Raw genomic sequence first — 109,771 nt, 5'->3', positions numbered from 1 at the left:
CCCTCGGATGGTAAAGGAAGACCTCTGAGAAGACAGAAAATGTTCAGTAGGCAAGACAACATGCGTGGAGAGAGAAACAGAGTTCATGGCTGAGATTTTTTGCGGGCTCAGTGGGCGCATTCGGTGGCGGGTTGAGTAATAATTTTTTCCCAGATATCGGGTAGGGTCAGGGCTGAACAGACCCATCGTCCAGTGGCGGGGGAGGCAATTTAGGTTATTATGACCCTGTTAAGAGCCTATTAAAAATAATTTTGAGCTGAACTTACCATTTTACCAGGTTGTCCACGGGGTATAGACTGCTCGGCAATCACTTCAGGTAAGGACGTCGGGAGTTGTGTGACCATGAATTCATTTCTTTACTTGGCAACTGTAATTGTGCAACAAAAGCTCCCATCTCACAGCTGTTCACTTTCCAAGATCAAAAGTTGTTGCTTACTGCATTTTGAAGACAGATTGCACTTTATGCAGTTTGCAAGTGTTTGGCGAAACTCTCTATCCAGTGTTACCTCTTCAGAACATCCTCTCACCATTGACTGATCACTTCTGTCATCTCAAGTTCACCTGCCATCTATTACAATAGCATTGGTGCTCTTTAAACTATCTTATCTTGGTCCTCAGAATCCCACCAGAATCAGCCCCAACACCAGTAGCACACGGCACAAGAACAGTAACCAACAACAACACCAACCTTCGCCGCAATCACCTGATGCTGAACAGGACACAGAGAATTAGCACCCAACCACTTTGATGCCTGGGAGGCCAGGAATGGCTTCACCATACCCTGATTTACTTTACTCGATGCTGTACACCATAGCTGCCACATGATGCACCAGGTTGGCACCACCCCACACCATAAAGCATCCCTATATTATCTCATGATGTCTCACCATTCACTGCAACTCACTAAGTCACTTCCAAAGGTGCACTCAAATCTGTCCAAGAACATAAAATGTTGAAAATAAAGATTTCAATATTTGACAGCACATTAACAGAAATATTACATGAACATTTGCTAACAGACACAAGTGTATTGTTAGTTGATATGATTGGACTAGGATGAGGGCGAGTGTGTGGGGCGGCTAGTGAAATGGGGATGTGATAATGTCGATAGAGATGGGTGAAGGTGCATGGTAAGTTGGTATGAGTAAGGATGGCAGGAGTAGGATAGGGAAGGCAGAGTGATGGGGATGTGATGAATGACACAGCAGGATGAGGTTGAGTGTGGCTTTGCAGTAATGTTTCGTGATCTACTGAGATCATTGAAAGGTTTGAGTCACTGCACCAAGGCCCTCCTGACGACATCCCTGCTTATGTCCTCCTATGCAACGTGCAACCAGGCTGTGTTGGTGTCCTGGGTAGGTCTGTTCCACCCATGGGAAGGGAAGAGGAACTCCCATCTTGCTGTGACCCCTTTAATAGGCATGTGGAGGGAGTCATGGGACAGCGTGGCTTCAGCCTTGCACCTCTATCAGTATTTGCAGCACCTCAATGCTGCAGAACACTGACAGCATAAATTCCAAAATCAATTTGGAACTTGCGTCATCAGACCCGCTTCCTTCAATTGGTCGACAATGCGCTGGGTGGGCTTAACAAGCCCATTCAACATATAATAATGTCACAGAATGGGCTGGAGCCAGCAGCGAAATTGGGACCCACCACCAATTCCAACCTCAATGGACCCGACAAGGTAGGTGAAATCGCGACCCATGTCTCAGGCCGAGATGCTGTCTGACCAGTTGCGTATTTCAAAAATGTTCTGCTTTTATTTCAAATTTCCAGCATCTGCTCGCAGAGGGAAGAAGAAGACACAAAAGTGGAAGAAGCCGAAGAGGAGGAAGCAGAAGGAAGCAACTCAGACAGCTCCTTTATGGCCGGGATATCCGGGATGGAATCATCCACCTGTGGTACCAGTGACAACAACCTCAATTCCCTGATCAACATTTGTCCCACACCTTACCTTCCCTCTGTTATTAATCATCACAGTGTCCTCTTGGCCACAATGCTAAAATAAAAACCACCACAGAGCGAACGTTCCAATCCAATTTTATACATCTATCCATCCACTATGACATCAAGAAATCAACTCTCCACCCATGTGCATTAGTGACTTTGTGACTGTCTTGTGTGTACCTTTGCCGATCCTACTGATGTCACACAATGCTACCCCATGACTGGTGGAAGGCTGCTGACTCTCAGTTTTGGACATTGCAAACAACCTTGCTGGTCGACTTTGAGGAGCTGGTGGCTTGGAGTTTCATATCAAGTGACGGTGTTTCTTGTTCTTCACTCTCCTCGCCCTCATCTTGGCCAACCACTGACTGGGCAGGCTGCATTTCTTGGGTGTGTGAAATGAGGAAGGCACAAGGGTAGAGTTGTGGTGATGGAAGGGCAGAAAAGCAAGAGGTGCATGCCAGAAGGAGGATAATGTATGAGGATACCAGCATCTTTTATCCTTTCAGCCCTGCCTCTGGCCAATGGCTCAGCCATGCCCCTGCCAAGAATGGCCTGCACCATTTCATCCAAGGGGGTGAGGTGAGGCTAGGAATGGGAGATGTGCCTTGTGTTTGATGCAGATTGCTGGTAGGTGAGTGATGCGGGGTGGGGGTCATGCATTGAGCAGTGTGCAAGGCTAGTGGTGTAGTTGATAAGAGACGGCTTTTGAAGATGCATTCACTGACCTTGACCAGTGGTCTGAGGTCATGAAACTTCTTTGGGCACTGGAGCCAGGTGGTGAGGGAAGTGACACTGCTGACAGTGATGGCCTCGATGATGCAGTCCACATTGCTCTTTCTAGAGGGACTCCTGTCCCCTGTAGGGAGAGGACCTATCTTTCAGTGTTGACCCGTGCACAAAGCTGGAGTGCTGCGTAAGAAAGCCTGGGTGCCCCTTCCGTGGCTTGCTGAGTGAACTATTTGTGTTAGTGCTGAAGCAGTTGTGCTACATTTTGAAGTTTGGAAGAGAATTCAGCTTTAAGAGCTGAATAAGCACATTTATTTTTAATGTTAATTTTAGGCAGTAAGGGCTGAAATCTACATTTTTCAGTGCATTTTAATTTATTTTATTTCTGAGTGATTGCTCCTTTAATTCATAGCCTTTTTAATTGCCCACAATTCATTGCAAGCTCCACAGCCTCGCTCCCAGAGGCTGTGCGATGTTGGATCGGCACTTCAGGATGAGAACTTTGCCTCGGACGTCTCCACTAATGCCACCCAGGAAGGCATTGCATGGAAGGTTAGTGCTGCGCCACCAATCTCCAGCCCCACAGATGAATTTATGCTCCTTAAGTTGTAGCCATTTTCATGGCGAACACGAATTTCTAGGCCAAGACTCGAGTTTCCAACTTAAGAATGTCACTCTCAAACTCAACATGAAATTCTATTATGATCACTCTTCCCTCGAGGATCCTTTACTATGAGATTACTAATTAACCCTGTCTCATTACATAAAATAAGATCTGAAATAGCCTGTTCCCTGGTTGGTTCCATGATGTATTTTTCTAGGGAACTGTCTCAAATGCATTCTATGAGCTCATCTTCCAGACTAATCTTGCCAATTTGATTTGTCCTGTAGCCTTGTCTCCTTAATCCCTACTATATCAGGTTTTTCGCAACATCTTATTGCCTTCAGTTTCCCTGATTTATTATGGACACTGTGTGCATTACGTACAGTTTAATTCATTTTAATAGCAGTTCCTCTCATTTTTTATCTATCATTTTACACTGCTGTTCTATAACTACTTATTCCCTGACCATTTATCTCCTCCCTTAGTTTAATCTATCCTATGCTCTCCTTTCCTGTTTTGTTTATATTTAAGCTTGTTTCATTTCTTGTAGAACCCTCCCCCTGTCTTACTAGTTTAAAGCCTTTGCCACCTCCCTATTTCTGCTCGGACACTGGCCCCATTCCATTTCAGGTGGAGCCCGTCCCATCGGTACAGCTCTCTCCTGGCCCAGTAACTTCGTGAGAGCTATTGCAACATTTACATTTTTAGTTTATTTAGGCACTGCTCATGGTATTAATCAAAATTAAATTGTAATATTGCCCACCTGAAATACAGTAACCACGTATTTCTGTTTTTGTAGGTGTTTGACTTTCAAACAAACTGACAACCAAAACTACTTTTATTATTGGTTTAATAGGAATGTGAGTATTATAGTTCAATTTACAAATTTATGCTTTCCACTTGTTGCAAATGCTGAATCCAATATGCACATAGCCAGCAAGGACAACTGTTTTTTTTCATTCCATGGGTAGTGTAGATGTTAACTCAATTTCTATTTCCTTCCCCACCCACTGCATGCAAATACCATTACCCTCCCTTTCATCCAAGTTGCCACTGCTTCCTGAGACTGCCATGTGGAAGGTGATGTTAGGCCTCAGGTAGCAGTATTAAAGGCTCCAAGGACAGGAGATGAAGGTAGAGGGACTAGTAGAGGCCTACCCTCACTCTAATTTTGCCCCACACATTTACCCAAAGCTTACAAGGTCCAAGCTTTGTTGATCTTCGAGGATCCTTTAAGTGCCCAGCCGACTCTACTGGTGCTGCAGCGGCAGTCCTGCCGCCAGGCATTGATGGGCTCCCTCATCACGGTGGAAATCCTACTGTGAGCCCACCAGGCATCTTCATTGACCAGGGAAATGGGTCGGGGTTGGGGCAGAGCCTGAGGGAAGGGCAGAAGTTCAAAGAGGAAAATACCACTCTTTAAGTGTTAATGGCAATAGTACTAAATTCCCAAGCACATTTGTGAAGTAGTTTTGATTTTCACAAAGCTTTCACGTTAGATTTTTTGGCATCACTATGTTGCTTCTGGTCTATTTTAAACCATAGCAGATCTTTGAGTTGGTGGTGAGATCCTGATCAGGTCATTTCATCAATTATCTAAATGGGGGTTATTTTGTGTAATTTCAATGCCACTTACTGAAGAGTAAGCATACATTCCAATGCTTTCACAAATATAATTGCAGCGTACTCGGTAAAAATCAATGTAACTAGAAAAATGTTCTATAATTACACTTTGGCATAACATGGACTGGCGGAAGAATGTGACACCTGCAAGATTGGTGATTTGTTCAGGGCAGACTAGAAAGAGAAATTATTTGAAAGTGGTTTTTGTTGGGAGGCAGGAAGACCTCTTGTTTTGTTGACCATAAAAACATCAATTACTTCACAACCAGCCTTCAACACAAGGCATCTGTCCAGAGGGGTGAGCAGTTTTAGGTAAGAATAGTTTGCAATAGTATCTGGAGCCGAAATTGTCCCTTTTTTGCACCCCATTAACACCCCTGGGAGGCGCTGATGGGGCAGATGGCCTTTTAGCCTGGGGGCGGCAGGGGTTAGCGCCGTGGGTGAAATTGCCCTGGAAGTTTTGGGGGCCATGTGCCGGTAGTGCCCCGGGCCGGCATGCGACAGACGATGACATAATCGCTGTGTGCGCTGACCCCTTTCCGCCCCACGGGGGAAATTGCCCCATGGGCCACAAAGCTGGCGGACATCTGCTGCTGGGGCGGCCCTTAAAGGGGAGGCTGTGCGTGATCCGGGACGCCATTTTATTTTAGCGACTGACTCTTCGGTCGGCCTGACAATAGTGGTCTTCGCTTCGACTGGGCTGTCATCATGCAGCCCGGCACTCCCTTTTGTATGCAGGGCTGCTGACCTGGTTGAGCGTGTCCCTGGTGGCCCAGTGGTGGCCACCAAAGGGCCTGCAGGGTGCGCAGCGGCCCCCCCCCACCCTTTAACTAAAGGGGAGGGATGTTGTAGCATGTCAGTGATACGTGGCTGGCTCCTTCAGTGTGCGCTGGGTTCACTGCCTGCTGCCGTCCCGGGAGCGCCTCTCCAACGAAGTGCAACGGCTGAGACGGCGCTCTGCCTCACTTCAGGGGCGCAAAGCCCAAATCCACGTGGGTGGGACTTCCGGGCCGGGCGATAAAAGTCCCGGCCCCCGAAGGTTACCGCCTCCAATGGGACAATTTCGGCTGTTCTGTGTTTATAGATTGTGTTCAAACTTGTAAAAATGTTGTACTTATGGAAGTAATGATCACTGTAAATATAACATTGACAGTTAGTAAACACAGTAGGATGCTTCAATTCATTTAAAATGACTTATTTATATGACTTGATTGGCAATACTAAATTAAACATTGTAATCTACTTCAGATTTTAAGTTGGTTCCAACAATTTTCAATACTGCAGTCCTCCTCACTTACAGAGATGTTTGAGCTTCGTTATTTGGTGTTGGACAAAAGGGGACACTGAGAAGCAAGGAGAATTAGAAAAGAGAGTTGCAAGCACAATCAAAGCTAATGGTCTTTCAGGAGATTTTGGAAAGCAGGCAGAGCTGGCATTTTAGTTTTAGTTATTTCCCTTTTGGGGAGGGGGAGAATGAATGGAACAATACTAAATTATGATGGCATTTTGCAAAAGCAACACCTTCTGATGCGAATCACATTATTGTATATATTTACAACACATTATCACTAAAAGGCTAGTCCATTACTTTTCAGAAGCAATGTTGCCCTTTCAAATCAATTAACAGTATACATCAATTAAAGAATGAAGATAGTTTTACATATTTTTTTACAATATTTTACATAAATAGGTTTATATGTACATAACCCCACACACACATTGGCAAAACTTACTACAGGAAACCAGTTGCGACTACTGGCACTGATCTGGGTGTTAAACTAATAGATTGTAACATGGAAAGGGTAGATATTGATTTTGTGCGATAGTCAATAGAAATAAAAATTGGGAGAAATGTAAAACAGGTTGCCGACTCGGTATCACCCGTTTTGCACAAGTCAAGATCTACCCCGGAATTTTTCACTGAAAATGTTTTAGTGGATAAAGTACAAATAAAAGTTTAAAAAGAAATAAATGGAATATTAAACACTTAAAAACATTTTGAACCTTTGAGTGCTTTCCTTTCAAAAATATATTTAGTGTAAAACATTGAGTTGATCTCGACTTTAATCAGATTCCTCACTGCTGAAGTATGAGCTATCACAACACTCTGCGGTATATAGGAATTTGTGTATTGATGATGTCAGCTTTGGAATCCAATGTCTTGGGACCAAGAAGGTTGCGAGGTTGAACAGGTCAACAAACACTTTGTATCGGTCACTAAAATGGAGAATTTAAAAAATGAATAGTGAAGTTTTATTCATTGGCTAAAACCAGTGTATTAAAACCACAGCAGATTACTGTAATAAATTGCTTCTTAACAGTCGTTAAACAATTACCCTTAAGTCTTCAAGAATGTTCCTATGTATTCCAGCCAGTTTTCTGTTGCTGTGGTTGGTTGGCTGATGTTGAGTGAGGATCCAATAGGTCCCCTATAATTTCTGTCCCAGAGTGACCTAACTTAATTTCCACCACTGACTGGAAAAAGTGGCAGGAGCGGGAGGGTGGTTATTTTTTGCAAAGCCACAACAGACAAGCAGGAGAAACTCTACTGAAAAGTATTCCCAGTGACATTTTGCAGTTAGTAATGTCCTATGTGCATACTGTCACACATTCTGTCATTACTGCCTTAACAGCACTCGATTGGCATTGCAAAGGATGTTTGCAGTAGAGTGGACAAGGGAGAACCAGTTGATGTGGTGTATTTGGACTTTCAGAAGGCTTTCGACAAGGTCCCACACAAGAGATAATTGTGCAAAGTTAAAGCACATGGGATTGGGGGTAGTGTGCTGATGTGGATTGAGAACTGGTTGGCAGACAGGAAGCAAAGAGTAGGAGTAAATGGGGACTTTTCAGAATGGCAGGCAGTGACTAGTGGGGTACCGCAAGGTTCTGTGCTGGGGCCCCAGCTGTTTACATTGTACATTAGTGGTTTAGACGAGGGGATTAAATGTAGTATCTCCAAATTTGCGGATGACGCTAAGTTGGGTGGCAGTGTGAGCTGCGAGGAGGATGCTATGAGGCTGCAGAGTGACTTGGATAGGTTAGGTGAGTAGGAAAATGCATGGCAGATGAAGTATAATGTGGATAAATGTGAGGTTATCCACTTTGGTGGTAAAAACAGAGAGACAGACTATTATCTGAATGGTGACAGATTAGGAAAAGGGGAGGTGCAAAGAGACCTGGGTGTCATGGTACATCAGTCATTGAAGGTTGGCATGCAGGTACAGCAGGCGGTTAAGAAAGCAAATGTCATGTTGGCCTTCATAGCGAGGGGATTTGAGTACAGGGGCAAGGAGGTGTTACTACAGTTGTACAGAGCCTTGGTGAGGCCACACCTGGAGTATTGTGTACAGTTTTGGTCTCCTAACTTGAGGAAGGACATTCTTGCTATTGAGGGAGTGCAGCGAAGGTTCACCAGACTGATTCCCGGGATGGCGGGACTGACATATCAAGAAAGACTGGATCAACTGGGCTTGTATTCACTGGAATTCAGAAGAATGAGAGGGTATCTCATAGAAATGTTTAAAATTCTGACGGGTTTAGACAGGTTAGATGTAGGAAGAATGTTCCCAATGTTGGGGAAGTCCAGAACCGGGGGTCACAGTCGAAGGATAAGGGATAAGCCATTTAGGACCGAGATGAGGAGAAACTTCCTTCAGCCAGAGAGTGGTGAACCTGTGGAATTCTCTACCACAGAAAGTTATTGAGGCCAATTCACTAAATATATTCAAAAAGGAGTTCGATGAAGTCCTTACTACTAGGGGCATCAAGGGGTAGGGCGAGAAAGCAGGAATGGGGTACTGAAGTTGCATGTTCAGCCATGAATTCATTGAATGGCGGTGCAGGCTCGAAGGGCCAAATGGCCTACTCCTGCACCTATTTTCTATGTTTCAAAGGCCTGCAGAGGGAGTTTACAGTTTAAAAGCACTCTTTTGGCACTGGCACATTTGGCCAGCAGGCTCAGCAGTGGCGGCAGTGATTTTCCATTTCATCCAAGGCGAGCTCCCCAGCACAGGCAGAAACATAGTGGCAAGCTCAAAAAATCCTCATCCGCCAAGGTAATGCTAGCAACACCCACAAGAGGAATATCTGCCCTATGGGGTTTGGTTGGCTGAAAAAAATGCCTTCAGTGCCATTTTTTTAACTAATCAAAGGCCAATGTGTCTTTTCAAAGTTGTCCTACTTCCAAATGGATAGTGGGAGCTGGCAGAGAGGGAAAAATAGCCAGTACCAACAATCTAAACTTTGAAACATTTGAAAAGTATTAGAATGGACAGGTAAAAAGTTTTTTGTTTTTTTAAAGGATGAGTTTCGAGGGGAAGAGGGATAGTAATGCACACACAGCAGTTATGTGTTTAAGATTTATTTTATATTGTCTTTAAGTGTTTGATTTAGGTTAGTAAAGATTTTTTTGGGGTGGGGGGAGTCACCATTTTACTTTCACCCACTTCTGGTGCAGGCTTGTTTTGCTGAGCACTCTTCCACAAGTGCTGTCAGTCTCTGTTACCACTCTATTGTTAAACATTCATAAGTGAGAGCTTCAGGTGGCTATTTGACTCTGGAGGGCATCATATATGAGCCCATCCCATGTCCACATGCATGTGCTTTCCAGAAAGAGTCACTGGATAACAGTCAGCAGTGAACACCATGGTTAATTTGTTTCCTCCCTTAGCCAATGATAATTGTAGCATCTTAACTGATGAGAATAGCTAACTGCATAGTGCAGAGTTCAAAGTTTATATCATATCATGCTACATCAGTCAGTGCCTTCAGGTTGTGACACTGATTTAAAGCCACATACTTTACAAATGTAAATGTTAAGATTGTTTCCAGTCACTGAACTGGAAGTAACGCTTAAACAAAATAGAGTTAAAAGATAAAGTCTGTGCATAGATGAAGATTAGATGATACTGAAATTCTGAGTCCCATAATCCGTTGCTGGAAGTGCAGTGGAGCCGGGCTTCTGCACTATGGCCCTGACTGATCCCATTGGAAAACTCAGCATCAGCTCATTCCAAATTTGCTGGATGGGATAAAGATGAAAGTCCTGCCAGAAAATATTTAGTTGCACCATGGAGTCTCAAAAACCTCAAGGGGGTGACACAGGAAGTCGCCAGTAGCAGGCAACTTCACCATGTAAAGCTGGACTGTCCTTAAATTTGATTCTGCAAGGAATAGAAGGAGAAAATGATGCAAGACAATGGAGCCAAAAAAAGCTGCAAACTTTACCAAGAGTGATGTTCAACATCTCTTAACTGAAATTAGGCAGAGGAATGGTGGCATTGCGACAGCTGAAAACCAGCAAATACAGCAGCTAGAATCATGTGGAAGTGATACAGACACTGAGTGACAACTCCCTAACTCCAATAACCCAATTCCAACGTATGAAGATGTTTAATGCCCTCACAAAGCCAGTAAAGATAGGCTTGATAGCTGAAAGCTGTCATTAATGCATATTTGGAACATTTCAGATAATGGACATATTTACCCTGAAGATCCAGTTACAAACATAAAAGTGTTCAAGATGAGTACTAAATGAACTCTACTAACACCTGCTCATGGAAGACCTAAATTAAATCAATGTAGCACTCTGTACATGGTTTTGAAGCCTCACTATCTCTGTGGGAATTCCATAAGACAAGTGAGGAGAATTCTCCCAGTTGTCAAATTCAGCAAACTGTCGTCTGTCTGACAAGTATTCTTTTCTCCTGCAGGAAAGATTGTACACAATTCCCAACAAAACAGGCTATAGGAAGAGGGACAGAAAACATCCGCGACTTGAAATTACAGGAAGCAATGGAAATCCTGGGAACGGACTCAGCTAAAACAAGGATGGGATAGAGATGTGGGAGAGTTTGCACTCAGATGGTTTGTGCTAAGGGCAAATAGTCAAAGATTTGGTTTTTTGAAGCTCATACTCTGAGGAAACCCTTAAATGAGCCTAGCAGGAAGGAAAAAGTAGACAGTACGAAACTCATTACAATTCTTATTCTTTTCTCCACCGAGGCATAAAAGGTGCTTCTGACTCTCCAAGACAGAGGAACTTGGAAATGAAGAGGATTCTGTGAGAGAATCGTGATACAGAGCAGAGAGACTCTCATTAATGATATTATTGCAATATAACATTCAGAATAACCAGAATGCTCCACTTAGTTTAAGTCTACAATCCTTCAGAACATTTCATTCATCATTAAAAGCAAAAGTTCCATGAGGATTCCAAGTACAGGAACACCTTTTTCAGTTCCAGTGCAACTTTATGTTTTCAAGAAAAAATAATGAATGTCATAACTATTCTAACACCAAAAATCATTTAAGGTTTCTGGAACTTTACAACTGAGAAGTCAAGTAGACACATCGTTGTGCACACTTTATTTGAGTTTTCAATTTTTTCCCTCAGTCCTATTGTAACATTTCTCCTCAGTGCCAGCTGGGAGTCTGGGATCTGATCCTCCTCAGGAATCTAAATTTCCAGACTATTCTGAAGAGTGATTGCCCATTGGGAAATCCATATTGTGTATAATCATGTTTAAGGATTCCTTGGCCACTTGCTCCCGGAACAGATTAGGGGGCTGAAATTGCCCTGTTCTGCACCAGCCTCACGAGTCGCAAACTGGGCCGACCTCTGCTCCCGGGGCGGAAGTTAAAGGGTAGGAGTGCTGCGCTTTGCCATTTTTTTTCCGAGCTGACTCACCCGTCAGCCCATCTTGAGTCTCCATGGCATGGTTTGGGCCACCATCATGCAGCTAGGTACTCTGTTTGGGTGCTGGGCTGCGGCCTTGGCAACACGCTGCCCTAGTGGCCCAGTGGAGGCCATCAGAGGCCCTGCAGTGTACGCAGTGGCCCTCCCCTTCAATGGAAGGAGAGGGGCATTGAAACCCGTCGGCACTGCCAATCAAGCCCGAGTAGCACCCCAAAGACTGTCCCAACAGGAAGTGGAGCGCATGACATTGCGCTCCACTTCCTGTGAAGGGCAGTAACCCCAATGTTGGGGCTGGGTGGGGACTTCCATGCCGGGCGCAGGAAGTCCCTCCCCAACTGGGTTACCGCCCCAAAATGGGGCGCTGGGTAATTTTGCCGCCTGACTTAACCCAGTATAAAAATGTGTTCTGAAAGGTGTTAGCTTTTCAGGACAGCACCATGCTGAGTTGTGCTTCTGTAAGCAAATGAGTAGTAATTATTATGCAAGATGGGAAGTTTTCTTAAGGAAACTGATTTGCAAGTGATTTGTTAGCAATGTATGTGCATTCATAAAGGTCTACCACCTTGGTGCTTGCAAACCCTTTTGATCTCATTGGTCAGGGAAAAACGCTTTTGAAAATCAGAACAGAAACCAGAAAGGCAGGTAGCAGCATTAGGCTGCAAGGAGAGAACACTGTTCTGGTCAGAGATTTTGCTTTACATTAAGAAGAGGCCTCTCCAAAGTGAGATAGCATGCGTGTGTTCCTTATTTTTTTAGTATGCAAATAACAGTTAGACCAATTGTACCAATGGTTGCTTAGCAGGCTCAGTGTACTACCCTGTATATGTTTTGCTACAGATTACAAATCAAACTGAACATAGAATTATATAACCTTACATCACAGAAGGAGGCCATTCAGCCCATCATATCTGTGCCAACCAAAAATGAGCTATTAAGCCTAATCCCACTTTCCAGCTCTTGGTTCATTGCAGCACTTCAAGTGCATAGCCAAGTACTTTTTAAATGAGAAGAGGGTTTCTGCCTCTACCACCCTTTTTGGCAGTGCATTCCATACCCTCCACCACCCTCTGGGTAAAAAAGGTTCTATTCAATTTGCCTCTAACCCTTCTACCAATTATTTTAAATCTATGCCCCCTGGTTATTGTCCTCTCTGCCAAGGAAAATAGGTCCTTCCTATCCCCATATCTAGGCCCCTTATAATGTTATACACCTCAATCAAGTCTCCCTTCAGCCTTCTCTTTTCCAAAGGAAACAGCCCCAGCGTATCCAATCTTTCCTCATAACTAAAATTCTCCAGTCCAGGCAACATCCTCGGAAATCTCCTCTGTACACTCTCTAGTGCAATCACATCTTTCTTGTAATGTGTGGGCCGGTACTTAGGGTACTCTAGCTATGGCCTAACTATGGTTTTATACAATTCAAGCATAACTTCCCTGCTCATACTGGGCAGAATCGGAACCAATGTCCTCGGGGGAGTGTTTGCTAGTGCTGTTGGGGAGGAGTTAAACTAATATAGCAGGGGGATGGGAACCAATGCAGGGAGATAGAGGGAAACAAAAAGGAGGAAAAAACAAAAGACAGAAAGGAGATGAGGAAAAATGGAGGGCAGAGAAACCCAAGGCAAAGAACAAAAAGGGCCATTGTACAGCAAAATTCTAAAAGGACAGAGGGTGTTAAAAAAACAAGCCTAAAGGCTTTGTGTCTTAATGCAAGGAGTATCCGCAATAAGGTGGATGAATTAACTGTGCAAATAGATGTTAACAAATATGATGTGATTGGGATTACGGAGACGTGGCTCCAGGATGATCAGGGCTGGGAACTCAACATCCAGGGGTATTCAACATTCAGGAAGGATAGAATAAAAGGAAAAGGAGGTGGGGTAGCATTGCTGGTTAAGGAGGAGATTAAGGCAATAGTTAGGAAGAACATTAGCTTGGATGATGTGGAATCTATATGGGTAGAGCTGCAGAACACCAAAGGGCAAAAAACGTTAGTGGGAGTTGTGTACAGACCTCCAAACAGTAGTAGTGATGTTGGGGAGGGCATCAAACATGAAATTAGGGGTGCGTGCAATAAAGGTGCAGCAGTTATAATGGGTGACTTTAATATGCACATAGATTGGGCTAACCAAACTGGAAGCAATACGGTGGAGGAGGATTTTCAGGAGTGCATAAGGGATGGTTTTTTTAGACCAATATGTCGAGGAACCAACTAGGGGGGAGGCCATCTTAGACTGGGTGTTATGTAATGAGAGAGGATTAATTAGCAATCTCGTTGTGCGAGGCCCCTTGGGGAAGAGTGACCATAATATGGTGGAATTCTGCATTGGGATGGAGAATGAAACAGTTAATTCAGAGACCATGGTCCAGAACTTAAAGAAGGCTAACTTTGAAGATATGAGGCGTGAATTGGCTGGGATGGATTGGCGAATGATACTTAAGGGGTTGACTGTGGATGGGCAATGGCAGACATTTAGAGACCGCATGGATTAACTACAACAATTGTACATTCCTGTCTGGCATAAAAATAAAAAAGGGAAGTTGGCTCAACCGTGGCTATCAAGGGAAATCAGGGATAGTATTAAAGCCAAGGAAGTGGCATACAAATTGGCCAGAAATAGCAGCGAACCTGGGGACTGGGAGAAATTTAGAACTCAGCAGAGGAGGACAAAGGGTTTGATTAGGGCAGGGAAAATGGAGTATGAGAAGAAGCTTGCAGGGAACATTAAGACGGATTGCAAAAGTTTCTATAGATATGTAAAGAGAAAAAGGTTAGTAAAGACAAACGTAGGTCCCCTGCAGTCAGAATCAGGGGAAGTCATAACGGGGAACAAAGAAATGGCGGACCAATTGAACAAGTACTTTGGTTCGGTATTCACGAAGGAGGACATGAACAACCTTCCGGTTATAAAAGGGGTCGGGTGGTCTAGTAAGGAGGAGGAACTGAGGGAAATCCTTATTAGCCGGGAAATTGTGTTGGGGAAATTGATGGGATTGAAGGCTGATAAATCCCCAGGGCCTGATGGACTGCATCCCAGAGTACTTAAGGAGGTGGCCTTGGAAATAGTGGATGCGTTGACAGTCATTTTCCAACATTCCATTGACTCTGGATCAGTTCCTATGGAGTGGAGGGTAGCCAATGTAACCCCACTTTTTAAAAAAGGAGGGAGAGAGAAAACAGGGAATTATAGACCGGTCAGCCTGACATCGGTAGTGGGTAAAATGATGGAATCAATTATTAAGGATGTCATAGCAGTGCATTTGGAAAGAGGTGACATGATGGGTCCAAGTCAGCATGGATTTGTGAAAGGGAAATCATGCTTGACAAATCTTCTGGAATTTTTTGAGGATGTTTCCAGTAGAGTGGATAAGGGAGAACCAGTTGATGTGGTATATTTGGACTTTCAGAAGGCGTTCAACAAGGTCCCACACAAGAGATTGATGTGCAAAGTTAGAGCACATGGGATTGGGGGTAGTGTACTGACATGGATTGAGAACTGGTTGTCAGACAGGAAGCAAAGAGTAGGAGTAAATGGGTACTTTTCAGAATGGCAGGCAGTGACTAGTGGGGTACCGCAAGGTTCTGTGCTGGGGCCCCAGCTGTTTACACTGTACATTAATGATTTAGATGAGGGGATTAAATGTAGTATCTCCAAATTTGCGGATGACACTAAGTTGGGTGGCAGTGTGAGCTGCGAGGAGGATGCTGTGAGGCTGCAGAGCGACTTGGATAGGTTAGGTGAGTGGGCAAATGCATGGCAGATGAAGTATAATGTGGATAAATGTGAGGTTATCCACTTTGGTGGTAAAAACAGAGAGACAGACTATTATCTGAATGGTGACAGATTAGGAAAAGGGGAGGTGCAAAGAGACCTGGGTGTCATGGTACATCAGTCATTGAAGGTTGGCATGCAGGTGCAGCAGGCGGTTAAGAAAGCAAATGGCATATTGGCCTTCATAGCAAGGGGATTTGAGTACAGGGGCAGGGAGGTGTTGCTACAGTTGTACAGGGCATTGGTGAGGCCACACCTGGAGTATTGTGTACAGTTTTGGTCTCCTAACCTGAGGAAGGACATTCTTGCTATTGAGGGAGTGCAGCGAAGGTTCACCAGACTGATTCCCGGGATGGCGGGACTGACCTATCAAGAAAGACTGGATCAACTGGGCTTGTATTCACTGGAGTTCAGAAGAATGAGAGGGGACCTCATAGAAACATTTAAAATTCTGACGGGGTTAGACAGGTTAGATGCAGGAAGAATGTTCCCAATGTTGAGGAAGTCCAGAACCAGAGGTCACAGTCTAAGGATAAGGGGTAAGCCATTTAGGACCGAGATGCGGAGGAACTTCTTCACCCAGAGAGTGGTGAACCTGTGGAATTCTCTACCACAGAAAGTTGTTGAGGCCAATTCACTAAATATATTCAAAAAGGAGTTAGATGAGGTCCTTACTACTAGGGGGATCAAGGGGTATGGCGAGAAAGCAGGAATGGGGTACTGAAGTTGAATGTTCAACCATGAACTCATTGAATGGCGGTGCAGGCTAGAAGGGCCGAATGGCCTACTCCTGCACCTATTTTCTATGTTTCTATGTTTCTATGTTTCTATATGCCTCAGCTAAAAAAGGAAAGTATCCAGAATGCATTCTTAACCATCTTATCTACCTGGCCTGCTATCTTCAGGGATCTGTGGATATGCACTCCAAGGTCCCTCTGTTCCTCTACACTTCTCAGTATCCAACCATTTATTGTGTATTCCCTTGCCTTCTTAACCCTCCCCATTACCTCATACTTCTCCAAATTGAATTCCATTTGCCACTTTTCTGCCCAACTGATCAGTCCATTCCTGCAGTCTACAGCTTTCTTCCTCACAAATAATCACATGGTAAATTTTTGTATCATCTGCAAACTTCTTAATTATGCCCCCTACATTGAAGTCTAATTCATTGATGTATATCACTAAAAGCAAGGCACCGAGTACTGAGCCCTGTGGAACCCCACTGGAGCCTTCCAGTCACAAAAACATCCATCAACCATTACCCTTTGCTTCCTGCCACAAGCCAATTTTGAATTGAAATTGCCACTTTCCCTTGGATTCCATGAACTTTTACTTTTCTGATCAGTCTGGGAACTTGTCAAAGCCTTGCTAAAAATCCATGTGGTATAAATTAAACGTGCTACCCTCATTGACCTTCCTTGTCCTAAAAATGTTTTTTTAACAAGTTAGTCAGACACGACCTTTCCTTAAAAAATCTATGTTTGATTAATCCGTGCCTTTCCAAATGATGATTAATCCTCTGCCACAGAACTTTTTCAATAATTTTTCCACCAACGAGGTGGGAAAATTATCGGGCAATATCACCTCATGTAGTCTTAACTTTGAAGGACTACTCGTGCATGAAACACGGAAATCCAGTCCAGAACAAAAGGAAATGTCAGTGTTACACTCCTGCCTCTGCTACCATGAGTGTAACACTGAAATTTCCTTGAGAAGCAGGTGAGCAGACCACTTCAGTGAATGGCTGACACCACTGAACCTGAATTGATATCTGTGGCGGTCCTAAAATCATAACAGCATGATTACAGTGTATTCTAGGGAAATCCTCCTAAACAAAAAACAGTCTTGAAGGAGACTTCCAACTGCATGTATTTCCAAAAAAATATCTGTCCAAAGTAATCACTCTCTACATATCCCCCACAATGAATCATTGCAATTCAATTTTAATAAATCAGCAATAGCCTTCCTTAGTTCATCGAAGTTATCTCAGTTTTAAAGTGACATATTTAGATGGGCAGTTCCACAAGTGGAAATGGTAGAATTTAGGATGGATAATGTCATTGCCATGGCTGCACTCTTGCTTGGGCATCTTCTTCCAGCCAATACTTCTGGTGGAATTTATGGCAGAATATAAATAGGGCATAATGGTCAATGCAAGCTATATGATCTCTACGGACAGGTTAATAATGTCCTATGTGCATATTGCTCGTATCAATAAAATTTAAAAGACATGTTTGCATTCACCTTCTGTCTATGAAAGCTTTTTTCCTGTTGTTTTGTTTTTGTGACACTTGTAATTTTAACCCCCCAAAACAGATGGGTTTAAGATGGGTGTGACGTTAAAATGTAAAAAATGTCAAATGCAAACCAAACCCGCCTCGAACGGGTAATGGAATGCTGGCCTTTATATATAGAGGACTAGAATACAAGTGGGTAGATGTTATGCTGCAGCTAGAATATTGTGAGCAGTTCTGGGCATCACACCTTAGGATGGATATATTGGCCTTGGAGGGATTGCAACGTATGTTATCAGAATGATACTCAGACTTCAAGGGTTAAGTTACAAGGAGAGATTACACAAATTAGGGTTGTATTCCTTTGAATTTAGACAGTCAAGGGGTGATTTGATTGAAGTTTTCAGGATATTAAGCGGAACAGGTAGGGCTGATAGAGAGAAATTATTTCCGCTGGTTGGGGATTCTAAGACTAGGGGGCATAGGCTACACTTCGACACACAAAGGGTGGTGTAATGTCTGTAAGCTTGTAATGTTGTAGCTCCACATTGTGGATGTGGACATATTGTGTTACTGCAACTAAAGGTGAATAAATGAGTCAGCTGACCAGAAGCTTCCAGAACTTCTGAGATGCTGTCTGCCATTATAGAAAGCTGTGCTCTGTGAATATATCACATTTGGCGACGAGATGGGATTTTGCGGATGATATAAAGCTGACATTTTGTTGGTGAAGGATTCCGCCAGCTGACAGAGAGACTTTGGAAGCTTCTTTGTCTTTGGAAAAAGCTACAAATCCAAGGAAAAAAAAACGAGCACACTAGTTTAAACTGCAAAGTCAAAATGGCAGCATCCGTAGGAGTAATGGGACACTTAGGTGAATACAAAAGTGACCAGGAAAGGTTTAAGGCATATGTGGACCAGTTAGAAATGAATTTCACTGCAAATAATATAATCGAAGCTCCAGAGAATGCTGACCAGAACTGGGCTGTGTTGGAATGTTAAGAGAGCGATTTTCTTATCTGAAGCGGGTCGAGAATTATATGAAACGCCAGTAAATCTGCTTGTGCCTGATGAGCCAAAGGACACAACGCTTAAAGAGATTTTAATGAAGCTGAAGCAGCACTACAACCCCAAACCATTAGAAATTGCTGAAAGCTATCGTTTCAGTTTACAAAATCAAAAGGCTGATGAAAATATCAGTGAGTACATTGTAGCATAAAAAAACGATCTATTCACTGTAATTTTGGAAACTTTCAAAACCGAGCATTGCGGGACTGTTTTGTTTGTGGGATGAAAAATTATGTGATCAGAAGAAAGTTATTGGTAACGCCTGTCTTGACTTTTGAGATTGCTTGTCAGGCAGCAAGGTCAAGGGGCATGGCCGACCAATATTCCCGAGAATTTCATAATAATTACAGTCATCAGTCAACCGAGGTGAATCACCTGCAGATTCAAATTAAAAGGCGGTGGGGGCCCAAAGTGTCAGAAACTGGAAATTCTAACAGAACACCAAAGTCGTGCTAGAGGTGCCTGGGACAACACATTGCCTTCACATATGGACAACTTTGAGCAGAGTGTTTCTTCTGCAGAAAGACTGGGCATCTTGCAAAGGCATGCCGACTGAAGGGTATGAGTAGAAATCCCCAGAGATTACATGGCATGGAAGAACAACAACAGGACGTGGAGATATTAGAGTTAAACATCATCAGGAGCACGAAGTTAATGGACAGCAATTCGAAAAATATCAAAATCCAAATAGAGGTTGCGGGATTCAAGATACCAATGGAATTCGACACTGGTGCATCTGTGAGTTTAGTACCGGAGTCAACAAATTGTGTGATTTCCCATTGGAGAAACCCAAGATGGAGCTGCGAGGCTACTCGGGAGAGAACATTCCTGTGATAGGTCGGATCACAGTACCAGTGAAATACAAGGATCAATTTCAGAACTTGCCTCTAACAATAGTGAAAGGAGACAAGCCTGCCTTACTAGGAAGAAATTGGTTGAGATCACTGAAGCTGGATTGGAGAATCTTTGGGTTGAAATGAGATTTGCATCAATCGATGTTATCAAGAGTTATCCGAAGGTGTTCTATGAAATGGGCAGTCCGATCTAAGGCTTCGAGGTGAGTATCAGGGCACAGAAGGATGCTAGATTGGTTTACTGCAAGCCACGTTCTGTACCATATGCACTCAAGGAGAAAGTTGAGCAAGAACTCAAAAGACTAAAGATTGTGAGAACATTATTTCTAAGATTGATCGATGTAATTGGGCTACACCCATTGTTGTTGTACCTAAGTGCAATGGTAATTTTAGATTGTGTGGTGATTATAAAGTAACCGGAAACCAGGTTCTAGAAGGTAATGTCCCCAATACATTGCCGAATATAGAAGATTTGTTCACAACACTGACAGGTGGTCAGATTTTCTCAAAACTGGATCTTACAAGTGCCTGCTTACAGCTTGAACTAGATGAGGAGTCCAAGTCATGTTTGACTATAAATACTCATCTAGGCCTATATCAATTTAATAGGCTACCGCTTGGAGTGTCTTCCGCCCCTGCCATATTCCAAAGGGTGATGAACCAGATTTTGCAAGGTATTGAAGGGGTAGTATATTATTTAGATAGCATACTAATTTCAGCACCAAATAGGCAAATTCATGATAACATATTGAATTAAGTCCTCAAACAGCTAGAGAAGCACAGAGTACGAGTGTCTGCTCGTAAGTGTGAGTTATTTAAAAACTCAGTGGAGTATTTAGAGTACAGCGTTGACAAAGATGGTTTACATCCAATCATGGGAAAGCTGGATGCAATCAGAAATGCACCCACTCCCAGGAATGTCACTGAACTTCGATCGTTTTTGGGTCTTTTGAACTATTATGGGAAGTTCCTACTAACTTTGGCTAAAGTACTACATCCACTGAATGAACTATTGAAAAAACAGGTCCATTGGAAGTGGTCAAAAGATTGCGATACAGCATTCAAAGAGTGTAAAAGAAAATTGGTAGAGAGCACCATGTTAGTTCACTATGACATATCTAAGGAGATTAAGCTAGCATGTGTTGCCTCTCCGTATAGAGTTGGGGCAGTAATCTCTCATGTATCAAGTAGTGGGGAGGAGAGACTAATTGCTTTTGCTTCACGCACTCTCAGTGACTGTGAGAGTAATTATTGCACAAATTGAAAGGGAAGCATTGGCATTAATTTTTGGGGTCAAGAAGTTCCACAAATACTTCTATGGTTGTAAGTTTACCATCATTATGGACCATAAGCCCCTGACAACAATCTTCCATCCAAAGTCCCCAGTTCCAACATTAGCTGCAGCCTGATTGCAGAGATGGGCTTTGATTTTGTCAGCATATACATATGATATTGAACACAGATGATCAGCTGATCACAGAAATGCTGATGCTATGTCTAGATTGCCTTCCCCATCACAGGTTACACCTGATAGGGAAGAAATGTTCTATTTTTCATACATTGATGAACTGCCAGTCACAGCTGAAGAGATTGGTAGAGCAACCAAACATGACCCAGTGATCTCAAAGGTGTATGATTATATTGCAAATGGATGGCCAAACCAGGTAACAGACAAAGACATTCATCCATTTATCATTCGTAGGAATGAATTATCAATCGATAAAGATTGTATCATGGGTGCAAGAGTGGTTATACCAAATAAATTCAGGTACAAATTATTAGCAGACCTCCATGACCAGCACCTGGGAAAGTTTTGCACATAATTATTTATGGTGGCCAGGTCTTGATAAAGACATAGAGTACATCGTGAATCAGTATACGACATGTCAATCGGTAAGGAAGCAACCACCATCAGTATCATTACAGCCATGGAAATGGCCTCACAGGGTGTGGCAAAGGTTACATATTGATTTTGCTGAGCTAGAAGGACAACACTTGTTCATTGTGATTGATAGCCATTCAAAGTGGGTAGAGGTGCTTCCAATGTGGAAAATAACAACAAGTAAAACATTAGACATTTTGTGAAGTTTATTTTCTTCATTTGGCCTCCCAGAAGAAAAAATAGTGTGAAACATACCAAGATTCCACCGTACCACCCTACTTCGAATGGTGCAGCAGAGCGCGCACTGTACAAATTGTAAAATGTGCTCTCATAAAATAAATGTTAGATCCAAATCCAAAGAAACGACAGTTGTCATTGGATCACAAATTGGCTAATTTTCTAATTACGTATCATAATACTCCTCACACAACTACTGGTAGAACATCAGCAGCATTGTTTTTCAAACGACAGCCACGAACCAGATTCTCGTTAAAAACAAATTTGGCGCAGTCCATAGAAGAGACACAATTAAGACAGAAAGGGAATCATGATAGAGATAGAGTAAAAGAGAGAAGTGTGACATTAAATCAGGAGGTGAAAGTGAAGAACCATCACCATAAATGGGTAAAGTGGTTACAAGGAAGAGTGGTGAAGATATGTGGTCCTCGCACATATTTGGTCAAGATGTTTGATAATGGACAGGTTAGGTTTGTTCACATTGATCATATTTTACCTGCAGACATGAAAGGAGTTGAAGGTGGGAATGATTCAATTATTTCTGACTCATCAGATAGTTTTGATACACCAGTAGCATATCCTACATCTAATATACTGGAAACAAATCCAAGAGAAAATCAGAATTTAAGTCTGAGTCTGAGTCAGGAAAACAAACAGTCTGAAGTTATAGTGAGTTCAAATGAAAATCAAGGAAATCCCTTGGAGGAAAACTGTCCTCAGGATCAGCCTCGAATGAGTTTAAATTCAACACCATGTCTGTTCGAGAGCAAAGATATCCTCTGTGAAACAGAAAACAAGTGGTTAAGTTTAATTTGTAAATATGGCAAAATAAGTCTATATCCTTTGTTATGTATAAATATGTAAGTTATGTATGATGGTTGTTACAATAACTTCTTCATTAAGGAGGGAGAAGTGTAATGTCTGTAAGCTTGTAATGTTGTATCTCCACACACTGGATGTGGACGTATTGTGTTACTGCAATTAAAGGTGAATAATTGAGTCAGCTGACCAGAAGCTTCCAGAACTTCTGAGATGCTGTCTGCCATTATAGACAGCTGCTTGTGCTGTGCTGTGTGAATATATCACAGGTGGTAAAAGTTTGTAACTCTCTTCCGCAGTCGGCAATTGATGCTATATAACTGTTAATTTTAAATCGGAGATTGATAGCTTTTTGTTAACCAAAGGTGTTAAGGGATATGGGCGAAAGGCGGGTATATGGAGTTAGATCGCAGATCAGCTATGATATCGTTGAGTGGCGGAACAGGATCGGGGGCCTTTTCCTGCTCCTATATTCCATCATAATGAGGCTGCGTGCTTAAGATTCCTTGGCTTCAGGAAACCCAGCAGCTGAAGAGAGGCGAGGACTGTTGGATGGAACAGGTAAGTGCCTTTCCATCATTAATTGTGGATCAGAAGGAGCAGGAGTGCTTCCCCCAGCCCACCAAGCTACCCCAGCGATTGGAGCCCCCTCACCAACCACCCCCCCCCCCCAGCTCCCTCCCTCCAATGTCCTCCACATCCTGCAATCGCCTCGCTGCAGCCCCGTCCTTGTCCTCTCTGGCCTGCCATTTTCTCTCGGCCTTCTTCCCTCAATCTCTCCGGGTCACCCCCATCGATGTGCCCCCCAACTCACGATCTCTCTCACCCTCCTCTCCATTCCCCAGCTGTGGCCTGGTGCTGCAGGCCTCCCCACCCCACAGCTAGCCTGCCTCTCAATCTGGCTGGCTGTGGCCAGGAAATGGATTCCAAAAATGGTAATCAGGTCCTGCTGTTAAACTCAGCAGGGCCTGAGGGACGAATGCTAAATTGCGTTCCCCCCCCCCCCCCCAACCACCCCCACCTCACTTCCTCCCTGCCTCTCCGTTTCCCCATAAATGTCGGGGCATTTGTAAATTCCTCTATCTACATAAATGATAGAATCTGTCTCTGTGAAGTTGTCAGGCTGTAATTACACTCTCTTGCCAGTGTTGGTGCTGTAGTGCCTCAGTTTTGCATCTCTCAGTGACTCTGCCTGTGCTGCCACTCCAACCAACTCTACTTCTCTGCTTCCCAAATTGCCATTAGTTTTTCTATTTAACTTTATATAAAACAATATAAAGTCAAAGTATTATATTTAAAAAGAACAGAATGTACGACTTTAATATTGGGAGTGGATTACATCTGCGTATTCTTGTTCAATTATCCTCCAACCTTTGACCCTACTTCACCTGAAGACCACACTTATTATCTCTACTGTCAGCCTTCCATCTTATTCCAGTTTATAATAGGTTTCCAGCTCTAGATTTTTTTGTTTTTGTTTTTGTATTCAAAAATTGAAGCTGTTCTTAAAATACATGGTCACAGAAAAAAGTTACTTTAAATGTTGTGTTTTAAAGCAAATTAAAAAGGGGTCTGAGACAAAGGGGACGAAATTGATAGTCCTATCACCAGAACTCGGCAGTTACCCCATTTTTTTGGCGCTTTCACCTCCGTGGGAGATTGGCAAGGCCCTCACGCCGGCAGTTTGGAAGGACCGCTGGGGAGCATCCACTGGTGTGTGCCGGCATGCAACGCCGAAAAAGGTCCTCCTGCCCATTCCCGCCCACTCCTGCTCCCGTCCGAGATTTATCCGAGCGGTGCTCCGCCCCTGCAGGAGAAAGGACCGCCGTGTGGAAGCAGGTCTTACCTGGACGGTAGGTATAAAGACCTACAAGAAAAGGTAATTGAGATTTTTGTCTTTACTTCTTTTGCAGCGATTTTGTGTTAAAGGGTCCTCTGAAGGTTTTGTGATTTTTTTGTCTTTTATTTTTTAACTTTTTTTTGAGTGTTCCCCCCTCCCTAGACCTGACTCCAGCCTTGGCGTAACTTTCTCCAGGATTTCATTTGCCACCCAGAATCCCACTTACCTACCTCTACCACCCAGAATCGGCGTGTAACGCTTTTTTCCTCCTTTTTAGACCAAAGTTCCGCCCAAATTACCATCAGGATCTAGCGGTCTTTTGAACAGGAAATGGGCGGAACTTGCCCTTGATCAATTTTGACCCTTTAGTCTTAATTCTCCATTTGCAAACACATAGAATATCAACTAGTAAAAATATAAACATGGAAGTTATGGTTGTTTTTCAGACTGAGTTGTTTCAGATCTATTGGATTTTACTATCAATGTAGCAAAACTCACAAGATCACACACAATATATGGATATAATATGAACTTTAAATGGCACAACAATTTTCTTTGTTGTGATTTAATCAAAATCTAAAATTAAAGAAGCTTCTATAAAGGCCACAATAGCATGAAAACATGATCCTGGACACAGTATCGGATTGCTACTTGAAACAGTGGGAGTGAAATAGGTCTTGGGCGTAGTGCAAAACAGGCCCTGATTTTCACCCCACCCAATTTTGTTTTCCATTGAACTCACCCCCAATTGGTCAAGGAATCAAAACAAGCAGGAGCATAACAATGAGGAGGTGGTAGAGTAGGTCAAAAACAGAGATACATTGGCAACAATCATCACAATATGGTGGAGCTAGGCTTATGATGGAAAAGAGAACAAATACAACAGAAACATTCAACATTAGAGGTGTGATTTTGGGGGAAAGCTAAAATATCTAGTCTGGGCAGTACTGTTAGAGGGGAAGAACACTGAAAAAAGTTGATCATGTTTAGAAGTACATACATGAAATACAGAACATACCACTAGGGAGAAAGGAAAAGAGGGGTGGGGAGTGAGGGATGCCATAGGAATCATTTCTGAGGTTGTTGCTGTTTAGATTCATAATTTTCAGCTGGAAACAGAAACAAAGGCATCTAAGTTTGCAGATGACACCAAATTGGGAAAGTTTCAAACAGGCAAACTAAATACAAAGAAATGTGGATAGGTTGGGAAAGTGGGCTGCTGATCAGCAAATGGCATTTAATGTGGACCAATGCAAGGTAATAAGACTAGGAGGAAAATAAATGGGGTAATTTTCACCTTCATCGTCTGGGCAGTAACCTGATGGAGCTGAATGCTCGACACTTATGCAAGATTTTCAACCGACTGAAATCAATTGGCTGAGCATCCGATGGATTCTAGAATGGACAATGCAACCACCACTTACTGTCCTGGGAGTGAAGGTGAAAATTCACCCAGGGAGCATTGGTGGATAGCTCACTGAAACCAACAATGCAGTGTGCAGCTTCAGTAAGTAAAGCTAAATGGATCTTGGGATGTACAGCTAAAGGGATAGAATACAAATACCAGGTGTTAAATTAATGGCTACAAAGTACTGGTAGGGCTGAACCTTCAGCACTTTGAACAATTCTGGCTGCAAACTACAGTAAGAATATCCAGGTTTTTGTGGCAGTCCAGATAAGGACTACAAAATTGACTATGCTTAAGGTCTTTAAAAAGCCTTAAGATTTTTTGCTCCAGAAAAGATAAAACTCAAAAAGACTTGCATTTATATAGCACCTTTCATGATCACCGGACGTCCCAAAGCTCTTTACAGCCAATGAAGTACTTTTGAAGTCACTGTTGTAATGTAGGAAAAGCAGCAAGGTCCTACAAACAGTAATGTGATAATGACCAAATAATCTGTTTTAGTGATGTTGATTGATGGATAAATATTGGCCAGGACACCAGGGATAACTCCTCTGCTCTTCTTCAAAATAGTATCACCTGAAAGAGCTTGGTTTAACATCTCATCTGAAAGATGGCACCTCCGACAATGCAGCATTCCCTCAGTACTGCACAGCAGTATAAGCCTAGGTTTTTTTTTTATTCGGGGAGGTATTACTTAAGTATTCAAGGGCAAAATTGAAACCAATAATCACTAGCAATTTCCGCAGGGGTTCTCCCAATCTTCACCGCAAATTGGGCAGAAATAAGTGGAAAGCCTGAAGAAATGGTTGGCCTTTTATCGTACCTCATAGTAGAACGTAAATAGTGATAGCCAGATGATCCACCAGTGCCAGCTTTACTTCCAATCATCCTTTGCACCATACAAACATGGTTGTCTTGGAGAAAATAAGAAGAAATCTTAAATTAACAAAAAAAAATTGCTTGCATGAGTTTTATGTAAATATATCAAGTTTGAAGTATAACTTACATCTCCATTTAGTCATGAGGGCATCAATATCCATGAGTGAATTCAGTAACTGGAATGGCACCTGGAAACGTGGTTCTTCTCTGGAAATAATAAAAGTAAACAATTTGATTATCTTCTATGGTTTCATCTCTATTTGAAAGTTATTTCAATCACTCCCCTCGCCTTCAGTATTCTGAGGCCATGCACCATCTCAGGACAAAAGAATGGGTAAACAACCTGCCTCCAACTCCAATAATCACTAGTAATTTCCGCAGGGGTTCTCCCAATTTCCACCGCAAATTGAGCAGAAGGTAAGTGGAAAACCTGAAGAAATGGTTGGCCTTTTATCGTACCTCATAGTAGAACATAAATATTGATAGCCAGATGAAAATCTTAAGCTAAATATAGAACTATTCAGCTGATGCTTTGATGGAACAATCCAAAATGAACCTCACTGCCCCACTGTCTCCTGATAGACATCTATCTTCCTCTGCCTCAAATATCCAATTTTCCTAGTTCTTTGGTGGAGCAATCCAAAAAGAATCTCACTGCCCCACTGTCTTCCAAAGACATCTATCTTCCTCTACTTCAAATATCCAATTTTCCTTAATACATACAGGAGTAACTTATAACTTGGGCAAGGGTGGAAAGCTGGTGGTATCAGATTGGATGCCCATTATACACTCCACCCGAAGATCCGGCAGCCGATTGATACCGCAGGCTTTCCACCACTCCCCAAGTTAAAAGTTACCCCTACAATAGTCTCTGTCTCACTGTGAGTATGTGACAGTCGGCGGAGGTAAGTCACCCTTCAATGTTCCTTTCCTACCTATGAAGATATAATCTGATCTCCATGATACCTTGGGTGAGATTGGTATGTGTCAAATGGCAGGTATGTAATATCAGTATTTAAACACACTCTCTTGCCTATATCTTTATACAAAGGCAAATTAACTTTCATATATGTTCCTTAGAATGATGCCAATTCTGAGGAATGGAACACTTTTCCACTTTGAGCACCCCATATCAACTTCAAGCACTCCAACTTTGCGTAACATAAGGCCATATGCAAAGTAAAACCCTCTACTACCACATCTAGGGGCAACCTTTCTACAGGGGTTCTCCAAATCTCCCACCATAACTTGCCAAAACCCCTGGAGAAACGATGTAAATGGGCGATAACGCCATTTCACGGGGGTTTCCACTGAAATTACGGCGGGAGATCAGAAGAACTCCAGTGGACAATTTAACTCCGAATGTTTTCACTTACCCCAATTGCAGATGGCCGCTCCTACTGCACCACTATGACATTTCCATGTTCAACACCAACAAAACTTATATACTGAGATTGCCAACTCATGCTGAACTTTGGGCAATTTGTTACAGTCAGTGTTGATTCGGGATGTTCAAACTCATTTCACAATAGGCCATCTGACCATCCGCCCTTACTGAGGTGAACAGCATTCACAGGTAGCTCGTGAGGGAAATATAAGGACACAGTCTGTGATTTTCCATCCATTACCTGCTGGGAGTGCACCAGTAAGGGATCAGTCCTTTTGTTGAATCAATCTGGACTGGATTTGAACACAGGTCCTAGAGGTAAAGGGACAGCATGCCAGTCCACTATACCACTTAGCCCTTCCACTGTATTATTTTGATTTTACTAACCTGTAAAAGTAAATCATGAGAGCCCCTTGCAGTGCCTTATATGATAGTCTCCGTTCACCTGAAGGGAAAAAAGTACAATAGTTCACCATGTTCAAAGCTACTGATTACAAATCCTATGTGCAGGGGTTGATCAGTAAACATTTATGAAATTAAACATCTGTTGGGAAAATGGTGAATACAACTGCATGGTTGATTTTAACCCTACCCACCAACAGAAACCTGGATGGATGAGCAGTTAAAAATGGATTATATACACACTGGCAAGCATCCATTTTCAATTTATCAAAGGGTTCCGGACAGGTGGCTAAGTCACCATTCAATGCCAATGGGGTCCTAATTCAGATTTGTAATCAGGACACGATGATGACAATGATTTTAACGTCAGCCTGAGTGGAGAAGCCACAATGTGAAATATACCTATGAGGAGCAGCATTGCTCCTTCAGGCTCCACAAGAAATATTTAGGTCTCCCCTGTCCAGGAGACCCCTGGAATCCCTTCCCCACATTTACCTGAGTCCGAGCAGGCAGACATGGGCCACACAATTTTCTGAAGGCCAACAGTCGATTCCCACTCAATTTCTGCCCATTCTGGTCTCATACTGCTGCAGGTGGGCAGGAGATTGAAACCAGCAGTTTACTGCTGAAACCACTGACAGTTAAAATCCACCCCCACCCTGCCCTCAGCAATACAATCTGAGATTCTACTAAATGTGTTAGGCATCAAGAAAGAAAGGAACGGCTGCTTGCCAATCTTGTCCTCAGCAGTTCAAAGCTATCGTGTAGCACTACAGAAATGACAGCTGGTGCCATCTCTGAAAACATTAAGAGCACAGCAACTACAGCAAAAGAGACTGATGCAAGTCAGCCACATGCTAATTAACAGATAAAGGCCATTGGCTCTTCAGTCCTTCACTGAGGCTGCTCTCTCTTTTAGGGGAGCGATTTGAGGTAAGGTACATTTATAAGCAGCAGAAAGAAGTCTACAAAACACAAGGAGAAATTATGGCACCAAAGCATATTAAACACACCCACACCACTACCATTGAACTTAAAATGAATTCGCTTTTAATATTTCTTGCAGTCTATTGTTTGTTTTTATTTTGCAGAAAACAAACCATCAAATATCCAAAAGGCAAACAAAGGATCTAACTTGTGCAATGAACATGTGGGTGCCTGAAAGGTCCCTTAGAGCAGTGATGACAGACACTTCATAAGTGAATTATTCTTTAGTAGGGATTGTGGAAGAGACTACTTTGGGTTTACGAGCATCATTGCTTTGTGCTCACAGCACAATGAGGATTGCATTTTGTGTTCACCCAGTACTCAACTTGGCTGAAGAGCTGGAAACAGCTGACCGAAATGTTAGGTGGCACAAAGGTGTACCATCCAGGATCCACTGCTTTCATAATCTTCACCACTGAGCAGCAGAAGTGCATGAGAGGATTACACATCTATCTGAAGGGGATAATGCGAAATTGCTGTGCTTGAGAAAACAAAACAGTTGACTTAGCATGTACTAAAGGACAGGATGGGATAAGCAATTGTGAGAAGGTCATAAGACGCTGAGCAACATGGAAACCAACTGCCAGCTAGAGGAAAGAGGTCAACTGCACAACAGATGCTGGCCAAAGATAAGGAAGTGAGCCGGGCAAACACGACTATAAAACTGCTGTGTAGGGACTTTTTGAAATGTCAGATGATCAGGTCATGTGGAAGCAGTGATATGTGATCTTTGCGGTTTACGGCTTTAAATATGCTGTATGTGTAACACCAAATTGAGTTGTTGCCTGGTTGAGGGACCTACATACAACTCCCCTGGTACCTTGTATTAATAAACTGTGTGTTTTTTCAACTCTCTAACGTAGTCTCAGAGTAGATTTATTTCTACCTCGGGGTTTTCCCCCAACAGTTTTGGTGCTGCGAGCAGGGTGTACTGGTAGACCCTCCTGACCGAGACTCAAACTTACGGGGATAAGGTTGGATTTCACGACATCCCAGAAATTGGAACGTCAAACCGGCAAGGGTGAGGCCGCCAGACACTCAACAAACAAGTGAGACTCGGGGAGGTTTGATAACAGACACAGTGAGTCGAAATTAAGATAAAGTAGAATATAAGTAAGATAAGTGGTGTGTAAGAGAAACGAGTGTCCCCGTCACTTTAATTGTCACAAACTATCTCAATCACTTAACTTGAGCCGGAATTAAGAGGGCAAATGCCCCACGTGATGGCCAAGGATTAAGGTCGAATGGAACACCAGGAGGACAAAGTGATGGCGGAAATCTGAGTGGCTGTGTGATACGCATGAACTGGTGTGAGAGTTGAGGGATAATCCCATCGCAATAAATAAGTGACGGAATAGAAGTAGGCCCGCGAGAAGAGACTCATTCACAGAGGAAGCGAGGGAAAGTCAGATCACATAATGGCGTCGGGGAAAAACCTTGAATGGGAGCCGGGAGGGTCTCTGAGTAGAATCTATGCAGACCACCAGAAGGGCTTAATAGATAAAATGATTAAAGATGGGTGGGATCCCTCGGCTGTCCCCAAGGAGCAAAAGAATTGGTGGGAGAAACAGAAACAGAAAAAGACAAAGAAAGCCGGAGTACTTTTAGTATATCAGTTATGTGTGTTACAAAGTAAACCAAACAATTAGTAGAGAAAAGTAAGGAAACAGAAGCCGAGAATAAAAAATGGAGAGAGCGGTATGAACAAACCGGCAAATGGTGGGGATCAGATTATGACCGCCCTCCGATTTATGTTGCCGCAGTAGCGGCCTCGGCTACTCCCTTTGATGAGGAGATCGAGATGGAAGGGTCAAATGACGATTCAGTAAATACAGAGAGGGCAGCCCCTCTTACGGTAACCCAGGGCGTATAGGGAGGGAACCCCCGATATCAATACTACGCTTTCACCCCCACAGAAAAACAAATGATGAATCAGGATTTGGAGAGTCTACAACCACAGAAGAGAAATATAGAATTTTGGCAAAAGTTAGAAGAATTGTATGAGACCCACGATATGCATGAGCGAGATGTCCACCAAATAGTTTGGGCTAAGTGCCCAAAGGACCGGTGGACAGGGCTAGCACCCCCTCACAGTGATGGCACATGGATGCCGTGGGTGCCACAAGGGCACAATGGGACGCTGCCAGAACGGGATTCATCCAGGCTGTACAGGCCGTAATGGGAGCATCCACTCCAAATTGGGGATTGATAATGCAGACCCGCCAGAAAAAGGGAGAAAACGCCAATGACTAAGGAAAGAGGTTATTGTTCCAATACCAAGAATCCTCGGGACAGGCGGCCCCAAACAGAGACGACCCAGTCTTCATGAAAATGTTTAAGGACGGCCTTTCGGCCGACCATCAAAAGATCTTAACAATGGGGGTGGTAGTCGCGGACACCTATTTTTAAGCTGTCCGGTGGGCATGCCATATTAACTCTCGGGGAATAAAACAAGAAGTGGCCGCGGCTAAGAGTAGTAAGTGTGCGGGCCGAGGGGAATGCTACAACTGTGGCAAGACGGGTCATTTTGCCGCGACTGTAGGGGCCCCAAAAGACCAACCGTCCGATGTGACAATTGCGGGAAAAAGGGACATGCCACTGATAAATGTTGGGCACCCAAGGAGAAAAGAAATAGTCAGTCTGGCCTTAGTGTAGAGGAGATGAATCGACAGCAGCTAATCACTGCGCTGAGGGACTTAGGAAGGGACTGAAGGCCAGCGGCCCCCGTGGGGCAGGGAGAGGATCCATGTATTCGCATAACAGCGCTCTAGGGGGCCGGCAGTGTGATATGTTAATGGATACCGGAGCATCAGTATCTATGACAGATATTCCCTTCCCCACAACTAAACATGTAGTCCATATAACTGGTGTGGGAGAATCTGCCACCACAGCCCACCAGAGTGAAGTAATTCTATTGGAGATAGCCGGTATTCTGATCCCGGCACAATTTTATGTATGCCCAAATGCAGAAGGGACCATATTGGGGATCGACCTCCTGGAACAGTTAGGGGCACTAATAGACCCCCAGAATAAGAGAATAGTTTGGAGAAATAAGGGAGGACGCAAAATCACGACGTACGGGGAACAGACTAATTTGTACAATCACGCAAAGGTCGGAAGTATGCAACTTCTCACCCGAGATTGGGATACAGCAGAAGACTACGGCCCATTATGCGAACAAATGAGGGAAGTGTGGGCTCAATCAAAGCAGGATTCTGGTAAAGACCAAGCCAGTGGTCATTTCTGGGCCCGAACACACTCCTCATAAGCAATACCCCATTAAACCTGAAGCCCGAGAGGCCGTAAAACAAATAGTGCAGGACCTCTTGCAGAGCGGTGTCCTTCGGGAAGCCGAAAGCACTACGAACTCGCCAACCTGGCCCGTAAAGAAACAGATGGGTCATACCGATTGACCATAGACTATACGGCGTTAAACAAAGTAACTGCCCGCCAGCACCCCATCGTAGCAAGCCCAACGACCATATTTAATGGACTGAAACCAGAACATAAAATATTCACGGTCTTAGATATAGCTAATGGATTTTGGTCCATACCATTAGCCCAAGAGTCCCAAGATAAATTCGCATTCACAGTAGGGGACAGGCAGTACACTTGGACACGAGTGCCCCAGGGTTTTCACAATAGTCCGGCCATATTTCACCGAACTATGAGTCGAGCCTTGGAGACCGTAGATTTAACCCCCTACCGAAGTACCATCCTCCAATATGTGGACGATCTGTTGATTGCCTCAGAGGACAAGAGAGGACATATGGGGGCTCTCATAGAAACCCTAGCAGCCTTAAATAAAGCGGGATTTAAGGTAAACCCCAAGAAAGCTCAGATCGGATTGAAGGAGGTACAGTACTTGGGACACCAACTGTCGCAGGGGACAAAAACAATGCCCCACAACAGAAAGGAAGCAATTTGCATTATGCCCCGACCAAAAACGGTCCGAGGAGATGTGTAAAGTATTAGAACTCTTTAACTACTGTAGGAACTTTATAGCCAACTTCGCGGCAATCGTGGAACCAATACAGAGACTAGTTAAGGGAGGAAAACCAGCTCGAGAAAGTGTGGAGTGGGGCCCGGAACAAGAAACAGCATATGGCCAGATAAAGGAAGCCCTGATGTCAGCACCAGGCCTCGGACTGCCAAATATGAACGCACCGTTTCACATTCATTGTGAAAACGTGGGCGGGTTTTACGGAGCAGTAGTTACTCAAATGCATGGAGCGCGAGCCCGCCCAGTAGCTTACTATTCCACCCAACAGTCGCCCGTGGCAGGAAGTCTGTCAAGATGTGTAGCAGCCTTGGACTGTGCAACGTGGGCGGTGAAAGTTAGTGAGCCAGTACTAATGACAGGGGAGGTTATACTACATACCAAACATACCTTGGTGGACATGCTCAACACCGGGAAATTGCACTCCGTGTCCAATGTCCGCCAGGCCAAATGGGAAGCAGTATTACTTCCCTTAGATGGGTCCGTAAAAATTGTACGAGACATGGGGGAGAACCCGGCAGAGGGCCTCTTATCCATGGGTGAGCTTCATGAGTGCCAGGCACAGGAATGGGAGGACTCACCGGGACACATAAGTGAGATTCCCCTTGAAAACCCCGAGCTGACCCTGTACGTGGATGGGTCCCGGAAATATATTCAGGGGACCCCGCATACTGGATGGGCGATGGTAGACGAAGCTCTAAACACTGTGCGAAAGGGAAAGTTAGATGGAGGACTGTCGGCTCAAATAGCTGAACTCACTGCCCTGACTGAAGCCCTCCAACTGGCCGAAGGCCGGTGGGCAAATATCTATACTGATAGCCGCTATGCCTTCGGGGTAGTCCATGACTACATGACTGCCTGGGCCAGGAGAGGGTTCGTCACTTTGGGCGGGGAGGCTATCAAACATGAGGGCCGAATCAGACTACTATTAGACGTCGCCAGTAAACCCACAGAGGCAGCAGTGATCAAGGTTAAGGCTCACCAGAAAGTAGTAAACAATGTCCAACGGGCAATGAAGCAGCGGATAAAGCGGCACAGGAAGCAGGTATATCCTTAGAAATACAGGAAGAAGTTGTATGTAGTATCATTACCAAGGAAGATATCGACATTGTGAGATACATGCCAATGTAAGTGATGAAGAAAAGAAAGATTGGGGCACAAAAGGAGGGAGCCAGGGTGACGACTTCGTATGGAGGAAAGATGGGAAGGTGATAGCCCCGGTTTGTATTGGACAAATACTCATGGAATTACACCACGGCATCAGTCAAGTCGGATGGAACATCATGATAACAAACATAACTGGGGATTGGTGGTGGCCAGGAATGGGATGGGACGTAGCTAAGTACTGTCAGCAATGTGTCACGTGTGCCCAGCACAACCCAGGAAAGGCCGTTAAGGTTAGAATAGCTCACCAACCACGACCAAGGGGGCCGTGGGAGTGTATACAGATAGACTTCACGGGACCTTTACCATCCTCAAGGGGCAATAAATACTGTCTAGTAATAATAGATCAGTTTACGCGGTGGGTAGAAGTGTTCGCCACACGAAACTGCACCGCAATCACTGTGGCCCGAATATTGACAGAGGAAGTAATTCCACGTTGGGGCGTCCCTATCCAAATCGATTCCGACCAAGAAACCCATTTTACCGGATAAATAATGAAGGAGGTGTGTGCTATGTTGGGTATTAGACAGAAGTTTCATATCCCCTACCACCCGCAAAACTCTGGGATGGTAGAATGGATGAACAGGACACTTAAAACAGCTCTAGCAAAGGCCATCCAAGAGACTGGACAAGCTTAGGTGGATTTACTACCCACAATCTTGATGAGACAAAGGGCAATTCCTAACCGAGTGACGGGATTAACTCCATATGAGTTGATGACAGGCAGGGCGATGTGCCTGCCGGAAGGAATCATAACTGGGGGATCAGACGTAGGACCCCTGAGGGATCGGATTAAAAAGTACGTCTTGGAACTGAGTAAGCAACTTAAGGAATTGAGGAAGGAAGTGAGGGAACGGCAAGCAGGCAGGGATGAACAGAAGGAATTGGAGGACCAGGGAGAGGTTCCACAGGAAGGTGCGAAGGTAATGGTAAAATGTCTGCCAGGACGAACGGGGTTTGCTCCCCGTTGGTCTGACCCATTTGAAGTCCTAATTAGCGGAGATACATGTGCCTGCATATATATGGGTGGGGTTGGCCGATGGAAACATTGGTCTCAGCTCAAACAATATGAATCCAACGACCCCAGCACAAGCAAACAAAACAAATAACCCTGCCTTCATACACATTCTAGGAAACTGAAGGCGGACACATCAGCAGAAAACGCCGGAAGAAATAAAGATGATCCAAGTTGAATGTGTTACGCGATATTATGTGCAGTTTGCTTTTTTGTGTAATTGTAATATGTAGCCTCGGGAGGACTCAGGCCAGAGTACCCCCACAGACCAAGAGAGAGTTACATGTGAACACCTTTTTGTACATGTCATACACCTATGCCAAGAAAGCCAATGTTGCCAGCTGTTGGGCCTGTGCCCAGGTCCCCACACACTCGGAGGAAGGAATTCCCCTACAACCAATCCCACTTAGTGATAATGAGACGGCCAGCTGGATGTTTGGAGTTAGAACAGGATCCACACACGTTGGTTCTTATGCCATAGAGGCAGACGGCAGCACCAAAATAAAACTTAAAAGTCATGGGTATAATCCAGAACAGTGTAGTGGGTGGAGACAGTCAACCTATAACAATTCCTATCTATCACCGTTCCTGAGAACAAGGTGTAAGAAGGGACAGGGAGGGGGGCTATGTCTCCACTGCATCCCAGAGTACTTAAGGAGGTGGCCTTGGAAATAGTGGATGCGTTGACAGTCATTTTCCAACATTCCATTGACTCTGGATCAGTTCCTATGGAGTGGAGGGTAGCCAATGTAACCCCACTTTTTAAAAAAGGAGGGAGAGAGAAAACAGGGAATTATAGACCGGTCAGCCTGACATCGGTAGTGGGTAAAATGATGGAATCAATTGTTAAGGATGTCATAGCAGTGCATTTGGAAAGAGGTGACATGATAGGTCCAAGTCAGCATGGATTTGTGAAAGGGAAATCATGCTTGACAAATCTTCTGGAATTTTTTGAGGATGTTTCCAGTAGAGTGGATAAGGGAGAACCAGTTGATGTGGTATATTTGGACTTTCAGAAGGCGTTCGACAAGGTCCCACACAAGAGATTGATGTGCAAAGTTAGAGAACATGGGATTGGGGGTAGTGTACTGACATGGATTGAGAACTGGTTGTCAGACAGGAAGCAAAGAGTAGGAGTAAATGGGTACTTTTCAGAATGGCAGGCAGTGACTAGTGGGGTACCGCAAGGTTCTGTGCTGGGGCCCCAGCTGTTTACACTGTACATTAATGATTTAGATGAGGGGATTAAATGTAGTATCTCCAAATTTGCGGATGACACTAAGTTGGGTGGCAGTGTGAGCTGCGAGGAGGATGCTGTGAGGCTGCAGAGCGACTTGGATAGGTTAGGTGAGTGGGCAAATGCATGGCAGATGAAGTATAATGTGGATAAATGTGAGGTTATCCACTTTGGTGGTAAAAACAGAGAGACAGACTATTATCTGAATGGTGACAGATTAGGAAAAGGGCAGGTGCAAAGAGACCTGGGTGTCATGGTACATCAGTCATTGAAGGTTGGCATGCAGGTGCAGCAGGCGGTTAAGAAAGCAAATGGCATGTTGGCCTTCATAGCAAGGGGATTTGAGTACAGGGGCAGGGAGGTGTTGCTACAGTTGTACAGGGCATTGGTGAGGCCACACCTGGAGTATTGTGTACAGTTTTGGTCTCCTAACCTGAGGAAGGACATTCTTGCTATTGAGGGAGTGCAGCGAAGGTTCACCAGACTGATTCCCGGGATGGCGGGACTGACCTATCAAGAAAGACTGGATCAACTGGGCTTGTATTCACTGGAGTTCAGAAGAATGAGAGGGGACCTCATAGAAACATTTAAAATTCTGACGGGGTTAGACGGTTAGATGCAGGAAGAATGTTCCCAATGTTGGGGAAGTCCAGAACCAGGGGTCACAGTCTAAGGATAAGGGGTAAGCCATTTAGGACCGAGATGCGGAGGAACTTCTTCACCCAGAGAGTGGTGAACCTGTGGAATTCTCTACCACAGAAAGTTGTTGAGGCCAATTCACTAAATATATTCAAAAAGGAGTTAGATGAGGTCCTTACTGCTAGGGGGATCAAGGGGTATGGCGAGAAAGCAGGAATGGGGTACTGAAGTTGAATGTTCAGCCATGAACTCATTGAATGGCGGTGCAGGCTAGAAGGGCCGAATGGCCTACTCCTGCACCTATTTTCTATGTTTCTATGTTTCTATGTCTCACAAGGCATGGACGACTGGAAGATCCTATTGCGGGGTACAGTAACTGCACATATAGCCTTACCTTACCTGCCGAAGGGGGTAGGGTGACACTCCCGCCATTAAATGGAAACGGTGACTTTTCGGTCCAATGGGACCCCCCAGCGATAAATAAGTATACGCCCTACAACGGGACTCATTTTGTGTGCGGTCACAGGGCCTACCCCTGGTAGCCCCGAGAATGGACGGATTCTTGTTATCTGACTTATGTATCACCTGGGTTCTCTGAAGGACGTCCACCGGAGAGCCAGATGAGCCATCACGGAGGCTGAAAGATTCTGGGCCATTGTGTTTCCCTGGTATGGAGCGGGTAAATTGGCAAGGGAATCCATTAACATGGCTTCCGTCCTGGAACAGGTGGCCAACGATACAGCTGAAGCCCTAGTTAAGGTTAGTGCAGAGATGGTAGCCCTCCGCACAGTAGCTCTTCAAAATTGGATGGCCCTTGACTACGTGTTGGCAGAAAAAGGGGGAACCAGTGCCCTCAACGGGGCCGAATGTTGTACATGCATCCCAGATAGCTTGGAAGAAATTACCAATCTGGCAGAACATATCCAAGAAGAGGTTAAAAAGCTTACGCAACCACCAGCCTCCACGTTGTGGGACTGGTTCTCAGGGTGGTTAGGATCTATGGGAACGTCACTAATCCAAGGCCTGGTTACCTTTGTGGTGGTGGTAATAATGCTGTATTGTCTATGTATGTTACTTAAATGTTGTATCAGCAAAGCACTGTCATCTTTACTATCGAGCAGATGATGTAACCCAACCATCCTCAAACTACGAGAATCCGGCAGTGTCTCAGAAGGTGGCGTACATACGCCCAAAACACCTATATGATGAGTAGCAGAATGAGGTGCTACCAGAGATGGGAACCTGGACTCCGGAGTGGAGACCCCGGGGCTCAGGAACCAGCACATCACATCACCAATTTCTGCATAAAGACTGGGTATATGTTGGCCGAGAATTATGTATATGAAAAATTTCGGCCAAATGGGGGAATTGAAGGGGTTAATGCGAAATCGCTGTGCTTGAGAAAACAAAACAGTTGACTTATCATGTACTAAAGGACAGGATGCTGTGCTTGAGAAAACAAAACAGTTGACTTAGCATGTACTAAAGGACTGGATGCGATAAGCAATTGTGAGAAGGTCACAAGATGCTGAGCAACATGGAAACCAACTGCCAGCTAGAGAAAAGAGGTCATCTGCACACCAGATGCTGGCCAAAGATAAGGAAGTGAGCCGGGCAAACATGACTGTAAAACTGCTGTGTAGGGATTTTTTGAAATGATCAGGTCATGTGGAAGCAGTGACATGTGACCTTTGCGGCTTACGACTTTAAATATGCTGTATGTGTAACACCAAATGGAGTTGTTGCCTAGTTGTGGGACCTACATACAACTCCCCTGGTACCTTGTATTAATAAACTGTGTGTGTTTTCAACTCTCTAACGTAGTCTCGGAGTAGATTTATTTCTACCTCGGGATTTTCCCCCAACATATCCCATTGCGAAATTCCCACAAGTAAAAGTTCATTGTTGCCATTCAGGTCTCTGTTCATAATGCTATGCCTACATGAACAGAAAAGGGTTCTGCTCTCCCTGTGTCTAGCTGCTTTGCGAGAAGCAAACACAGAATCATGCAGATCAATGACAATTATCCAGCAGTATATTAGATAATGAGGGTCTCGACAAGGTGGATGCAGAGAGGATATTTCCACTCATAGGGCAAACTAAAACTAGGGGACGTCATCTCAGAATAAGGGGCCGCCCATTTAAAACTGAGATGAGGAGAAATTTCTTCTGTCAGAAGTTTGTAAATCTGTGGAATTCTCTGCCCCAGAGAGCTGTGGAGGCTGGGTCATTGAATATAGTTAAGACGGAGATCGACAGATTTTTGAGTGATAAGGGAGTAAAGGGTTATGGGGAGCGGGCAAGGAAATAGAGCTGAGTCCATGATCAGATCAGCCATGATCTGACTGAATGGTGGAGCTGGCTCGAGGAGGCAAATGGTCTACTCCTGTTCCTATTTCTTATGTTCTTATGGTCTCAAAATATATTTATTTTGTGCCCAACATCTGCACCAAGCCTATTTGAAGTAGAAGAATGACTCCTCAGCAACAGCCACAGATAAAATCTGAGCACAAATATCAAAAGGACTCTAAACCACCAGGATGATTATTAAGCACACCACTGACATCTTAAAGCAGCACCAGGATGTTTGGTTAGTTCAGGAGGTGCACTACAATACAGCCTCCTGCGCTCCAGTCTCTAGAACAACCATTGTGCGTTGCATGCTCTAACTTTGCTCTGAAAGAGGTGACAATGATGGAGTAACTCCATAAACACTAGCGTAGCCTGGAAAATTGGTATGCTAATAGCTAGTACCAGATATATATTAAGCTAAGTGCATGAGCTGCCCCTTTAAGTTAACTCTCCTTCCACATTTACAAAATACATTTTGAGCAACATTGTCATTAATCTTTCCTCTACCATCATCAATACCCCACTTTTGTTATGAAACTGCATTATTCTGCACAATTGCAAAAATACCCATAGCTCAATGTGTGCATGAAGTGTCCAATATTTACATTGAGAGATGTGTGAATGATGTCAGTGCATTGTGCCACTGTTCTTTCTCTTTGTTTTTTTTAATATATTTATTCGCGTGATGAGAGCATTACTGGCAAGGCTGTATCCCTAGTTGCCCTTGAGAAGGTCGCTATGTGACTTCTTCCTGAACCGCTAGAGTCTATGTGGTGAAGGGGCTCCTGCAATGCTGTTAGGTAGGGAGTTTGTGTTGGTATTTTATCCTTGACATCTAACCAACTATTTCTTCTAAAATATACCCTAGTAGGAGGATTATGTGCACTGGCTGTCTGCAAGGTTTTATCTGCTAGGATTCAGGTGGCTCTTAGCCTGCTTGTGCTGTGCATTGTGAGGTTGCTGCAGGTGCGTCAGCTAATCCAGTATTGTGGTGGCTTTGACTGGTGCAACCTTTACTTTCAGCATCCTCCTCCCATACACAGTCTACCAGGTGATTCCTGGGAAGGTTGGTGCTATCAGTCCCATAAAGTGTGTGCCTTCTTCCCTAACTCGTTGCAGCACTTGGCTGGTAATCTTGCCTTCCCTCAGTCTGCAATGCCCAATTCTACAGCAGTTTTATGCAGTAAACATCTCTGTTTGCCTTCACGTTACTAGTTCCGATAATTAAATGCCTCATAATTTCAGTTCACAGCTGAATAGGAGGATTAATGATTTCCCTCTTCACATCTGGCCCTCTGTATAGGAGATATATCCCATATTTTAGCTGACAGACTGAAAACAGAAAAATTGTGTGTAAACCAGCAGTCTTTGTTACGATCAAAAACTTTTAATAACCAGTTAACCCTTGAATAACATGGCTGTGGCACAGTAATAACCAAGTACTTTTCGGAGGTTGATAATGGGGGATGCATTTTATGGCCAGGAAGCTTTACTTTATGCTATTCCTGATTTAAGATTACTCAGATTCCGTCTGGCTGTGGGGGATCCTTTCAGGAAGAGTGACCATCACATGAGTGAATTTCTTATTAAGATGGAAAGTGAAGTAGTCCAATCTGAAACTAGGGTCCTAAATCTAAACAAAGGAAACTATGAAGGTATGAGCAATGAATTGGCTATGATAGATTGGGAAGATTCATTAAAAGGCATGACGGTAGATAAGCAATGGCTAATATTTAAAGAACGAATGCATGAATTGCATCAGTTATAAATTCCTTTCTGACATAAAAACACAAAAGGAAAAATGGCCCAACCATGACTAACAAAAGAAATTAAGGATAGTATTAGATCCAAAGAGGAGCTATATAAAGTTGCCAGAAAAAGTAGCAAGCTTGAGGATTGGGAGCAGTTTAGAATTCAGTAAAAAAGGACCAAGAGATTGGTTAAGAGAGGAAAAAGAGAGTATGAGAGTAAACTTGCAAGGAACATAAAAACTGACTGCAAAAGTTTCCACAAGTACGTAAAAAGAAAAAGATTAGTGAAGACAAATGTAGGTCCTTTACAGACAGAAATGGGAGAATTTGTAATGGGGACAAGGAAATGGCAGAACAATTAAATAAATACTTTGGTTCTGTGTTCACGGAAGAGGACACAAATAACATCCCAGAAATGCTAGGGAACCAAGGGTCTAGTGAGCAAGAGGAATTAAAGGAAATGATAATTAGTAAGAAAATAGTGCTGGAGATACCAATGGGATCGAAGGCAGATAAATCCCCAGGGCCTGACGATCTGCATCCCAGAGTATTAAAAGAGGTAGCCATGGAAATAGTAGATGCATTGGTTGTCATCTTCCAAAATTCTATAGATTATGGAACAGTTCCTGCAGATTGGAGGTGGCAAATGCAACTCCACTATTTAAAATAGGAGGGAGAGAGAAAATGGGGAACTACAGACCAGTTAGCCTGACATCAGTAGTAGGGAAAATGTTGGAGCCTATTATAAAGGATGTGACAACGGCACACTTAGGTAATATCAACGGGATTAACAAAGTCAACATGGATTTATGAAAGGAAAATCACGTTTGATAAACCTATTGGAATTTTTTGAGGATGTAACAGAATAGATAAGTGGATGTAGTGTATTTGGAATTTCAGAAGACCTTTGCTAAAGTCCCACATAAGAGGTTAGTGTGCAAAATTAAAGCACATAGAGTTGAAGGTAATGTATTGGCATGGATTGAAAATTGGTTACCCAACAGGAAACAGGGAGTAGGAATAAATGTTTTTTTTTGGGGTGGTGGGCAGTGACTAGTGCGATACCACAGGGATCAATGCTTGGGCCCTAACTATTCACAATACATATATATATATATATATATATAAATGATTTGGATGAGGGAACCAAATGTAATATTTCCAAGTTTGCTGATGACACAAAACTAGGTGGGATTGTGAGTTGTGAGGAGGATGCAAAGATGCTGCAAGGCGATTTAGATAGGTTGAGTGAGTGGGCAAACACATGGCAGATGCAATGTAATGTGGAAAAATTTGAAGTTATCCACTTTGGTAGAAAAAACATAAGGACAAAGCATTATTTAAATGGTGATGGCTTGGGAAGTGTCAATGTACATGGCACCTTTAGAAATGACTGCACGAGGCAGGGTATGATACTTAAACTGTGTAGATCTGTAGTCCTTTATTTGCAGCTCCTGAGTGAGGACAACAAGCTCTGAGTTCCTTTTTATACTGGATGACCTGCAGTGTGCAGGTAACCCTTAGGTCTCCAGCAGCAGCACCCTCTGGTGTACAGGTAAGGTGTGTACAGTATAAGGGTACATTCAGTGTGGCGTAACAATGTTACAGACATCACACTGTAACACTGGGTGTCCTTGTACACCAGTCATTGAAAGCAAACATGCAGGTGCAGCAAGCAGTTAGGAAGGCAAATGGTATGTTGGCCTTCATTGCAAGAGGATTTGAGTACAGGAGCAAGGATGTCTTATGACAGTTATACAGAGCCTTGGTGAGACCCCACCTGGCGTATTGTCTGCAGTTTTGGTCTCCTTACTTAAGAAAGGAAATACTTGCCATAAGGGGGGAGTGCAGTGAAGCTTCACCAAACGGATTCCTGGGATGGCAGGACTGTTGTATGAGGAGAGATTGGGTCGACTAGGCCCGTATTCACCAGAGTTTAGAAGAATGAGAGGGGATCTCATTGAAACGTATAAAATTCTGACTGGGTTGGATAGACTGGATGCGGGAAGGATGTTTCCCCTGGCTGGGAATTCTAGAACAAGGGGTCACAGTCTCACGATACGAGGTAGGAAATTTAGGACCGAGATGAGGAGAAATGTTTTCACTCAGAGGGTGGTGAACCTATGGAACTCTCTACCGCAGAAGGCTGTGGAAGCCAAGTCAGTGAATATATTTAAGAGGGAGATAGATAGATTTCTAGAAACAAAAGGCATCAAGGGGTATGGGGAAAAAGCGGGAATATGGTGTTGAGATAGAGGATCGGCCATGATCGTATTGAATGGCGGTGCAGACTGGAAGGGCCAAATGGCCTACTACTGCTCCTATTTTCTATGTTTCTATGCAAAGGTTGTGGGTTCAAGCCCCACTCCAAAGGCTTGAGCACTTAATACAGGCTGACATTTCAGTGCAGTACTGAGAGCGCACTGCACTTTTGGAGGAGCTGTATTTTGAATGAGATGTTAAACCTGCTCTCTCAGGTGGACTTAAAATATCCCATGGCACTATTCAAAGATGAACAGGGAGTTCTCCCTAGTGTCCTGGCCAATATTTATCTCTCAGCCAACATTAGTGGAACACATTATCTGGTCATTATCATATTGCTGTTTGTGGGACCTTGATGTGTGCAAATTGGCTGCTGCATTCCTTAAATTACAACAGTGACTACACTTCAAAAACTACTTCATTGGCTGCAAAGCACTTTGGGTTCCACAAAATCTCTGTTTCCTAGCCAGTGATTCCATCCCTCTTCCTGGCAACAGTCTGAGGCTGATCCAGACCGTTTGCAACCTTGGTGGCGTATTTGACCCCGAGATAAGCTTCCAACCACATAACCATGACTGCCTACTTCCACCTCAATAATATCATCCGACTCCACCCCTGCCTCAGCTCATCTGCTACTGAAACCCTCATCCATGCCTTTTTTATCTCTAAATTGATTATTCAAATGCTCTCCTAGGCGGCCTTCCAGCTTCCACCCTCCACAAACATAAGCTCATCCAAAACTCTGCTGCCCTTATCCTAACTCACACCAAGTCCTATTCATCCATCACCTCTGTGCTTGCTGACCTACATTGGCTCCCGGTCCACTAATGCCTCAATTTTTAAATTCTCATCCTTGTTTGCAAATCTCTCCATGGCCTCACCCCTCCTTATCACTGGAACCTAGTCCAGCCCTACAACCCTCCATGATCTCCGCACTCCTCAAACTTTATTCTCTTGTGCATTCCCAATATTAATTGCTCTCCCATTGGCATCCATGCCTTCAGCAGCCTAGGCCATAAGTTCTGGAATTCCCTTCTTAAGCCTCTGCGCCTCTCGACTTGTTTTTCCTTCATTGAGATGCTCCTTAAAATCTACCTTATCTGTCTTAATATCTCCTTACGGGGCTCAATGTCAAATTATTTTTGATAATATTCCTGTGAAGCGTCTTGGTACATTTGTCGTCGTTATTGGGACATCTGATGTCGTAAAAGGTACTATATAAATGCAAGTCTTTCTTTCTTATATACCAACAGAGTTCTAGACTACTAGCCACAGATCTGAATTCTGTACTGGATCCGGTCACACATGCGTAGTATGAGGAAGCTGGAAGTGGGGCCTGCTGAAGCACGTTGCCAAGCCTGAAGCCTGAGCCTGAGTGAGCCAGCTGAAGACTGAGCCTGCAGGAGCCTGCTGGAGACTGAGCCTGAGTGAGCCAGCTGAAGACTGAGCCTGCAGGAGCCTGCTGGAGACTGAGCCTGCAGGAGCCTGCTGGAGACTGAGCCTGAGTGAGCCAGCTGAAGACTGAGCCTGCAGGAGCCTGCTGGAGCCTAAGTTTTAGCCTGGAAATGTTGCCTGGCGTGAATTATTATATATCGGACTTGTCTGGTGTTAGTATTCTAATGGTGTATTTTTTTGTGAGTAAGCCTGTGATCCAGATGGAAAGATGGAAAGTTCTCTCGCCCTCTGTTAGGCCTTGATTATGATTTGCAGGTTCCACTCATGCGGTAATTTGAAATTAGCGGGAACATTGATTGGCTCATGGTCCACCAATACCTTGATTTTAAAATTCTCATACTCATGTTGAAATCCCTCACTCTTTCCTATCTGAACTTGGCAGTGTGAGCACTGTGAGTGCTCCTAACCCAGGAGAGTGAGCCCTAACTATTCTCTGCAAGCAGTAGTGTTGGCATTGTGAGCTCTGGAGCTGGCTGTCACAATGATTGATTCAAATTTCACATTGCAAAGATCTTGATTACTTAGGCAGGCAGGATCTAATTACACATTCCAGTCATACTGTTGGGCGTATCTTGACCTCCAAGAGAATGAATCAGAAATTTGATGTGGCAAATAGATACGATCATGAATAGTAAAAGGATAGTCAGAGAAACGGAGGGCTCGATTAGGGACCAAAAAAGAGATCTTCTTGTGGAGGCAAACGGCTTAGCTGAGGTATTAAATGAGTACTTTAAACTTGTCTTCACGAAAGAAGAGGATGCTGCCAATGTCACAATATAGGAGATAGTAGAGAAATTGGATAGGATAAAAATAAAGGGGAGGTACTAAAACAGTTGGCAGCACTCAAAGCAGAAGAGTTACTCGGTCTAGATGGGTGCATCCTAGATTGCTGAGGGATATAAGGGTCGAATTAGCAAAGGCTCTGGCCACAATCTTTCAATCGTCCTTAGCTATGGGAGTTCTGCCAAAGAACTGGAGGGTTGCACATATTACACCACTGTTTATGAAAGGGGAGAGGGATAAACCCAGTAACTACAGGCTAGTCAGTCTAACATCGATGGTGGGGAAACTGAGATAAAATGTATTAGAAAAAAATGGATTAATGAATAATCATCAGCACGGATTTGTTAAAGGCAAATCATGTCTGGCAAAGTTGATTGAATTCTTTGAAGTAATGGAGGGGGTTGATGAGGGTATTGTGCTTGATGTTGTGTATGATCTGGAATGCACTGCCTGTGAGGATAGTTGAAGTACATTCAATAGTAACTTTCAAAAGGGAACTGGTTATATACATGAATGGGAAAAACTTCAGGGCTAAGAGCAGGCCAGACGGGACTACATAAGAACATATGAACATAAGAAATAGGAGCAGGAGTAGGCCATACGGCCCCTCGATCCTGCTCCACCATGCAATAAGATCATGGCTGATCTGATCATGGACTCAGCTCCACTTCCCCGCCCGCTCCTCATAACCCCTTATCCCCTTATCGGTTAAGAAACTGTCTATTTCTGTCTTAAATTTATTCAATGTCCCAGCTTCCACAGCTCTCTGAGGCAGGGAATTCCACAGATTAAAAATCTCTGAGAGAAGAAATTTCTCCTCATCTCTGTTTTAAAAGGGTGGCCCCTTATTCTAAGATCATGCCCTCTAGTTCTAGTTTCCCCCATCAGTGGAAACATCCTCTCTACATCCACCTTGTCAAGCCTCCTCATAATCTTATACGTTTCGATAGATCACCTCTTTGAAAGAGCTGGCATAGGCACAATAGGCAGAATGGCCTTCTTCTGTACTGTATGATTCTATGACACAAGACTGGGTCTACGGATGGACCCCACTTGTGTCCCTTCAATAGGCAGTATGACCTCCTTTCACCCTGTGTACCAAGCCGCTACTCTTCTGCCAGATGGGGCTCTGGTAAGTCCAAGCAGAAATGCACCAGAAGGGCAAATAGATTTTTCAGGGCCTCAGTTTCTTATTGACTGTGTAGCTGCAGAATGCTGCAGAAGCTCATCATCAATGATGTTAACAAGCAGAAATCAGTTTCTTTCTGCCTCTCGTTGATTTTTCTTAATTTTTTTTGCAGGTGAAGAAATCCTCAGAGCAAAGCTCAAAATGAACAAATAATTGTTCTGCTAACATTACACCACATTTTACTTCAGTTTTCACTTCACTAAAATTAGCCATTACAGGAAAGCATGACCCTAAGTCGGTGCTAGGACTCTACATAACTTAAAGTAGTGATTAGCTCTACATATTAAACTTGATTTGACTTTTGCTGGTAAAGTGTTACGATACATGCACACACAAATGAAATGTTAGAGTATAGTTCAGAGTAAATAAGCTACTCAATTTAAAGAAGTGACAAAGAACAAGTCAAAGGTTGAGATTATTCATATTTTTTCAAGGTCACTCCTGTGGTGAACGAACAATGATTTACCTACCCATAGTAAACTGAAATGCTCCCAATATTTGGTTTGTTTTAACATTGAGCTGGGCTACATTAAAAAAATTGTGAAATACTTTTGTCCATTTTTATTAATTTTCACATGTTGTGCTTCATGAAAACTATTAAATAATAGCTCCTACTGTATTGTCTGCAACTTCCGCCTATTTATAAATTTTGTCTGCGGTCATTCATTAATGGACAGCATTAAAGTAATGGGCCAACTCCATTAAGGATTTTGATCACAAGAAAAATTCACAGATCTTTACAATTCGGGAAAAGTGACTCTGGTTTCTATCTAATGCCAAGTGTTAAAATGTTAGTGTACCACAGCTGTGTTAATGTACCTGTTACGGTTCTGCGATCCACTGCTCCCAGCAGAGAGTGGTGATCACAGGGAGTGCATCTGAAGAATTCACAGGAGCATTGCCGTGTCTCGCTGTCCATTATAATTATGTATACAAAAAATCATTAGCTGTGCTTCTGTGATTTGCTGAAATGCGCTCCTGTGTACAATGCTCTCCATTGGCAACATCAGATTATGGAATCACTTCAAATACGTTCTAAGGAATTTCCTTTCCAAAACTGAGATTTCTGTTTCATGCCAAAGTGATCAGTTTAGACTATAATACATCACCATCTTTACTACAAATACTGTTAAAGAGTTTCAAAAAGGCAATTTTGGTGTTAAAGACTGAATATTAGAAGAGCTACAAAATTATCTCTGTTGCAAGGATTGTGATAGACTTGCACGTTTGTTCATATAATACTCATGCCATTGACATAATGGCTTAAGTTGTTCTGCGCAAGAACAGTCACAGCATATCAAAAAAGTAAATTCATTTGATGAAGTGCTTTGAGATGCTATATTATTTATTATAAACTATTATAATATGCTGAATTTAGTATTTTACTTCTCCAAGAATATATTACAGGCTCATTTAAAAATACCTGTTATAGCAAGGAGAACATTGCCTATCCATTTTCTTTATGAAGGTCTATTACTACTGAAATTTCCCTCTCAGTTTAGCACTCTCAGTTATAACACTACTGCTGGTTGGATCCTAATTGTTTGCTGATCTTCTGCTGTGAATATTGCCTGAAAGATCAAAAGATCAGAAATTCAATCAGTAGTCACATGATCAGATCCTTGACAAGTTTTGCTTTAGCTCATGCAGCATTGAGAGTTTCCCCTTCAGAAGTGAGCTCAAAGAGAGGTACTATAATGTAAAGAAATAAAGAAAAAAGTATGGCCCAAAAACTCCTGTAATTAATGGACAGGTCAGATATTACTACCTAATCCTGGGGATGAGGTAATCTGTATTGATGACATGGGCTGAGTACATCTGCACCAATAGTGTTTGTCATGACAGCAGCCCAGAAAATTGGAGTCGTAACATGCCTCTCCAAGGGTGGAAAAGAGACTTGGGAATGGCCAAAGGAAGTACTTTAAATTCTTTGACTACCAATGGAGCCAAGTGGGCATTGTTAGCTGGTGAGGTATGGAGCCTCACAGAACTCACACCGACTATAAGCACACAGACTGAAATTCTTGGAATAGCTCGGTTACTCCTGAGGCACACCCCCTTGACGTGGAAGACGTGGTTTGAATATCCACCTCACTGGAAAATAGTTATCCAGAAAGTACAAGGCAAAATTACAGTGGAGTGTTCCATCCAAAAGTCTTGGTTCCCTCAAAGCAGAAATCTTCTTTTCTGGGTTCCCTGACTCCAGGAATTTCAGAGCCTAAGAAATCTTTCCTACCTATCAAACCATTCCTATATTCAGTCAAATAATATATTAAACATGACTTTAAGCCAGATTAGTTTTGCTAGACATTGGAGGTGGGGACATTTTCTAAGGAAAAAGCCACTGGCAATCAAACTATAATGCAACTTTAATTTATTCATTCATAGGATGTGAGCATCATTGGCTAAACCAGCATTTATTACCCATCCCTAATTGCCCTTGAGAAGGTGATGGAGGTTGAGGGATGGGGAGGTGCTGTTAAAGAAGCTTTCGAGAGTTACCGCAGTGCATCTAGTAGATGGTACACACTGCAGCCACAGTGTGCCAGTGGTAGAGGGAGTGAATGTTTAGGGTGATAGATGGCATGCCAATCAAGATGGCTTTGGGCAGGTGTCCTTGCCACCTGCAGTGCAAATACCAGTAGATCAGCTCCTGGCAAATCCAGTGTGTATAACTGACCTGGGGGATTTTAACTGCCCATTTTCCTCCAGGAAGGCAGTGTTAAAATCATCTCTATGGCAGCAGGTTACAGAGCCCCCACTGAACTTATACCCCAAAATATTCCCGGTCTTTTTAGTTGCAGTGTTTTCCCATTATTTTCTGCTTTATTAGAAACATAAAGGTCTGCTTTTTTACTGTACAATTTGCATCCTTACCTTTACTCAACAGATGCTCATGACGTTTTTCATCGAACAGTGATGTGAGTACTTCCTTTTGTCTGTTAAATTCCGACAGCATGTCTTCCTTCTCCTCAAATACAGGCTTTGACTTTTGTAAAACAAAAAGATTGTACAGTAGTTTACCATTTGAAGATTTAATATGCTTTATACTTTTTAAAATGGATTTCTCTTCTAATATTTGCAAATATAATTTTATTAATTATGGCACTTCATATAAAATCAAAGCATCACAAAAGACTGTTAAACTTTAATCTGATTTTTAAATGCAATTACTCATGATATTCCATATTTATCCTATCACAAATTCATTTTTATTAGTATTAGAATGCAGAACTCCTTTCCACAGTTTCAATTGTATGTTAGTGTCCATTTGTGTTCATTTGTGTTCATTTATACAGAATGCTTTTCCAAGAAATATTACACAAATTGCACTTTGCTTTATCGACAAGTACATAAATATACATTGCTGGTTTCAACTTGATGGTGATGGCTACCTGGATATCTGCATATTCTTCCCTCAGTTCTCTTTCAATGTTGGTTTTCAGTTTGCCCCAGAAATCAAAACCATCAGGTTCAAGTCCAGGGGTTCTCTCCAACCATTTCTTAAAAAAAAATCAAAGATAAAATATTAAAATATAATCATGATTGAAAATAAGTATAGCAACATGAGTGATTTCCCTCTCCCACCCTTAGCACTAATGATTAACGAGCCCTTCTCACCCGCCCCCAGAAGTAGGGGGTAACTCTCACCGACCCTCTGGAATAATGAATAATGAACAAAATGGATCAGTTGTGACTCAGTTGGTAGCACTCTTGTCTCTGAGTCAGAAGGTTGTGGGTTTGAGTACCACTCCAGCAACTTGAGCACAAAAATCTAGGCTGACACTCTGGTGACTGACTCTGCACTGACAGAGGTGCTGTGTTTTGGATGGATCTGTGAATCCGTTGGCTAGGATCACGGCTTGCATGTTGTCGTGGAGCAGGCGGAGGATGATGACAACCTTTTGGGGGCAGCTGAAACAGAGGAGGACGCTCCATAGTCCCTCACAGTTAACAGTGTCAAAGGCCTTTGTAAGGTCAAAGAAGGCCATGTACAGGGGTTGGTGTTTTTCCTTGCATTTCTCTTGCAGTTGTGAAGAACATGTCCATTGTACCCCGTAGCATACGCAATCCGCACTGTGACTCTGAGGAGGAGCTCCTCAGCCACAGAGAGAAGACGGTTGAGGAGGATTCTAGCAATGACTTTCCCAATGGCCGACAACAGGAAGATTCCTCTGTAGTTGCCGCAGTCGGACGTGTCCCCTTTTTTAAAGATGGTCACGATCATGGCATCTCTGAGATCACCAGGCATGCACTCCTCCTTCCAGATGAGAGAGATGAGGTCATGCATTCAAGCTAATAGTGCCTCTCCACCATACTTTATGCCTCAGTGGGGATTCCATCTGCTCCTGATGCCTTGTAGTTCTTGAGCTGATGGATGGCCTTTTCTACCTCATGCAGTGCTGGGATTTTACTGAGGTAGTGGTGAGTAGCATGTTGCGGGATGGAGTCGTGGACACTCGTGTCAAAGGCTGAGTCTCAATTAAGGAGATCTTCAAAGTGCTCCTTCCAGCGGGACCTGACTGCCTCGGTGTCCTTGATGAGTGTTTCTCCGTTCTTGGCCAGCAGTGAGCTATGGCCTTGGGAGCTTGGGCCGTAGGTGGACTTGACTGCGGTGAAGAATCCTCACACATTATGGCTGTCGGTTAGTTGCTGAATCTCCTGTGCTTTCTCCATCCACCATCAGGCAAATGGAGAGTATTCCATCACACTCCTCACTTGTACCTTATAGATGGTGGAAAGGCTTTGGGGAGTCAGGAGGTGAGACACTTGCCGCAGAATACCCAGCTTCTGAACTGCTCTTGTTGCCTCATATTTATGTGGCTGGTCCAGTTGAGTTTCTGGTCAATGGTGACAGCCAGGATGTTGATGGTGGGGAATTCAGTGATGATAATGCCGTTGAATGTCAAGGGACGGTGGTTAGACTCTCATTTGTTGGAGATGGTCATTGTCTAGCACTTGTGTGGCGCGAATGTTACTTGCCACATCAGCCCAAGCCTGAATGTCATCCAAGTCTTCCTACATGCGAGCATGGACTGTTTCATTATCTGAGGAGTTGTGAATGGCACCGAACATTGCCTTCATCAGCGAACATCCCACTTCTGATCTGATGATGGAGGAAATGTTATTGCTGAAACAGCTGAAGATATTTGGGCCGAGAACACTGTCCTGAGGAACTCCTGCAGTGATGTCCTCGGGCTGTGATGACAGACCTCCAACCACCACAATCATATTCCTTTGTGCTAGGTATGACTCCAGCCAGTGGAGAGTTTTCCCCCTGATTCCCATTGACTTCAGTTTTACTAGGGCTACTTGATGCCATACTCCATCAAATGCTGCCTTGCTGTCGAGGGCAGTCACTCTCACCTGACCTCTGGAATTCAACTCTTTTGTCCATATTTGGACCAAGTCTGTAATGAGGTCTGGAGCCGAGTGGTCTTGGCAGAACCCAAACAGAGCATCGGTGAGCAGGTTATTGGTGAGTAAGTGCTGCTTGATAGCAGTGTCAACGACACCTTCAATCATTTTGATGATGATTGAATGTAGACTGATGGGGCGGTATTTGGCCAGATTGAATTTCTCCTGCTTTTTTTGGATGGGACATACCTGGGCAGTTTTCTACATTGTCAGATAGATGCTAGTGTTGTAGCTGTGCTGGAACAGCTTGGCTAGAGGTGCAGCTAGTTCTGGAGCATAAGTCTTCAGCACGACAGCCAGGATGTTGTCGGGGCCCATAACCTTGGCTGTATCTGGTGCGCGCAACTGTTTCTTGATATCAGGCGGAGTGAATCGGATGGTTGAAGACTGGCTTCTGTGATGGTCAGGACCTCAGAAGGAAGCCAATATTGGTCATCTACTCAGCACTTCTGGTTGAAGATGGTTGCAAACGCTTCAGCCTTGTCTTTTGCACTCAGGTGTTGGGCTCCGCCATCATTGAAGATGCTCATGGAGCCTCCTCCTCCTGTTAGTTGTTTAACGGTCCACCACCCTTCACGACTGGATGTGGCAGGACTGCAGAGCTTTGATCTGATCCGTTGATTGTGGGATCACTTAGCCCTGTCTATAGCATGCTGCTTTCACTTATTAGCAGGCATGTAGTTCTGTGTTGCAGCTTCCCCATGTTGGCAACTCATTTTTAGGTACATCTGGTGCTATTCCTGGCATGCTCTTCTACACTCCTCATTGAACCTCCGGCTTGATGGTAATGGTAGAGTGAGAGATATGTGGGCCATGAGGTTACAGATTATGGTGGAAAACAATTCTGTTGCTGCTGATGGCCCACAGCGCCTCATGGATGCCTAGTTTGGAGCTTCTGCATCTGTTCTGAATCTATCCCATTTGGTACAGTGGTAGTGCCACACATTGTGGAGGGTGTTCTCAATGTGAAGATGGGACTTTGGCTCCACAACTATTGTGCGGTGGCCACTGCTACCAATTCTGTCATGGACAGATGCACCTGTGAGATGTAGATTGGTGAGGAAGAGGTCAAATAGGTTTTTCCCCTCGCATTGGTTCTCTCAACACCAGTTTAGCAGCTGTGTCCTTTAGGACTTGGCCAATTCAGTCAGTCATTGAAGTCCCCCAACCAGAGTACATTCTGTATCCTTGCTACTTTCAATGCTTCTTTCAAGTGGTGTTCAACATGGAGGAGTACTGATTTATCAGCTGCGGGAGGGCCGTAGGTGGTAATCAGCAGGAGGTTCCCTTGCCCATGCTTGACCTGAAGCCATAAGACTTCATAGGGTCCTGAGTCAATGTTGAGGACTCTCAGGTCCACTCCCTCCTGACTGTATACCACTGTGCTGCCACCTCTGGTGGGTCTGTCCTGCTGGTGGGATAGGACATACCTAGAGATGGCGATGGCGGAGTTTGGGACAGTTGCTGAATGGTATGATTCTTTGAGTATGACTATGTCTGGCTGTTACTCCCCCACTTTTGGCACAAGTTTCCAGATGTAGGTGAGGAGGACTTTGCAGGGTTGATTGGATTGATTGTGCCATTGTCATGTTCATAGCTGGTGCCGAGGTCGATGCCAGGTGGGCCATTTGGTTTTATTCTTCTTATTATTTTGCTATTTCAGAGGGCAGTTAAGTGTCAACAACATTGCTGTGGGTCTGGAGTCACATATAGGCCAGGCTAGGTAAGGATGGCAGATTTCCTTCCCTAAAGGACATTAGTGAAACAGGTGGCTTTTTATGACAATCCGGTAGTTTCATGGTCACCATTGCTAATGCTGGCTTATTCCAGATTTATTTAATAAACTGAATTTACATGTAAATGTAGTGTGAATTGGTTAACGTACTTCATGGACTTCAACCTATGACCATTATCAACTTTTGTTACTGAACTTTCAGATAAATCTTGACTATTGGTGCTTTGTTTTACTGATCAAACAAGCCCATTAAAGTTGTGCTTCTATTGTTATATTCTAAAAAGTTTACCAAGGGGTGGTGAAATAAAATGTTAGTTAAGATAAATTATAATCAAAGCTTTGACAAATGTATACTGTTTCTCACATATAGGAAGATGTTTCAAAATGTTTGACAGTGAGAAAGAAATACAGTAGGGTCAATTTTAACACATCCCGCCCAGCAGGAATACGGGGCATTTTAAATTGCATGCTATGGCTTACTGTTCTGTTCCACTGTAAACACTCTGGCCACCATTTTAACTGCTCACTGCGTTAAAATGCTCAGCCTTAGTAAGATGGCTGAGCTGCCCACTAGACAGAACCTTTCTGAATTTATAAAAATTGGCATCCTATTACTTCAATGGAATCCCAATTTCATTTTAACCTGGGTCTAGCTTGTTTCCAACTGCCCTGTTCTTGCTCGGGGTGGTGAATTTTGAAGTCAACTCACGTGGACACAGGGATTAAGTAGAGTTTTGAGGTATGGAGTGATGGGACTGCTAGGATCTTGTGCCAGTGAGAATGCGGACTTACAGTAATTTTGATGGTTTGTGGAGAGCTGTGCAGGTTAGCAAAGGGTTTTGGGATGTTAAGCCCCTTGCTATTAATTTGATAACCAATAGAAAGAGAATTTTAACTCCCCAAGATGGGTGGGCTTGGGTCTAATGCAATGTCTAAATGATAAAAATCTCATATCCAAAACCAACCCGCCTCAAACCTTCCCACTTCTGGTTTTAATGGAGGCGTGATGAGGGGCATGTTATGAAATGATGTGTGTATCGTCCCAGTACCGTAAATGTAATGTAAGCACTATGCCACACCACAGAGGGCACTGTGGTGGGAAACCTGGTAGTACCTGCAACAAGGGCTATATAAGGCTGACCACCACACCTGAGAGGCACTCTGGAGCTGAACAATAAAGGACGAAGGTCCAGCAGTTAGATTTACACCAGACCGTTTGGAGTCAGTGATTTGTGTGCTACATACACCACAGGGCAGGCAGGCAGCCTGCTCCCAGGTGGTGGATGGCTCATTTAAATAGTTTAATGAGGCCTCAGATTGTACCACCATGTTAAATTTTAATTCGTCCCGTCGTGTTTTCTGGGCCTTGGGAAACACGGAAGCTAAAGAGAGGTGAGGACTGCTAGATACATCAATGCTTATGGGCCAGGAGGAGCAAGAGTGCTTCTTCCCTTACCCACTAAACTGCCTTGAACCACTCCTGTGATCATCGTATCCCCACCCCACCCCCCCCCAATCGCTTGGACACCCTCACACCCCTGAGCCACAATGTTCCCCGAACCACAATCTCCCACTGAACTGGCCTTCCCAATCTCCCTCCATCACCCCTTCCCCCGCACTCGTCTTTCCGATCCCGCCCTCCCTTCTCTGCGCTACACGGCTATAGCCTGCGATCTCCCTCCAACACTTCCAATCTCCCCTTAGCCTTTTCTACCTCCTTCGTCCTTTCCAATAGCCACCTAGCCTTTCCAAGCTCCGCCCCATCCCTGGCCTTTCCCATTCCCCCCCGCCCCCGCTCCCCCATGGCCTTTCCCATCTCCACACACCCCCCACACTGGCCTTTCCAATCTCCCTCCCTGGCCTTTCCAATCTCCCCCCGGCCTTTCTAATCCCCCCCCTCCCCGGCCTTTCCAATCTCCCTCTGGAGTTTCTGATCTCCCCCCTGGCCTTTCCAATCTACCCCAGCCTTTTCGATCTCCCCCTGGAATTTCTGATCTCCCCACTGGCCTTTACAATCTCACCTTGGCCATTCCGATCTCCTTTTCCCAGCCTTGCTGATCTCCACCTTGGCCTTTCCAATCTCTGCATTCCCCTCTCCCCCCAGCCTTTGTGTTTTCAGCTCCGGCCTTTCCGTCTTCCCTACCACATCCTTTCCAAACTCCATCCCCAGCCTTTCTGATCTCCCACCTCTCCAGCCTCCAATCTCCCTGCCACCCTGACCTTTCTAATCTCCACTGCCCCTCTGGCCTTTCCAATCTACCCCACTCTTCAGCCTCCGTTCACACCGCTGCACCCCCCCAGTCCGCCCCTCACACCCTGCAAAACCTATGCGCCCGATAGCCTCTTAATCTGACCAGCTGGGAAATGGAGACTGAGGGGATGCAATTGCCCCCCGCCCGGAATGAGGTGCAAGCACCTCGTTTCAATGGTTTTTACTGCAGCTGTGGTTGAGGTCACCTCTTGAGTGAAATTCTGCTCTTTGTTGTTTTTTTAAATTCGGATCCTGAAGTCGCTCTTAATGGGGGCCGTGACTACATGAGAGGGGTGGATACACAGCAGTGGCAACACCTGAGGGGTGGAAGTTGGGGGTGGTGCGGAGTGACCGCTGTGACTTAAAGGGGAGAGCCTTCGCGATTTTAAAACTTCGGCCCAATGGGCCACGAGGGAGGGTTTCGGCTGGGCCAGAGGGGGTGCCAGGCTGCCTGATGGTGGCCCAGCTGGACCCGGGGGCATAATTGTCGGGCTGACATGGCAGTCCATAAATATCGGGGCCAATCTTTCACTATTTATTCTTAAGAAGCTTTAGTAATCATGAAACCTATTTAAATTGGCCCGTAACCTTCTATTTCCCACTGAAAAAGGGGAAAACTTTTCAAGCCTTATCCATCCGTAGAACTTCTCACTCATGAAATCATTTCAGTTCATCTTCTTTAAATTAAAGGTGCTGTATAAATATAAGTTGTTGTTTTTGCAGCATTTTGTTCGCTATGCTATTAACGACTCATCTCCAGTGACTGCAACTAAAAATCTCTGGCTAATGTCATTAAGTTAATGTAGAACTGAATGAGTGCTGCACTGTCGGAGGTGCCATCTTTCAGATAAGATATTAAATTGAGGCTCCATCTGCCCTGTCAAATGGATGTAAAAGATCCTATTTCACTCCTTAGAGGAATAGCAGTGGAGTTATTCCTGGTGACCTGGCCAATATTTACCCCTCACCAACATTGCTAAAATATACAGGGGGTGAAATTGCCCCTTGTTTGCACCCTGTTAGTGCCTCTGGCGTAAGGCAGTTTTAGCCTGGGGGAGGGGAGCACTACCGCCTCCTGGAACATTGCCCCAGAGGTTCGGGAGGGGCTGCGCCCCGGACCGCCGTGCAACTGGTGATGACGTCAGCGCCGACTCCTGGAGTGGGCGGATGTCAACGGCAGCTTCGCAGATCGTGATGCTGGCAGACATCCGCTCCCGAGGTGCAGTTTAAAGGGGAGGCCTGCAGCGCCCCGGGCCGCCATCTTTGTTGGTCGGCCAACTCTTGGGTCAGCCCAACCATGGCGGCCCTAGCATGGTCCGGGCCGCCATCGTGCTGGGTGTCACGCTGCTGGCCCGGTCTCATGCTGCCCTGGTGATCTAGTGGTGGTCACCAAAGGGCCGTGCAGTGTGCACAGCAGACCTTCCCTCAGCAATGCGCTACCACCCCGGGACCGCCCCCAAAGGAAGCAAAGCGCTGGAGACAGCGCTCCACTTCTTTTGAGGAGCGATAGGCCCAATTCCGCGTCAGGGATGGGACCTCCGAGCCGGGCAATAAAATTCCCGGCCACGGAGGGTTATTGCTCCCAATCGGGGTGTGGGGCAATTTCGCCTCCATAATTTGGTCATTATCACATTGCTGCTGGTGGGACCTTGCTGTGCACAAATTGGCTGCCGAGTTTCCTATCATCATCAGCATCATCATAGGCCATCCCTCAGAATCAAGGAAGACTTGCTTTCACTCTTAGCATGAGTTCTTAGGTGGCTGTAAGGTCCAATACGAGAATCACAGTCTCTGTCACAGGTGGGACAGATAGTCGTTGAGAGAAAAAGTGGGCAGGGAGCCTGGTTTGCTGCACGCTCCTTCCACTGTCTGCGCTTGTTTCTGCATGCTCTAGGTGACAATACTCGAGGAGCTCAGTGCCCTCTCGAATGCACCTTCTCCACTTAGAGCGGTCTATCAGGGAGGCTTTGAGGATGTTCTTATAATGTTTCCTCTGCCCGCCTTTGGCTTGTTTGGCGTGGACGAGTTCCGAGTAGAGCGCTTGCTTTGGGAGTCTCGTGTCTGACATGCGAACTATGTGGCCTGGCCAGTGGAACTGATCAAGTGTGGTCAGTGCGTCAATGCTGGGGATGTAACATTTGTGCGTCTATCTTCCCAGGGGATTTGCAGGATCTTGCGGAGACATCGCTGGTGGTATTTCTCCAGCGACTTGAGCTGTCTACTGTACATGGTCCACGTCTCTGAGCCATACAGGACGGCGGGTATTACTATGGCCTTGTAGACCATGAGCTTGGTGACAGTTTTGAGGGACTGGTCTTCAAATACTCTTTTCCTCAGGCGACCGAAGGCAGCACTGGTGCACTGGAGGCGGTGTTGGATCTCGTCGTTAATGCTGCTCTTGTTGATAGGAGGCCCCCAAGATAGAGGAAGTGGTCCACGTTTTCCAGGGCCACGCCGTGGATCTTGATGTCTGGGGGGCAGTGCTATGCGGCGAGGACAGGCTGGTGGAGGACCTTTGTCTTACTAATGTTTAGCGTAAGGCCCATGCTTTCATCCACTTTGTCGACTCTGTCCTGGAGTTCAGCCTACATTACAACACTGACAACATTTCAAAAGTACTTCACTGGCTATAAAGTGATAAATAGAAATGACGTACATCGTGAAGCATATAAATATGCTAATTAGATACTAAGAGCATAATTATATGCTTCACGATGACAAAGACAGCATCGTGGATTGGGAGGAATCATGGCAGATGAAGTTCAATGCGGAGAAGTATGAAGTGATCCATTTTGGAAGGACTAATATGGAAAGATAGTATACTATAAATGGCATGATTTTGAAAAGAGTAGCTGAGCAGAAAGGTGTCCATATACACTGGAGTTTAGAAGCATGAGAGGGAATCTCATAGAAACGTATAAAATTCTGACAGGACTGGACAGGTTAGATGCAGGAAGAATGTTCCCGATGTTGGGGAAGTCCAGACCCAGGGGACATAGTCTAAGGATAAGGGGTAAGCCATTTAGGACTGAGATGAGGAGAAACTTCTTCACTCAGAGAGTTGTTAACCTGTGGAATTCCCTACCGCAGAGAGTTGTTGATGCCAGTTCATTGGATATATTCAAGAGGGAGTTAGGTATGGCCCTTATGGTTAAACGGATCAAGGGGTATGGAGAGAAAGCAGGAAAGGGGTACTGAGGTGAATGATCAGCCATGATCTTATTGAATGGTGGTGCAGGCTCGAAGGGCCAAATGGCCTACTCCTGCACCTATTTTCTATGTTTCTATACATAAATCCTTAAAGGTGGCAGGGCAAATTGATCAGGTAGTTAAAAAAGCACATGGGTTACTTGGTTTATAAATAGAGGCATAGGGCTAAAAATTCAAGGGATTTACGTCACGCGTTACCGTCAAGATGTAGCGAAAAGAGGGCTGCTGCCGCTCTTTCGCCCGTGGCACCTGCCATATTCCAAGGCCCAGTAACACCGACTTAACGTCACTTCAGCAAACTTGGACCTTAGCACTGTCAGGACCTCTTAAAGAGAGACACACATCTTTCAGGTAAGTTTGCATTTAAGCTTTTGTTTGGACTGAATATTTTTGAAGTAGTGGCATGCTGCAATACATGTTAAAAGTTTGAAAAGATTGAAAATGATGCAAATACTCAGCAGGTCAGCCAACATCCGTGGAGTGAGAAACAGAGTTCACATCTCAGGTCGAGATGTTGACTCACCTACTGAGTATTTCCAGAATTTTATGCTATCATTTTAGATTTACAGCATCCGCTTGCAGAGGGAAGAGGAAGAAGCAGAAGGAAGATTGCAATCCATACAACCCCTTTCTGGCCGGGATATCTGGGATGGAATCATCGCCTGCGATCCTAGTGACCACAACTCCAATTCCGCTTTAACATTTTGTCCCAAATCTTACCTTGCCTCTGTTACTGACCATCACAGTATTGGTCACAATGCTAAAATAAAAGACACAACAAAGCAAACTTTCCAATTCAACTTTATACATTTATCCATCCAATATGACATCAAGAAATCAACTCATCACCCTTATGCATTCCTTTAGTGACTGTCTCGTGTGTGTCTTTGCTTATCCTACTAATGTCACACAGTTCCACCCCAATGGCTGCAGCATGGTTGGTGGAAGGCTGCTGACATTCAGTGGGGGATCACTGCAAATGGCCTTGCTGGTTGACCTTGAGGAGCTGGTGGCTTGGCTTGTGAAATTGAATGATGATGTTTCTTCTTCTTCTTCTTCTTGTTCTTCTTCTTCTTCTTCACTCTCCTTTCCCTCTTCTTGGCCAACCACTGGTTGGGCAGACTGCACTGCTTGGGTGTGAGAAATGAGGAAGGCCCAAGGGGAGAGTTGTGGTGAGGGGAGGGCGGAAAGGCAAGTTGTGCATAAGGAGGAGGCTAAAGTATGAGGATACCAGAAAATTGTATCCTTTCTGCCCCACCATTGGTCATGCCCTACCAAGAATGGCCTGCACCCTCTCCAAGGGAGTGAGGTAGGAGATGTGCCTCGTGATTGGTACAGATTGTTGGTAGGTGAATGATGGGCGGGGCGTGGGGGGTTGGTGGGGAGTCGTGCATTGAGCAGTGTGAGACTAATGATTCAGTTGATAGGAGATGGCATTTGATGGTGCATTCACTGACCTTGACAAGTGGTCTGAGGTCATGAAGCTTCAGGAGCCAAGTGGTGGGGACGGTACTACTGGCAGTGACAGCCTTGGTAATGTGGTCCCACCTCGTTCTTTCTGGAAAGCCTCCTGGCCCCTTTGGGTAAAGGGCCTCTCTTACAGTGTTGACCCCCTGCACAAAGCTGGAGTGCTGCGTGTGAGATCCTGGGTGCCCCTTCCCTAGCTTGCTGAGTCATTTGTGTTAGTGCTGAAGCACATTTCTCATTTTTTGAGGTGTGGAAAGGATTTCAGTTTTAAGAGCTGAAGATACCCATTTGGGACTTTTTAATGTTAATTTTTTTTAAAGGCAATAAGAGCTAGAAACTACAATTTGTTTCTTCATTTTTATTTTTCAGTTCAGAAGGCATTGCCCTTTTAATATATAGCCCTTTAATGTTCCACAATGCCTAATGAACTCATAGCCTCAATTCCAGAGGCTGTTGGAAGATGGAATGCTGCTTCTGGTTGCGAACTTCGCTACCGATGCCTGCATTAACATCACCAGGAGGGCATTACATGAGGATTTAGTGCTGGGCTAAGTATCTTTCGTCCCCAGCCCAAATTTTTCTCTCCTACTGCTGTGACCAATTTTAGCGACCATTAACCCAAGGCCACAGTGCCACGGTGCCACCAGCAACTTCTGTGGTGGCCATAAATTTCTAGACCATGGAATATAAAAGCAAAAAGCTCATACTACAACTTTATAAAACACTGGGTAGGCCCCAACTGGAGTATTTCTGGACACCACACTTCAGGATAGATGTAAATGCATTAGAAAGGGTACAGAGGAGGTTTACCAGGAGGTTACCAGGAACGAGGGTCTTCAGTTATGAGGAGGTTGGAAAAATTAGGACTGTTCTCCTTGGAACAGAGAAGGTGACCTAATAGAGGTTTTTAAGATGATAATAGGTTTTGATAGAATAGATAGAGAAAAACGATTCTCTCGTAAGTGGGTCAATAAGCAGAGGTCATACATTTAGAATCATTGGCAAAAGTTCTAGAGGGGAGAGGAGAAGAATTGTTGTCACTCAGAGCATCAAACTTATAGGTTTACAGATAAAAGGCGCGAGGAAAGGGGGTGGCGGGGGGAGCATTAACCATGACTGCTCTTTTAAAGAGTCAGCGCTGGCACGATGGTCCGATTTTAAAAAAATTCGCCCATGGTATGTGGACGTCGCTGGCAAGACCAGCATTTATTACCAGTAGTGTCACCCCCAGCACTTGGTCTCCTTCTGTGCTGTAAATTCCTATGATTCTATGAAGTGCTCTGGTGCATCTGGAGGTTATGAAAGGCATTATATAAATGTGAGTTCTTTCTTTTCTTCCTTTAAAAATTGAATTCCCAATTTTTCTTCCACACTTTTGGTAGCATTTTGCTCCCTATACTATCAATGATTCCTCTCTACTGACTGCAAATGAAAAGTTGCTTACTAATGTAATTAAATTAATACAGTACTGAAGGAGTACTGAGAAGAGAAAATAATGTTCCTTCAATAGAACACCTGCCTTATACACAAGACATCAATACAACATAACTTGTTTCAGACTCCCACACGGAAGGGAATATGCTCCAAACTGTAATATATTTATGTGGCTGAGGCAGCATATCAGAGAGGCTCTCCAATTCCAATCTTGAATGCTTATTGATATATAATTTGTCTTATCTGTCACTTTGCAGAGAAAATCTGTAACATCATTGAATATTGTCTGAATCTCAATGTTGAGTACCTCTACCAGTTGTAAGAGTGTTGGTTCCAGCTCAGATCGAAGCAGTAACTCATTGTCCTTCCCTATGAAGTTGTCTCTATAGTGCTTTCTGTTGTAAGGAACTCGTAGACTCTCTGGAACTCCAATTTTATTCTCCAAAAGGCGAAATTGCAGGCTCTGAAATCCAGATGCCGGTACTAAATAATTCCTTTAAAAAAAAAAGCATTATAAATAGCATGAAATTTACTGCAAACTGCATTGTTTGTTCATATATTATATATAAAATAAACCATCATGTTGGCTTACTATTAGCTTTGTCTGTGTATTCATCAGTCACCTTCTGGATAATAGGAAAATTGCCAGTGGGGCACATGTAAGATTAGCCTTTCCAGTATACACAATGAGGGGTTTCATTGTACAACCACTGGGTCATGCTATCATTTGACTAGATATTGGATTCGATAGTACTCTTTAGATCATAGGATACCTAGTGCAGATCGAGAATTTATAACACATTACATGGTTACACTTAATGCCTTCTGAAATGGCCTAACAAGCTACTCAGTGTAAAATCAATTGCTATTAAGAAGGCCCACCACCACCTTCTCTGATCAATTAAGGATAGACAATAAATGTCATCTTGCCAGCATCGTCCACATCCTGTGAACAAATAATCTAATAAAAACAAATTAGTATTGGGTAATGTCCATAGAAGGAGGAAAGATTAGAGCACAAGAACATAAGAAATATGAGCAGGAGTAGGCCTGCTCTGCCATTCAATAAGCTCATGGCTAAACTTTTATATCAACTCCACTTTCCCGCCTTATTCCCATATCCCCTGATTTCTTTAGTGCCCAAGAATCTATCGCTCTCAGCCTTGAATATACCCAACGACTGTGCATCCACAACACTCTGGGGTAGAGAATTCCAAAGGTTCACAACCAAAGAAATTTCTCCTCATCTCAGTCCTAAATGGCCAACCCCTTATCCTGAGATGATGACTCCTAGATTTAGACTCCCCAGCCAGGGGAAACAGCATCTCAGCATCTATCCTGTCAAGCCCTCTAAGAATTTTATATGATTCAATGAGACCATCTTCTTCGAAACCCCAGAGAATATTGGCCCATTCTACTCAATCTTCCCTCATAGGACAGCCCTCCCATCTCAGGAATCAATTTAGTGAATCTTTATTACACTCCCTCTAAGGCAAGTATATCCTTCATTAGGTAAGGAGACCATAACTGCACATGATGCTCTAGGTGTGGTCTCACCAAAATCCTGTATAATTGCACCAAAAGAGGAGAGAGAATTGTTGCTGGTTATTATTACACAACACAAAATGGGTTGAAGAGTGATGACTGAGAATGAACTGTCGATATTCTCATTAACAAAACATGTACAGCCTAGTAAGACAACAGGAGAGAAAAGCGGGGAAGGCGGGGAGGATCTCCCTAGTTATATACTTTCAAGAATTAATAATTTCAGAAGTAATTGTAAGATAAATACAGTTTTATTTTTTCAGGTTTACGTGTTTTTTAATTTACTTCTTAACCATGCTGCCTGTAACGCGTACTGCGATCTCCACACCCATTTTCAGGGGTTAGCCAATTTCTCTCCCACCATGTTTGTGTTACATTGGTTTGATGTGTGAAGCCCTTGGAAGATTTGAGCATGGCAAGGCTTACAATTGTATATTCCATTTGAATATTGAGGTATGGGTATGCATGAGATTAACTGAAAAAGCTGCAAAGTTGTATGAGGACTTGGCATGGGTCAGTAGTAATTGTGGAACAGGTTGATGGCAACAGTTTGAAGCACGGAAAGGTATATACTCTTTCCTTGTCAGATTCCTTAAAGTGTTGGGTCTTCTCCAATACCTTTGAACCTGTACACACCTCCTGGCAGATATGGGCAGGGAGATCCTCTTGCAAAGGTGCCCTGGAGTGCCAAGCTAGACAACAGTCCTCATGCAGCTGTGCATCCATTCCACCAACCTCCATGTTGGGGATTTCCGATCCTTTTGTTCGCGCTCATCATTCAAAAATAACATTTTGCATAGGCTGAAACATTTTTGACCCTTCAAAAATCTCCAACAATTTCTGCCCCCATGTTTGGTCACATATCCTTAAGAATCTTCATTTACAATGTCACTTTACATAGCAACCAGCAAACTCTTTGCCCCATTGCTGTTTTATACCAGGCAGAGGTTTCCATAAGTAGTTGTTGAATTTCTCCCTGTTTTGACAAGTTCAATCTATGCACAAAGCATCTATCAATTTTATTACATGATGCTAGACAGGAGCAGCAGAACTGGACTTCCTGTTCCAGGCATTTGGGGGCACAAATAATGGGTCCAGGGGCAAGTCACATCACCCCCTCCCACCTCATTAGCATACAGCTGACTGGTCTGCAGCTGCTGCAGGCACAGGCCAAACTTTGTTAGAACATAAGATATAAGAGCAGGAGTAGGCCATTTGGCCCCTCAAGCCTGCTCCACCATTTAATAATATTGTGGCTGATCTAATCTTGGCCTCAACTCCATTTCCCTGCCCTCTCCCCATTACCCTTGACTTCCTTATCGTTCAAAAATCTATCTATCTCCACCGTAAATATATTCAATAACACAGCTTCCACCACTCTCTGGAGTAGAGAATTCCAAAGATTCACGGCTCTCTGAGAGAAGAAATTCTCTTTCATTTCCGTTTTATTCTAAGACTATGCCCCTGAGCTCTAGATTCCCCCCTCAAGCCCCCTCAAAACCTTACATGTACAAGGACCCCCAGATCCCTCTGTACCACAGCATTTTGTAATCTCTCCCAATTTAAATAATAATTTGATTTTTTATTTTTGCTACCAAAGTGGATAACCTCATATTTTCTCACATTATACTGCATTTGCCAAATTTTTGCTCACTCACTTAATCTATCTATATCCCTTTGCAGATTCTTTGCGTCCTCCTCACAACTTGCTTTACCGCCTATCTTTGCATCATCAGCAAATTTAGCTACATTACACTCAGTCCCTTCATCCAAGTCATTAATATAGATTGTAAATGGATGATGCCCCAGCACTGATCCCTGTGGCACCCCACTAGTTACAGTTTGCCAACTGGAAAATTACCCATTTATCCCGACTCTCTGTTTTCTGTTAGTTAGCCAATCCTCTATCCATGCTAGTATATTATAACCAACTCCATGAGCTCTTATCTTATGCAGTAACCTTTTATGTGGCACCTTATCGAATGCCTTCTGGAAATCCAAATACACCACATCCACTGGTTCCCCTTTGTCCACCCTGCTCGTTACATCCTCAAACAACTTCAGCAAATTTGTCAAACATGATTTCCCTTTCATAAAACCATGCTGACTCTGCTTAACTGCATTATGATTTTCTAAATGTCCTGCTACTACTTCCTTAACAATGGACCCCAGCATTTTCCCAATGACAGATGTTAGGCTAACTGGTCAATGGTTTCCTACTTTCTGTCTCCCTCCTTTCTTAAATAGGGGCGTTGCAATTGCAGTTTTGCAATCTGCTGGGACCTCTTTAGAATGCAGGTAGATTGGTAGATTACAACCAATGCATCCACTATCTCTGCCGCCACTTCTTTTAAGACCCGAAGATGCAGGCCATCAGGTCCAGGGGACTTGTCCACCTTTAGTCCCATTAGTTTGCCCAGTACTTTTTCTCTAGTGATAGTGATTGTTTTAAGTTCCCCCTGAATGTTTTAATTTCCCCCGACTGTTTTAAGTTTCTGCGTTCTTCAGGAAAGCACCACAATTCCCCTTGATCGTCTCTGAGGGCAAAGTTCAGGAAAATCCACCCTTATGTGTAGTGCACTGATCAAACCCTAGAGATTTGAGGCTGTATCTCCAGCCTCTCTGAGACCTTTCTTACAGCAGATATTTGTGTGTGGAATTTGAATGAGATTATACCTTTTGTAAAGCAATTTTCAATATGCTGGACAATAAGGATTTGTTCCTGTGAAGTCAGATACATGGTACATTAATTTTCCCCGGTTCCTTTCAGGCTGTTAACTGTAAATCTTTGCTACCTGAAATCAAAGAAGTCCAGTGCTGTCATTGTCTCCAGAACTGCAAACTGATCCATCAGGAGTTTAAGGATCATCGCAATTCGATGGATTCTTGAGACCACTTTCAACATATTTCTCTCATCTCTCACCTGGAACACATTTTTTCATGGATTACCAGTCATTCTACAGAAAAGTTAAAACTACATCCCCTCAGGGCAACTTGGGATCGCCTATACTGGCTTACCACAATCTCCCACATGCCAAGACCAAATAAAAACAATTTAAAAAAGGCTCAACACTAAGTTTATTAAGTGCCCAAGAGATTTCTGTGTCATTTTTGATCTTCAATATAGTTAATAAGCTTTGTTTATTAAGTACCAGGACACCTGAACATTTTTCAAAGCTGTTTTCACATCAGACTGGAATTCTAGAGCCAATTCCATGCTCCCAGTGCAGAGTGGCACAAACTGTGGTATTGGCTTTTAGATAATATTTAGCAATGATGCTGATCCAAGGGTAGAAGATTCTGTTCCGTGAATGACAGTAAGATTTCTCTGAAAATCCAGCAGCTTTCATAGTCATTTTCTGGTGCTAGCCCACAAATAGTCAGATTTATTGAATTCAATTTCACAACTTTCGGTGCTGGAATTTGGAATTTTGGACTGCTATTCAGTGCAATAAGCATTGGCTTCCATACCCATGAGAAAGCAAACACTCTTTCCTAACGATAAAAGAAAGGCACCAGGAGAACACAACAGGTAGCTAATATAACTAAATAGGAAATAAAACTAAAAAATATATCTAGCTTTTTAGTGAATTTGAGACATTCCCAAACTTGTAAAACAAGGAACAAAAAAAAGTCAAACTCATTTGAATGGCCATGTTGATTCTTCACCCAGCCCAAATATATATCCCAGAAAGAAAATTTATAACATAATAAGCACAATAAAAAACACAACAATTTATTTTTTTCAAATATACAAAAATTTCAATCTTCCAAAGCTTCAACAACTTGCTAACTGCCAGGTCTCTCCTCTGAGGAGTGTCAGACATGCTTTCAGCACTGTTCCCGAAGCTCTGATCTTTGGCTCTTGGCTCATTATGTTTTCCACACGTGCCTGCATGGACAGCTCAGTGTTTCACACTATTTCCTTTTACATTTTTCATTGATTGTGATATTTTCCCAACTCTCCCTTAGGCAACAATGCAGCTTCTGACTTTCTTGCAATGTTTTCCCAAGCTTCCTTGCATGTGTAACCTTGGGTTGTGGGTGGCCAAGTGACATCTCCCCAGCCGCATGCTATTGAGCAGTTTATTAATGAAGTAAGGTATTGGCCATTTTCAGCCTTTCTATATTGCTTCTCCGAGGGTTCCGCTGATCTCCCACTGAAGTCATGGCCAGAGAGCAGAAGAACCACAGTGGAAATTCTAGGGCATTCTGTTTAAAACCGGAAAAATAGTCCAACACTTTTACTAAGCTTCCTCAATATAAGCTCACAAGATAGCTAAGAATTAAAAATGTTCTTCAGTCAATTTAATCTACTGCTGCCAAGCTATCAAGCTTCTTCCCATTACTTTATCTAGAAGATTCTTATATAAGTTCACTGTCCTGGCCTCAGCTACATTTCCTGGCAATGCCAGGTGAGGTAAACTCTCCAGCTGTTCATATTGACTGCAGGCAAACATCGGCAGAGACAAAGACCTTGCAGTAACAGATAATTTCTAACTTTTCAATAAACGCATTCAATTAGTCCCTTACAAAATTATTTACTATGGTACATCAGTTATGTTGAAACCTGCTTAGTGATTACAAGAAAAGTTTTTTGTTTTTTTGCATTGTGGAATACTTGCTGAATAAATTAGTAGAATGGGAAGTGGACGGGAAGCAGTTGTCAACCGGTGCAAAATCGTGTGACCTTGGTCACTGCTCGCACTCAGGTAGGCCTGGAGGAGCACTCCTACTGGCCCCATAAATTATAGTAAAAAGCTTACCTTGAATGGCCTCTTGGCTTCCATCTTTTTCTGACAGAACTACACCTGGCAGGAAAACCCCAGCACTTCATTTCAGTGCTCAGGCTGCAGTTAAAATTACAATTGAATACCGATGACGTCATTGGACACCAATCTGCATAAAGAAGGACCCTCCGGCTTTGGATGGTGGCTTAGCTATCTGATCAGAAGGGCCGGTAAAAATCATAAACCACAGGACATCACAGAATCATGGAATCATACAGCACAGAACGAGGCCAGTCAGCCCATCGTGCCTCTGCCAGCTCTTGGAAACAGTTATTCAATTTGTCCCATTCTCCTGCTTCCAGCAGGTAAGTCATCCAATTGATTTTAACTGTTTACCTGCCTAGCAAAAACTGGGTGGGTAGGTTAAAATTCACCCCACTGTTTTATAAACGCAGTGCCCTCCTCCACCAACCATAAGATTTACAGAAACTAATTACCAATGCAGAATACTCACTTGACCTTTCTGAAATATTTCACGAACTGAATCCAATTCCCAAAGAATCTGCTTGAACCACAATTCATAAGCTGCAATTTATATATGTAAAAAAAAATCATTTACTTTCTTAAATTACTGCCAAATTATTTTGTGAATAATTTGCAAATGTCAACTTATTCCTATTATTCATATAGTAATATTAGCACCTCACCTTGGTGGGTTATAATAAAAAGGTGTTCATCATGTATTTTATTTCCCTTCTTCTCACTTTGTAGTTCTTGTGCATTTATTATTTTATCCAACTTTAAAAAAGAAAGCATAAATTTTAAACTTCAGCAGAAAAAAAGAGGCTGTGTGTGTGTGAGTGAGAGAGAAAAATAACAAGTGTTCTGATTACATACCTGTTGTAGCTTTTGTTTTATGCTCTATAAATTTTATCAGAGGCTGGATTTTCGGTGTTCTGCTGTTTCTGTTAGCGCACCGGAGGGGCAGCAATGGCGGCGGTAAGCACTTCCGGCGGGTGGTCAGCTTCCAGTGCCCCGCCAGGATATTCGGTGCCGGTTTCGAGGGGGCGCAGAGCATTATCGCCCAGAAGAGGCGAGCCTGTATGCAACACCCCTGGTTGTGACACCGGCTCAGTATTTGGTTGGCATCTGATCCACAGCGCCCTGCAGCGTGTTCTAGTGGGAGCACTTGTGGAAGCTGGCGTTCCAAGTTGTAGTGGGCACAGTGAGGTAAGTAATGTCGACCTGAGGTAAGTGTGATTGTTTTTTATTGTTTTATTTTTGAGATTTATGTTGTGGTGGCATGAGTAATGTATTGGGAATGTTTTTGGTGTTTTCTTTCCCGATTTCTTTTTCATGGAAGCCTCGCTTAGAATGCTCCAAGGCTAGCTCAGGATTTTCATTTGCTCAGCCAGCCTAGCATCCTAAAAGAGGTGCACCTCCCTTTTGCACTCCGCTCCACACTCAGGGCCCAGCTGGTGAATTTTGTGGCTGCAGGCGCAAACCATTTCCCGGCGCTACATTTACCTCTCCACCCGGGTTAACACCGCAAAAGAGGCATTACCGAATTTCTCCTCCCAGGTATATTAAACTGAGGGAGAAAGAGAGAAGCTGGAGTCAGACAGAAAGATCGAGGGTACTGAGAGAGAGTTAGGTAGAATTTCTGCAGGGATTCCCCAATTTCTTGCATGGAAACCCTAGAGAAATGGTTGTTTATGCTGGTTCTCCAGGGTGTCTGCTAATCTTCTGCCCAAGTTACAGTGGAAATTTCGAGAATCCCTATAGAAATTCAAGGTCAGTGTTCTTTCTTCATTTAATGTTACCACAATTTTCAAACAAAAACAGTTGAATTTTGAAAGTAGCTAAATAACTTAACTGTGTTTTGTTGACCCCAAAGATCAATGCTAATGGCTTAAAGCTGTGGAAAAAGGATTCTAATTTCTTACACATATGGGACAGAGGGAGAGAGCAAGGGACAGGCAGTTTCTTTCCCTCACTCTAATTTGATTTAATAAAAGATCAAATTAAGCTTTGAAAGCAAAGTCTCTTTGAGAGAAACTGATAGGAGGTTATGGACAGAAGTGATGTACAGAGGAGGAGGGAAACTAGCTGAGGGTGAGGGGATGACTTGGACTTCTCCAGTACCCACTCTGAGTAGATAAAACATTAAAAATAAACCTTATTTTTAATGTTATGCTTTTCTATGACCCAATTTATACCTGGTGCAATTCATGAAGTTAAGATGGCTAGGTTGGATAAATGAGAATTTAATTTTAATAGCAAGCCTGTAAATCTGTTTTTTTTGCTCTGTTTATGATGTTTATGAAGATTGTTTCCTGTGTTTAAAGTTTTGTGTTGTGAAAATGATGGCTGTCAGTGAATGAGTAGATTATATTGGCCCAGATTTTGCAATAAGAATAATGGTGAGGTGATCATCATTCATTCTAATTAAGGAATAAATTGCACAGCAAATTTCAGAGTCCGCATATCCGCAGTTAAATGAGGAAATCAACAAGTTGCTGTCCAATTTGACCTGCCCCTCCACAGTACCTCTCAAGAGACTCAGCATTCAAACCCTTGAAGGGCGTGAAGTTGCTGTACTTACTCTCTAGATACCCACTAAACATGCCAAAAAAGGTTAGGCCTGGTGCATTCAAGTGTAAGTGCATTTTTAATGGTGTGATGAGTCTTAAATACTGCCAAGCAACCTCTTTAGTACTAAAAATTAACTTTTACAAGTGTGGAGTCTCATTACTTCGGATTTTAAGAACATAAGAATTAGGAGCAGGAGTAGGCCTTTCAACCACTCCAGCCTGCTCTGCCATTCAATGAGTTCATGGCTGATCATCGACCTCAACTCCACTTTCCTGCACTGTCCCCATATCCCTTGATATCCAAAAATACTCAAAGACTGAGCCCTCATAGCCCTCTGGGATTGAGAATCCAAAGCTTCACCACTATCTGAGTGAAGAAGTTTCTCCTCATCTCAGTCCTAAATGGCCAAACTCTTATTCTGAGACTGTGACCCATGGTTCTAGACTCCCCAGCCAAAGAAAACACCCCCCCTGCATCTACCCTGTCAAACTCTATAAGAATTATGTATGTTTCAATGAGATCACCTCTTATTCTTTTAAACACTAGACAATATAGGCCTAGTTTACGTAATCTCTCCTCATAGGACAATACCCCCATCCCAGGAATCAGTCTGGTGAACCTTCGTTGCATTCCCTCTATGGCAAGTATATCCTTCCTTAGGTAAGGAGACCAAAACTGTACACAATTCTCCAGGTGTGGTCTCACCAGGGCCCTGTATTATAAATGCAGTAGGACATCTTTACTCTTATACTTAAATCCTCTTGTAATAAAGGCCAATATTCTATTTGCTTTCTTAATTGCTTGCTGTATCTGAATCTTAACTTTCAGTGATTCGTATACAAGGACACCCAGATCCCTCTGAACATCAACATTGCCCAATCTCTCATCATTTAAAAAATACTCTGCTTTTCTATTTTTCCTACCAAAGTGGATAACTTCACATTTATCCACGTTATATTCGATTTTCCATGATCTTGTCCACTCATTTAGCCTGTCTATATCCCCTTGAAGTCTCTTTGCATCCTCCTCACAACTTACATTCCCATCTAGCTTTGTTTCATTAGCAAACTTGGATATACTACATTTGGTCCCCTCATCCAAATCATTGATATAGATTGTGAATAGCTGGGACCCAAGCACTGATCCTTGCGGCACCCCATTAGTTACAGTCTGCCACCCAGAAAATGACCCGTTTATTCCTACTCACTGTTTTCTGTCCATTAACAAAACCTCAATCCATGCTAGCATATTACCCCCAATCCCATAAGCCCTAATTTTGTTCAATAACCTCTTGTATGGCACCTTATCGAATGCCTCATGAAAACCCAAATACACCACATCCACTGGTACCCTCATACCTATGTAGTTTCCTTTGTTTAGATTTAAGATGCTAGTTTCGGATTTAACTAAATTACTTTCAAACTCTCTCATATTATGGTCACTCTTCCTTAAGGGCCCCTTTACTACAATAAGAATAATAACAACTTTTATTTATATAGTACCTTTAAGTAGTAAAACATCCCAAGGCGCTTCACAACATTGTTACAAGACAAAACAAATACATTTGACAAAAGAAGAAATTAAGGCAGATGACCAAAAGCTTGTTTAAAGAGGTAGGTTTTAAGGAGCATCTTAAAGGAGGAAAGAGAGGTAGAGAGGCGGAGAGGTTTAGGGAGGGAGTTCCAGAACTTAGGGACAAACAGTTGAAGGCACGGCCACTGATGGTTGAGCAGTTATAATAAGGGATGTTCAAGAGGCCAGAATTTGAGGAGCGCAGACATCTTGTGGGGTTGTGAGGCTGAAAAAAATTACAGAGTGAGGGAGGGGTAAGGTTATGGAGTGATTTGTAAACAAGGATGCGAATTTTAAAATCGAGGCGTTGTTTAACTGGGAGCCAATGTAGATCAGAAAACACAGGATTGATGGTGATCTTGACTTGGTGCGGGCTGCTGAGTATGGATGACAGCAATTTTATGTAGTGTAGGATGTGGGAATCCGGCCAGGAGTGAGTTGGTGCAGTCAAGTCTAGATGTAACAAAGACATGAATGAGGGTTTCAGCAGCAGAAGAGCTTAAGCAAGGGCAGAGGCGAGCAATGTTACAGAGGTGGAAAAAGGGGTTTAGTTATGCTGCGGATATGTGACTGGAAACTCATTTCAGGGTCAAATATGACATCTAAGGTTGCGAACAGACTTGTTCACTCTCAGATTGATGCTAGGGCGAGGGATGGAGTCAGAAGACATTCGATAAGGTGCCACATAAAAGGTTACTGCACAAGATAAAAGTTCACAGGGTTGGGGGTAATATATTAGCATGGATAGAGGATTGGCTAACTAACAGAGAACAGAGAGTCGGGATAAACAGGTTATTTTCCGGTTGGCAAACAGTAACTAGTGGGGTGCCGCAGGGATCGGCGCTGGGGCCTCAACTTGGATGAAGGGGCTGAACATAATGTAGCCAAGTTTGATGATGATGCAAAGGTGGGTGGGAGAGTAAATTGTGAGGAGGACACAAGAAATCTGCAAAGGGATGTAGACAGGCTAAGTGAGTGGGCAAAAATTTGGCAGATGGAGTATAATGTGGGAAAATGTGAGGTTATCAACTTTGGCAGAAAAAATAGAAAAGCAAATTATAATTTAAATGGAGAAAAATTGCAAAGTGCTGCAGTACGGAGGGACCTGGGGGTCCTTGTGCATGAAACACAAAAAGTTAGTATGCAGGTACAGTAAGTAATTAGGAAGACAAATGGAATGTTGGCCTTTATTGCAAGGGGGATGGAGTATAAAAGCAAAGAAATCCTGCTAGAATTGTACAGGGTATTGGTGAGGCCACACCTAGAGTACTGTGTACAGTTTTGGTCTCCATATTTAAGGAAGGATATACTTGCATTGGAAGCTGTTCAGAGAAGGTTTACTAGGTTGATTCCAGAGATGAGGGGTTTGACTTATGAGGATAGGTTGAGTAGGTTGGGCCTATACTCATTGGAGTTCAGAAGGATGAGAGGCGATCTTATCGAAACTCGACAAGGTGGATGCAGAGAGGATATTTCCACTCATAGGGGAAACTAAAACTAGTGGGTATAGTCTCAGAATAAGTGGCCACCCATTTAAAACTGAGATGAGGAAGAACTTCTTCTCTCAGAGGGTTGTAAATCTGTGGAATTCTCTGCCCAAGAGAGCTGTGAAGGCTGGGTAATTGAATATATTTAAGATGGAGATAGACAGATTTTTGAGCGATAAGGAAATAAAGGGTTATGAGGATTGGGCAGGGAAGTGGAGCTGAGTCCATGATCAGATCAGCCATGATCTTATTAAATGGCAGAGCAGGCTCGATGGTCTACTCCCACTCCTATTTCTTATGTTCTTATGGTTAGGGACCAAAGTTTGTGGTGGGGACCAAAGATAATGGCTTCAGTCTTCTCAATATTTAATTGGAGAAAATTTCTGCTCATCCAGTACTGGATGTGGGACATGCAATCTGACAAGTTAGATACCAAGCAGGGGTCGAGAGAAGTTGTAGAGAGGAAGAGCTGGGTGTCGTTAGTGTACATGCGGAAACTGACTTTGTGTTTTTGGATGATATCGCCAAGGGGCAGCATATAGATGAGAAATAAGAGGAGGCCAAGGACAGATCCTTGGGGGACACCAGAGGTAACGATGCAGGAGTGGGAAGAGAAGCCATTGCAGGAGATATTTTATGGCTATGATTAGATAGATAAGAATGGAACCAGGCGCGTGCAGTCCCACCTTGCTGGACGTTGGTGGAGAGGTGTTGGAGGAGGATGGAGTGGCATACCGTGTCAAAGGCTGCAGACAGGTCCAGAAGGACGAGGTGGGATAGTTTACTTTTGTCACACTCACAAAGAATGTCATTTGTGACTTTGATGAGAGCCATTTCTCCCTTGCTGTGGCAAGGGAGAAATCCAGATTGAAGGGATTCAAACATTGAATTCATAGAAAGATGGTCACGGATTTGGGAGGCGACATCACATTCAAGTACTTTGGACAGGAAAGGGAGATTGGAGATGGGGCGATAGCTAGCAAGCAAAATGGGGTCAAGGTTTGGATTTTTGAGGAGAGGATTGATGACAGCAGATTTGAAAGAGAGGGGAACAGTACCTGAGGAGGGAGAACTGTTAACAATGTCGGCTAACATGGGAGCCAAAAAAGGAAGTTGGGTGGTTAGCAGTTTAGTGGGAATAGGCTCAAGAGAGCAGGAAGTGGGTCTCATGGACAAGATGAGTTTCGAGAGATCAAGAGGGAAGATCAAAGAGAAACTAGACAAAGATATGAGTTTAAGGCTAGGGCAGGTGGGAGCCTCAGATGAAGTTTGGCCCTGTGGGCTAGGGGAAGGAAGGGAACTCGCAGAGGTAGCTGATCAGATGGTCTCAATCTTTGAGACAAAGAAATCCATCAGCTCCTCACACTTATTGATGGAGGTGAGTGTGGTGGAGACAGGGCGGAGGGCTTTAAGTAGATGGTTTGCAGTAGAGAATATAGTCGGGGGTTATTTTTGCAATGCAGAATGATCCTGGAATAGTGAGCAGTTTTTGTAGACAAGAATAGGAACCGATAATGTTTTATGTATTCGAGCCAGATCTGGCGATGAATGGCTAAACAAGTTGTCCGCCACATCCGTTCACATCTGCGCCCTTTTGACTTGAGGGAGCGAAGATGAGGGCTGTACCAGGGGGAACGGCCAGTGTGGGATAGAGTAATAATTTTAATAGGGACTAGGGCATCAAAGGTGGTGATGAGGGTGTGGTTGAGCAGATCGGTGGCTGCAGAAATGTCATTGTTAAAAGAGAGCCAAAGGTTGAACAGTTTTGAGTTGATATGTGCAGTTGTAAGAGAATTTGGAGAGAGTTTTTTCTGGGGGCGGATGCAGAAGAAGTAGTTTTGGATTGGGGAAGGGGGATGTGGGTCAAGAGCGATACCAGGAAATGGTCAGCGATGGCTTCATCTTTAATCGATATGGTTGGAATAGCAAGGCCACGAGAGCTTGCAAGGTCAAGGGGGTGGCCATGAATATGGGTTGAGAAATTTGCATGGAGGGAGAGATTAAGGGAGGACAGGAAGGTAGTGAACTCAGAGGAGAGAGACCATGATGAATTGAGATGGAGGTTGAAGTCACCGAGGATGAGAAGTCGCTCGGTGAATAGGCTGTGGGAGAAAAGCAGTGAGGATATATCCGTGATAAAGCTTTTATCATAGTTGGGTGAGCGATACAAAACGAGAATTTTGAATGAGAGGTGGGAGGGGTAAAATAAGGCGAGATGTTCAAAAGATGAGAAAGTGTCGGAGGAGTAGAGGGACAGACCAAGGTATGACTTAGTGATGAGAGCTATACCGCTACAATGGCGGTCTGGATGGGGCAAGTGTTGGAAGGTATAGTCGAGAGGGGAATCTTCGATTAAAGGTAGTGTGTCATTATCCCTCGGTCAAGTTTCAGTTAGTGCCATTGTCATGCATTCAACTGTCATTGTAACCCATGTATAAACTGACCTAAGTTCTACACCGTGAGAACATTGACCACAAGGGGGTGAACTTGTGGGAGACACTCCTAACCTGGACTTCCAGGTATAAAAGGGGAAGCTCCACCCACCTTCATCACTTCATTGCTGGCGAATAAAGGTTACTGGTCACAGAGTGACCTTCTCTCAAGTATGGGCCTCGTGTGCATTTATACTGTATAGTAAGGACATATTATTGGCGACGAGAAACTGGGATTTAAACCACACGAGCATGGCCACGAGCAGCACAGATGAGAGGTACTGTGTTGGTGATGATTGGGACGATTTTATTGAGAGACTACAGCAAAGTTTCGTCACTAAGGAATGGCTGGGACAGGATTCGGCCGACAAACGCAGGGCTCATCTCCTGACAGTTTGTGGATCCAGGACGCACTCCCTGATGAAGGACCTTCTAGCGCCAGAGAAGCCGGCGGACAAGACTTTTGAAGAGCTCAGTAAGTTGATCGGGGAACACTTTAAACCGGCAAGCAGCATGCACATGGTGAGACACCGGTTTTACATGCACCAGCGGCGAGAAGGGCAAAGTGTTCCAGACTTCGTGGCAGACCTCCGGCGACAGGCGAGCCTATGTAAGTTTCCAGATGCATGCAGAGCGGAGATGCAGCGAGACATTTTTATTGAGGGCATCGGGCACGCTGGGGTTTTCATGAAACTGATTGAGAGCAAAGACCTGACCCTGGAAACGGCGGCTTTGATGGCCCAGACATTTATCTCAGGGGAGGAAGAGACCAGAATGATGTTTGACAAAAATCTTGGCTTAAATGCAGCAAATGGACAGGGAGTCAACATTGTTAATGCGAGACATAGTTCTCTAGGCAGGCAGGGGCAATCGGACATGCCCGAGCATGTAGTCGAACCCAAAGGGGGAATTCAACAAAGACAATGGCTAGCTGAACGGCGATTCATGCCATCGCAAGGGACAATATGGCCAGTAATGGGGCCATCAACACCTGTCAATGGTGCGCTTAAGGACAGTTACAGAGACAGTGAGAGACGATCGACTGGTAATGGACCTGTTGTTTCCAACAACAGCTCATGTTGAAGGTGTGGAGGCAAACACCCAGCCAGAACTTACAGGTATCAGCAATATACCTGCAGAAACTGCAACATCAGCGGTCACTTGTCGCGTATGTGCAGGAAGCCTGCAGCCAGGTTGATGTACGAGGAGGATGGGCCCGATGTAAGCCCTAGGAGGCCAAATGAACACTGGGGGAAATTGCTGGAAGCTGAAGTTCAGCGAGTTCATGTGGAGCACATATACAGTTCATATACCAGGACGCCACCGATAATGATGAAAGTGCTCCTCAATGGCATCCCAGTATCAATAGAGCTAGATATAGGGACCAGCCAGTCCCTGATGAGCATCAAACAGTTCGACAAGTTGTGGGCATCCAAGGCCAGGAGGCCAAAATTATTGCCGATTGACGCACAGCTAAGGAGATCATTCCGGTGCTAGGCAGCGCCATGAGATTTGGAGAACAGGTTGCCACACTGGATTGTCCCAGGGGATGGTCCCGCACTACTGGGGAGGAGTTGGCTTGCTGTCATGAACTGGAAATAGGGTGATGTCAATGCAATCTCTTCTGTGGAGCTAGTATCATGCTCACAGGTCCTGGACAAATTTGACTCATTATTTCAACCCGGTATTGGCACTTTCATGGGGGCCAAGGTAGTGATTCACATAAACCCGAATGCCAGGCCAGCACACCACAAGGCCAGAGCGGTGCCGTACGTGATGCAGGAAAAGATAGAAGGCGAATTGGACCGCCTGCTGGGGGAAGGCGCCAATCGAATTCAGTGACTGGGCGAGCCCGATTGTGCCGGTGCTCAAGGCGGATGGGTTGGTCAGAATATGTGGTGATTACAAGGCCACCATCAATCGGGTGTCACTCCAAGACCAGTACCCACTACCGAGAGCGGAGGACCTCTTTGTGACGCTATCCGGTGGCAAACTTTTTTCAAAATTGGACCTGACCTCAGCTTACATGACCCAGGAGCAGGCGAGTGAGTCGAAGAAGCTGACCACCATCACGACACACAAGGGGTTGTTTGAGTACAACAGATGTCCGTTCAGGATTAGCTCGGCCGCTGCGATCTTTCAACGCAATATGGAAAGCCTCCTCAAGTCAATTCCAAGGACGGTGGTTTTTCAAGACGACATCCTCATCACGGGTTGCGATACTGAAGAACACCTCCACAACCTGGAGAAGGTGCTACGCAGACTGGACCGGGTAGAGCGGCGACTGAAAAAGTCTAAGAGCGTCTTCCTAGCTTCAGAGGTAGAATTCTTGGGGATGAGGGTAGCAGCAGACGGGATCAGACCTACTGCGTCCAAAACGGAAGCAATCCAGAGAGCACCCAGACCCCGTAACACGACAGAGCTGCGTTCGTTCCTGGGGCTCCTGAACTATTTTGGTAACTTTCTTCCCAAATTGAGCACGCTGTTAGAGCCGCTACACGTGCTCCTACGCAAAGGTCGTGATTGGGTCTGGGGGGTCAGTCAGGAAATGGCTTTTGATAGAGCACGTAATTTGTTATGCTCCAACAATCTGTTGACGCTATCTGACCCATGTAAGAAACTTGTTTTAACGTGCGATGCGTCATCCTATGGGGTCGGGTGTGTGTTGCAGCATGTCAATACCAAGGGTCAGTTACAGCCGGTAGCTTATGCCTCCAGAAGTCTGTCCCAGGCAGAAAGGGGCTATGGGATGGTAGAAAAGGAAGCGCTTGCATGTATATAATCAGTAAAAAAAATGCACCAGTACCTGTTTGGCAGGAAATTTGAGCTGGAGACAGATCACAAATCCTTAACATTCCTTTTGGTCGTCAACAAGGCCATAAATGCAAATACATCGGCCCGCATACAGAGGTGGGCACTCACGTTAGCCGCCTATAACTATACAATTCGGCACAGACTGGGCACTGTAAACTACACCGATGCACTCAGCAGGCTCCCACGAGCCACCACTGAAGGGGCAACCGAGCATGCTGCTGAGATGGTCATGGCTGTTGAAGCTTTCGAAAGCGAAGGCTCATCCGTGACAGCCCGTCAGATCTAAGTCTGGACAAATAGAGACCCTCTACTGTCTCTAATCAAGAAGTGTGTCCTGAATGGGGACTGGGCAGCCACGTACAGTGCATGCCCTGAGGAATTTAAACAATTTCACAGGCGCAGGGATGAACTCTCGATTCAGGCCGATTGCCTACTGTGGGGAAACCGCGTAGTCATGCCCCAGATGGGCAGAGAGGTGTTCATCAGAGAACTCCACAATGAGCACCTGGGCATTGTCATGATGAAGGCAATTGCCAGTTCACACGTTTGGTGGCCAGGGATAGATGCATACTTGGAACTTTGTGTTTGCAGGTGCAACACGTGTGCCCAGTTGGGCAATGTGCCCAGGGAAGCCCCCCTTAGCCCCTGGTCCTGGCCCGCCAAGCCATGGTCATGCATCCATGTGGACTATGCAGGCCCTTTCATGGGAAAAATGTTTTTGGTTGTAGTAGACGCCTACTCCAAATGGATCAAGTGTGACATTCTTAATTCAAGCACATCCTCTGCCACGGTAGAAAGTCTACAGGCAATGTTCGCTGCCCATGGTCCACTGGACGTCTTACAAGCATTGAATTCCAGGACTTCATGGCAGGAAATGGTATCAACCATGTCAGAACGGCACCATTCAAGCCGGCTTCAAATGGCCAGGTGGAACGAGCATTGCAGATAATCAAACAGGGGATGCTCAGAATCCAACGGGGTTCCCTACAAAGCCACTTATCACGCCTCCTGTTGGCCAATAGATCCTGACCACACTTGCTCACAGGGGTTCCACCCGCAGAGCTGCTAATGAAAAGGATGCTCAAAACCAGGTTATCCCTTATACACCCCACCATGAAAGAAATTGTTGAGAGCAGGCGCAAGTCACAATGTGACTACCGTGACAGGAATGCGAGGGCGCGATGTATTGATGTCAATGACCCTGTCTTTGTCCTCAACTACGCTGCAGGGCCCAAATGGCTCGCAGGCACTGTGATTGCCAAAGAGGGGAATAGGATTATGGTAGTTAAACTTACCAATGGACAAATCTGCCACAAACACGTGGATCAAACAAAAAGGAGGTTCAGCAGCCGCATAGAAGAAGCAGAGGAAGAACACGATGTATAGTTCACTCCACCACAGGTGACCGAACACCGGAACCAAGTGGAGGAGAGCCCAGTTGCTGTGGGCAGTCCAGACAGGCCTGAGACACCGCAAACAGCAGACACTCAGGCCAGCGCCCAACAACCAGAGCCCCAACTCAGGCGCTACAAGGGAGCGTAAACCACCAGAGAGATTAACCTGTGATCCCAATAGGACTTTGGGGGGAAGGTGATGTCATGTATTCAACTGTCATTGTAACCCATGTAAAAACTGACCTAAGTTGTACACCATGAGAACATTGACCACTAGGTGGTGAACTTGTGGGAGACACTCCTAACCTAGACTTTCAGGTATAAAAGGGGAAGCTCCACCTACCTTAATCACTTCAGTGCTGGCGAATAAAGGTTACTGGTCACAGAGTGACCTTCTCTCAACTATGGGCCTTGAGTGCATTTATACTGTATAGTAAGGACATATTAGCCATGATATCAATGTAGTCATCCACAATAATGTCATGGATGGCAAGGGTCTTATTCGCAAGTGAACGGACTTTCTGCAAGGAGATCTGGAGAGGATCGGTGATGGCTGATCTACTGCCAGACTACACATGGTCATTGCTTATAGGGAAGAGTTAGATGGGGAGGAGATTTGCAAGGTTAGCCCTCCCAGGACAAGCTGGGCAGTAAGGTCGGTGAGAGAATACGATAGGACAATGTGAGTTGCTACTTGTGAGGAGACAGCGACGAGAGCCACAATGTGCCTTCAGAGAATACCAAGAGAGGCACAGAGAGAAGCTGTAGGCTTGTCTAAAAGGGAGTCAAGTCTGAGACGTTGGCACGAGAGTAGGAATGTTGTAGAGCAAGGAAGTGTTGGTGTAGGGATTTTAGAGGACAGAGTATATGAGAGAGGATAGATGAAAGGTGGCATATTAACATTAGATACTGATCAGAGAGGGAAAGAGAGAAAAAGCGGGAGAAGGAAGTGTAAAAAGTAGTCAATGGCTCAGGTCTGAAACGGCAGCCAAAATGCGCACGCAATTAGATACAAGCGAAAAGATATTTTAAAAAGGAATTCAATTTACATGGTAAATACAATAAGGATTCAATAGTAGAATCAGTAAATCAAGATAAATTATATTAAATAAAATTAAATAATATATTGAATAAAATCAGAAAATCAGTAATTGAAGCAAAGTAAATCGGTCTTTAGCTGTCCTTAAAATTAATTCTCTGTCCAGTGATTCAATGAATATGAAAGAATCAATCACTGCCCCCCATTGTTGTGACATCATAACTTCATTACTTTTTAACATAGAAACATAGAAATATAGAAAATAGGTGCAGGAGTAGGCCATTCGGCCCTTCGAGCCTGCACCACCATTCAATATGATCATGGCTGATCATTCCCTCAGTACCCCATTCCTGCTTTCTCTCCATACCCCTTGATCCCTTTAGCTGTAAGGACCACATCAAACTCCCTCTTGAATATATCCAATGAAGTGTCCTCAACAACTTTCTGTGGTGGAGAATTCCACAGGTTCACAATTCTCTGAGTGAAGAAGTTTCGCCTCATCTCGGTCCTAAATGGCTTACCCCTTATCCTTAGACTGTGACCCCTGGTTCTGGACTTCCCCAATATTGGGAACATTCTTCCTGCATCTAACCTGTCCAACCCCGTCAGAATTTTATATGTTTCTATGAGATCCCCTCTCATTCTTCTAAATTCCAGTGAATATAAGCCTAGTCCATTCAGTCTTTCTTCATATGTCAGTCCTGCCATCCCCAGAATCAGTTTGGTGAACCTTCGCTGCACTTCCTCAATAGCAAGAATGTCCTTCCTCAGATTAGGAGACCAAAACTGTACACAATATTCAAGGTGTGGCCTCACCAAGGCCCTGTACAACTGCAGTAAGACCTCCCTGCTCCTGTACTCAAATCCCCTCGCAATGAAGGCCAACATGCCATTTGCCTTCTTCACCGCCTGCTGTACCTGCATGCCAACTTTCAATGACTGATGTACCATGACACCCAGGTCTTGTTGCACCTCCCCTTTTCCTAATCTGTGACCATTCAGATAATACTCTGCCTTCCTGTTTTTGCCACCAAAATGGATAACCTCACATTTCTCCACATTATACTGCATCTGCCATGCATTTGCCCACTCACCTAACCTATCCAAGTCACCTGCAGCCTCTTAGCATCCTCCTCACAGCTCACACTGCCACCCAGCTTAATGTCATATGCAAATTTGGAGATATTACATTCAATTCCTTCATCTAAATCATGAATGTATATTGTAAAGAGCTGGGATCCCAGCACTGAACCTTGCGGTAACCCACTCGTCACTGCCTGCCATTCTGAAAAGGACCCGTTTATTTCTACTCTTTGCTTCCTGTCTGCCAACCAGTTCTCTATCCACGTCAATACATTAACCCCAATACCATGTGCTTTAATTTTGCACACTAATCTCTTGTATGGGAACTTGTCAAAAGCCTTTGAAAGTCCAAATACACCACATCCACTGGTTCTCCCTTGTCCACTCTACTCGTTACACCCTCAAAAAATTCTAGAAGATTTGTCAAGCATGATTTCCCTTTCATAAATCCATGATGAATTGGACTGATCCTGTCACTGCTTTCCAAATGCGTTGCTATTACATCTCTAATAATTGATTCCAACATTTTCCCCACCACCAATGTGTGAGCTGTGAGGAGGATGCTAATAGGCTGCAGGGTGACTTGGACAGGTTAGGTGAGTGGGCAAATGCATGGCAGATGCAGTATAATATGGATAAATGTCAGGTTATCCACTTTGGTGGCAAAAACAGGAAGACAGAATATTATCTGAATGGTGACAGATTAGGAAAAGGGGAGGTGCAACGAGACCTGGGTGTCATGATACATCAGTCATTGAAGGTTGGCTTGCAGGTACAGCAGGCGATGAAGAAGGCAAATGGTGTGTTGGCCTTCATAGCTAGAGGATTTGAGTATAGGAGCAGGGAGGTCTTACTGCAGTTGTACAGAGCCTTGGTGAGGCCACACCTTGAATATTGTGTTCAGTTTTGATCTCCTAATCTGACGTTATTGCTATTGTGGGAGTATAGCGAAGGTTCATCAGACTGATTCCCGGGATGGTAGGACTGACATATGAAGAAAGATTGTATCAACTGGGCTTGTATCCATTGGAGTTTGGAAGAATGAGAGGGGATCTCATTGAAACATAAAATTCTGACAGGATTGGACAGGTTAGTTGCAGGAAGGATGTTCCCGTTGCTGGGGAGTTCCAGAACCAGGGGTCACAGTCTCAGAATAAGGGGTAAGCCATTTAGGACCGAGATGAGGAGAAACTTCTTCACTCAGAGTGGTTAACCTGTGGAATTCTCTACCGCAGAAAGTTGTTGAGGCCAGTTCGTTAGATATATTCAAAAGGGAGTTAGATATGGCACTTACAGCCAAAGGGATCAAGGGGTATGGAGAGAAAGCAGGAAAGGGGTACTGAGGTTGAATGATTAGCCATGATCTTATTGAATGGTGGTGCAGGATCGAAGGGCCGAATGGCCTGCTCCTGTACCTAATTTCTATGTTTCTATGTTTCTATGTTTCTATGTTTTGGATGAGACGTTAAACTGAGGCCCTATCTTCTCTTTCAGGTGGACATAAAAGATTCCGTGGCACTATTTCGAAGAGCAGGTGAGTTATCCCTAGTGTCCTGGCCAATATTTATCCCTCAATCAACATCACTAAAACAGATTATCTGATCATTATCACATTGCTGTTTGTGGAGCTTGCTGTGTGCAAATTGGCCATTATGTTTCCTACATTACAACAGTGGCTACACTTCAGAAGTTTTTAATTAGCTGTAAAATGCTCTGGGATGTCTGGTGGTCATGAAAGGCACTATATAAATGTAAGTTTTTCTTTCTTTTGGTGTCACTTTGTCTTCTTGCTGCTGTTTCCCTACCCGCTCCCCCATGATGTGTTCAGCTATAAAAGGAATAAAGTCAATGTTCTCAATTTGTGTGTTTTTTATATATTTTTAACGGTTTTGTCTGTCTTTATTCCTGTATATATTTTTCTTTGTCACCCGAGTTATAACCAGTGTAATTATCGAGTCTTGCTGGATAAATTAATATGTAAATTTTAATAATGAATTATATTTGTATGTTGTGGTTCAATTATGTCCCACCCTCTAAACCTACATTTCCATATATATTAAAAGAAGTTGGGGAAGCAATCGCAGAGGCACTATTACATATATATAACAATTTATTAGAAGAAGGAATAGCGCCAGAGGACTGGCAGACAGCTAATGTGATTCCAATATTTAGAAAGGGAGATAGAACAAGTCCAAGGAACTATAGACCATTTAGCTTATTGTCAGTGGTAAGAAAGATAATGGAATCCTTACTAAAAGATGTAATTTAAAAAATCTATTAACTGAAAATATAATAAAGAATTGTCAGCACAGATTCCAAAAGGGAAAGTTATGCTTGACCAACCTTACTGAATTCTTTGAAGAAGTAACAGAAACAGTAGATAAAGATAATGCTGTAGCTGTATTTTGGATTTTCAAAAGGCGTTTGAAAAGGTAGTAGACTCATGACTAAGATCAGAACATGTCAGGGGACAAGTAGCATAGTGGTGATCCACAAGGATCGATGCTGGGACCACTGTTGTTCATCATTTACATAAACGAATAAGGAGGCCACATAATGCTTAGAAAATAATTGTCTAAATGGGTAGAGGTACAGAAGGATGTGACGGTACAGATACATAAATCACTCAACACAGTGATGCAGGTTAATAGGCCACAAAAGAGCAAACAAAGCACTGAGGTTCATTTCGAGAGGAATCGAATTGAAATACAGAGAAGTCATGTTAAACTTGTATAGTACCTTGCTTAGACCACACTTGGAGAACTGTGAACAAATCTGGTGATATTATCAAAATGATATAGAGGAACTAAGGAAGATGCTCAAATGATTAACTAGAATTATACCATAACTGAAGGGTTGTACCGATGAGGAAACATTGAACAGGCTGAGGCTCTTTTTTCGAGAAAAGAGAAGGCTGAGGGGTGATCTGACAGAGGTCTTTAAGATTACGAAAGGGTTTGATAGGGTAGATGTAAAGGGGGAGACAGAACTTGGGGCCATAATATAAGATAGTCACAAATAAATCCAATAGGAATTTAGGAGAAACATCTTTATCCAGAGAGTGGTCAGAATGTGGAACTCTCTACCACAAAGCAGATTTGAGGCGAATAGCATAAATGTATTTAAGGGAAAGCGAGATAAACACATGAAGAAGAAAGGAATAGAAGGATATTTTGATAGGGTTAGATGGAAAAAGGGTGGAGTGGGAGGAGGCTCGTGTGAAGCATAAACACCGGCATAGACCTGTTGGGCCGAATTGCCTGTTTCTGTGCTGTAAATACCAGGTAAAATTATATAAAGACCACACTTGGGGTTGGACATTCCTGCTTCCAGTCGGACAGGGAATGCGGATCAGGAGGTCACAGGTGCAAGTAGATGCTCGGTGCAGGATGGTGATGTGGTTGGGGGGTCAGGGTTCCAAGACCGGGGGGGTCCCATCTCCTGGGGGTCCGATAGCTGGGGCGGGGGGAGGGAGCTGATCCCTGACCTCGGGACTGAGTCACAATACCGAGGGTGTCTGATCCTCAACCCTTGGGCTGAGTCCTGATGCCTGAGGGTGTGGAGGGATGTTCCAGGCCTGGGGGGTGGGTCGGATCCCTGGGGGGTCTGATCTCCAACCCTAGGGAGGGCCAGACTAATGATGGTGGAGCTTGAGGATTGAGAAGAAGCACTCTTCTTCCTCTCAGCCCACAAGGATTGCTCGCGAGGCTGAGCCCGCCTCTTTGCTGTCAGTAGGAATCCCGAGCCCTGGGATCCCTGACCGCCTGCAGTGAAACATGCAAAGCAGGTTAAAGTAGAGGCTTCAGGCCTCATTATAATATTTACATTTCCAACCTGCCTCCTAGCAGCGGGTTGGCTGCTTTCCCCCACCCGCCACGCCCCATGCCCCTGTCCCGCCTGAGTGAAAGGTAAAAGTGGGGGAGTCGGAGGCGGGTTAGAGTCGGGATTCACATTTTTACAACTTTCACTTCCCTTCATGTCTCCAACCCGCCCGTTCTTACCTGTGAAAATTTCGGCCTTGCTCTTGACGCTCATGGGTAGATCTTGACTGTGCAACAGTGTAAAATGGTTGATATTACTTCATTTACAGCGGGACATTTTTTGATTTTTGTTGATGTCAATAGAAATAAAATATAAAACATGCTACCAATTTACTATCAGCCATTTTACACCATTGCACACTCAATGTGCACTGCCAGACATCAACTTGTTAAATTAAGAAATTTGAGTCATTTGGCAAACATCCTTTTCTCATTTGATTACCACAAAAAGCAAATTATGAATTTTACAGATCACAGTGGAAAAAATAAAGGTTAGTCAATTTAAAAATCGCCTTCTGTTTACGTAGGGTAGAATGTGGGAGGCCAGCCAGGAGTACATTTGAATAGTCAAGTCTAAAAGTAATAAAGGATTGGATGAGGGTTTCAGCAGTGGATGAGCTGAGGCAAGTGCAGAGACGGGCGATGGGTACGGAGGTGGAAATAGGTAGTCTTAAATATGCTCTGGATATGCGGTTGGAAGCTCATTTCGGGGTCAAATATGACAGCAAGGCTGTGAACAGTGTGGTTCAGCCTCAGACAGATGATAGGGAGAGGGATAGAATCAATGGCTAGGGAACGGAGTTTGTTGCGGAGACCGAAAACAATGGCTCCGGTCTTCCCAATATTTAATTGGAGAAAGCGTGACTTGTTTCTGAAGTTCTGAGGGAGGATGCAATCCTATATGATATATTAACTGCATACATGCACAAGCACAGATAATTCTTTTGAATTTAAAAAGGGAGGATTGACTAAGGGATAACATTGCAACAGAATCCTTAAACATACCTGCAGATATTCCCCATATAGTATTCCACCTCTACTGGCTTTGTTTGTTCCATCTTGTGATGCGTCACAATTTTCTTGCAGGTCTGAAGGAAATAAATGTCTGAAAGAAAGTTGCCATAAGTTACAAGTTACAATATCATGGGGTATTCTACTGTATAATTGGGTATTCTGTTGTATATTGGGATATTCTGCTGTATAATGCGCTATGCCCCTGAGCTGAGCTTCCGACCACATATCCTTTCCAAGACCAAGACTGCCTACTTCCACCTCCATAACATTGCTTAACTCTGCCCCTGCCTCAGCTCATCTGCTGCTGAAACCCTCATCCATGTCTCTGTTGCCTCTAGACTCGACTATTACAAAGCTCTCCTGGCCGGCCTCCCACCTTGCACCCTCCGCAAATTTGGCTCATCTAAAACTCTGCTGCCTATGTCCAACCTCGCATCAAATCCCGTTCACCCATCACCCCTGTGCTCGCTGACCTACATCGGCTCCCGGTCCGGCAACTCCTTGATTTTGAAATTCTCATCCTCGCCCCTCCCTATTACTGTAATCTCCTCCACCCTACAACCCTCTGAGATCTCTGCTCTCCTCTAATTCTGGTCTTGTATAATCACTCCACTGTTGATGGCCCCTGGGATGACAGACACACCAACATTAGTGTCCTGACCAGGCCAACATCCCCAGCATTGAAGCATTGACCACACTTAATCAGCTCTGGGGCTGGCCACATCGTTCGCATGCGAGCCAAGTGTTCTACTTGGAACTCCTTCACGGCAAACGAGCCAAAGGAGGGCAGAGGAAACATTACAGAGATGCCTTCAAAGCCTCCCTGAAAAAGTGCAACATCCCCACTGACACCTGGGAGTCCCTGGCCAAAGACCGCCCTAAGTGGAGGAAGTGCATCCGGGAGGGCGCTGAGCACCTCGAGTCTCATCGTCGAGTGCATGCAGAAATCAAGCGCAGGCAGCGGAAAGAGCATGCGGCAAACGTATCCCACCCACCCTTTCCCTCAATGACTATCTGTCCCACCTGTGACAAGGACTATGGCTCTCGTATTGGACTGTTCAGCCACCTAAGGACTCATTTTAAGAGTGGAAGCAAGTCTTTTTCGATTCCGAGGAACTGCCTATAATGATGAGGTGGCCATACCTTCTGTTGCCTAGGTCTTAAGCTCTGGAATTGCCTCCTTAAACCTCTCTGCCTTTCTACCTCTCTCTCCACCTTTAAGACGCTCCTTAAAAACTACAACCGGAGTTTTGCAAGTGTTGGGCATGTGGATTTGATGGTGTGTCAGCAGTAACAATTGCTGAAATTGCCAGCGTGTTTAACTATGGTGCTTTTCCCAGCATGTCATGGACTCGCTCGGCAGAGGCGGGCGACCTCATTGAAGTACTTAAATGCTTGTTGAGAGACTTCCAAGAGGCTTTTTAATGGCAGGTTTTGGCTTTAACTTCTGGAGCATGGGATTGACGCACCTTGTCTGTGAAGGGGAAGCTCAGTGGCCATTGTGCGAGTCCAATATTGAGAGCTGGGAAAACACATAAATGCTCCCACATAATCCCTGATTACTTGGCTAATGGAAAGACTTGCCAGTCCATCCTTCTTTAGCACTTTACACCTCCAAACAGACTTACCAGCTGACCGCTTGGAGACAAGAGCTATTCACTGAAGTCGTGGCTCATGACACCATTGAGGAGGCCAAGTACTGAAGCCCAGGAGTGTTATAATGAGAGCCACATGTCCAGCACTAAATGTGTCATAGAGCAAGCAATAGGCATGCTGAAGATGCACTTCATAAGCATTGACAGATCTGGAGGAGCTCTTCAGTATGCACCAGCCACTGTCTCCAGAATCTTCGTCATTTGCTGCGAGCTGCACAACATAGTGCAAGCAGCGAGGATTGGAGCCGCATGAGGAACAAGTCGCAGAGCACGCAGCCTCTTCGGAAGAGGAGGAGGAACAGGTGGATGACTAAGAAGAGGAAGAGGAGGAACCTGAGTTGGAGATTCCACCAGCAGTTGTGCACACTGCTGCCCGGGAGGCCTGGTTTGGCCTCATAATGGCCAGATTTACTTACCTTGCTCCAATGCTCCCATATGGCTGCGACATGCTGTACTAAGCTCCCCTGCCCATCCCAAACAACACCATAAAGCGGGCCTACAATGATCAAGCCATTCCTCTCACCCAAAACCCCATTGTTTGAGGTTAAATAATGTCCCACCATTCTCTTCATGTGACAAGGCCACTTCCCAGGTAGCAGACAAAAATGGACAAGATCGGAAAGTGGTGCAAAGAAATAAAATTTATCAGTGTCATAAATATAACTGAAACGTATCACTAACATTTGTTCGTATACCCATGTGCTAACCCTTGTGCATCTAGCATTGTGTCTTTTTCTCTTTTCCGAGTGCTTCTACTCAGTGCAACACCTGTGGTTTCAGCCGAGTTAGTTAGAGGCAGGCTGCTCACTTCCCTGCTGCACCTGCTTAGACACTTTTGATGGATGTCCTCTGGGTTTTGAAGCGTGTGAAGGCCCCGCCAAATACTGCTCCTCCTGCTACTTTGCAGGGGCAGACTCGGCCATCAGGATCTGAGGCAGCATGTGGGGCTCTGGCTAAGAGGGAGGCAACGGGGGAAAAGTGTGAGAACTTTGAGCAGAGGCCTCACTTTCATGCCCCCTCTTAGCATCATCCCTCTCATGGGCCACCCACACTTCCCTGCTAGCAAGGAGCTAGAGAGTACCTTGCTGCACATCAGTCAGGCGACGAACGCCAAAGTCTATGTTTATATCCCTCCTCAAGATGAGATTGATGAGCTTCTGCCGTCTGTTGTCCACAGCAATCTTGTTCTTGTATGACTGGCACATTTGCTGCTCCATGCAGGTGGCTATCCCTTCCATGGGACAGCCCATCGTCGCCATCACCTGTGGTGCTCATGTTGGAGATAGACTCCTCCATTCTCTGTACATTTGCAGATATCACAGCTGCAAAAGCTGCCAGAACCTCAAGCAATTGTTGCTGCCCCTCCAATATCACCCTTTCTCAATGGCCCCCAAGACTTAGCATCTGCATGCAGCTCAATAGAGCTTGGAGCATCCTGCGATCTCCGACGAGGACTCTCCACTGCTGTCCCTGTCAACAACATCTGCTCTTTCTCACTTGAGAGTTGTGAGACACCAGGTGACAACACTATTCTCTCGCACAGGACCCACCGAGGTGTGCGTATCTGCGCTGGTGCTGGCTGCGTTTGGGTCTGCTGATGGTGCACCCTCAGAGGCTGGAGCTTCCTCTGAGGAATCACCTTCCTTCTCCTGCTGGACAGTGGGAGGGGAGGAGACACTTAATGGGCCTGAGGGAGAGTAAAGAGATGAATTAGAAGTGTTATATTAAGAATGGGTAACATTACCATGATGCACATGATGGCATTTCACTGGCTGCTGACATCAGTCACTATCTGAGTGACTGTTGTATGCCATGTGGCTATATGAGATGTAATTTTGTCACCAGGTTGCTGGGATGTTCCCCTCTCTCCATATCTCACCGCCAGCAGCTCTGCCACTCCAGTGATCTCCAGGGCCTCCTCCTCTGCGGGAGTCAATTGAGTAAAGATTGGAGTGACGTGACATTGCCAAATGACCTCCTTCTGTGGTGTTAGTTGCTGAGATTGCATTAGGATGAGGATGAGTGTCAGTGGTGGTTAGTCGGATGGGGATGTGAGTATGTACATAGACTGAGAGGGATGGGGACACCTGCAAGGTAGGTTGGTGTGAGGATTGACGAGCAGGAGTAGGCTTGGGAAGGCAGAGTGCTGGGGTTGTGGTGACAGGCTCATCAGGATGAAGGTGAGTGTGGCATTGCATTCACCTTTCCTGAGCTCATGAAATCATTGAATGTTTTACGGCACTGGATTCATGTCCTCCTGACAACGTCCCTGTTGCTGACCTCTATGTCCAACCATGCCCTTTTTTGTCTTTGCATGACCTTTTGCATCTATTGCCAGGGTAGAGGACCTCCCTGCATGCTCTTACTGCCTACATCTGAACATCAAGGGAGGCATCACTGAATCTTGGGGCGGCCCTCTGCCTTGTCTCCATGGCCCACACTTTTATCAGTTTTATAACACTGCTCAGACATCTGGATACCAACTTATTCACGCCTATATTATCCTTCAAATGAGATGTGTGCAAGGCTGCTTTAACTACCCATGCTTGAAACGAGTCGTTGATTACGTCACCAGAAGCGCTCCATTTAGTTGGGCCAGGAAATGCCCATGACTGATTCAATTGGGGCCATTAAGTAAAAGTCGCACTGCAGAATGCACTCTTCATATCTTCGGGTTCCCGACCCGCTACGCAGCCCGCATGCACACAAACCGTCACCAGGGTAAATATTCTGGCCAAAATCTCTTCTTGTGGTTCTGAATCAAATTTTGTTTGATAATGCACCGGTGAGGCAACTTAGGATGTTTTATTATGTTAAAGGCATAATATAAATGCAACTTATTGTTGTTCGTACAATGTATAATGCAGTATCCTACTGTATAATAGTGTTTTCCATTGTACAATGGGGTATTCTATTGCATTATGGAGTCTTGTATTGAATAATGGGGTATTGTAGTATACAATGGGGTATTGTGTTGTGTAATGGGGTATTGTATTGTATAATGTGGTATTGCATTGTATAATGGGGTAATATATTGTACAATGGGGTATTGCTTTGTATAATGGGCTATTGTTTGTATAATGGGTATAAGAATTAGGAGCAGGAGTAGGTCATTCGGCCCCTCAAGCCTGCTCCGCCATTGTATTGTCTAATTGGATTGGATTTTATAATGGGGTATTGTATTGTATAATGGGGTTTGTATTATACAATGGGAAATTGGATTGTATAATGGGGTATTGGTTTGTACAATGGGGTATTGGTTTGTACAATGGGGTATTCTATTGTATAATGGGGTATTCTATTCTATAAGATTCAGGAGAGAGCTGGGTAGCCTTTTATTACACTGAGTTTTGAGGCTATGGCAGCTACTAGCAGAGTTAGTGATTAATATAACTTTAGCAATCAGACAGTAATGGTACATAGAAAATATATAAGAACATAAGAAATAGGAGCAGGAGTAGGCCACTCAGCCCCTCAAGCATGCTCTGCCATTCAACAGATTCATGGCTGATCTTCTTCCCCAACTCCACTTTCCTGCACTATTCCCATATCCCTTGACTCCCTTAATATCTGAAATCTATCGATCTCTGTCTGAATACACTCAACATGGAAACAGGCAGTTTGAGCTAACCAGTCTGTTGGTGTTTATGCTCCATATAATTAGTAGTACTAATCCCACATGCCAACTCTTTTACCATATCCATGTATTCTCCTTTACGGCAACCAACTATCAAACCTATTTTTAAAGTTGATCTCCACTTTAATCGCTAATTCTGGTAGTACATTCCAGTCAGAAGGTCATGGCTTCACACTCCACAGTATTAACTTGTTTTGACTAAAAATAAATGTTCTGTAGATGCATTGCAATCCTTAAATATCGGCTGGCAATTTCATCTAAGCCATTGAAAGTGTGATGTAAACCCCATTTCCAGACGCAAGCAGCGGGCGATTTTAACCCTACTCACTCAACAGAAATCTGACAGTGGGCAGTTAATATCACCCTGGCATCATCACAACATCTACAATCTTTTCTCCTGAGCAGGCAGCAAGGACATGCGCCTGAAGCAAACAGGGTCCTTCTTTATATGTGCATGTTGCGGCCCGATTACATCATTGAGACCCGACTGTAATTTTAACTTCGGCTAGAGCAGGGAATCCACTTGGAGTTAAAATCAGGGCCAAAGGTTCTGCTGCATTTCTGGCAAAGTTAGCATTAGGCAGTCCCTCGTATCGAGGCTGACCTGCTTCCACACCAAAAAGGGATGAGTTCACAGGTGTTTCAATGAGAGATCTGACATTCTAGGTCCCGAATTACATATTGATGGGTGGAAGATGCCTGTGCGTGGATTCTTTTAATGTGGGGTGGCCGTTGCACACCAGCCACCACATGGGCTTGACAGAGCTAGGTCTTGATCCAGTGGCAAGGGTTAACCAAGATGACTGGAGACCAAGCTCTGCTGCACCAACCTAGTGATACTTCAGTGCCGTATTGAGGGAGTACTGCATTATTGGATATGTCATATTTCAGATGAAATTAAGGCACTGTTTGTTCAGGAAAACTCAAAAGGTCCACAGACTAAACACATGGAAAAGTTACGATGGCGGAGAGGGACATTTCCAATGACAGTGTTAGAATTTACAGTTACAGCTTTTGTATTAAAGTTTACAGTTGATATCTAATTACATCCAATGTCCCAAAGTGCTTTACAAACAGTGGCTTCAATTTTGAAGTACAGTCACTATTATTATGTAGGCAAACACAGCAGCCACTTAGTACACAACAAGGTCCCATAAACAATAAATTAATGAATAACCAAACTATCAGCTTTTGATTGAAGGAAGAACAATGGTCAGGACACTGGAAAAACTCATTGCTCAACAACAACAACATCCTGTATTTATATAGCGCTTTCAATGTAGTAAAACATCTCATGGCGCTTCACAGGAGCATTATCAATCAAAATTTGACATTGAACCAAAATAAGGAGATATTAGGGCAGAGGAGGTAGGTTTCAAGGAGCATCTTAAAGGAAGAGAGGCAGAGAGGCTGAGAGGTTTAGGGAGGGAATTCCAGAGCTTGGGGCTTTGGCAGCTGAAGGCACGGCCACCAATAGTGGAGCGATTAAACTCAGGGATGCTCAAGAGGCCAGGCTTGGTGGAGCGCAGATATCTTGGAGGGTTGTGGGGCTGGACAAGATTACAGGGGCGAGGCAATGGAGGGATTTGAAAACAAGGATGAGAATTTTAAAATCAAGGTGTTGCTTAACCGAGAGCCAATGTAGGTCAGCGAGCACAGGGGTGATGGATGAACTCCTCTTTGAATAGTGCCATGGGATCTTTTACACCCATCTGAGAGGGTAGTAAATTAAATGTCACATCACGGTTTCATTATGTGCCATATCACTTTTGTGCATGAGTAAGGAAGTTATTCATTTTTACTAACGTTTCCTAACAGCATGAACAGCATCTGTGTGAGTTAGTGATTTGCAATATTTATTCATCAAACAAATACTACATCATGAGAAGATATTTATGGGTTATTCATTGTGTCTATCAGATCCTCAAAATGCATCCAATAATTGCCCAAAAGGTCCACTTGCCAGAATATAATTAGCTTTATCTGGTGCATTTCATTCAGGTCAAACGAGTTTAATACAAAATATTAGATAATCCTCAAAGAAAATAGCATATGAATACATGAATCTTTAGATTTTGTTAAATTGTGAAATTGGTCTTCAGTGGTCGCGCAAAAGGAGCAATACGAAATCAGCAACCTGCTTTAACTCCCTTCCTGATTTTCTTTTCCATTGATTTCAATGAAAAGAAAATTTGGCAGAGTGTAATACAGGTGCCCGATTCACTGTTGCTCAATTTGGCCAATGCCAAAGACCAATTTCACCCCACTGTATCTGGATAATTTGATAAAGAAAAACAATTTTCAACTGCCGGCCACATGATTCTCACCTGAAAAATGGGTGATCAGCAATTGAAAATCAGAGCACACCTCAACCAATCATTAGTGTCCAAAGCCTGCCTGATGCAATGTAAATGAGGGAGCAGCTCACAAGCATGAAACAGGCAGGGTGCTGCTTAAATATGCAAATCAGTGTCTTACCCCAGAGTTAGGTACTCAGCTCAGGATCAGATAGGATGCCAAGGTGTTAAACAGTGGTTAAGCCTGAGACAGCTAGCATTGGGGAGGAAGATGGAGTTGATCCTGAGAGTTTGTGCCAATGCTCAAGATGAAGGCTTTAGCCCCAAGAATAAATAAATGAGATTTAAAACCATAAATTAATTTAGCCACAAGAATATTAAGAACAAAAAGTAAATTTCTGCCTCAGGTATGTTTATGTGTACACGCACATTCAGTGGATATATGAATACGTAGCAATGTGCCTGCACTTATTGGATACAGCCTTCATGAAAAGCATTTGGAAATACTTTTGTACATTCAATATCAATTTGTACTTAATGTAGCAAAATTTCCCAAAGCATTTTACAAGGTGGATTGGACATCAACCAGCAGTCATGGGAGAGAGTCAAAACATCATGGCAATGCAATGTTTCTGCAACTATAGGGCATTATACTGCAGTTCTCAGACTCAGACTGGTATCTGTGGAACGTGATATAAAGCCGGCAGAGCCACATTTTCCAGATGATTGCAGGTCATATGAAGTCAGCTATGAAGGACCAAACATTTTTGGAATCAAGATCAGTTCAGTCAAAATTCATCTCTGACCAGATGAAGAGCAGTTTCATGATTTCATGATTATGCTTTTTTTTGTTTCAAGCAATCAGCAAATGGATGTATAATGTTTTACTGATCAGATCCTCAAACTAATGGGCAAAATATGTTACTTTTTTTTAGCATACTCCCTGAAGCAGAAAACGTGATAAGATGGGAAGGCAGCAATGTAGACAGGAAAACATGCTCACATCTGTAATTTCTTTGATGTTAGTTGGTCACATTTTGTAAAGGTATTTTGGTGAGTCAATATTATTGTGAGACCAAATGATATTGCTGGCACTTTTTTCTTCCTGCAGCACAAAAATGCTGAAGCTCGATAGAGTTTAAACATGTGGTTGGAGGATCTCATTATCTGTCGAGGTTTGCAAGTGATATTACTATTGGTTTAACTGTGAGTGGCATGTTTCACATCATTATTATCCTTCTGGTTTGACTGATGATCACTGTAGTTTAACATATTTGGATATGGTTAACATATTGGGTAAGGGTATTAAGGGATATGGAGCAAAGGCTGGAAAGTGGAGTTACTGTGCAGATCAGCCATGATCTAATTGAATATCGGAGCCTATTTTGTACTTCTTGTATAACACCAATCATCGCAAAAGTTTAAACCTCTGGTCAGACCTTCCCGCCTTCTATTCTAATTATCTTAAATGTCTCTGAATAAAATTATTTCATTTGGATTGTCATATTTTAGATTGAGACAGAAATTCACCTACATTCTGATTAAGGCAGCTACAGACACATATGCTTAATATATCTCGGTACTTAGGGCACTAAGTTTAATTATGAAATGTTTGGCAAAGCTTTCATCTATCCTTATACAAGGTTAAAATGCAATGATGCAAATTAGACTAAGACATTACTGAATCACAGAAACATTAGTGTTTTTTAATTATATAGTGCCTTATTACATCAACTCTCCACAATGAGTTACTTTACAACTGTAGTCACTGTTATTTAAGCATTCAATGTGTCAACATGACCATTACAGCTGTCCAACTCTTCCTCTTTAATTTAAAAATAATCTAAGCACGGAGTCAAATCGAATCAGTTAATGACTATGCTACATTCTATTTTCCCTCACAAAATGTGCCTATAACCGACATTCTGATCCAAAAATGCACAATTACCCAAAAATATAGCACTTTAGAAATGTTAAAGCTCGTTTGAATTAAAATCGCATATGCTAAAACTTAAGTTAAAACTTACTGTGATTTACTCCCTCGGAATGGGCACCCACTCATGGTTTCGCTTGTTCGCCGGATTCTTCTTGTTCTTTGCTGCGTTTTTCTACGATTTGGATGCAAATAATCCCCTTTTTTTTCCCTTTAAAAAGGAGTTCCCCTATCTGTCCCGACCAATCAACGGCAGAACTGCGGTGTGTGAAGGAGATAAAATTTGCTTTGCAAATATTAAGAGAAAAATACATTACACAAACTTCAGTCGTCGTTCAGATCAGTCCACGCAAATGTAATTATTGACAGGCACTTTAACACACACCCTGAGAGAAGGAGCCCGCACGATCAGCCCTCTCCTCCCTGACACTGGCAATGCTTATTATACAAATCTACATATATATGTTAACAATATATATTGCTTCATTATTTTTTTTAAATCGTTAGACTGATTTATAAATTGCACGATATTATATGGAGAGTAAGTTGATTGATATCAGACGTAATTAAGATACACATATCGCTGCGAATAATGGAATTCCAAACGAATCGGCGCATTGTCATCAGCTGGTTGTCTTGTGTTGGTCCTGGGAATATTCTTTATTATTACAATTGGCTAAAACATCGCCTTAGCGTATGGAACTTAGGTACAGCTTTACCCACACTGGAATAGACAATTCTGAAACATGGCTACAGAAAATTCAGAATTGGGAATTAAACATTGCAGGATATAACGTATTTAGAAAAGATAGAGAGGAACAAAGTGGGTGGAGCAGCTGTACTTCTTCGGGATAACTTATTAGCAGTAGCAAAAAGTGACACAGCTATCAGCAAGACAGAAATAGAATCCAAAAGCAAAATACATTACACAAACTTCAGTCATTGTCGAGATCAGTCCACGTAAATGTAATTATTGACAGGCACTTTAACACACACCCTGAGAGCAATTTCAGAAATAGAATCCATGTGGATAGAGATAAAAGATAATAAAGGATCAATCGCACTAATAGGGGTAATCTAATAGTGGAAGGGAGGTGGAAGAAGAAATATGCAAACAAATTAGGTAAATGAGTAAATATAGAATAATAATCATAGGGGATTTCAACCATCCCGATATTAATTGGACAGAAAGGTAGGTAAAGGGGTTAAGGAAATGGAGTTCCTACAAGTGTACAGGACTCTTTTCTAAGCCAATATGTAAAAAGCCCAACAAGGGAGGATTCGCTATTGGATCTCGTAATGGGGAAGGAATCAGAGCAGATAAGGGAAGTAAAAGTAGAGGCAATAGTGATCATAATATAATACGCTTGAGAAGGATATAAGTATGCAGAAGACCAGAGTAATAGATTGGAGAAAAGCTGATTTTCAGGGGCTGAGAATAGAACTTGGGAAAATAAAATGGACAACAATATTGGCATACAATGATGTAGAACAGCAATGGGAAACATTTAAAACAATGTTCAACGGAGTCGAGAAAAAATATATTCTACTAAAAACAAGAAAAAGCTAAACACTAGTGAGACACCATGGAAGAATAAAGCCATAAGGGAATGCAGTTATCCGTGTGGAGAAGGCTGAGGGGTGACCTAATAGAGATCTTTAAAATTATGAAAGGTTTTGATAGAGGAGATACAGAGAGTGTGTCCACTGGTGGGGAAGAGCATAACTAGAGGCCATCAATATAAGATAGTCACCAAGAAATCCAATAGGGAATTCAGAAGAAACTTCTTTACCCAGAGAGTGGTGAGAATGTGGAACTCGCTACACCAGCGAGAGGTTGAAGCGAATAGTATAGATGCATTTAAGGGGAGGTTAGATAAGCACATGATGGAGAAGGAAATAAAGGGTTATGCTGATAGAGTTAGATGAGGAAAGATGGGAGGAGGCTCAATTGGAGCTTAAACACCAGCATAGACTGGTTGGGCCAAATGGCCTGTTTCTGTGCTGTATATCCTATGTGAACCTGTGTGATCCTATTGGTGGGCAATGGAGCTTTTTGACAGTAAATTCTCTAATATTTCTCACAATTAAATTCAATTGTTTAATGCTATTGAGATTGAAATTAAACAAATGACCCTAACAATGAAGAAATTAGCCTCTTGGCTCATATATGAGTCTATTCTTGGTTCCAGGCAATGGAAAATTGCGTAAAGAAATATAATTTACATTTTTGTAGCACTTTTCTTGTCCCAAAGTGCTTTACAGACAATTCATTATGTTTAAATTGTAGTCAATGTTTCCATGTAAGGAAATGCAGTCGCTAATATACACACAGCAACTTTCTACTAACAGTAATGATATAATGAGCAGATAATCTATTTTTTATTTATGTTAGTTTAGGGATAAATATTGGCCAGGGTTTCAGCGAGAACTCACCTGCCCTTCCTCAAATAGTACCTGGGGTTCTTTTATGAAGAGGCATTTAGAAACAAAATCTGAAAACAAAGGGCTGGACTTTGCGAGGGGTCAGCCAGAGCAATCAGTGGCGGGTCGGGTGGGAAAGTGTCTTTTGATACCCCAGCAGGTCAGGAACCCACTGTAAACCCGCTGTCACATGCCTTTACCAAATGTTGGGTCTGATAACTTCAAATGTCGTCAAAGCTTCCTACTGATTGATATATGTTCCCTTAACCACTAGCTTCTATAAACTGCATTTCCACTACCGATTCAGGATGCTGCAAATGTTTACACAAGTCTCCATCCAGTCCGACCTCATTACCTCTCCCGCCATTGACAGATCACCTCTGGCATCTCTATTTCACCTGCCATTTATTCCATCTGCATGGATACCCTTGAAACTCACCTTGGTCCCCAGAATCCCACGACAATCATCCACCAAAATGATCAGCACTGGGCACAACAGCAGCACCAACAATACACCAACCTTCTCTTCAATCAACTAATACTGCCTACCCTTGTGTGTTGTTAGTTGATATGATTGCACTAGGAAGAGGGTGAGTGTGAATGTGAGGGATGGCTATTGAAATGGGGATGTAATAATATAGATAGAAAGGGATGGGTGGATGTGCAAGGTAAGTTGGTGTGAGTAAGGATGTGTAGGAGTAGGGTAGGGAAGGCAGAGTAATAGGGATGTGATGAGAGGCACAGGAGGATGAGGTTGAGTGTGGCTTTGTACTAACATGTTGTGATCTGCTGAGATCATTGAAGCGTTTATGGCACTGCAGCCTGCTCCTCCTGACAACATCCTTGCTTGAGCCTTCCTCTGCTATGTACAACCAGGCCAACATCCCTAGCATCGAAGCACTGACTACACTTGATCAGCTCCGTTGGGTGGGCCATATTGTCTGCATGCCCGACACGAGAATCCCAAAGCAAGCGCTCTATTTGGAACTCCTACATGGCAGGCAAGTCCCAGGTTGGCATAGGAAACATTTCAAGGACACCTTCAAAGCCTCCTTGATAAAGTGCAACATTCCCACTGGCACCTGCGAATCCCTGGCCCAAGACCACCCTAAGTGGAGGAAGAGCATCCAGGGGGGCGCTGAGCACCTTGAGTCTTGTCGCCGAGAGCATACGTAGGACAAGCGCAAACAGCAGAAGGAGCATGCGGCAAACCAGACTCTGCACCTACCCTTTCCTTCAACGACTGTTTGTCCCACCTGTGACAGAGACTGTAATTCCCATATTGGACTGTACAGTCACCTGAGAACTCATTTTTGGAGCGGAAACAAGTCTTCCTCGATTTCGAGGGACTGCCTATGATGATGATGCAACCAGACTATGTTGATCTCCTGGGGAGGTCTCTTTCCGTTCATGGGAAGGGAAGAGGACCTCCCTGTGTGCTGTGACTCTCTCCATAAGCATATGGAGTGAGTCATGGGAGGGCCTGGGTGCAGTTCAGTGCCTGTCAGTGTTTGCAACACCTCAACCAGGGGGAAAGCTATCTTAGATCTGGTCCTGTGTAATGAGACAGGATTAATAAACAATCTCCTAGTAAAGGATCCTCTCGGAATGAGTGATCAAAGCATAATTGAATTTCAAATTCAGATGGAGGGTGAGAAAGTTGGATCTCTAACCAGCATACTAAGCTTAAATAAAGGAGACTATGAAGGTATGAGGGCAGAGTTGGGTAAAATGGTCTGGGAAAATAGATTAAAGTGTAAGACAATTGATGAGTAGTGGCAGACATTTAAGGAGATAATTATCAAGAAAAATATATTCCAGTGAGGAGGAAAGGGTGTAAGAGAGAAGATAGCCATCAGTGGCTAACTAAACAAATAAAGGACGGTATCCAATTAAAAACAAGTGCATACAAAGTGGCCAATACTAGTGGGAGGACAGAAGACTGGGAAGCTTTTAAAAGCCAGCAAAGAACGACTAAAAAAATGATTAAGAAAGGGAAGATAGACTATGAAAGTAAACTAGCACAAAATATAAAAACTGATAGCAAGAGTTTCTATAAGTATATAGAAAGGAAAAGGGTGGCTAAAGTAAATGTTGGGTCCCTTAAAGGACGAGACCGGGGAATTAGTAATGGGGAGCATGGGGATGGCAGAAACTCTGAACAAATATTTTGTATCAGTCTTTACGGTAGAGGACACTAACAATATTCTGACAGTGGATAGTATAGGGGCTACAGGGGGGGGGGGGGGAGGAACGTAACACAATCACAATCACTAAGGTGGTGGTACTCAGTAGGATAATGGAACTAAAGGAAGATAAATCCCCTGGACCTGATGGCTTGCATCCTAGAGTCTTAAGAGAAGTAGCAGCAGGGATTGTGGATGCATTGGTGTAATTTACCAAAATTCCCTGGATTCTGGGGAGGTCCCAGCAGATTGGAAAACTGTAAATGTAATGCCCCTATTTAAAATAGGAGGCAGACAAAAAGCAGGAAATGATATACCAGTTAGCCTAACATCTGTGGTTGAGAAAATGTTGGAGTCCATTATAAAAGAAACAGTAGCAGGTCATTTGGAAAAGCAAAATCGGTCAGGCAAAGTCAGCATGGATTTATGAAGGGGAAGTTGTCATATATGAATAAAGAGTCTGACTAGATACTGTGAGCTAAAAGTAAAATGCGACCTAAGTCTTTTATTGCAGGTCTCCAGAGTGCCTTTCCAGCCTGTGAGGCCTCCTTAAGTACAGGTGCTTCCAGGGGATAAGCCCTCTGGTGGCGACACAAGATATTTACAGGTTTACATATATAACAACACTCCCGCCCCACCCCAAAGTCAACAGTGTAACTATTTACAAGGTGAGTTGATCTGGGGCCTTTCTTTCCCTGGTTGATTGTCTCGGTGCAAACGCTGGTTTTGGTGAATTGTTTGTTGGGCCCTCACAGGGCTGCCTGGTGTGGTGAGTCCTGCTGGGCTGCTGCGGGTGATGGGTTCTGCTTCGTGGTCAACCGCGGTGTCGGTTGCCACTGGTGTGTATGTTGCGGGGAGTCAAAGAAGGTAGGGTCCAATGTGGTTTGCTCAGGATAGTCGTAAATCCGAGTTTGATTTGGTCCAAGTGTTTCCGGTGGATGAGTCCATTTGAAAGTTTGACCCGAAATGCCCTACTCCCCTCTTTGGCCACAACAGTGCCGGGAAGCCACTTGGGTCCTTGTCCATAGTTCAACCCAAATACAGGATCATTGATTTCAATTTCGCGTGAAACATTTGCGCTATCATGATATCTACTTTGTTGAAGCCGCCTGCTCCCTACCTGTTCATGTAGATTAGGGTGGACTAAGGAGAGCCTTGTCTTAAGTGCCCTTTTCATGAGCAGTTCAGTGGGTGGAATTCCAGTGAGCGAGTGAGGTCTCGTGCGGTAGCTAAGCAGGACTCAGGATAGGCGAGTTTGCAGTGAGCCTTCAGTTACCCTCTTCAAACTCTGCTTGATAGTTTGCATTGCTCTCTCTGCCTGACCATTGGATGCTGGTTTGAACGGTGCAGATGTAACATGTTTGATTCCCATTACTGGTCATGTACTCTTTGAACGCGGCACTGGTGAAACATGGCCCATTGTCACTCACAAGGACATCAGGCAGGCCGTGCATGGCAAACAAGGCCTGCAGGCTTTCAGTGGTGGCAGCAGATGTGCTTGCCAACATTATCTCACATTCAATCCATTTGGAGTACACATCTACAATCACTAGGAACATTTTACCCAAACACGGGCCTGCATAGTTGACATGGACCTTGGACCATGGTTTGGAAGGCCAAGACCATAAACCTAGTGGCACCTCCCTGGGTGCATTGCTTAACTGTGAGCATGTGTTACATTTGTGCACGCAGGACTCTAAGTCCGCATCAATACTGGGCCACTACACGTGGGATCTGGCTATCGCTTTCATCATTACAATGCCTGGGTGAGTACTATGGAGATCACTGATGAAAGTGTCCCTGCCCTTCTTGGGGACCACTACCCGATTACCCCACAGAAGGCAGTCTGCCTGTATAGACATTTCATCTTTGTGCCGCTGGTACGGCTTTATCTCTTCCTGCATTTCCAATGGGACAGTGGACCAGCTCCCATGTAGCACACAATTTTTTACCAGGGACAGGAAGGGGTCCTGGCTCATCCAGGTTGTAATCTGTCGGGCTGTGACGGGTGATTGCTCATGCTTGAATGCTTCCATTACCATGACTAAATCTGCGGGTTGTGCCCTTTCCACCCCCATGGTGGGCAATGGCAGCCTACTGAAAGCATTGGCACAGTTTTCTGTGCCTGGTCTGTGGCGGATGGCGTAGTTGTATGCAGACAATGTGAACGCCCATCTCTGGATGCGGGCTGATGCATTCGTATTTATCACCTTACTTTCGGAAAAAAGCAATATCAGTGGCTTATGGCTAGTGTCCAATTCAAATTTGAGCCCAAACAGAAATTGATGAATTTTCTTTACCCCATAAACACATGCTAACGCTTCTTTTTCAATCATGCTGTAGGCTCTCTCAGCCTTAGACGGACTTCTGGATGCATAAGCAACTGGTTGCAATTTCTCAGATTCATTAGCTTGTTGCAATACACACCCGACCCCGTACGATGAAGCATCACATGCTAGCACCAAACACTTACATGGATCATACAACACAAGCAATTTGTTTGAGCATAATAATTTTCTAGCTTTTACAAAGGCATTTTCTTGGCTTTTATCCCATACCCATTCATCTCCTTTATGCAGTAAGGTGTGCAATGGTTCTAACAGTGTGCTGAGACCCGGTAAGAAGTTACCAAAGTAGTCCAGGAGTCCTAGAAACGACCGCAGCTCCGTCACGTTCTGTGGCCTCGTTGCGTTCTCAATTGCTTCCGTCTTCGAATCGGTGGGCCTGATGCCATCCGCCGCGATTCTTCTCCCCAGAAACTCCACTTCAGGTGCCAGGAAAACGCACTTCGAACATTTTAACCTGAGCCCCATGCGGTTGAGTCGACTAAGAACCTCCTCCAGTTTCTGCAGATGCTCGACTGTGTCCCGACCTGTGACCAAGATGTTGTCCTGGAAGACCACCGTGTGCAGGACCAACTTCAATAAGCTTTCCATGTTTCTCTGGAATATCGCCGCAGCTGATCGAATCTCAAATGGGCATCTGTTGTAAATAAAGAGACCTTTTTGCGTGTTGATCAGGTGAGGCCCTTCGATGATTCCTCCAGCTCCTGTGTCATGTAGGCCAAGGTAAGGCCAGCTTTGTGAACGTCTTTCCTCCTGCCAGCTTCGCAAAAAGGTCATCTGCCTTTGGTTGTGGGTATTGATCCTGCAGGGAGAAATGATTGATAGTTACTTTGTAATCACCACAGATTCTGATAGTGCTGTCTCCCTTGAGGACTGGGACAATCGGACTGGCCCACTTGTTGAATTCGATTGGCGAAATAATGCCCTCTCGTTGCAGCCAGTCCAGCTCAATCTCCACCCTCTCTCTCATCATGTACGGTACTGCTCTCGCCTTGTGATGGATGGGTCGTGCCCCTGGAATCAAATGGATCTGCATTTTTGCGCCCTGGAACTTCCTGATGCCTGGTTCAAACAGCGCGAGGAACTTGCTTAGGACCTGGGCACATGAAGTATCATCAACAGACGAGAGCGCTCGGACGTCGTCTCAGTTCCAGCGTATCTTTCCCAGCCAGCTCCTGTCGAGCAGCATGGGACCATCGCCCGGTACCACCCAGAGTGGTAGCTTGTGCACCGCTCCATTGTAGGAGACCTTTACAGTAGCACTGCTGATTACAGGAATCAGTTTCTTTGTGTAAGATCTCACTTTGGTGCGAATGGGAGTCAGGACTGGCCTTGAGGCCTTGCTGCACCACAATTTATCGAAAGTCTTTTTGCTCATAATGGATTGGCTCGTGCCCGTGTCCAGCTCCATTGACACCGGGAGGCTATTTAATTCAACCTTCAGCATTATCGGGGGACACTTTGTAGTAAATGGGTGCACCCCATATACCTCTGCCTCCTCGGTCTGAGGCTCTGGTTCATCGTGATCCGCCGTGACCTGTCCTCCTCTGCAACATGGTGGTTTGCAGGATTAACTGGGTTTGCAGCTCGCCTGCACAGACATTGGAGGTGTCCCATTATTCCCTAGCCCTTGCAAAGTACCCTTTGAAATGGCATGAGTGGAAACGATGGTCACCCCTGCAGCACCAACAAGGTGTTAATGGCCTTGCCTTCATCACCCTTGATGGTGGACTCAGACATCTACGGACGTGCAGGTGCAGGTATGTGGGGCCTGCCCTGTACGTTGTGATTTGAAAACAACATCACTTTGTTCACAGTACTTGTAGCAGCACTTGTGTGCTGAGAGATTTGCTTAGTATTGTCACTGGTGGCAATGAACGCCTGGGCTACTGCTATGGCTTTACTTAAGGTTGGGGTCTCTACATTATTCAAAAGTTTGCGAAGTATCACTTCATGGCCAATGCCAAGTACGAAGAAGTCCCTGAGCATGTGCTCCAAATGTCCTTCAAATTCACAATGTCCTGCAAGGCGTCTCAGCTCAGCGACATAGCTCGCCACTTCCTGGCCTTCAGACCTTTTGTAGGTGTAGAACCGGTACCTTGCCATCAGAACGCTTTCCTTCCGGTTCAGATGCTCCCAGACCAGTGTGCACAAATCATTGTACGATTTCTCTGTGGGTTTCGCTGGAGCAAGCAGATTTTTCATGAGGCCATACGTTGCTGCCTCGCAGACGGTGAGGAGAATCACCCTTCTCCTTCCAGCTCATTGGCCACGAAGTATTGGTCGAGTCGCTCCATGAAGGTTTCCCAATCATCTCCCTCTGAAAATTTCTCCAGGATGCCCACTGTTCTCTGCATCGTTGGGTTCGTCATCTGTATCTCGTCACCAGTTGTTATGTATGAATAAAGAGTCTGATTAGATACTGTGAGCTCAAAGTAAAGTGTGACCGTAGTCTTTCATTGCAGGTCTCAGAGTACCTCTCCAGCCTGTGAGGCCTCCTTAAGTTCAGGTGCTCCCAAGGGATTGTGGGATCCCTTGAGACTCCAGGGAATGAGCCCTCTGGTGGCTACACAATGTATTTACAGGTTTACATATATAAAAGAAGTCATGTTTGACATATTTGCTGGAGTTCTTTGAAGGTGTAACAGACAGGGTGCATAAAGGGGAACCAGTGGATGTGGTGTATTTAGACTTCCAGAAGGCATTTGACAAGGTGCCACATAAAAGGTTACTGCATAAGATAAAAGGTTGGGGGTAATATATTAGCATGGATAGAGGATTGGCTAACTAACAGAAAACAGAGATTCAGGATAAATGGTTCATTCTCCGGTTGGCAACCATTAACTAGTGGGGTGCCACAGGGATCAGTGCAGGGACCCCAACTATTTACAATCTATATAAATGAGTGTAACGTAGCCAAGTTTGTTGACGATACAAAGGTGGGAGGAAAAGCAATGTGTGAGGAGGACACAACAAATCTGCAAAAGGACATAGACAGGCTAAGTGAGTGGGGAAAAATTTGACAGATGGAGTATAATGTTGCAAAGTGTGAAGTCATGCACTTTGGCAGAAAAAAAATCAAAGAGCAAGTTATTATTTAAATGGAGAAAGTTTGCAAAGTGCCGTAGTACAGCGGGAGCTGGGGGTACTTGTGCATGAAACACAAAAGGATAGTATGCAGGTACAGCAAGTGATCAGGGAGGCTAATGGTATCTTGGCCTTTATTTCAAAGAGGATGGAGTATAAAAGCAGGGAAGTCTTGCTACAGCTATATAAGGTATTGGTAAGGCCACACCTGGAATACTGTGTGCAGTTTTGGTTTCCATATTTAAAAAGGATATACTTGCTTTGGGGGCAGTTCAGAGAAGGTTCACTAAGTTGATTCCGGGGATGAGGGGGGTTGACTTATGAGGAAAGGTTGAGTAGGTTGGGCCTCTACTCATTGGAATTCAGAAGAATGAGAGGTGATCTTATCGAAACATATAAGATTATGAGGGGGCTTGACAAGGTGGATGCAGAGAGGATGTTTCCACTGATGGGGGTGACTAGAACTAGAGGGCATGATCTTAGAATAAGGGGCCGCCCATTTAAAACAGAGATGAGGACAAATTTTTTTTCTCTGAGGGTTGTAAATCTGTGGAATTCATTGCCTCAGAGAGCTGTGAAAGCTGGGACATTGAATAAATTTAAGACAGAAATAGACAGTTTCTTAAACGATAAGGGGATAAGGAGTTATGGGGAGCGGGCGGGGAGGTGGAGCTGAATCCATGATCAGATCAGCCATGATCATATTAAATGGCGGAGCAGGCTCGAGGGGCCATATGGCCTACTCCTGCTCCTATTTATTATGTTCTTATGTTCTTATGTATGTTCAGAAATAGCCCTTATTCTGTGCACTACTTACATATGTCAGCTTTACCAGTTATCTTTGTCGTGTTCATTTGTATTTTGGTTCATTTTGGAGGGTTTATTCTTTTGTCTAATCCTATATCCCATCGGTTTTATAAATTACAACTTTTGTACTGACATTGTTAAGAAATGTCATTGAACGAAATTTAAGAAAACACATCTTCAATAGACAACCTGGTAGAACAAATAAAGAAGTGTTAGAACAAGAGATGTCATTTGTTCATTGAGTCTGCTACACCATTATGGCAGCTCTAGTCTTTGTCATGGCTGTGAAATCACTTGACCCTTTAGAGATTGTTACATAGCTTTCACTGAAGGGATTTGAAAATAAAGAGTAATTGCATGATCCTGTACTCCCAGTGGGGAAGCACACATACGAAATGTAAGTCAGAGAAACGGCTATCATATTGCAGCTCCAATTCTCTGACCATACTCCCTCATAGCACAGAATGACCCTAATAATGCTTGATTTTATAAAATGGCTCCTGGAGTGGAAGTTGCTTTCTAACCTGCTCAATTGTATCCGTTGTCATCCATGGCCATCCCCTGTTCTTCTTCACCAAATCTACTTACTTTCACTCCTTAAGTTATCCTGCCTCTGACAGAGAAGGCATTTTAGCCCAAACTATAAGTTCAGCCTTCAAGTTTAAAGCTACAAGTTTCAAGTTCAATGCCTGCGGGGCCCAGTACCCATCCCCCAGCATGCATTTGTTCTTTGCCTCAGAGCTTGCATTGTCTGGAGCTCTGAAGAAACTTGATTTCCTTCACTCGTGAACAGGACTTTGTTGCTTTAACAACCACACTGTTTTATAATCCAGTGCAGAATTTCTCCGACCATTGTGCCTTTGCTCTGCTTCAGTTGCTTCAAGTCTTCACTCTGAATTCTTCTGTCAAATTGGTTTCTGATCTCCTGGACATTGGTGGACATTATTGTGTCTGTAATGACTCTAATAATGACTCCACGAGGTAAGGTATTGTACTTGAACAGTTGTGACCTTAATCCATTTATTGCAGCTCCTGAGTGAGGGTACAGTATGGTGAGCTCCCTTTTATACCTGGTTACCTGTCATGTACAGGTGACCCCTAGGTCTCCACCAGTTGCACTCTCTGGTGGTACAGGCA

At 44.0% G+C, this 109,771-nt stretch overlaps 1 protein-coding gene across 1 annotated transcript; it reads right to left on the bottom strand.

The window, feature by feature from the left end:
- Positions 1-6,969: 6,969 nt before the first annotated feature.
- LOC139234196 (tryptophan 2,3-dioxygenase-like) lies at positions 6,970-97,914 on the bottom strand. The gene is made up of 12 exons (XM_070865242.1): positions 97,880-97,914; positions 88,255-88,354; positions 69,720-69,810; positions 69,527-69,597; positions 67,078-67,205; positions 63,045-63,231; positions 50,618-50,725; positions 50,100-50,211; positions 28,374-28,431; positions 26,727-26,806; positions 26,544-26,634; positions 6,970-7,123 (listed from the first exon to the last, which is right to left on the bottom strand). Exons 1-12 carry the CDS (start codon positions 97,912-97,914, stop codon positions 6,970-6,972), a joined length of 1,215 nt encoding a protein of 404 aa, XP_070721343.1.
- Between the last annotated feature and the right edge of the window lie 11,857 nt (positions 97,915-109,771).

This window comes from Pristiophorus japonicus, chromosome 2, assembly GCF_044704955.1.
Source record: "Pristiophorus japonicus isolate sPriJap1 chromosome 2, sPriJap1.hap1, whole genome shotgun sequence".
Lineage (NCBI taxonomy): Eukaryota > Metazoa > Chordata > Chondrichthyes > Pristiophoridae > Pristiophorus > Pristiophorus japonicus.
Note: the sequence above shows the minus strand (reverse complement) of the source record. Positions and strands in the feature narration are given on the sequence as shown.

What these genes read in the sequence shown, in the direction of transcription:
- LOC139234196 (XM_070865242.1), bottom strand. Translation starts at nt 97,914, where the DNA reads ATGAGTGGGTGCCCATTCCGAGGGAGTAAATCACA. An exon ending in CTGGACTTCTTTGATTTCAG is followed by an intron (nt 63,232 to 67,077) that starts GTAGCAAAGATT and finishes TTTTTTTTAAAG; the next exon opens with GAATTATTTAGTACCGGCAT. An exon ending in TATTTACGTTCTACTATGAG is followed by an intron (nt 7,124 to 26,543) that starts GTACGATAAAAG and finishes TCTCCATTTTAG; the next exon opens with TGACCGATACAAAGTGTTTG.